Raw genomic sequence first — 108326 nt, 5'->3', positions numbered from 1 at the left:
ATCACTGGCACCACATATGGTCTTGACAGGAGTGACTTCTAAGCATAGAACTAGGAGTTAGTTTTGAGCACTGCCTGGCATGACGAAACATGGGATGGGGGATGGGGTGGAATTTACAGGTTACAAGCAGAAAACCTCAACTATAAGGGGTTTTGTTACAATCATAAAAATTCAGTCTCCAAATTGTCAATTCAGTTAATCAAGTTAAAAACATAAAGTACTACAGGTAAATGTACTAGCATACAGTAAGAAAAAATAACATCAAAACCAAGTACGCAATTGTCATGATAAATCAAACAACAAATAATAATTCAGAGCTCTTTTAAGCAGACGAGACCCGCTCTAAAACACCGAGACCATGCTGGCCTTGAGTCCCCCTACCACTTTTCTTTTACTGTCTTATTTTTAGGATTCTAATACAATATTTTGGAAGACTGATTCCTTGGGTATGTGGCTTAATAGCTGGTGGAGGTACTTGCGTCTGTAACTCAAGCCTTGTAGAATTCCTTGTGTCTCTATCCCTAAACATGGGTAGCCCTGGCCATTACTTTAATACATTGATTTGTCCACTGGGTGGAAATTGAACTCATAATAATATAAGACTGACCGAAAATAAGGTATATTTATATGTACTGTTTCACTAGAACCAAAGATGAATCCTCTAAAATAGAAAGAGACGTAGTATATATGTCTAGGGGGTTATCATCCATTTGGACAAATTTTTATTTTCTCAGTTTCCTTCCTTGCAAAAAAAATGAAAATACACCGAGAACCAATAATTGTCATGGCTGGGAGGAACCTCTAAAGAAAGGTATCCAAGTGACCAAAAGGCTCTAGCCTGATTCTTTTTTAATTTTATTCTTAAATTTTATTTCATCACCATTGTTTGCAAAGCTGTCATTGGTAGTGTTTCGTGCATAAATCATTCCAGCAGCACACTCTTCACCAGGATGTCTGCTCCTCCACCACTGGCCCCCTTGGCCCCCTTCCCCACAACTCACTATCTCCTGCCTAAACCAGTGCTGAGTTTCTGTTTCCTTTGTACATTTGTTATTTTGTTATTCCCCGGCTAAGTTTCTTTATACCCCACATGATAGAGATAATTCTATGTCTGTCCCTCTCCTTCTGACTAACTTTATTCAGCATGCTATGCTCCAGATGCATCTATGATCCAGATCCAGCCATATAGCAATAAATTGCATGATTTTGTCTTTTCTTAAAGCATTCCTAGATTTTTTGTTGTCCATCAGTGCACATTTTCCACCACCAAAGTTCCCACTATCCCTCCCCGTCCAACCCCCATCTGCTTCTGTGGCAAGCACTTTCCCTTTTACTCTCTTTCTCTCCTTTTGGGTGTTATGGTTTGCAACGCAGGTAGCAAGTAGTCAACATGTTCGGTCTATAGTCTACTTTCAGCACACATCAGGGAGGACAGTTTTTAAATTTTCTTACAAGTATAATTTTCTTTTGAGTTGTTAGGGAACAATAGTCTATGGTGTCTTACTCTGTTGTCGTGATGGTGTTTCCTCTTGATCAATATATTATTCACCTCACAATTATTCTTCAAGGGTGCTATATCCAGCTATATTATCATTCTGATTTGAAGGAACAATCAGTTTTATGGACAGGAAACAACTTAGAGAACCCATAGCTTTAAAATCAGTTTTGCAAAGAAACTTTAAAGGAGTTTCTTAAAAAGAAAAGACAAAGTTCTCAGCACTTTGCCACTGATTATTACATTCATTCATGGTGCTATGGTTGCCCTCACGAAGGTTAAAAAGCAGTTTTTTACTAGGTTAAGTGTAGGATAACACTGTTCTGTCCTTCCTGCATAGCCTCGGGTATTTTAGATTTATTGGGTTGCTCCCATCTCAGTGTTCCCATTCCTCTGTGTTTATTTGTAACTTCTTTCTTTGTGCTCTGTTGACTTGTAAATATTGTTTTTTCTCTTCTCTCTAAGTTCTTTCCATAGTTTATTCAGAGCAATGTCCTTTTTGTATGGACACAAGAAGACATGCTTTCGTAATGTGACTCTCAGGGATATTTTCCTCCGGAGCATCTGTTCTCTCACCTAAGCCTCAGCGGCCTTGGACTGGATGGAACCAGGGCAAGTGGTAAGCTATGTACTACCCTGGCATGGAGATGGGCCTGGCCAAAGCACCATAATGCTTTTAACTATAAGTTAATAGCTTGGTCATGGACAAATGCTGTCATGATCCAAAAAGTAATAACTAGATTTGGACCCTGCTAGGGTTAGGAATGATTAATCTGGCCTGAGCACTGTAGTCTGAGTCCTTGGCAAGATGTTCCCAGGAGAGCTGCCCTACAAGCCTCAATAGTATCTCTTACTGTGTCCATACAAAAATAGCTAGTATTTATATGTTGATAGTTATTTTTCTGAGGAGAAGAGGAAAACACTTTAGAAAGTATTTTGCCCTTGGGCGTCAGGAAGGGCTTTGGTGTGCCTTTTAGGTGGTGTTCCTTTTGAATTTGATGGGCTCTCAGGGAAGGCTTTCTTTTTTTTTTTTTTTTTTTTATGTGAATGTAAAATTTTTTTTTCCCTTTATTGTATTTTATTTTTTTTTAAAGTTGTAGATTTACCATTTTTTGTGCTTTTGTGCTTTGGTTTCAATTATACAATGATCAGATACCCATCCCTCCACCAGTGCCCATTTTCCACCACCATGGATAATATCCCTCCCACCCCCATCCCCCCATCCCCCCTGTCTCTGTGGCAGGGCAATCCCCTGTGTTCTCTCTCTCCTTTTGGGTGTTGTGGTCTGCAAAAGAGGCATTGAGTGGCAAACATGTTCAGTCCATAGTCTACTTTCGACATACATCTCCCCTCCTGGGAGGATCCTCCAAACATCCTTTATTTGGTGCTCCCTTCTCTATCTGAATAGCTCTTTCCTCTAGGATACCCGGCTGGCCTCTAAGTTATGGAGTAATCCTCCTGGTGCTGATCTCAGCTATTCTTGGGTATTAATCTCATACTTTGTTACTTTATATCCCCCAGATGAATGCAATCTTTCTATGTCTATCCCTCTCTTTCTGACTCATTTCGCTTAGCATGATACTTTCCATATTGTACCACTTGTATGTAAATTTCATGACTTCATCTTTTCTAAGAGCTACATAGTACTCCATTGTGTAGATGTACCAAAGTTTCTTTAACCAGTCATCTGTTCTTGGGCATTCAGGTTTCTTCCAGTTTCTGGCTATTGTAAAGAGTGCTGCAATGAACAAACAAGTGCAGATGTCACTTCGACTATACATTTTTGCCTCTCTGGGATATATTCCCAGGAGTGGTATTGCTGGGTCAAATGGGAGCTCAATTTCTAATTTTTTGAGAATCGTCCATACTGTTTTCCAGAAGGGCTGAACCAGTGGACATTCCCACCAACAGTGAAGGAGTGTCCCTTTCTCGCCACATCCACGCCAGCATCGGTTGCTTTTGTTCTTTTGAATGTGGGCTAGTCTCTGAGGTGTGAGATGGTATCTCATTGTGGTTTTGATCTGCATCTCCCTGATGATTAATGATGTAGAGCATTTTCTCATGTGCTTTTTTGCCATTCGGATTTCTTCTTTGAGAAAGTTTCTGTTCATTTCATTGCCCCATTTTTGGATGGGGTTGGATGTTTTCTTCTTGTGGAGTTTAACCAGTATTTTGTATATCCTGGATATCAACCCCTTGTCAGATGTGTATTCGGTGAATATCCTTTCCCATTCTGTAGACTGTCTTTGTATTTTGGTCACTGTTTCTTTGGAGGTGCAGCAGGGAAGGCTTTCTTATGTTGATTTGGCTACCTGACTGGCTGGCGGCAGTGTTAGCCTGGAGAAATAGGGGTGTGTGTGTGGGGGGGGTGGGGGAACACATGAATGAAGGAAGAGAGGATTGGAATAAACTGCAACTAAGACCCACTAGCCTGGCTCTCATCTCTTCCTTGGCCAACAGCTGTCCTGTGTCTGCCCTTGGCCAACAGCTGTCCTGATCCAGGCCACACACAGCGGTTCTAGGGCACCGAACGCGGGCGGTGAAATAGAGCCGTCCGGAGAGCCCGCAAACACACAACTTTCCACGTGCATAGTTTTTTACAGTTAAGAAGTTTGTTAAGAGATTTTATAATTTTTTAATAATGAATTAATGTTTCATTTATATTTAATCTCTCCATTGAGGTAATTGTTTACATCTATACAGATTTTTATTACAATTGTGAGGGACAGGTCCCAAATGGACCACCACCAGAATTAATCTAGCTTAGCTTAACAGGAACCCACATTGCAAAATAACTGGTTGTTCTGCCCCTGAGCAAGGAATACAGATACAGGTACTCGAAGGGTGGGGGTCAGACCAGATAACAGGATGTCTCTCATAATGAAAGAATCCATATTAGGGCATCAAATTTTTGTGTACTTCAGCTAACTTGCAACATTGCTTTCTGTAAAACTGCTTGGCTGCTTTGCACCTCGGGGAGAGGGGACTTGGAAAGTGAACAGGGCATAACTTCTTTCTAAACCAAGTGTGACAGGATTCAGGTGTATTTACTGTCCCTGAAATGTATTGTCTCAGTAAAGCACCCTGCAGATTTGGGTAAAGGATAACTCAGGATGCGGGTGGTTGGGGGAAATTGCCCTTTCCTGGAATGTATTGTCTCACTAAAGCACCCTGCAGACTTGGGTAACTCAAAAGGAGGATGGTCAAGGGAGATTACCTAAGGCTTAATGATTCCGGCTATAACCTTGCTTGTGCTGACAATCGATGTAAGTAAATGCTGATCTTTGAATCTATAGGCTAAGGAGTGAGGTACTTTTAAATGGATTGGTTAAGAAAGTATATGTTGTTACAAATCTATTGGCTATGAAATGCGCGGGCTTTGCTGTAACGGCCAGTGAAGGCCTATATAAGATCCCCTTTGAAGAAGTTCGGGGCTCTCAGCCACTTCCCATTTTTGGGGTATGCTGTGGAGCCCCAGCATGCTGGTTTAAATAAACCCCGTTTTTACTCCTGCAGGAATTGTGTCTATCTGGTCTCTCCGCGCCTCCCAGGGCTAGGGAACTCCCGATCCCAACAATAAGACCCATGTTGCAAGACCCAGAACTGCCCTAAAAACCAGGACATTCCTAAGCGCTAACGCAAATGATGATCTTTAAACTATAGGCTAAGAAGTGATGTACCCTAAATTGGATTGGTCAGGAAAGTATGGGTTATTACAAATCTATAAAATGCACGGGTTCTGCTGTAATGGTCGGTGAAGGCCTATGTAAGACCTCCTTTGGAGAAGCTCGGGATCTTTACCCAAACTGCCGGACCTGCAGGTGTCTGTGTAGGCGGTTGGGGTTGGACCCTGGCTAGCTGTTAGGTCCCTAGGGACCCTGAGGGAGATTCCAGAGATAAAATTCTATAAATTAGTAACTCTCCCTTTCCTGCCCCCTACCTAGCAGAGCTTTAGAGTGAAACTCTTCCCTGTTGGAATGTAAATTTGGGAACCATTTGTTGGGTCCTCCTTATCTGTTACCTCCCTTAGAAACTCTTCCCTTATCCACCTCCACCGGAATGCAGGGCTGAGAATCAAAGGAAGCCAGGTGATAACTAAATGTCCCAGTTACCAGATGCCCACTAGCCACAATGCCTATGTACGTAAATGCTGATCTTTGAATCCATAGGCTAAGGAGTGATGTACTTTTAAATGGATTGGTTAAGAAAGTATATGTTGTTACAAATCTATTGGCTATGAAATGCGCGGGCTTTGCTGTAACAGCCAGTGAAGGCCTATATAAGATCCCCTTTGAAGAAGTTCGGGGTCTTGCCTCACCTAACTGACCTGCGTGTCTGTGTAGGCAGCTTGACCCTGGCTAGCCAGTCTTACAATAAACCTTGCTTGCTGTTTGCAGTCTCTGGAGTCTCTTTGTCGTTAAAGGGAGATCACGACCCGCGCCCTAACATAGCCAGTCTTATAATAAACCCTGCTTGCTGTTTGCAGTCTCTGGAGTCTCTTTGTCGTTAGAGAGAGATCTTGATCTGTGCCCTACCATTTGGAGGCCCAGCGTGCCCTAACTATTACTTCAGATACTTAAGTATTATCTACAATATAATATTTTGTAACATAAAGCCAGTATTCTCTTTTTAAGACAAAATACACTTTCATACCTTTATAGGTCTATTAAGATTTCCCCTGAAGATTATATTAATTTTCCTCTACTCACTCTTACTAAATTGTATATTGTAAGAGCAATTGTAAATTATATATTAGTATACCTATTAAAAAAAAGAAGGATATCTCCATAAAAAATAATCAACTTACCATTGATTTGCAATTCTGTGGAATTGGAGGAGTTTAACTTTATTCACCTATATGTGGGTGGGTTTCACCACCTCAACAATTAAAATAAAAATGTCTCATGTTGGGATATAGCAAAATATAGTAAGGGAATAATAAATGGCCAAAGTTATCTGAGTGTAGTACTGGAATGAGTTATGTATGGAAAATGTAACAGACTGTATTGCAAATCCTGGTATTTTGATAAAAATGGAAACATATTTTTAAGAATTCTTATGTTCCAATATTGTGTTTGAGAGATATGCCAGTGAACATTCATTTGTATTGTTGAATTACACAAAATCTAGATATATATGAACAATTTATAAGAATAAATTTCAAAATGCAAAAATAATTTTCTTTATAATGCATTTTTAATAACCATAGAAAAGCAATTACTGACTTTCTTTACACCGTGCAAAGAAGAAATATAGTAAAAATCTTCACCTTTATCATTACCTTCACAATGAATATGACTATCTTCTGTTTTGTATAACCAACAGCATTTGGGTTTTTTAAGTGGCTTCAAGAATTGCTCAGAATTTCAGAAACATTGAGACAGAACTCTCTTAAACTTAAAAATGTATTTTACCAGCAGATGGCATGGCTCTCTCAGTTTTCTCTTTATACACACATAGCTACACAAAGAAGCAAGGCAGAAAAAGGGAATTTCTTTCAGGTAACAGATTTAACTTTGAAGAAAGTAATCAGGAAAAAATGAGCATCCAAAAAATTTAATTGCACTGTAGTTGGTATTGGTGTTGGTCCTGAGGGTAGTATTTAGAATGCAGCAGCATAAGGTGCTCAATAAGGACCTTATCTTGTTCCCGTGGTATAAAGGCTTGACAACTCAAGGACCCTATGAGGATGAAGCTTAGTAGGCTGGACTTCAGGTAGAGAATACATGTTCTGAATCGCTGTAGCTGGTTTGCTGAACACTACAAACTGCCGAGTCAAAGTGGAGCTCAGGATTTAGATTTGCAATCATAATGAAAAGCATGGCATGAAGGCTCAAAGACAAATAGAGGAACTAACTCAGAAGATCACAAAGATATATGCCAGTGAGGAAAGCACATCTCTCCCAAACCAGGAGTTGCTGGAATGAAGCCTTTGATATCATCATTTCCCTCATATAGAAGGATCGATCCATCTTCGGAACTGACTCAGTCATGCAACGTGCTTGGAAGTGACAAATTTTCAAAGGGTCTGGGGGGTACCCTGTGTGATTCCTCTAGCCTCCTTTAAGATTTGAGACTTGAAGTAATCTTTGCTATTGACTAATACATTCTAACACCCTTCCTACCTTGCCTTGGATTCTTCTTCTGAAGATGACCTACAAGAAGAAACAGATTTCCTTAAGTATGCTGAACTCTTGTTTCATGGAACCTCTTGATGGCCTTTGTGCTCACCACAATAACTCCCCCGATAAAAATACTTACTTAAACTGTGTCTGAACTTGCTACTTTGGATGACCTCCAAAGCCAGAGTGGCTTATGCTTTTAATAAAAGGAGAAAGTTGAGTGAGTTTGTGCACATATTTTTAGCAACTAAAATGTTCAATGACATAATCAGTTTTTGAAATTACTAGAACAAAAATAGTGCATTAAAAATTACTAGTTAGATTTAATATTAATTTAAATTCCCTAAGTCCCAGAGTGCAATTTTATTCATAATAATACATTTTTCTTAACTTTAGTTCTTTATGCCTCAGATTTTTTGGGTGACTATAATTTTTGAGATTCAAGATCATCCCTCTGATTATGAGTCTTTTCTGATTTTAAATTTAACTGATGATCTAGCATGCAATTTCCCTTTACAAAGTATGTAGCTTATGTAATCCAAACTTGCCACCCTGAATGATTTTCATCAACATATTACAGGTACATGTTTTCGGTTTCTTTATTTATATAAGCCCCCTATCTCTGATTTTGAGGCCACACCTACCTCTGCTCTGGGCTTTGTCCTGGTTCTGTGACCAGGGATCATTCCTGATAGTGTTTCTGGGGATGGAATCTACAAAGGCCTCATGCAAGGCTAACACCTTACCTGCTGTACTATCTGTACTATCTCTCCAGTCCCTATATAACTGTTTCATACAAGTAAAGGCCCTCCCGTTGATCGTCGATTTGCTCGAGCGGGCCCAGTAACGTCTCCATTGGAGACTTTGTTGTTACTGTGTCTGGCATATCGAATACTCTCGGTAGCTTGCCGGGCTCTCCGAGAGGGGCGGAGGAATCGAACTCGGGTCGGCCATGTTGGCCGCGTGTAAGGCGAACGCCCTACCGCTGTGCTATCGCTCCACAGCTAAATATATACATCATAAACACTGTTATTACAATTAATTATCTCTTAAGGTGAATCTCTCATAGAAAGAAAAAAACATACGATGTAAAAGTAAAGTAAAGTAAAGGCCCTCCCGTTGATCGTCGATTTGCTCGAGCGGGCCCAGTAACGTCTCCATTGGAGACTTTGTTGTTACTGTGTCTGGCATATCGCATACTCTCGGTAGCTTGCTGGGCTCTCCGAGAGGGGCGGAGGAATTGAACTCGGGTCGGCCATGTTGGCCGCTTGTAAGGCGAACGCCCTACCCGCTGTGCTATCGCTCCAGCCCGTTTTCATTTTCTTTTAAAAAATTTTGAAATAAGGGGCCAGAGCGATAGCACAGTAGGTAGGGTGTTTGCCTTGCATGTGGCTGACCCGGGTTCGATCCCCGGCATCCCATATGGTCCCCCAAGCACCGCCAGGAGTAATTCCTGAGTGCAGAGGCAGGAGTGACCACTGAGCATCGCTGGGTGTGACCCAAAAAGTAAAAAAAAAAATCTGAAATAAAAAGATATATAAATAATAGACAAATGTTTGGAAAAATTAGGCACTCAAATATAGCATTAACAGTTGAAGAAATTAACATTTGTTGCTTGACACTACACCTTATAGATAGGACCTAATGATGTCGGTGGGTGACTTATATGAAGTGGGGAGGAGAAAGACGGTCACATTCTCCCCACCCGCCTCTGCCACCTGGGACCCAGGGTTACTGGGTTCTTGTCTCTCCTCACAGAAAGGAATTTCAGGAGTAGACAAGCAGTGAAATAAATAGATTTTATTTGGAGGATTTTTAGGTGCAGGGGGAGGGAAGAGAAAGAGAGAGAGCGAGAGAGAGAGAGAGAGAGAGAGAGAGAGAGAGAGAGAAACGTACTCAAGAGAGAACACAAGCTTCTCCAAGGGTGGAAAGAGAGAGCACCTACACACGTCCTAGCATTAGACACGAAAGCATGAAAGTGATGTCGGTGGACCCCACGGGTGGCTCACACGAATCGGGAGGAGAGAAAGATGATCACTCTCTCTCACTCCGCTTCTGCCACCCAAGAGTCCCTGGGTAGGCTAGGACCGGTAAAGTCTGCAGTGAGCCCCTGCTCGGCACGAGTCTAAGCCCCGCCAGCCCCACAAGGTGGCCGTCAAGCCACACCTGAAGTCTGCTTGGTCTTCTCGGCACGGGAGTTAATCCCCACCACCCGATTGCTCGGGGAGCCACGGACTCAAGTTGGGGCGAGAATTTGCTCTTTGCAGGAAAGGAGAGACCAGTCCCAAGCCTTACCCGGGGTTTCTAGGGTTCTTGTCACGCTCGCAGAAAGGAATTTCAGGAGTAGACAAGCAGTGAAGTAACAGATTTTATTTGGAGGTTTTTGGTGAGAGGAAGAGAGAGAGGAAAGCGAGTAAGTGGGGAAATGAAGAGTAAGAGAGTAACGCGCTCAGAGGGAACGCGGGCTTCTCCAGAAATGGAGAGAGCCTTGAATGGGCTTTTGGGTGGGGTTTTATAGGCTCTTGGGGGTCGTCTTGGTCCGGAAGCTCTGGAATCTTCTCTGGGCAGATCCACCAAAAGTGGATTGAAAGGTGCAGATGTGTCTGGCGGCTCCCCGGTGAGGGATCAAGTTTCTTCAGGATCTGCTGAAGGGCTTGTCAGGTCTTGTTTCCTTCCTAAAATTTTGTTATCTAAATTTCATTACCAAGGGCCCTTCCCTGTCTACCTGCCTACATCAAAAGTACACATCTCAAGAGGGGAGATGCGGGCGACACATGTGCTTGGGCACCACATGTGCTCAGCCACGTGGGCGTAAGCACACATGGGCTCAGGCAGCATATGCGCGCCCTTCCTTTGTTCAAGGTGGCCTTTATAGGGTTTCTCCAAACTGCCCCCACATGGGGCTTCTTCCCAGGTAAAAGTCCGTTGCTAAGGAGGTTACCAGGAAGGATGGGAGTGGTGATGGTCTTCTTTTAGATTCCTTTCCTGGCCTTTTGTTCCTGCAGGAGCTTCTTTGGGTCTGTTGCTGGAGCCAGGTGAGGGTCTTATTAAGCCTTAGTTCCTGTTTTCCTATTTTCTGCAGGGCTGGCTTTTGTCATTGCTTCCAGAAGGGGCCTTCCCTGTCTACCTACCTACATCACTAACATATGGTAGCAAATTTTCAATAGTTCTGTGATTGTTTTACCGTGATTCCATAAAGATGTGAGACACAGACTCCAACTGTAAGGTCTGTGATTTACCAGGAAACTTGTTACTGTGACTTGAAATTCATTTCTCCCTTTACACAAAGATCAGGCTGCCAATGACTCCAGAGCAATGACTGAGTGTGATAGGAAACTAAGACAGATGACTCAGGAATTGGAGGGGTTCCAGCTGACCAGCTCTGCCCAGGGATTTTCACTAGTTCTGTCTGTCCTTAAACATGGAGACAGTTTGTAGCATTTCCAACCTTCTCTTTCTCCTCCTTCTCTTATGGATCTCCCAGCCTTATCTGCTCCCTTCCCATTCTCTTTCACAGTCATTTCCTCCAATAGAAGTCTTTCACACTCGGGGCTGGAGCGATAGCACAGCAGGTAGGATGTTTGCCTTGCATGCAGCTGACCCGGATTCAAGTCCCAGCATCCCTTATGGTCCCCTGAGCACCACCAGGAGTATTTCCAGAGTGCAGAGCCAGGAGTAACCCCTGAACATTGCCGGGCATGACTCAAAAAGGGAAAAAAAAGTTTTCCACGTTTAATTTAATGCCATACCTACAGAATAACAGATACATACAATCATTGAAATAATTTTCATGTTCACATGTCTCTTTGGCTTAAAATTGTACTATGACATATTCTCATTTTCTGATCCTGTCTCTATCTCTGTCTTTGTCTCTGTCTCTGTCTGTCTGTCTCTCTCACACACAACAACACACACAACATATACCACACACAATTTTTAGCATTTTCTAATTATAAAAGTAATGTATGTTCATTCTTTTCATGAAGTACAGATGGAACTTATGCCCCGTGCTATTTTGTGCTCCTTCCTCCACCCCCCAACTCAGTCCTGAAAACTCAGTGCTGGCAGAGAATTGTCACATTTAAAATTTGTCATACATTTTAAAACACATTTAAAATTCTATTCAAGTTATGGGCATGATTAATTCTAGCATACATAGTATGCAGCTGTGAAAAATAACAATGATAATGCATTTCTTTATGTAGAGACTTGTTCATTATAAAATTTGTCAACCCCAAAAAAAGGAAGAATAAAATGACACCAAAAGTATAATTTTGACATTTGAACAATTATGTTGATACTCAGTCCTTTACTCATTTCCATTTTTTAAAAAATCCCTATTGTTTGAATAATAAATGGAAGGATATCTTAGCCATTCTAGAATCGAGCATTTTTGGAGTACTAATGTTTAAGTAGATGCCCTATTCTAGGTAGACTACTGATCTGAAAATTGTTTTGGATATTGTTTACTTATTAGTTGCATCACAAAATTTACAATTAATTGCAAATTCTGTTGGTCATGACCAACTGTTACTGTGATATAATAAATTTCTCAAAACAAAATGTGTTTTAAATTTATTTTTTAATGTCGGTTATTTTTTGGTTCACACCTGCCTGTATTCAGGGCTTATTCCTGACTCTACACTCTGATTACTCTTGAAAGGAGTTGGGGTATTACTTTTGTTGCCAGGATTTGAATCTGGGTCAGCTATGCAGAAGGCAAGCATCTTGCCTTCTAACTATCTCTTTGACTCAATGTAAAATATTTTTAAGTAGGCTTCATTAGAAAATATGGTCAGAATTAGATATATCAGACTATATATAACTAGAAGCAGAGGATTTTACCATATTTACTTTTATAAATGAATGACAAATTAATAATCCTCATTAACATGGTCTTATGTCACTGAAAAACCAGTACACATTTAGTCTGATATGTTGTTAAAATAGAGCAACTGTAGGGATGTGAAGTCTTTCTCTAAATATATGTGAGACATTAGGAAAGTTCTTGTAGTCTTTCTCTAGTCTCTTATACTCTACTAGTCCTCTCTACTCTCAAGTGCTATTCAACTCTTTCACTCTATGATTTCAAATGCAGCATTTTTCCCTTTTCCCCCATTTGAATTGGTAATAACAAGCAGCTTGAGTCTTAACCCCCTTTTAAAATATACAGGCATTGAGCTCATCAATAAGAAATACTCTTGAACTAACCTAGGTAAAGAAGTTTTATTGTAAGCTTACAATAATTAATCATAAAAGCTTCCAAAAGCAGGCAACATATGTGGTCAGATGACACTGATTTCAAACTGGGAAGAAACTAATGTTAGTAAACTGAGTACTCATGTACTTTTAAGAACATACAGGAGAAAATCTGTTGAAGTTTCTGCTACATCCTAATTTTTTGGTTTCTCTGGCTGGTTAATTACATTAAAATCAATTCATTAGGAATAAACATTGAGGTGGTGTCAGAGGCTTTCCTAGAAATCACTGTCACTGTCACTGTCCCTGTCCTCCCATTGTTCATCGATTTGCTGGAGCGGGCCCAGTAACGTCTCCATTGTGACACTTGCTACTGTGTTTGGCATATCAAATACATCATGGGTAGCTTGCCAGGTTTTGCCGTGCAGGTGAGATACTCTCGGTAGCTTGCCGGACTGTCCGAGAGGGGTGGAGGAATCAAACCTGAGTCGACCAGGTCAGCTGCATGCAAGGCAAATGCCTTACCCACTGTGCTATCACTCTAGCCCCACTCGAAGTCAACCTATTTGTCTATTCATCTGTATTCTATGTATGAACCTGTCAACTCTAATTACTATGTCCCTTTTCAGGTGTTCCATCACTTATTGCCCAGATCCCTGGATATTGGAGTGTTGATTTTGTCTATAACAATAGCTTACATATGAAGAAAGAGCTTCACCCAGAGTGACATCTTGCCTCTACCCAAAACTTATAAAAATATATGAGAAGAGAAAAAATATTTAGAGAGGAATTAAAACATTGGCACTTTCATACATTTATGTTCCCTGCATTCTGGAAAATAATTGACAATCTCATTAAGAACTTTGTTTACTGGGCATATACCTTAGCCCAGAAGTGCTATCAAAATACATGTTTTGGAGCACATAAAATATGCCGGAATATTAGCTTCCAAAATGTTTGCTCATCGTTTAAGTATGTTCAGTAGTAAAACAATCTAAATCTCTATTAACAAAAGTCCTGTTGAGTAACATCTAACATGAAATACAGGATGAGGTGTCATCAGCTTTTGACATAAAAACTGATCTCAACAGAGAGCTACATGAAGGCCAGTTATAAAATCATTTGTATACTAGAACCTGCTTATTTTGTTTGTTTGGGGGCCACACCTGGCAATGCTCCTTGCTACTCCTGGTTTTTCACTCAGGAATTACTCCTGGAGATGCTCAGGGGATCATACAGGATGCAGAGGAATGAACCAGGGTCCTGCATGCAAGGCAAGCACCCTACGTTCTCTATTTATTGTTTCAGCCCTGCCATGCTAATTTTTTGCAGCTGAATTCAGTAAAGATGACTTCAGAGAAAAGCAAAGAAGGCAGAGGGGTAGAATTTCAGAGAAAAGCAGAACTATTTCTCCTTTTATATCTTTCAACAGAACGTGGGGGTTAGGTGAGCACTTTCCACTGAGTTTAAAGCATGCAGGGTGGTCAAACAGTTCAGGATATTGACATTATCTTCTAGTAGTGGGTCCATTAGTTACCTGAGTTCTTAGGCACATCCCTGGACCACCTTGTGATCTTCTGTATCAGTAATTCCTCTTTGGGGCATATTCCTTATCTGGCCCTATCTGCTCCCCTTTGTCCCTATCATCCCCCTTTTTCTTTAGCAGGGGCTCCAACTACCACAGAGATTGAAAGGGGTCAGAGACCCTTAGGTTGCTTCCTGCTGTAAGCGGTGGAAAGTTCGGGCTGAAGATGGAGCTTCCTTTCAAAAGAATAAGACTAATGTTTTTAATTTTTTTAAATATATTTATTTATTGAATCACTGTAGGAAGAGTTACAAAGCTTTCATGTTTAAGTCTTGGTCATACAATGATCAAACACCTTTTCCTTCACCAGTACTTATTTTTCGCCACCAAGAACCCCAAAATACCCCCCTACCACCCCTCCCAAATCAGATAATTTCTACTTAACTCTCTATCTACTTTGATTACATTCATCACTTCGACAAAAGATGCACCATTATTATTTAGAGTTTCCACCCAACAATCAGAACTGCTGAAAAGGCATAGTGAAATAATTTGTTTGCTATAGCTAGTTATGAGGACTGTATGATGTTGTGTGGCCACTATCGTGGCCGCGTGATTTTGGATTTCTGATATTTTACTTATTAAGTCTGGAGGGATTTCTGCCAAAAGCCAGATAATTACAAGATTGGTTTCTGTGGCTCTGGAGCCATGGCGGTGCCGGAGAGCCGCTCATGGGAGGCAACTCATGACCTTGGCAGGGCGTGAAGGATGAGCCGGAAACACCCCCCCTTCACATAAGACTGCAGTTGCCCCATCACCGCGGGATCATACCTGGCTTTCCAATAAGCTCTGAGGCGGTGGCCTGTTGCTGCCTGGGGCGGGGGGGGGGGGGGTGGGGGGGAGAGGGAAGGTGGAAGGGAGCGACACCCTTTCCCTCCCGGGGAGGCATGGTACCATGGATTAACGCATGGTCCATTCACTTTTCTGCTGCAAGCTGCCGGGCTCTGCATTAAGTTCTTGTGCCTCTGGAGCCATGGCCATGCTGGAGAGCTGCTGGTGGGGGTCAACTCGTGACCTTGGTAGAGCGTGAAGGACGAATTTTTTAATTCTTGAAGTTAATGAAATTTGTTGACAAATAAAAGAAAAGGTTTTGTTTGTTTGTTCACTTGTTTGTTTTTGGTCTGACAAAAGTGTGTGTGGGAAGTATCTGGCCTGTGGCCCATATAAGGTCAGTGAAATCCGGAGGCCTGGCTCTTGACATGACACACATGCTTCTCTTTAGTGGGCCCAGAGCTAAGGTTTACCTGCACTTCAAGGCCTGAAAATAGTCAAGGTGGTAGAAAAACTTCCCCAAACCTGAATTAAAGTAATCCAATTCTCAAATATTTTCCATTTCAGATAGAAAATTCAGTTTGTTTGTTTTTACTTCTGCTCAGGAAACAGATAAGACAAAGAAATGTTTGACTTTTCAGTGTGAGCTGCTGCTGATTTTTTTTATCTAAAAAAAGGGTTTTTTTCCTTCTAAACACCAGTAGACAACTTCATCTTTCAACAGTTTATTGATATAATAAATGTGCCTAATTAAGTTTGATGTAATATTTAATAGATGGATTCAGTTAAGTATTCAAAGTAAGCAATGTTAAATTTGACAACATTATCACAAAACTCTTATTACAGTCAGTTTTGCACTCAATAAATCTTTTGAATTAAATCTCCATTTCTTTGAAGAGTCCGGTTTGTAACTCTGCTTCTCCCAAAGATTTCCTTCTATGCCTGTCTGTACCTGTTAAAGTGAGGGGTTGGCAAGGCTCTAGGGCAATGCCTGACTTCATTCTGAGGGGACATCTCCACTACCACTGTCTTAAGTACTTTTCCTAGATTTCTTTACTTTGGCTGTCACAGTAAACCTTCATCTGACTTTCCTTAAGGATCCAAGGGCTTTTTGCCTTTATACAGCAGAACCTTGCCCTGTGTGAGAGAATACTTATATTACTTTATTACAATGCTATTGAAGTACGGAGCAGATAAAAAATTAACTTTCTTTCTTAGCTCTCCCTTCTTTCTTTCTTTCTTTCTTTCTTTCTTTATTTCTTTCTTTCTTTATTTGGAAAACATCATGAATTTCCATGTCAAGCTGGCAAAGAGGCATGCTAATCTACTCTGTAACATTCTCATTTTAGTATAAGTGCTGCAGAAGTGAACAACAAAGTTAAAATTCCCGGAGGAAATGAGTGTTCCAGACCATCTTCTCAGTCTCATTTTGTCACTCTTCCTTGGCTTACCCACACACCTCACTTCTGTGTCCCCATAACGCAGCAAAAAACTGACATTTTCAGTTATCTTCTGTAAATGCAACATGCCATCTAGCCTTCTCTGAGAAACAGGAGTTAAATGAAATCTATTAGTTTGTTAGTTTGGGGCACACACTCAGCAATACTCAGTGTTTACTCCTAGATCTGCACTCAGGAATCACTTCTGGAAGTCCTGGGGAACCATAGAGATGCTGGCCGGGGGAGAACAATAATATAGTGGGTAGAGTGTGTACCTTGCATGCAGCTGACATGGGTTCAATCCCTGGCATCCCATGTGGTCCCCCAAGTAGCTCCAGGAGCAACTTCTGAGCACAGAGTCAGAAGTAACCCCTGAGCTTTACTGCGTGTGACCCAAAAAGCAAGAGAGAGAGAGAGAGAGAGAGAGAGATGCTAGGGATTGGACTCAGGTCAGCTATTTGCAAGGCAAGCACCCTACTGTGTCCAGTCCCAAGCTATGTGTCCAGTCCCGAAAAGTGAAATGTAAAAGAGAAAATCAGTCAAGGCTTTTCAGCTGTCCTTTTGCATCCTTGAATCATGGCCGGACAACTGATCACAAGGGTTTTTTCCAGGCACACAGTTGGTATATGACAACGACAGCAGAGACACAGTGGGATGAGAACTGATGCAAGAGTGGTTACGGCTAGTCTCTGTGTTCGTCTGTGTTCCTCAATATTTTGAAGAGTGAAAATATTGAGGCAAGCAGGTACATAGGAACAGGACCCCCATGGCAATGGAATTCCTGAGACATAATAAAACCAACTAGCCTTACGGCTGTCAGGACTTACCTTGCAAACACAGGCACAGAAGAAGGATAAGACTTTTAGTGGTGCCAGCAACCCTCCTTCAAGAGAAGCTCCATGAGGAGCAATGATCAAAGGGATTCAACTCCTCCCAATTCTATCCTCTTGGTAACTCTACCTACAACAGACTCTTACCTAGGTAGAAAGCCCCACATGAGGCTTGGGAGGAACTCTATTAAAACCAACCTGAACAAAGGAAGCGTGTGCAGATGCTGCTCAAGCCTTGCGCTGTTTGTGTCCATATGTTGTGGCCAAGCAGTGCTGCTGAGCACATGTGTTGCCCACCTCTCCCTCCTTTGAGATGTGTATTTTCATGCTTTCATACCTAATGCTGGGGTGTGTGATGGGGCTCTCTCCACCTCCAGAGAGGCTCATGTTCTCTTGAGAACATTAATCTCTCTCTCTTTCTCTCCCCCATTCCTCTTCCTCAAAAACCTCCACATAAAATCATTATTTACTTCACTGCTCATCTACTCCTGATTTTCTTTGCTTTTTTAAAACAGGAACCACTCAGATTTGAAATTCTTTTCTGTGAGAAGACAAGGATCCAAAAACCTAGGTAAGACCTAGGGCTGACTTTCCTCTCCTGCAAAGAGCAATTCCTCGCTCCAGCTGGAGTCCGCAGCTCCCCAAGAAATCTGCTGGTGGCTATAAACTCCCATGCAACAAGTGGATATGGCTGGATGGCCAACTAGTGGGAGCTGGTGGAACTTGAGGTCTGTGCCATGCAGGGACTCATCACAGTTCTCACCTTCCCAGACACTGCGTGGTGGCAGAGGTAGACAGGGTAAAAGAGGCTATCTCTCTCCTCTCCAGTTCACATAAGCCATCCGGGGGGGCAAATGGCATCAATACTGAAACAATAATTATACTAAAATTTAGTGAACTCTAAAATTTTCTGTTCAGAGTTAGTAGGAGAGAAACTCCCAGCAGGGGAGAAACTTAGTGTAGGACTAAGTTAAGTATGGCTCATTGTATGTGTGTGTGTTCGATTTTTTTGTAACTTATCAACAATGAAAGAATTCCTATTTGTTTCCCAGAGATGTCTTGTTGACTCAGGACCCACTCGTGTGAAGACTTACACCCTGTATTTCTTTAGAGCCTTTTCGGACACTTACTTGGCCATCTCTGTGTATCCTGGCCTCCTGTGAGCCGAAGAGCTGAGACAGAATTTATTGTCTTGAAAAAGAGTAAACTCCCCATTCTCAGAGAGTTCAGGAATTGGTAGGGATGTCTAAGTGTAGGTTCAAGTCAGCTGAAATGGAACCACAAGCAACAGTGGGCGAGGGGGAAACTTAGATTTCCTCTTTCAAAATCAGGAGACTCAGGGACCACCAGATCCTCTCCTCAGCTAACTGCATCAGAAAGCAATCTGTAGAGAGACTTTTCTCCAGGCTCATACCAAATGTTCCCTAAGATACCCTGGGAAATGAGATATGTGCATACCTGCAGGTATAAATATTTGGAATTGACTATCTAGTACCTAAATCATAATCACGAAATTTGTTTCTACTACTTCTTATAGGCAGTGACATCCTGGATATAAAATCAGAACATCCTACCAGGCAGGGGAACCAGAAACAAGGACCTTACCGCTGCCGACCTGTCCCTTTTTGATTGACAATTATTTTCATTTTAATTAGTTTTAGAGCATAAAGTTATCTTTGTAAAAAATGTATAACATCCCACCTCCTGTTTTTCCAGAACACTTAGAAATCTCTTTGTAGCAACTTCACCTGCAAATAGTAACATGTTAAACTGTTAAAACATTCATTTCTTTCCCCCACTTTATAAGCACTGTATTTTTGCTCACTTCTGAAAGATCACGAGGATTCTAACAATAGAAGTCTAACTAAAATAAAACAGATCTTAGAAATATTAGGTGTTGTGTTTGTAACAAGGCATTTATTTACAACAAATATCTGTCAAACTGTAAGAACAAAAGGGTCATTTCCCCACATGGAGACCTCAGAGTCCACTCACATGCTTTTCTGAACCATGGTTTTTCCCATGAGTTTTCACATCACCCTCTGTGTTGACGGGCATAAATGCCACTGTGGCTTGTGATGGCTTAAAAAGAAAAACTGAAGTGTATCAATAAGAAAAGTTCTGCAAGACATGCCTATGCAGAGTCTTCAGTTGTTAATGTGAGTGGTTGCACAGGCTCCGGGGTGCCTGGTTTCATCCTGAGGGGAGTCTTCACTGCGGCAAACGTTTCCTTCACACTCTTTTCAGGTTTGTTCCCTTCTGGGCACTCCTCACCTTAATGTTCTTCTTGGGGGTGTCTGGTCTCGGAGCAGATGGCTTTCCCTTTGGTTTAGGGGGATTACTACGACTGGTGCGCCCTGATGTTCGTTTCTTGTCCTGAATTGTCCTTTGCTGTTCCTGAAGCCTCTCCTCCCACTGCTGCAAAGCAATTTGCAAGCAAGTCAAATGTAAGATTTCACCCCTTTATGCTATTAAGTGACTATCAGAATGAATGCAAATTTTTAACTCTAGTGTATTACTCATGACAACAATTATAACAGCTGCCCTGCGTTTTTGGGCAAATCCATGATGATTTAGAAAGTGCTCAAAACTTTATTGAAATTCACGAGTCCTTCAAGCTGAACACCACTGCCATAACCAGTTATTTGTAGGATGCAAACATGCAATCTGTAGACGGTTGCATGTTTTCTGCATGTGATGCACACCTTCTGTATATAAATGTTAAGGTGGAATTCAACTCAACAGACTGATTCCAACACTCAAATCTCCAATACGTGCTAATTTCCCAGAAGTTCTAAAATGCAGTATTTCCACACAAACAAATGCTTTTTAAAAAGTTTTGACATAGCTTAAAGCAGAAATTTTCCAGTATAAATAGTAACAGGGTTCACTTGCTTTCCATTAAAAGAGAGACAGAAAGTCCACCAATATTTTCCAAGCAACTCAAATATTAGCTACCTAGAATTACTGAGAGAGAGGCATTTTATCACACAGTTTAAATAACTGTGTGATCACTGTTGGGGCAGTGGTTACTTGATATAAAATTAATTACTATTTATAAACATAAATAACTACTATTTTGAAAAGAATTGCATGTAAGGAACAAAAGTAAGTCCACTTGAATAGACAATGCATTTTATTATAACACACATGTCCCTACTTTGTTAAGAGTATATTACACTCAGCAGAAATTTTTAGCAAAACCAAAGGCCAAGAAATGATTAATTATAAATAGAAAAAAAATATTGTTCCCACAATCTTAGCACACAATTCTAGTCTGCACTAAGATAATAAACATATATTTTTATCACACTGTGCTCTTTCAAATTATGAAAGTATACCAGAATATTTTCTGAAAACAACTATGCCTCTTGCAGGACTTTTTAATCTCATTGATATTCTTAGTTTCAGATCCTTATAAAGAGTTGCCTTCTATATTGATATTTCTAATCTATTGTAATCTTAAAAATTAGAGCCAAGTCTGCTATAATTTTCTATCTAGTAAGACAAAAATAATACTGAGGGCCATATACTGCACGGTTAAGAAGCTTGGCTTTTATGTGACCAGCCCCAGCTCAATCCCCAACACTGAACATAGTCCACTGGGCCCTTCCAAGAGTCATAACTGAGCAGAGAGGCAGAAGAAAGCCCTGAGCATGATTAGGTGGTGCCCCAAACCACCTCCCAACATCCCCCACCCTCAACCCCCATCAAATAATACATTAAAAATACAGTGTTTTTTTTTAATTTGTTTTGTTTTGTTTTTTGCTTCTTGGGTCACTTGCTCTGCACTCAGGAATTACTCCTGGCAGTACTCAGGGGGCCATATGGGATACTAGGAATCAAACTTGGGTTGGCCTCGTGGGAGGCATGCACCCTACCCACTGTGCTATCGCTCCAGTCCCCAAAATACAGTGTTCTTGAGCAACCCGTGAATGTTTAGCTCAGGTGTAATCATAGTGTTTGGTTCTGTCATTAAAAGGCATTGATTGACGAGAAGCAACTGTGTTCAAACCAACTTCTTCAAGACTTAATAGTGGTACATGCTCTTCACTTGGCCAAGAGTGTTTAAATAACTGTGTGATCACAGGCGGGCATTGAGGGTGGGGGGTGGTGCGAGGTGGTTTGGGGCAACACTCGATCATGCTCAGGGCTTACTGGTAATTATACTTACTATGGATCTTTTACTAAGCTGATCTCTCCATTTTTCAACTAAACAATTTTCAAGCAGCATCATTCTGGAAAAAAATGTATCTTTTATTAAGAAAGTTAAAAATACAAAAAATTGTAAAGAACAAATTCCTCAGTAACATTTAACTCCCAACCCGCATACATATCCACCATTCATATTTTATGGATATTTCTTTTTATTATTCCTTTTACCTATGTACATATTTTAATCACAAGTGTATCTTTTACTATTATATTTACTTTTATTATTAAATTGTATGCATTTTATGACTATCTTAAATAAAATATGACTTTAAAAACTATATATTAAATATATTGGAGAAACTGGCAGGCTACCGAATGTAACCTGCCCACACGGCAGAATCTGGCAAACTCCCCGTGGCATACCAGTATGCCAAATACCAGTAACAATGATGGGTCTCATTCTCCTAACCCTGAAAGAGCCTTGAATACGACACTTTAAAAAAAAAAACTCAGGGCTAGGACGAAGGAGACGTTACTGGGGCCTGCTCGAGGCAATCGACGAACAACAGGATGGTCGTGATCGTGATATTAAATACATGAATATCCAAAATATGTTGAACATTTTCTCTACTTCCCTACCATCCTCTTTATACTTAGCGACTAATACAAATGCTATGTTGCTATATTCTTGGTGCTTTTTATTTTGTTAGAACCACATTTCTGAATGAATTGCTGAGACAAATAGTAGATATTTTTAGAAGATTTTGACATTTTCTTTGTATTTATGTCATATTTTAGTTGCAAAGTATTTTGATATTCAGATAGCACATATATGTTCATTTTATGCCCTTAGGTTTTTAAAAAAACCCTTTAATTCATTTGAAATTATATTGATAAAATTTTAATGAAATATTTTCAGGCTTTTCTAAATAATATATTCATTTCCAATTGATTTGTGGTACGCCACACATAGCTATTTTATGCAATAGTATATGCATAAAGTTTTTTCTATTTTATTTCTCTGTGTGATATAATATTGCAACATAAGGTTTGGTTGGAACCGGACCAGTGTAGCTTTATATCAGTTTTGCATATCTCATAAGGCAAAAGTTCTCATTATCCCTTTATATCCCTCTTCAAATTTCATCTACAATAGCATAATTTTTCTGCTGAGATTTTCATTAAGAGAATCTGTCACTGTCACTGTCCTCCCGTTGTTCATGGATTTGCTCAAGTGGGCCCAGTAACATTGTAAGACTTGTTGTTACTGTGTTTGGCATATTGAATACATTACAGGTAGCTTGCTAGGCTTTGCCCCATGGATGAGATACTCTCAGTAGCTTGCCAGGCTCTCTGAGAGGGGCAGAGGAATCAAACTCAGGTTGACAGGGTTGGCCGTGTGAAAGGCAAACACCCTACCTGCTGTGCTATCGCTCCGGGGTGGAGGGGGGGGGGGGTGGGCTGAAAACCATAAGTTCACTCATTTGTAATCAATTCATCGGTCCAAATAGAATTTAATGAAAAGCAACTCTAGAACTGAATCTAATACTGGCAGCAGAAAAATTCCCATGCCAGAAAGTAGCCTCAAAATCATTCATTCAATAGTCACTCATTTAACGTATTCAACTATTTTAGAGAGATGAGACATTACTAGAACAGCTTGAACACATTTTATAGGGGCAACAGAAGGATGAAGTAAACCTATAATTTTTTCAAGATGCTAAAATTTTTTAGCTCTATAATTTCAGATTTAAGTGAAGTGGTATTTAAAAAATTGCAATTTTTTGGTTTTAGTTCCAAAAATCACTTCGGAGAAATAGTGGTAAACTGAACGAATTTAATGGGACTCCAGCACAGCAAGCACCCTACCTGCTGTATTATTGCTCCAGCCTCAAACTTGCTAGTTTTTCTAACTCAGGTTCCTCCTACACAGACAACCTGGTTTTTGATAGCTGACATCCCATGTGGTCTTACAAGAACCTCTAGAAGTGATCCCTGAGCACAGAGCCAGAAGTAAGTCCTGAGCATCACTGGGTGTGACACACACACACATACACACACACACACACACACACACACACACAAAAGAAATAATCTTTCTGGGGAACATGACTACAGTCAGTTTGGGGGTCTATCCTGGGGCTTGTATAGTGTTTGTTCTTTATTGTCTAAGGAATGTACTAATGTATGTAAAAAGACACCAACAAAAGGCTGGAGAGGCCACAGAATCCCTGCTAAAGATAGGTGATGGGATGTGTGTGTGTGTGTGTGTGTGTGTGTGTGTGTGTGTGTGATAGTGGATAGGTGTAGATTAGGCTTTAATAAATGCTGTAAACAAGTATGGAACTGTGATCTTTAATGATCACCTTTACCTATCTAAGAGCTATTAAAGAGCTTTTATTAACAACTAAAAAAAGTTTTAATAATAAAAGCTTTCAAATGAATAAAAATATTAGTTTGTGCCATACCAAATAAGAAAGCGTTTCCACGTAAAGCAATATAACATGTTTACAAGTTCTTGAAACTCTTTTTTTCCATTTATTTTGGGTTTGGGGCCACACCCAGCAGTGCTCAGGGCTCCCTTCTGGCAGAGCTGGAGGACCACATGTGTTGCTGCGAATGCTCCAGAACAGTCATGTGCAAGGCAAACTCATTACGCCCTGTATAGACTTGAAGTTTTGTGGAGGACATAGCTGGCAGTGCTCAGGGGTCAGTCTTGTTGGGGCTTAGGGAACCGTACACAGCACTGGGCAGCGGTAACGGGCACAGTGAAATACAGACCAAGTGCCCTATCAGTCATACTATCACTCCACTCCCCAAATTCACTTTTAAAGACTCAGTTTAAGAGTCCGGAGAGACCATACAAGGTAAGGTGCTTTACCTGCACACGGCCACCCTGGTTTCATTCCCAGCACCTCAGATAGACCCTTGAACACTGCCAGGGGTGATGATCCCAGAATAAAAATCCAGAAGCACTCCTTGAGCACTGCTAGCGGTGGCTCCAAAACCAAAAATAAACTGAATAAATATTCCATTATGTGTTCATAGTTGTAGATTTTTAAAAGATGTTCTAATGTTTAAGACATATGCCATTTCACTGAGAAATCTAGCAAAACTGCTTTTTACAAAAGCCCTCCTAAGCTGGTGTTCAAGACCACGCCTGTGTGTCCACACGTGGCTGGCAGTTCCTTCTGCACTTGCCTGCATACCTTGAGCGCCACTCATAGCACATGATGAGCACATCCTGATGGGGCAAGATATGGGGACACTGGCAAGAAGAGTTCGTAATGAGCGGGACTTGAGTGCGCGGGATGGGTGACGAGGATTTGAAGATCTCCTTCACGTCTACCACAGTAGTTACTTCGTTACAGCCACTCCGCTGCACTGCTTTAATTTTGGCATGAATGGCTGCAATTGAAACATGGGAAGAAGCATTGCTGAAGCCTCTGGAGAATAATAGGGTTAGAGTATCCTGGCCAGCTGCTGAGAGTCCCTGAAAGAATCATTCCTGTAATTATGGTCATGTCCAAGCTGACCAAATGCAGACAAAAAGACCACACGATCTCATGCTAAATGCTAAAGACCTCCTGTATTGTCAACATGCTTTGAAAAAGTTCTCAATCGTGCTGTGAGTCATGAGAGAAAAATCGAGAAGTAGTCTCCCTCTGGGATCTGTTCGGGTCAGTAACTGCTCCTTATTGCTGGTCAATAGGTTTACAACAGAGAATCCTTTGGATTCTTCCCAGTCCTAAAATCCTCAATGAGTTTTAAGCTTCTGCTCTCCTCAAACCGTATCAGGAAATTTAGTTTCACACATGATTATTAACTGTTTTATCGAACAACGGGGAGCTAGCTCAAGTGGCAGAGCATGTGCACAGATGTTCTGTCCCTCAAGTCTCTTTAGGTACCACATGCGTGTCCCTGATCCCACCAAGTATGGCTGAGAGCAGCCTTGGTGGCTCTTGAGTAAGCACCAGACTCACTGCCTACGCGACCAGGGAGCCACCAGCTGGCATGGATGGTGTCAGGCCCTCCTGCTGCCCTGGAGGTGGCCCCTGTTTTAAAATTATAGAAAAAAACACTGTTTTTGATATTCTGCCTTTTATGTGAGTTAAGTATCATGTATTTTCTGATTCAGGTGCTTTCTTACGGTCTGCATGGGACAATTACCCATCATACCATCATATCATTTCCTCTGTCTGACAGGAATATTCCCTATTCTTAGCCCTCCACTTCACACACTGTCAAAGTGAAATCCCTGGTGAGCAGAGATAGTGACTGTTACAGATAGTGGTTAGTGACACTTGTTTAATAGTTCTTTAAATTCTATTTTGTTTTTTAATTCCCCAGATTCTTGCTGTCTTATGATTGCCACCTCCCTATAAATCATCATCAGTCTACTATGGCTCTATCTTGAATCCCATCTTAAGAAGCTGGTTCTTGGGGCTGGAGAGATGGTACAGCAGGTTACCCAGCAAGTGTTACCCAGGTTCAATCCCCGACATCCCATATGGTCCCCCAAGCACTGCTGGGAGTAATTCCTGAGTGCAGAGCCAGGAGTAACATTATCAGGTGTGACCCAAAAAGCAAAAAATAAAAATAAAAAGGCAGCTGGTTCAGGAAGGAGCCAGAAGACTTCAATAGAAAATGGCTTCATCACCAAAGAAATTATGAAACAGGACTCACTGGAGAATAGCGGGACAGAGGCACTCAAGTAAGAAACTAAAGTTGGGTAGTATCAGATGAGCAAATAAATTGGCCTGATTAAATAACAACTAAGAAAAATATGTTTAAAGCAAGCAATAAAAAGCTACCATAAAATATGGTCTATATTTTTTGCTTGAATCATCCACATTGGTTCTATATGTTTCTCAAAACCAACAACTTTAAAACAAAGTTTGGAGTTTTATTTTCTTTCCAAATTTTATGTTGATATTATTTTCTTGATTTCACACTTGAGATTACAAAATTACAAAATTTTATTACATAAAATTTGAGTTTGAAATAATGAAAACTTAGTTATTTTCAGAAAACTCTTTCAGAAGAAATATTTTAAGAAATAAAATTAACAACCTAATAGATACGTTAAATTTATGTTGATGGTAGTCCAACTAAATTTACTTAAAACTTTGAGAACAAAAAATAAAGCAGGGGTTGGGAGTTAGGGATGTACTCCAGTGATCAAATATTAGTCTTGTATGTGTGAGGTTCTGGATTCAAATAGGGCCCTTGTGAAGGATCTTTGTGCCTCGCTGGGAGTAACACCATTAGCCCAGCACCATGAAAACTTGCGAAATGTCAAAACTGATCTATTCAATGAAGAAAGTGCTAACTGGCTCTTTCAAATAAGAGGAAAGTGGACTTTACACATTATGCTCAGATTTTACTTGTGGCCAGAGTATAATGATTGACACGGTCTCACAATACTTTTAAAACGCCTGTAGCAACTGACCACTGAAAGTAGGTAAAGGGATATACATGATAACCCTTCAGTACCTGTATTGCAAACCATAATGCTCAAAGGGAAAGAGACAGAGACAGAGACAGAGACAGAGAGAAGGAAAGTGCCTGCAATAAAGGCAGACTGGGGGTGAGGATGTGGAAGGAGGGAAATGGGGGACATTGGTGGTGGGAAATGTACTGGGGAAGACTGATGAAGAGATGTGTGTTAGAACACTATATGATGGTAACTCAGTCATGAACAACTTTGTAACTATGTGCCTCATGGTTGTTTAATGTCACGGTCATGGTCCTCCCGTCGTTCATCGATTTTCTCGAGTGGACCCAGTAATGTCTCCATTGTGAGACTTGTTACTGTGTTTGGCATATCAAATACATCATGGGTAGCTTGCCAGGCTTTGCCGTGTGGGCGAGATACTCTCAGTAGCTTGCCGGGCTCTCCGAGAGGGGCGGAGGAATCGAACTAGGGTCGGCCATGTTGGCTGCATGCAAGGCAAACACCCTACCCGCTGTGCTATCGCTCCAGTTTAATGTAATAATAATAATAATAATAATAATAATAATAATATACTTGTAGTTTTTTGTAAATACAAAGAAACTTGGGAATTCCTGGACCTAGGAGCATCACATCTCCAGCCCATGTGTCTCTCTTCCACCCATCCCCAGCAAGTAGCAAAGGAACCTCATGGGAGTCCTAATGGGTGACCCTCACCTGCCATCAGCACTGCTCCCAGTGAGAAGTATTGAACATTGTATCTGATCTAAATTCCTATGTCATCTGGATAACTTACTTTCCCTTTTCTAGATTTAATTCAGAAACCATAAAGCTTTATCGTTGTTAAGGTTCTTGGGAGAATCAAAAAGATCACATAGAAAATTTAGGAGCCTTGCCTTTACTTTGTGACTAGCATGCTTTGCCTTTGTAACAGGTCCTAAGTAGCTACATCAGCTGACTTACCGTAGCTGTAATTTTTGCTCAGATAAGTTGCTAGAGTTGGCTTTACTTTTTTGCACTTGCACCGATCTAAAGAAAGCAAAAGAGAGATTTAAAAATTAGGTATTTAATGTCCCAAAGTAGAGAGAGAGAGTAAGAGGGAAATTGTCTGCTATAGAGGCAAGGGGAAGGGTGGGATGGGGTGGGGAGGTATTGGGGACATTGGTGGTAGAAAATGTGCACTGGTGGAGGGATGGGTGCTCAATCATTGTATGACTGAAAATCCAAAATGAAAGTTTTGTAGCTGTATCTCACGGTAATTCAATAAAAAATAAATAAATAAAATTATGTACTGACAAAAGGCCCAGAAATTGCTCTCTGTGGTGGTGGTGTGTGTGTGAGGGGAAGGGTGGGAGGGGACCATGTTGAGGAAAGAGGAAAAGTAACTCACCTGGGCTTAGACGTTTACAGTCAAGATCAAGAGGCCGTTCCTGTACCATCATGTCAGGCGTGATATCTATCCACTTCACATCTGAAACACGCACGAAACCATGTGGGCGAGCGCAGTGATCCTGTCTGCTCACCCAACTAGAAGAAGGCACTGCCTAGAGACATAACCGTCAGTCTCGCAATTGAACAGTCCCGCACACAGACATGCCTATAAGGGTTGCTATGTCTCTCAGGCAAAGTGGGCACGAGGAGAGAAGACTGGGAGTTATACTGCTTCTCAAACTGATGTCAAAATATGTCCATTCCATTATGCAGCTTCACAGAAAGAGGAAATCATGCAATGTGCTGTCACCTGGTTGGAACTGGAAGATAGCATGTTCAGTGGGGTAAGCCAGAAGAAGGACAAACACAGGATGCTATCACTTATCTGTGGTATGAGAACATGTATTGTAGTAAAAGGCGGGATGCCTAGATCTGTCTCGACCTAGGGAATAGGGAAGAGAAGGACAGAGAAGGAAAGAAAGCAAGGAGAGAAGAAAGAAGATGAGAAAGGAAAATAATGGGGGGGGGGGGGTGAAGGGATCAGAAGCCTCAGTTAGACCAATGATGTAAGAGAGTGGTTTAACTATATATCTAAAGCACAGCAACATTGAAATCATGAGTTACAAACTACAACCGCTGAACCCTGAAGCGTGCCTGTCAAGGTGGCAAGTGGGAGCCTGGGAACACTGGTGGAGGGAAGTTGACACTAGTGGTGATTTTGGTGCTGATATACCGTATGCCTAAAATCCACCTACCAGAAATTTCGTAAATCACAGGCCTGGCCGATCCGAGTTCAATTCCCTCTCGGAGAGCCCAGCAAGCTACCGAGGGTATCTCGCCCGCACAGCAAAGCCTGGCAAGCTACCCGTGACGTATGCGATATGCCAAACACAGTAACAACAAAGTATCACAATGGAGACGTTACTGGGCCCATTGGAGCAAATGGATGAACAATGGGAAGACAGTACTACAGTGCAGTGCTACAGTTCTTTAAATAAAAATTTTAAAATTAAAAAAGAAAATATGTGCACGCTGAAAGGCATATTCCAACCTGGATACATTCTATTTTTCCCGCCTGAGTCCACCTAAAATGTTGATTTCCAATGCAGGTGAGTATTTTACACTAATCATTAGTATACAGCCCTTCCAAATCCCCATGTCATACTTTGCAGAAATAGTTCTCAGCTGCCAATGGCAAATGAGCAGGACCTTCTTTATGTGCTTTAAGCGGTCATATTTTATTTCTTTCTTAAACTGAAGCAGAGGTGAGTTTTGTTTTGTTTTACTTCTCCTTGGTGTCTGGGGCTCTGATCTAATGCTAGAACTCAGAAATCACACAGAAGTCATGCCCTTCTAAAGAGTAGAGATACTGGGATCACTGGTGGTGGAGAACGGGCACTGGTGGAGGTATGGAAAGTTCCATACCTCCACCATGTATGACTAAAACGCAAGCACGAAAGTTTGTAGTTCTGTATGCAACTGTGCCTCATGTACCTCATGGTGATTCACGAATAAAATTTTTTTTAAAGTAAATATAAAGAGCAGAGACAGCCCAGAGACAGAACAGTGAGAGGGTAAGACACTTGCCTTACACACTCCCAGCCGGGTTGGATCCCCACCGCCCTATACGGTTCCCTGAACCTGCCAGGAGTGGCTCCTACATGCAGAGCCTGAAATAAGCCCTGAGTGTGCCCCCTAATCCCAATAGTAGGAGTAAAGAAAAAAAAAGGCTAAAGTGCAGAAACGTTGATCAAGCCAAAAGAACACAAGTTTTACAACATTTCATTGCACTGCAGCCTGCTTTGCTTTCTAGAAAAACAGGTAACATAAACAGACAACACAGCTTTCCAGGGTGACCAGATTTGCAAAGAGAGTCGGCTGGGATGGTGACTCCCGCCTTCTGGGCAAGAACTTTTACGATCTCACAGACGAAAGAACCTGGATGAAGGGCGGGTTTTCAGTGTGAAATGAAACCTGCCTGGTGCTCAATGCTGACTCCAACAGATGGTGCGTCCTCATATAACTACTGCTCTGGTTGCTGCTTCGATTGTTCCTTTACTCCTGGGAATTGGTGTGGCAGGGGGCGGGGAGAGGCTCTCTTCCCGCTGTGCACTCAGGGATCACTTCTAGGGGATGGGGCGGGGGCGGTACTGAGGGACCCTAGTGGTGCTGGGGATCATCCCGGGGTCAGCTGCAAGCAAAGTAATTGCCTCTCCCCTTGTCTCTCAAACCCCGTCAAAGGTAAAGATCCCCAGGTTGCCTTTGCAAGCCATCTCCCCGCCGCACCTCCACTCTTTAAAAAGGGAAACGCTGTGTCTTTCCTGAGCTCCTCAAGTTTCTGGAGGGAACCCAGACTTTGCGCAAGTCACGCCTGCCCCCTGCCCCCTTGCCCGCTGCCGCGGCCGCGACCCCCGAGGGCGCCTCCTCCTCCTCCTTCTCCTCCTCACCCTCCGGCAGCTCGGTGACGATGGCCTCGGGCGAGATGCACACACCGCGGTCATAGACGGGCAGCTCGTCGCAGGCCAGGCTCGGGGGCCAGCTGTGGTTGTAGGCCCGCATGAGCGGCTCGCAGCCGTCGCGCGCGCGCTGGCACACCGACTTGCAGGGCTTGATGGGGTCGTGCAGGAACTCCAGCGCGCAGATGGGCGCGTACATGGCGCAGAGGAAGAAGCGCAGGACGGCGCTGCAGTTGGCGTCCACCAGCTCCTCGTACTGCTCGATGGCCAGCACGGCGTTCTCCTGCGTGCTATGGTGCAGGTGGTTGGGCATCCGCGTGATGTTCCAGGGCATCTGGCGGCACATGGGGATGCGCACGGCCTCGCAGGGCGCCCCGCGCACCCCCAGCGCCAGGCGCAGCCCCGCGCACAGCGCTGCCAGCACCAACGGCACGAGCATGGCAGGGGGAGGCCAGGTCCTGCTGGGCTGCGGGCTCCGCGGCGCGGCCAGCCACGGCCATGCCCAACCCTATTTATCCCGGCCCCGGCGCCCCACCCCGCGCCCAGCGCTGACATCACCCTGGGCCGGCCCGCGGCCCGCCACCCCGGCCCTGGCCCTGCGCTTCCTGCGGGCACGGGAGAGGCGCCCGGCCGCCGCTCCGGTGCCAGACACGGATTCAGTGGAGAGAAGGATGCCGATGCCGGGGACTCCAAGGCCAGCTTTCCTCCTCCTGCCCTCCAGGTGCTCGGGAGAGCGCGGATGCCTGGGGCCGCGGTGGCCGCTGAGTCCCAAGCCTGTTGGTTTGTCCACAAGGGGGCAGAACACGCGCCCAGGACGGAGGCTGGTGTGCCACAGGGGATGAGCAGAAAGGGTGAGGGCTCCACGCTGGGGTGGCATGGCACTTATTATTATTATTATTATTATTATTATTCCGGTTATTGTTGTGGCGAGTAGGTAAAAACTTGGACCCAAAGATTTCTGGAATGGCCTTTGTTCCTTTTCCAGGAGTAGAACTACTGGAAGCTTCTCTAGCCTCGTGTCGGTTAAGGCTTGTATTTCATCCGGCAAACCCGCTCCCCCTCCTTTCCCCTAAGTCTTTATCCCTCTCTCCAACATGAATCAAAGCAACCCAGAAGAAACCAAAACTTTGGACACCACAGTCTGAAAGTTTTGTTCTCGTCGCGCCAAGCTGTTTCCAGCCTCAGCCTGACTTTACTCATATGCTTGGAAATTGTTATTTATGAATAAAAAGGGATAGACTATGAAAAGACGGTATCTGTGTTGTTTTATTGTATCTTATTTTGTAAGAGGTTTGTTTTATTAAAACGAGCTGCTTACTCAGGAAATCACAGAAAACAGAGAATTTATTGTTATAAGCATAAACCAATCTTCAAGCACTATATATTTTTTAAGACATTTGAACACGAGGGGCTGGAGCGATAGCACAGCGGATAGGGCATTTGCCTTGCGCGCAGCCAACATGGCCAACACAGGTTCGATTCCCAGCATCCCATATGGTCCCCTGAGCACCGCCAGGAGCAATTCCTGAGTGCATGAGCCAGGAGTAACCCCTGAGCATCGCTGGGTGTGACCCAATAAGAAAAAAAAAGACATTTGAACACGAAAACGTGTTTTTAGTTGGAAATCTGAACGTAAGGCAGATAAAGTTTGTCTTTCCTGAGTTCAAATCAACAAAGTTTAGTTTTGACCTTGGCCAAGAATGAACATAAAAATAACGTGAGGAACAAAAAGCATAACTGACATTTATCCAGCATTTGCCTTAAGCTAGGCATGGTACTGACGACTTTAAACACTTCATTTAGTTTTTATTCTTTTTAGGGAATGTGAATTAAACATGTTATGGAAAACTGGGCTGGAGCGATAGCACAGAGGTAGGGCATTTGCCTTGCATGCAGCCAGCCCGGCAGAGCGGGGTGCAATTCCTCCGCCCCTCTCTGAGAGCCCAGCAAGCTACCGAGAGTATCTAACCCGCACGGCAAAGCCTGGTAAGCTACCCGTGATGTATTCGATATATCAAGCACAGTAACAACAAGTCTCATGATGAACCTGCTCGAACAAATCAATGAACAACGGGAGGACAGTGACAGTGATGGAAAACTGATAAATAAAACCAACATTTTAGGATTCACTCAAGGAACCCAGTTCTATTTAGGGTAAGCCCAGTGCATCGATATCCAGCAAGGGCCATTTACAGAGGAAGTACAGTCTTTCATAAATCAGGTCTCGAGGAGCTGGAGAGTTAGCACAGCAGGCAAGACCCTGTGTGGTATGGCTCCCAACCAACCAACCAACCAACCAACAAACCAACAACAAAAACCAGATCTCAAGCACCAAAGATGCTGCACCGGGCTAGTGAACAAAGGCCATAGCCAGATGGTGTCTCAAACAGTATACATTCAATGGCGGGGGCTTATTAGCTGTGATTTCTAAGTGGAGCTCCTATGAAGCTCCAAGAGACAGATTTCCTGGCCTTCTCTTGTGTCCTATGAGGAGGGCAGGTGTGACAAGGGCTCACCCTCCGTATCCAGTTAGAACCTGCTGCATTTGTTTAACTAAAGAAGGTAAAAATCACATTAATTTGGATCTTGCTCAATTAACCTATACTTGACACCGATTTGTCCAAAGTTCATGAAACTAAGTCCCCCTGGTCCGTGGTCTCTCTGCTGGCTTCCATTTGGTTTCAAGTGATGGCTGCTTCTCTGTTCATCTTTGACACATCTAGGGTTCCCTCAGACTCTATCACCAACTCCTTCTCTTTCTTTCAACATCTCTCTGGGACTTCATGTCTTCCCTGCTAAGGCACTGGGACATTGGCACAAGGTTCTCTAGCATGGTGGCTTTCTTTCATTAGATGACAGTGTCAACTGACCTTTTTCTACGGTGGATAACATTGGGTTGTCCTTGTTCCTCCTGAAGGGAACTTAGTTTTATTGAGCTACTCCCACAACAGTGTCCCTGAGGCACACCAATTCCATAAAGCACTAATAATTCTATATTGCTTTTCTCTTTCCTTTATGTCACTTGCATGGTTTAGCAATGTCCCTTTTTTGTATAGACATAAGAAGACAGTTCATGTTATGCTTTTATAACATGGAAGTTAATTGACTCCAAATATTTACTCCTGGACATCCATCCATATTTACTTGATTTAGGCCTCAGTTGCCGTTTCCAAAAGCAGGGTCCCAACGAAGGGACTGGATGGACCCAGGGCAAACTGTAAGCTACCCTGGCATCAAAAGGGGACAAGCTAAGCACCAAAAGTATAAGTTCCATGCTTAAAAGCATGGTCATGGACAAATTCTGTCATAACCCAAAAAGCAGTAACTGAATAAGGACCCTGCGGGGCTTAGGAAAGACGAACCTAGCCTAAGGACTGTAATCTGGGAGATATAGCGAGATGTGCCCAGGAAAAGCCAACTTTTAAGCTTAATATATCTCTTACTGTGTTCTTAAATGACTAAAAATATAAGAAGTATGTCACTTGTCACTTGTCATCCCATTCTTCATTGATTTGCATTGATTTGCTCCAGTAACGTCTCTGTTTGTCCCTGTCGCATGATAGTGTTGCCCAATGGCGTATTGGGGGCTCTTTCAGAGTAAGAGGAATAAGACCCATTATTGTTATTGTTTTTTTGGCATATTGAATACATCACAGGTAGCTTGCCAGGCTCTGCTGTATGAGCAGAATACTCTCAGTAGCTTGCCGGGCTCTCCGAGAGGGATGGAGATGAGATTGGCTGTTGATGAGATTACATGGTGTGTGTGTGGGGGAGGAGGAGGTTGGTGGGTCTGACTGCCAAGCTACTGGAAAACTGGGGATCTGGGTGCAGTAGGCTCAGTCCAGATCCCAGCAGGCTTGGAGATCTCAATCATGGGTCCCACAAACCTGGGTTCCTCGGTCAATTGCTTCATGCCTGAGGCTCGTCTGAGTGTGTGGAGAGTGGCCTTGAGCATGGCTGTGGCTGGGTTCTGGAGGTTTTCGGCTGCTGGGGCTCTGTTTGGGACAGGGAAACTCAATCCGCTCCCCTCCGAAGTGCCCTGATGAAGACAGCCTGGCGCAGGGGTAGGGGATTTTGTAATATAATAAGTATATTTACTATAATTGTTTAAATGATTCCTAGCTGAGGAAAGGATAAAGCAATATGCCCTAGATGGAATCCCGCCCTTGAGTGGATCTCCTGGTAATTTAGTAATCTGAAGTGCAGAGCCCTCAGATGAGATTTTGTCTTTGAGTTAATTCCCTAGAACTTTCCCTGAAGGAGTGACTTTACCTCTGTTTGTTGTTATGACAATGTTCAACTCCACCTATGTGTACCTCCACCCTTCATGATTTCTATATAACTATGCTGTAAGGGGTAAGAAAGGTAGAGGACTTTGAGGTCTACAAGGAGACTAGGATGAGGGAACTGTGATAACTGGAACTCTAACCAAACCTACCACTATAATTGTGCTGTAAAGGGAGAGATTGGACTATCTTGGGGAGGAGAGAGAAATATACTGACCTCAGACCAGCCTGGGGCCCAAGCCTATTTCTTCATTCTCCTGGTCCTTCGTCCATTCATCACCATGGGCTGGCCAGAGGAATGATTCTCAGCCACAGAATGCTTCAGTCCCACATGCCCATGCTTTTTCTCTTTGAAATTCACATTCTACCCCATGGTGGCAAACAAAAGTTCCTCTCTATTTTAACAGCTGTGCTCTGGAGTACAAGATCACTATAGGGAGAGAACAGCTGTACTTCTCTGGTTTGAACAGCCATCCAGATGCCACTGGGTTCCAAATCTGATTACAGTCCTGCTAACTCTGGGAATGTGTATCCAGCTTAACCCTGGGGTGTCTCCAGTTCCACATTGCAGTCGTTTCAAATGCAATCAATCATGAACTGAATCAACGTTCCTTCACTTAGAACTGGACTCCCAGGCCCATTCTGTCCCTCTGAAATCCCTTTCTACTAGTTTCCAAGTCTGCTTTTCCCTTCTCATTTCCCACCCTCCATCCCCCATCCAATCAGCATGTCAGCATTTCCTGTCAGAACTAGACCAGCATCCTCCCGTTCCTCTCCTGGCTATTGACTGTCCTCACCGTTCTCCATCAGGACACAGGAGTGAGTGTCCTAAGGTAGAGAGCTGATTATGCTCTGCCCTCATTATAAATCTATCCCTGGCTCCACGAGCCTTCATAAAATCAGAAGTCCCTTAAATGGCTTTCAAGACCCTGAGTGATTTGATACATAATTATGCTAATCCTCATACTCAAACTCCATACAGTAGACACATTTTCTTTTAAAAATGTAAATGTATTTAAAATTAGTTCATTGTTTTTATTGAGGTTTCTATCCTAGTTGTACAATCATATCAAACTCCTTATATTATCGTTGCAGAATACTACACAACAGTTTTGAGTGTATTAGGGGTCACAAGGTATGAAACACCAAAGCATTGGTTAATAAACTACTTTTAAATGTATGTATAGGCTACATACATTTAAAAATGTATGTCTAAACTAGTGGCTGGAGTGATAGCACGGCAGGTAGGGCATTTGCCTTGCACGTGGCTGACCTGGGTTCGATTCCTCCATTCCTCTTGGAGAGTCCAACAAGCTACCAAGAGTATCCCGTCTGCATGGCAGAGCCTGGCAAGATACCCATGGCATATTCAATATGCCAAAAACAGTAACAACAAGTCTCACAATGGAGATGTTACTGGTGCCCGTTCAAACAAATCAATGAACAACAGGAGGACAGTGCTACAGTGCTATGTCTAAACTAAATGATTAGTGCTTGGGAAATGGTATTAAAGTATCATTTAATAGCATATAGTGTTCTGAGGTCATAAAAGTATTATTATTGAATACATACACACACTCGGGTGTGTGTGTGTATACACACATATACATATAATGTTCAACTGTGAAATTTAACTTACAGAAAATGTCACCTAGTTCATAGTTCTACACAGTTTAAAATGTTATTATATGTTGAGGGGTACATAATCAATTTTTCAAAAGTAATAACAAGTCTCACAATGGAGATATTACTGGCGTCCGCTTGAGAAAATCAGTGAACAACGGGAGGACAGTGACAGTGACAGAGTTAAATATGATATATATTTTATATATAACTGTTTTTCATAAAACAAAATTCTGAGTGAATTACCACCTCCTTATTCTGTGATTTTGAATATTTATCTCCTCCTCCTCTTTTTCTTCCTCTTCCTCTCTTTCTCAGAGCCAAAACAGAAATATTTTCACAATATTTTAAAAAAAGTTCCCATTAAAATCCAATTTTTCTGGGTACTGAGCAGTGAATATGGTGCTTCTCTTGCATGTGGCCAATCTATCTTCAATCCTGGGCACCCCCAGGCCCTGCCAGGAGTGATTCCTGAGCACAGACCCAGGAGTAAAAACTGAGCACTACAGGGTGTGCTCTCCGACCCAAACTCAACATTTTCAGTGGTGGAGAGATTGCAGTGTTTAAGGCGCTTGCTTTGCACCCGGTCATACCAGGTCTGATCCTTGGCACTGCACATGAAGATGAGCCCAAGAGGAGTGACTCTTAAGCACAGAGTCAGAGTTATTTCTGAGCACAGTCAGTTGTGAGTCAAAAACCAAACAAACAAAAAGTGAAAAGTTAAACTTTTCTTGTTGGAGAGATAGTACAGCAGATGAGGTGCTTGCCTTGCTCTCAGTCAACCCAGGTTCAATCTCTAGCACCATATCAATCCACTGAGCACCACCAAGTGTGATCCCCAAGTACAGGGCCAAGAGTAGTCACTGACCACACTCAGTATGCCTTCAACACAAAACTATCGCATAGAAAGAAGTAAATATTAGGGCATCATTATTCTAGTAGGGTTACTATGTCTAAAATTTTGTATGTACTCTTCTTAAATATTTTAGCATCATATTTTACAATTTGTTTATATGTATGCATATACCTATCTGTCACATATACATCTATATACCTATTTTGTATATAGGAAATATACTTATTTTAGTTCACATGAGAGAAAAATAGTCATCATGAGCAATAGATTTATTCTACTGGAGAAATGGATTATGTCCTTATTCATTCTCCATCATAAACTGAAGGGTGGCCATCACGTGGGAAAACACTACTGCGTTTTCAAATACAGGGGGAGAAGAGGCTGCAGCCCATGCAACAGAGATCTTGAAGGACAGCGATGTTTTGCTGCTTATGGACCTCTTCCTGTGATGACTTCGGGATACAGTGCTCTGTGTTTTGTCATCATGGTGCTTGAGAGAGTCCACGTAGTATAGGGGATTGAATCCAAGCATCCTGTATATAAAATATATGCATTAGACTTTTGATCTATATCTATAGTTTGGAAGGATAACATTTTTTAAATTTTTTTATTTTATTTATTTTTTTATTAGTGAGACATATGAGGTACAGTTGTAGACTTACAAATTTTTGTGCTTGGGTTTCAATTACACAATGATCAGACGCCCATCCCTCCACCAGTGCCCACTTCCGACCACAACAGATCCCAGCATCCCTCCCACTCCCCATCACCCACATCCCACTCTGCCTCTGTGACAGGGCATTCCCTTTTGTTCTCTCTTATTGGGTGTTGTGCTTTGCAAAAGAGGCAATGGGTGACAATAATATTTGGTCTATAGTCCAATTTCAGCATGCTTCTCCCATCCTGGGAGGATCCTCCCAACACCTTTATTTGGTGTTCCCTTCTCTATCTGAGCTCAGTTTTCCCCTAGCATGTGTGGTTGGCCTCCAAGTCATGCAGTAAAATTCCTGGTACTAATCTCGGCCATTCTTGAGTGTTGGTCTCCTATTTTGTTACTTTATGTTCCGCAGATGAATGCAGTCTTTCTATGTCTATCCCTTTCTTTCTGAGTCATTTCACTTAACATGATACGTTCCATGTAGTACCACTTGTATGTAAATTTTATGATTTCGTCTTTTCTAACAGCTACATAGTACTCCATTGTGTATATGTACCAAAGTTTCTTAACCAGTCATCTGTTCTCGGGCACTCAGGTCTTTTCCAGATTCTGGCTATTGTAAAGAGTGCTGCAATGAATGTCACTTCGACTAACTTTTTTGCCTCTCTGGGATAAATTCCCAGGAGTGGTATTGCTGGGTCAAATGGGAGCTCAATTTCTAATTTTTTTAAAAATTTATTTATTGAATCACTGTGTGAAAGGTTACAAAGCTTTCAGGTTTAGATCTCAGTCATGCAAATATCAAACACATTTCCCTTTACCAATACTTATTTTTTACCATGAAGAACCCCAATTAAGCCCCACCCCCCACCCCTCCCAGTCCCTGTGAGGCAGATGAATTCTAGTTAACACTCTATCTGCTTTGATTAGATTCATTGTTTCAATAAAAGATTCACCACTATTATTTAGAGTTTACTCCCCCCACCAAATCAGACATGCTGAAAAAGCATTGTGAGTGATTTGCTTTCTACAGCTGGGTTCAAGAATTAAATGTTGGTTTTGGATTTCTGCTATTTTACTTATTGACCCTGGAAGTATTTCTACTGAAAGTCAGATAGTTCAGAAATTGGTTTCTGTGCTCTGGAGTCGTGGCTGTGCCAGAGAGCCGCTCGTGGGGGGCAACTGGTGGCCTCGGTAGGGCGTGAAGGGCGGACCGAAACGACCCCCTTCCCATGAGGCTTTTAGTCGCCTCCACACCCCCGGCTCATACCTGCTGTCCACAAGGCTCCCATGCGGCCGCCATCTTTGTTTCCAGAGAGGAGAGGGCGAATGGGGCAACACCCTTTCCCCTCCGGACAGACATGATGGCCTGGATTAACGCATAGTCCGTTCACTTTTCTGCTCCAAGCTGCTGGGTTCTGCATTAAGTCCTTGTGCTTCTGGGGCTGTGGCCGTGCTGGAGAGCTGCTCGTGGGGGGCAACTGGTGACCTTGGTAGGGAGTGAAGGACGGACCGGAACGCCCCCCTTCCCATGAGATTTTAGTTGCCCCCACACGCCCGGTTCATACCTGCTGTCCACAAGGCTCCCATGCAGCCGCCATCCTTCTTTCCAGAGAGGAGATGGCGAATGGGGCAACACCCTTTCCCCTCCGGCAGACTTGATGGCCTGGATTAACGCATAGTCCGTTCACTTTTCTGCTCCAAGCTGCTGAGTTCTGCATTAAGTCCTTGTGCTTCTGGGGCTGTGGCCATGCTGGAGAGCCGCTCGTGGGGGGCAACTGGTGACCTCAGTAGGGTGTGAAGGGCGGACCGGAACGCCCCCCTTCCCATGAGGTTTTAGTCGCCCCCACACCCCCGGCTCATACCTGCTGTCCACAAGGCTCCCATGAGGCCGCCATCCTTCTTTCCAGAGAAGAGAGGGCGAATGGGGCAACACCCTTTCCCCTCCGGGTAGACATGATGGCCTGGATTAACGCATAGTCCGTTCACTTTTCTGCTCCAAGCTGCTGGGTTCTGCATTAAGTCCTTGTGTTTCTGGGGCTGTGGCTGTGCTCCAAACTTAACTCTGATTTTCAGGGAGAAACGTTGAGTGGTTTACTTCCCATTGATCACTTTGTATATAGAGAGATGTCACGCGGCCGCTTATGTGGCCGTGCGGTTTTGAGAAAAAGTCCTAGTTCCCGCATACTCGAGCTGTGCTTGTAGAGGCTTCTGGTCACCGGGGTTCCATCTGGGAGAGGCGGGATGCAGTACCTACCCCATCTGGGACTTCCCGATGATCTCGGCTCTTTTTGGAACCTGTTTTTTTTTTTCCTCCAGGAGCTGTGGATCCCGCGCTCCATGTGGCCCTTCTCTTCAGCTGTATCTCAATTTCTAATTTTTTGAGAATCGTCCATACTGTTTTCCAAAAGGGCTGAACCAGTCGGGATTACCACCAACAGTGAAGGAGGGTCCCTTTCTCGCCACATCTGCGCCAGCACCGGTTGCTTTTGTTCTTGTGGATATGAGCCAGTCTCTGTGGTGTGAAATGATATCTCATTGTGTTTTTGATCTGCATCTCCCTGATGATTAATGATGTGGAGCATTTTCTAATGTGCCTTTTAGCCATTCGGATTTCTTCTTTGTGAAAGTTTCTATTCATTTCATCTCCCCATTTTTTGAAGGGGTTGGATGTTTTCTTTTTGTGGAGTTCAACCAGTACTTGTATATCCTTGATATCAACCCTTTGTCGGATGTGTATTTGGCGAATATCCTTTCCCATTCTGTAGACTGTCTTTGTATTTTGGTCACTGTTTCTTTGGTGGTGCAGAAGCTTCTTAGTTTAAGATAGTCCCATTTGTCTATCTATGTTTTTACTTGCTTGGCCAGTGTCTTGACATCTTTGAAGATACCATTAGCTTCTATGTCATGGAGGGTTTTGCCAACTTTTTCCTCAATATACCTTATGGATTCCGGTCTGATGTTGAGGTCTTTAATCCACTTTGATCTTACTTTTGTACATGGAGTTAGGCAAAGATCTGAGCCCACTTTTTTGCATGTAGCCATCCAGTTTTGCCAGCACAATTTGTTAAAGAAGCTTTCTCTGCTCCACTTCACTTTTCTTGCCCCCTTATAGAAGATTAGATGCTCAAATGCTTGGGAGATGTCTGTATATTCAACCCTGTTCCATTGGTCTACAGCTTTGCCTTTGTTCCAGTACCATGCTGTTTTAATTATTATTGCTTTGTAATAGAGCGTGAAGTTAGGCAGGTTGATTCCTCCCATTTTCTTTTCCCCAAGAATTGCTTTAACTATTCATGGGGGCTTATTGTTTCATATAAATTTCAGGAGGGTTTGCTCCATTTCTTTGAAGAATGTCATGGGTATCCTAATAGAGATCGCATTGAATTTATACAGTGCTTTGAGAAGTATTGCCATTTTGACAATATTAATTCTCCCCATCCATGAACAAGGCATATTTTTCCCATTTCCTCATATTCTCTTTTATTTCCTGAAGTAGTGTTTTGTAGTTTTCTTTGTACAGATCCTTTACTTCCTAAGTTAAGCTGATTCCTAGGTTTTTGATTTTCTGGGGCACAATTGTAAATGGGATTGTTTTCTTCATGTCACTTTCTTCTCTTTCACTATTTGCATATAGGAAAGCCATGGATTTTGGGTATTGATTTTATCACCTGCAACATTACTATACAAGCCTATCGTTTCTAGGAGTTTCTTGGTAGAGGTTTTAGGGTTCTCTAAGTATAGTATCATATCGTCTGCGAATAGTGGGAGCTTGATTTCTTCCTTTCCTACCTGGATGCCCTTAATATCTTTTTCTTGCCTAATTGCTATTGCAAGTACTATAGTACTTCCAGTACTATATTGAACAGCAGTGGAGAGAGTGGACATCCTTGTCTCGTCCCTGATCTTAGGGGGAAGGCTCTCAGTTTTTCTCCATTGAGAATGATGCTTGCTGTAGGCTTGTGGTAGATGGCTTTAACTATATTGAGGAAAGTCCACTCTATTCCCATTTTGGCTAGGGTTTTCATCATGAACGGGTGTTGGATCTTGTCAAATGCTTTCTCTGCATCTATTAATATGATCATATGATTTTTATCTTTTCTTTTGTTGATATGATGGATTATGTTGATTGATTTCCGAGTGTTAAACCAGCCTTGCATCCCTGGGATGAAGCCTACTTGGTCATGGTGTATGATCTTTTTGATAAGTAGTTGAATTCTATATGCTAGTATTTTCTTGAGAATCTTCGCATCCATGTTCATCAGGGATATTCCCCTGTAGTTTTCTTTTCTCCTGGTGTCTTTGTTTCCTTTTGGTATTAGAGAGATATGGGCTTCATAGAAACTGTTTGGGAGAGTTTATGTTTTTTCAATTTCCTGGAAAAGCTTGAGAAGGACTGGCAGTAGTTCCTCTTTAGATGTTTGGAAAAATTCGCTAGTGAATCCATCTGGACCTGGGCTTTTGTTTTTGGGAAGACTTTTGATTACAGTTTCAATTTCGTTGATGTTAATAGGTCTATTCAGAAACTCTTGATCCTCTTGATTCAGCTTTGGGAGATTATAGGAATCCAGGAACTAATCCATTTCTTCTAGGTTCTCTTGTTTCGTGGCATACAGACTTTCAAAGTAGTCTCTGATGATCTTTTGGATTTCCTTGGTTTCTGTTGTGATATCCCCCTTCTCATTTCTGATTCGGTTTATTAGGGCTCTCTCTCTCTGTTTCTTTGTGAGTGTTGCTAGTGGCTTACCTATCTTGTTTATTTTCTCGAAGAACCAGCTCTTGGTTTCATTGATCTTTCAGATTGTTTCTTTGGTTTTCATGTCATTGATTTCTGCTCTAAGTTTTATGATCTCTTTCCTTCTGCCAGATTTAGGCTCTTTCTGTTGATCCTTTTCTAATATCTTGAGCTGTGAGGTCAAGTTGTTTCTGTGCATCATTTCTACAGACCTAAGATATGCTTGAAGAGCTATAAATTTTCCCCTTTATACGGCTTTCGCTGCATCCCATAGGTTCTGATAGCTCGTGTCTTCATTCTCATTTGTTTCCAGGTATTTTTTGATTTTGTTCTTGACTTTGTTCCTGACCCACTCGTTGTTCAGCATTGAGTTGTTTAATTTCCAGGTGTTTGATTTGGTTCTCCGTGTCTGTGTGTGATTCACTTCTATCCTCAGTGAATCATGGTCTGAAAAGATGGTTGATACTCTTTCTATCTTCCTGATTCTGTTAAGGTATGTTTTGTGGCCTAGCACATGGTCTATTTTGGAAAATGTTCCATGCGCACTGGAGAAGAATGTGTATTCTTTCTTTTTGGGGTGTAAAGCCCTGTATAGGTCTATAAGCCCTTTCTATTCTATTTATTCTTTCAAAGCCAATGATTCCTTGTTGGGTTTTGTTCTTGTTGATCTATCCAGAGGTGATAAGGCGATGTTGAAGTCTCCAAGTACTATTGTGTTGCTAGCAATGTCCTCCTTAAAATCTGTTAGCAGTTGTTTTAAATATTTAGCTGTTCCCTCATTAGGTGCATATACATTTAAGAGTGTGATTTCTTCCTGTTGTATGTATCCTTTGATGAAGAGAAAATAGCCTTCACTGTCTTTTCTAATCTTTTTCAAGGTGAAATTAATGTTGTCGGATACTAGTATGGCCACCCCAGCTTTTTTGAGGGAGCTCTTTGCTTGCAGGATTGTTTTCCATCCTTGACTTTGAGTCTGTGTTTGCTCTGACTGTTGAGATGAGTTTCTTGTAGGCAGCGGAATGTTGGGTTCTGTCTCTGTATTCATTTTGCCACTCTGTGTCTTTTAATTGGTGAATTTTGACCATTGACATTGAGAGAGATTATTGTTATGGGGTTTTGTGTCATCTTTCTGTGCGGGTGTGTTGTGGTTGTAGGGTTTGTCTTGTCTTATAGTAGCCCCTTTAGGCCTTGTTTTAGATTTGGTTTTTGAGTCTATAAAGTTCCTGAGCTGCTGTTTATCTAGAAAATAGTGTACCATTCCTTCAATTTTGAATGAGTGTATAGCTGGATAGAGTACTCTTGGTGAAGCACTCATTTTGGTGAGTTTTTTTCACTATATCTTGCCACTTCCTTCGGGCTTGTAGGGTTTTCTCTGATAGGTCTGCTGTGAATCTAAGGGGTGCTCCTTTGTATGTGATTTCCTTCTTTGCCCTTGCTGCTTGCAGTATTGTGTCTCTATCAGCAGCATCAATCATTCTAACTATAATATGTCTTGGACTGTTTTTGTTAGGATCTCTTTTAGCTGGCACCCTTCGGGCTTCTTGAATCTGAACGGCAGCATTGTGGAGCTCTGGGAATTTTTCGGCGATGATTTGTTTAACCATGGTTTTTTCATTGGGATTGTTTCCCTGAGCTTCTGGTAGTCCAATGATTCTAATGTTGTTTCTTTTGGAATCGTCTCCTAGGATTCTGATTCTATATAGAGCTATTTTGAAGTCCTTTGCCACTGTTAGTTGTTGCCTGTTGGCTTGTTGCAGCTGATCTTCTAGCTCACTGATTCTTTCCAAGGATAACATTTATATATATATTTAAATGTAGGCACTATGATTTACAATTGTGTCTTTCACAGACGTTCAGACATACAATGTTCCAAGATAAGTCCCTTCACCAATGTCAATTTCCCTTCACCAATGTCCTCAGGTCCCTTCCCCTTTCCCCAGCTGGCTTCCTTAGCAGGCACATTTTTTAAAAGTTTTGCTAATTGATTGAGGTTCCGGTGATTTAAAACATTGGTAATGATGCTTTCCTGTGTATATAATTCCAGCCCCACATTTTCTCCCCAAGGACCCTATCTCCCCTTCCTTTCAACTGCCCCCATATATACTCTGTTGTGTGGACCAGTTCTTCTGTTGTGTTGCCTGTGGCTCATTGTTGCTCCCTTGTTGTGTAGCTTTAAGTTCCACATGTGAGTGATCATTCTGTATCAGATTCTTCCTACTGACTCACTTCACTCAGCGTGATATTCACTGGTTCCATCCATTTCACAACAAACTGCGTGATTTTATTTTTATAAGAGCTGCATAGTATTCTACTGTGTAGAGTACTATGTATAGAGTATAAACCTCCAAGCATTGGGGGTAGCAACCACACCTAGGTCAGAAAGCACAGTGAACATATGTAAAACCCTTCCTTCTCCGGAAGCTCTTCTCAGACAAATATCTCTTCCTGCTAGGAGATTTGCTAAAGGACGGAATTTCATCTAAGGACATACTTCTCATTTCCGTAGTCCATAAACAATCATCTTAGATTTATTTACTTCTTAATAATCTTTCTAGTATTTTGTATGGACACAGTAAGAGATATATTAAGCTTGTAGGGTGGCTCTCCTGACGACATCTTGCAGATCCCAGACTACAGTGCTTAGGCAGATTAGTCTTTCCTAATCCCTACAGCGTTCTTAGCCAATTACTTCTCTTTGGGTCATTACAAAATTCATCCACAACTGTGCTCTTAACTTACATTATGGTGCTTGGCCTGTCCCGTTTTGATACCAGGGTAGCTCACAGCTTGCACTGGGTTCATCCAATCCCTTTGTTGGGACCCTACTTCTGGGGTGCTAGGAACTAAGGGAAACTAAGTATTAAGTTGAATAAATATGAGAAGATGTCCAGGGGTAAGTATTATTCAGATTTAATTAACTCCCAAGTTACAAAAGCATAGAATTAACTGTCTTCCTGTGTCTATACAAAAAACATTGCTCTAAAGTAAACTCTGCAAAGGATATAAGGGAAGGAGGTAAAGGTAAGGTAAAGACCCTCCCGTTGATCGTCGATTTGCTCGAGCGGGCCCAGTAACGTCTCCATTGGAGACTTTGTTGTTACTGTGTTTGGCATATCGAATACTCTCGGTAGCTTGCCGGGCTCTCCGAGAGGGGCGGAGGAATCGAACTCGGGTCAGCCATGTTGGCCGCTTGTAACGCGAACGCCCTACCGCTGTGCTAGAAAAGCAATATTTTACTTATATGTACAAAATCTAGAGTCCTTAGAAGGATCTGACCCTACAAGTCAGAAGTCTGATTTGGGTATAAGGGTGATTAACCAGCTGGGGAAGCAGAGCACAGAGAAAGGTTAAAAATAAGCACAGAGGAATGGAAGTGCCTCAGGAGCACTGTGATTAGTATAACCCACTAAGCCTAAACACCTTGAGGCAGAAAAGAAAGAACAAACCAATGTTATCCTACATCTGAATGTTGTTTTGGTTTGCTTTTCCCTAATAATGAGTGATGAGCACTTTTTTTCCATGTCTATTGACTGTGTCTTCATTGGAAAAATGTTCATCTTCTCACCACACTTGTGGGTGGGGTCTTTGGATCTTGCTGTTGTTGACTTTTACTTTACATGTCTTGGATATTAGTACTTTATCTGATGTATTGCATGCAAATATTTTCTCCCATTCGGTAGGGTGTTTACTGTGGTTCAAGTTTCTTTCTCTGTGCAGCTTTCTAATTTCATGTTGTCCTCTTGTTTATTTTTGTTTTTCTTGACTTTCCCTTTATGATTTTCTCATCTAAGAAAACTGGGTAGTCAATTTCTTTGAGAAATTTGCCAGTGTTTTTTTACATGCATTTTATGGATTCTGGTCTAATATTGAGGTCTTAAATCCACTTTGAGTTTACTTTGGAGTTTTTTTGGTTTGGGGGCCACACCCTTGGTACTCAAGGCTTACTCCTGCTTCTGTGATCAGGGATCACACCTGGTGATGCTCAGGAGACCATATGGGATGATGAGATGAAACCCAGTAGGCCTCTGCGAGGCAGTGCCCTACCCCCTGTAACTGTTGCTCTTATCCCCTGATGAAAAACTCTTTATTGAGGTTTTGTGATTCTCAGCACCATTAAGTGATGGTTCCATGCACCATAACACATGCATCACCAATGCCCACTTCCCCGTTTTCTAATTTGGAGAAAGCAGGTGACGTTCTTGACCGGGTCCGAGGCAGGTGCAGCAACCTTGCTTTTCAGACCTGTCCTTGACCCGCGGCGCCTAGGAGTTGGCAGGGAGATCCCGGGTCCCTGCGCGTGCCCTTTAAGGCGCGGAGGCCGGAGGGCCCGGTGGCACCTCTGCCACCGCATTTCCTGTCGGCGGCCGAGCGCGGCGGGCGGCACCGGCGAGCTCCCGCGCCCGCCCCGCCGACCGAGGCCGGGTGGCCTGGCCATGGAAGGCCTGCTGCGGACCGGCCTGTGGCTGTGGGTGCTGGCCCTGTGCGGCCCGGCCTGCGCTGCCCCGCGCCCCTGCCAGGCGCCGCAGCAGTGGGAGGGTCGCCGGGTACTGTTCCAGCGCGACAGCGGCCTCCGCAGCCGCGCGCTGCTGTCCTACGACGGGCCGCAGAGACGCGTGCGGGTGCTGGAGGAGAGGAAGGCGCTCATCCCGTGCCGCCGGTGGGTCGGGGTCGGGGTCGGGGTCGGGCGTCTGGGGGTGCTGGAGGAGGGGAAGGCGCTCATCCCATGCCGCCGGTGGGTCGGGGTCCGGGCAGAAGTAGGGGCCAGAGTCTGGGGGGGTCGGGGCCGCGGGAGGAGGGCAAGGCGCTCATCCAGTGCCGCCGGTCGGCCAGGGCCAGGGTCTGGGGGTCGTGGTCTGGGGGCGCGGGAGGAGAGGTAGGCACAGGCTGTTGGGCGTGAGGGGAAACCCCGCCCTGAGGGATGCCCAGCCCTGGTGAGCCGGCGGCCGCGGGTCCCTTGGGACAGACCCGTATCTGGCCGGTCAGCAGGCCTCTGAGTCCGGCTGGGAGGTCTAGGCCGTGTCCTTCAGCCCAAGGTGCCTGTGTCGCTGGGCCTGAGGAGCTGCAAGGCTGGTTTGCTCTTTAAGGGGATAGGACCACACTGGTCAAAACGTGAGGAGTTTGTTAAAAATATAACCTCACCCGCTCAAAAACATCAGACTATGACTTTTTAAAAAAATTTTACCCCCTGATATTTGGGAGTGGGTGGATCCCCCCCCCCGCCCCCCATGGTGCCCCAGGCTTACTCCTGAGTAAGAGTTCAAGAGTCATTCCTGGCCTGGACCTCCTGGTGCCAGGGATGGGGATGGAGCCGGACCCTGCAAGGCACCTGCCATACCCTCTCTGCTGTCTCATGGCCCTAGCCCCTTAAATCTGTACTGTGAGCGGAAAGCATCTGGGCTTTTGGAAAACCAGAGCATGGTCTCCGTGTATTTCTGTTAGCTATGAGTTTTAGTCTTTGGCAGCCGCCGTGCAGTAGTCCAGATGAAGACTGCTTCCTGAACCATTGCTCTTGCACTCACATTCCACCTTTGCCGTGACAGGACACTTCTCCAGGACCACTGTCTGCTTTGAGTCTGACTTCTGTTTAGGGACCCCTTTCCAGATCCTCCTAGTTCTACAGGTGCCTTTCAGGGAATGTAGACAAGCAGCATCTCTGCAGGACCCTGGGAAGGCCCTGGCTCATAACTCCAGCAGGCAATGTAGTCTGGGGTGACCCTGGCTACTATTTCTTCTGAAAGCATTGATTCAGCTATTAGGAATAATGTTGAGGACACTACTGCAGCGACAAAGCCTCTCAAAACGGTGTCTTCAAGAATGCATCGTGACTTGTGATCAGTGGAGCTTGCCAGGTGCTGTGAAGGCCTGGAGCAGTCTGATACCCAGGCAAACTGGAAATATCCAGGAGCCCTTTCAAGAACATGACTTTATTTTGGTTAGTTTTCATGGGACAAATAATGACATTAACCACAAATTATATATGAGCAGTAGTCTCTATCAGACATGGTCCTGAGAATTTACATATGTGGTTTAGTATAGATCTCGCAAAAACTTGGAAAGTGTAGGTGTTATAATCCCTGTTTTGCAGAGAATATGAGGTCTGAGAGATTAAAAAACTTTAAGATGACAAAATGAAGTTTATGGTGTAATACACCATTAATTCATTCATTCATTCATTCAAAAAGCAGTTCTTAGTGCAAAGAAGGTATTTAAAGAAGGTATTTAAGTCCCTGGGATTTCAGGGAGGACATCATTGGAATCACAGTTTCCATGCAGTATAAGGAGAGATGACCTGGGTGAAGAGAGGGCAACCCAGATGTGCTCCTAACCTAGACATCCTCAGGGTGAGGAGCTGAGGGAATTACTTCAGGTCTCAGTATGCATTCTGGATCATGTGGGACTGAATGTGCCGCCCAGTCTGCAGGCTAGTCTCCTTAGGGATGAAACACAGGCCCTGACGGTTAGGTGGGACATCCACTGAAGGATATTTAAAATAAAAATGCAATGACTGAATTACGAAAAGATTACTGACAACGTCACTGAAAATGAAGGAGAACAAGAGTGGAAGGGGAAAAAAAGACTGGACAATTTTTGTAGAGGTTCAGGTGAAAGATTATACGGTGGTTATAAGAAGTAGATGCCTGAGAGATTTATGGAAGAGGTTGATTGGGTCTGGATCATATGTGGGAGGTGCGGAGTCCTATAAGATGTCAAGGAGGCATCCCTGAAAGGGATGTCTAAATTCCCTGAGAGGTACCTCCCTTTCTCATCCAGGTGGGCCTTCTGAACTTCTAAGCATTGATTATTACTCTTCGTTTGCTTTGCTTTGAAGTCTTGAGGTATATATACATGAATGGTTGAATTGAAGCTGGACTGGGCAAGCTTTGAAGCAGCATGCCACAGCCAGTGGACAGAGAGGGTGCCTCTCTCCACAGAGTATCTGCATAGTTGAAGAAATGCATCTCATTAGAAAATGGCAAATATAGCTCTGAATTCAGATTCATAGTGTAGATCTTTAGAGAAATTGCTAGAACTTTCCGAGCCTGTTTCCTCATTAACAGAATATAGAGGATAATTCCAAATTTATTGCATTGTAATGGGGACTAGTCCAGCTCTATATTTCAGCTCAGAATCAACATCCTAGAGAATTTAGGGCCCAGAGACTTTCCCTCTGCCCTGTGGCTCACTCAAGGCCCTTTCCTTTAAAGGGAAACAAGCTTAAGTACTAAACTACATATTTCAGTAAATTCTGTAACTGGTGAGGAGGCCAGAATTCTCCATTATAAAGACTAGGTCTTGGGGAACAGAGTGATAAATAAATAGGGAACTTGCCCTACCTGAAACCAATCCCTGGCATCTGATAAGATTCCCTGAGCATCTTCAGGAGTAATCCCAAAACATAGAGCAGGTGGTAAGCCCTGAGCATTGCTGGCTGTGGCCCAAAACAAACAAACAGAACCAAAAAGAACTTTATCATTCTGTCCTCATAAGAAGGACTGTGTGGGGGAGCCAAAGAATAGTCAAGAACTTGTGATCAAAGAACTGGAGCAAATTTATTGCACCTAGTGCTCACGAGCAGTTTGCTAAGTACTGAGCTTTCTATCGTGAATACGACAGCCCAAAAGGTTATCAGACAAAGATAGAGGGATGCTTTCATCTGTACCATTGGATGACTTCTGGGTACTGGTTCAGTGCTATTCCAGTGATATTATTCCGATAATGTTGATCAGACACCGTTCCCCACAGAGTCTGTATGGACAGTGCTTAGGTCTTTCCCAGCAACTTTATTCTATGACTCTGTGGCTGGTGGAAATAATCTTTAGAAATGGATATATCTTAAATGGGGTCATGGTCAAATCTTGCTAGCCTAGAAACTTTTTGTTTTTCTTGTGATTCTTCATTTCTCTGTCCTGTGATCCCTTGAGTGCTTATTTCAGAGTTAAAATTTTAGGGACAATTTTATTCTCCATCCCAATTTCTTGGCAAAATTCTATGTCAAAATCTCATCTGAGGCCCTATATCAGATGTAGAAAAGACAGCATGGGCAAAATGAATTTTTAAGTGCTTTACATGAGATTTGTGGAATAAATCAGAAACTTTTCCAGATATTAGCAATTTGGCCAAGGAACCAGATGTTATTTGAGGAAAATATGGATGGGTTTTCACTTTATATTTATTAGCAAGTTGAGAAGTAAGTTTTAGAATTGGATCAACTTCTTAAGATTTTTATTTTGCATCCAGATAGTTATGGAAAATCCCACTGATAGTTACTGTGAAATGACTAGGATTTTCCAGACTTTCTTTTCCCTGAAATGATGGAAAACATGAAATAACTTTGCAAGCTTCAGATAAGACACATTTTAGCAGAGAATGGGAATTATTAGTAATTGATCCCATTTTGTTGTCGTGTCCCAGTTGTCTTTCTGACTCCTTGATTAAACTCACAAAATGGTATTTGGAACACTAAGATAAAACAAGATTACTTAAATTTTATGGCAGACGCAATGTCAATATTGAATGAGTTCTGGTAAGCTCTCAGCAGCATACTGCTCATTACTTACAAAAGAGTTACTTGGCATTGAAATTAATGAAATATCGATGTAGCATTAGGAAGAGGCATTAAGAGGACATATCAGTGTGGAGTCAGGAGTATTATCTTAGAAGACTTACATTGTCAATCCTATTAATTTGAGATTATTAAAAATTAACAAATCAAGAGAAAAATTTATCTTTGGTGGAATAGTAAAAGGATAAGTAGTGAGATTTTTATCATTTCAAATTTTTTATCCAGAGCATTGGTTCTTGAAGAAGAAAATATTCTTTCTCTTCTATTTTATGGATAACTGTCTAGTGTAGTTAGGAGAGAGTGAATGTGGACAGCCGTGGATGCCAAACATGCTCTTTAAAGTCTGTCTGCACCACAGTAAGACTTGAGACTTCTCAGAATAAGGGGTTTTTATCTTTTAATTGAACTTTTATGATATATACTATGTTGATTTGAAATAATGCTGAGGCTTTCTTCCTTAAAAGCTAAGTTCAGATCAGATTCAATTAAACTATAAAGCATGAATTTTGCTTTTATTATATTAAACTAATTCTTCTTTGTACCATGGTGCAATGAAATTCATCTCAGTTTGTCTCTTTTTTGTAGCTAAATTCAAAATTCTTCTTCCTTACTTCTCCTTTTCCCCTATGTTCATGGAGAAGTATCTAACCTTAAATACTGTGGTCCCATCTGAAAAAGACTGTCCTCTCTTGGAGGTGCTTGGTTACTCAGGGGCTGCCTAGAAATGCTCGCAGAAGAAGCATCTGCTGTGTAAGATAATTACAAAAGAATGTTATCACACAAGATAACTTCAACGATCCTATGTGTTTGCAGGTCAGGATAAGACCCCCCAAGCCCTAAGCAGGCTGGCGCAGGGCTCCAGGGGTGCTGTGGGGGCGGGTGTGCAGAGCTGTCTCCCTCACCTTCTCCTGGGAATAACTATGGTCTGAAGGTGGGGGAACTATTTCTTGCTGCAGGGGAAAGCGCGCTTTAGCCCACAGGCTGTGAGGAAGCGTGCAGAGCAATCTTGGCCCATGCAGCACATTGGAACTCAGACATTAACCAGCCCTGCCTGCCAAGCACAAATCTCTTGGGATGTGCAGACTCTGGAGGGCAGCAGGTGACCCTCTGGGTGCTGGTTATAGCCCTAGTGGGTGGAAGTGAGCCCCAGGAGGAGGAGGGCTGGGGTGCTTTTGACTTTCCAGGAGCTGTGGGTGCAACAGGCCGGGAGCAGGCTGAGTCACCGCAAAGCATCCAGCCAAGCAAGTGACCCTGGAAATTGGGGGAGGTAGCGGCCGCTGAAGTCCATCACTGGTTTATTTTTCCCACTGCTGACCCCATAGGTTGTCAGTTGTAAGTGAAACTCCTAGAGGAAAAAAAATAGGGGATCCCTGTGCTAGGGACCTCCATAAATATGTACTTTGTATATAGAAAAATTACTGCAAAGTTTAACTTTACTCTTCAGGGGGAAAAAAAAGAGTTCTTATCTTCCCCTTAAGTGCGTAATTTTATTTTATTCCAAAACTATCTCACACTTACATGAAAATTGCATTAACCATTTGAAAGTGCTGGTTATCAGTTTCCAGCCAGATATCACCAACCACCGTCCGGTAGCATTTCACAGATATTTCCTAAAGAAAATGAGAATATTCTCCTGCACAACTGCTGCATAGCCATAAAAATTAGGAAATTAAGATGGGCTCATCTCTACCATATGAAATTCAAAACTCACTTAAGTATTGCCAAATCTTTTTGTGCTAATCATAGAAAGGAACAATTTGTATTCAAGCATTACATTTAGGCATCGTGCATTTTTTTCTATTTATTTTTATTTACTTGTTTATTTATTTGCTTTTTGGGTCACACCCGGCGATGCACAGGGGTTACTTCTGGCTCATGCACTCAGGAATTACTCCTGGCAGTGCTCGGGATGCTGCTGGAAATCGAACCCGGGTGGGCCATGTGCAAGGCAAACGCCCTATCCTCTGTACTGTTGCTCCAGCCCTGGCATTGTGCATTTTTAGTCTTTCTGTGAGAAAAAGTTCCTTAGTTTTTCTTGCACTTGCACTTGATATTTTTGAAGGTTACAGGTCAATTACTTGGTCCAGTTTGTTTACCTGGTATTTTCTCATGATTAGATGTGAGTTATTAACGTAAAGTAGAAATATCACAAAGATGATGCTAATTGTACCTTGGCGTAAACCTCTATAAGTTTATTAACTGATGTTATCTGCAAGATTTCTCCCATATAAATGAATACATCATACAAATGTATTCGTTTACATGAGAGAAATCTAATATTTTATAGGGATATTTAAACTACTTAGTCCATATGTCCTTAAACTTTCCATTTTTTGTTTATATTTACCTGGACTTAATTTTAATTCACTGCATTGTTCTTACTATTTTGGATTCACATTGTCTCATTTTTTTTAGTGGGGACTTCTATGTTCATTTGACTTGTCTCCCTTATTCTTAGAGAGCTTCCTTGCTTTTGTACTCAAGAATGTCTTCTGACATCATCTGTTCTTCTCCTACTAGGGTCTCAAAATATGACATATCTCAAAGTTAGTTACTTTTATTCCTGATATTTTAGAAACTATGCTCTTTGTCTTGGTCTTGGTTGTGTCCTTGACTATTGCATAGTACTATCTTTGTTCAGTTCCTCTAAGTGAACAAAGCTGGGGCATGTAGGTTTGAACGCACACACACATACGTAAATATATACATATAGATATTTATATATATACAAATGTCCACTCATATGTATGTGCCTTCATTTACTCAAATATATATAACCACCTTTACATTGACATTTATTTCTAAATCTCTGATTCTAATCTGCCACTGCATGGCTCATCTTAATTTGCTTTCTTTCTTTTTTGTTGCTTAAATTATTCAGTTGGATGGTAATCAACTGTTCCTCCTGTTGCCTTCTGGTATGAGGATATCCTCGCTTGACTTGAATTCTGCATTCCTACCCCGGCCATGCTGATGCCCCCCTTACTTGGCCCTTCATAGTCGCTCTAGACTAAATTTCTCAGTGTGAGGAAGGGGATGATCATGGTTCTTTAGTTTCTGTTTTGACTTTCACAGGGTTACATATTTTCAGATCCTTAGAATATGTCCAGTTCCAGTGGCGCAATCAGTTAGCGCATGGTACTTATATGGCAGTATGTGCAGAGCAATGCCAAGGTCGTGAGTTCAAGCCACACCTGGAACACGACCTTTTGGGACTGGAGCCATAGCTCAGCAGGTTGGGTGTTTGCCTTGCATGCAGATGAACTGGGTTCAACTCCTCTGTCCCTCTCTGAGAGCCCAGCAAGCTACCAAGAGTATCCCGCCCGTACAGCATAGTCTGGCAAGCACCCCGTGGCATATTCAAGATGCCAAAAACAGTAAGTCTCACAATGGAGACGTTACTGGTGTCTGCTCAAGCAAATCGATCAACAACAGGAGGACATTGCTACAGTGCTAGAATATGTCTGTGTGACTGGAAGAGCTAAGTTAAGTTCCACAAATTTATTTGATGATTAGCCATGCTTTACATGAATTGGGCTATCATTTAAAGAAAGCATGACTTTCAGGATTTCAGGAGAATAACTATTCTGCCTCTATTTCCTCCTTTTACCTTTGATGGCCAGAGTCAGCATTTTTCTTTATTATCTCAGGAACTAAGACATCTGTGGGCTTATTAATCCTCATAAAGAATAAACCATACTGATGTGCAATTCTGAGTTGTTTAAGAAAGATTTTCTTGAAAGCACAGAGTTTGCTTTAAGAGTCTCATCTGGTGGGTTTTTTGACGGAGGATCTCAGAGGGTTGATGTTGGCATGTAGGAAGAAATAGCGAAAAAAATAAAACTCCAAAGGAGATAAGCTCAGGAGAGTAAAAGTAGATATAAGCTACCTTTAGTATAAAGCTAAATATTAATAGGTGGCAGAGGTGGTCATCAAACTATTCCTAAAGCATCTATACTTCTCTTCTGGCATTAACCTTGAGCTTTTCCTTCTGATTCTGACCTCAAAGATGGTGGTCAAGGGCAAAATGCCCAAAGATCTGAAAACATTCCATCAATTAGTGGTTTGTTTTTCCTGGAATATATGTGATAGTCTTATATTTCCCCAATTCCAGTAAAATTCTTCCATTTCCGCCTCTTTATAATTTTTATTTTACCCATCCTTTAAGAAAAAAATTCTCTGCTCCAACCAGCTAGAACACCACTCTCTTCTTTTGTTTCAAGTCAACCTCATACTAACTCATTTTTGCCCTCTGATTCTCTCCTGAACCCTCACCAATCAAACTTTCATAATCAGAACACAGAAACTGTGAGGTCAAGATCAGTAGGCTTCTCATTATTAATCAGTCAATTCTTTATCAGACCCCATTTGGTCATCTCCTCCATGCTGATTTGTTTTCTTCACATGACACCACCTTCACCGGGGTTCCCTCATCCACTTCCTCCTCATTTCCTCTCCTCAGTCTCCATTGGTTTTCCTACTCTTCTCTTGGAACATTAATGCTGGATTTCTCCAGGCTTAAGCTCTCCATCCCTTTGCTTCTCCTCTACACTCCTCTCATGGTGATTTCCTCTAGATCATAAGATGAATTGTCATCTGTCCACAGAGAACTCCTTCGTGCTTCTCTATCTCCAGCTGAGACCATGCCCCTGAACTCTACACTCATATATCCAAGTGCTTGGTGGAATTCTGTGTTTAGGTCTCAAATAGGGATCTCAATCTCAGCACATAGACATCAGTGTATCCTCTGTAAACAAACCTCAAACTAGTTATTCTTTCATATTACTTTCTCGGCTAATAGGAACTTTAGTTTCATAAGACCAACCCTTGCTTGGAGTCTTCTTTTATTCACATATCAGCAAGCAATCCATGAGCAAATACTATTTATTAGATACAAACCCAGATTTTGAGTATAATCTCACTATGTTCCTGGTCCAAACCTTGTCACTCTAGGTTGAATTTTTTGCTGGAGGCTTTGTCCGCTTTCGTCTGTTCTCAACATAGTAGACTCAGTGATTCTGCTAAAAATATGTATCATGTCACTTTTCTGCTCGAAGCTCTCCAATGCCTCTTTCTGCTTCAGAAAAAAAATATCCTAACAAGGGCTGACACTCCACAGCATCTGTACCCAACCCCCTGTACATCTCCCTTTGTTTGTCTTTTGATGCTTTTGTTTGGAGGTGAGGGTAGTGTTCTGTGCTTACTCCTGATGGATCATGGATCAGTGCTTGGGATTGAACCTGGGCTGGTATGTGCCTTATCCACTCTTCTATCTCTTCAGTTCTACGTCTCAACTTTGACCTCCTCATTCTGTCAGTCTATCCATCATCACCTTCTCACCAGATCCAGCCCTCTACCTCTATTTCAGCTTGCTTATCTCACCCATGACCATTGCGTGGCTTTACATTGTTCTCTCTTCTTAGAAAATCATTTCCCTTTAAAGTTGGATGACTCACTCCCAAGTTGGACTGTCCTCTTAACTTTGTCTGATTCCCCACCTTGCTGCCATATGTATATAAGATACTATTGTTTAATAGACTTCATATTTTTAGTCTTTTCCGCATCTACCCTCCCCTCCCCCCTTTACCCAAAAAGGCTCTGTAAGGTCAGAGATTTTTGCCTGGTTGCTGCTGTTTCTCTAGAACCCTAGAATAGGACCTAACTAAAAAATATTTTCTAAAGACATAGTAAAATATGAAGAAATTATAACATGCCCTTTTAGAAAACATCCAAAATGCAGATATACAAATAAAATTAAAGATTATCTGTAACTTTTCAATCAAAAGGACTACTATTTATTATCTTATGAATATCCTAGGAGACTTCTCGATGCACATTATGGAGATTGTAGCACTGTCCTCCCATTGTTCATCGATTTGCTCAAGCAGGTTCAGTAATGTCTCCATTGTGAGACTTGTTGTTACTGTGTTTGGCATATTGAATACGTCACGGGTAGCTTACCAGGCTTTGTGATGCGGGTGAGATACTCTCGGTAGCCTCTCCGAGAGGGGCAGAAGAATCAAACCCAGCTCGGTCAGGCAAGCCTCGCACAAGGCAAATGCCCTACTGCTATGCTATAGCTCCAGACCACACTGTGTGCAATTTGCAATGGATAGAGCATTGGACTATGTAGATTATAGCACAAAATGTCTATGATAGAATTCCCCTGCCTCAACACTATATATATATATATATATATATATATATATTTTTTTTACTGTAAATCAAGGTACTTCATTGAAAATGGAAACAAATTTTCCATCCTAAATTTGGGATATGATGTGTCTACTCCAAATTTTGTTGCATTCGGGTGGTAATAATTGCTATCTGACTTATTCATATTTGGCAATGATTTATGTCAAGAAAAATTCCTGCCAATAGCTAAATAGAAGAGAAATGACAATGTTGAATCAAATAATTGTCATCGCTGCATGATCATTGCACCCTGCTTTTAAGAACACTAGCATAATTTTTGAAAGCAATTTCTCAGATATTGTTTGTTCCCCTTAATCTTTGCAGTCAAATGCAAGATTAAAGATGACATAAATATGCAATGATTTTGCATTAAAGTATGGTATGAGATATGTTATTCACTTATTATAATGAAGTTATTAAATCGTAAAAACACATAACATTAAATGTATATTAGTAACTTTTATTATACACACTATATGAATTTAATTGTCTGACATTCTGGTAGAGGTTAAAACATTAGTGGTTAATGAAAATTGTGCGAAGGTAGTGAGAAAAATAGTAGATAAATGTTGGATAGTACAGCATGCATAAAGTTGTGGAAATAACTTGAATTTTCAATTGTGAATGCATGATCTATGCACATTTTCTCAAAACCCACAAGATAATAAATGAGTCCTTGTATGGAAATATGGGCTTTCATTTCTTTAAAATATATCCATATATAGATATAGTTTTTAAAATATATATATATTAAGATTGACACCTTGATTATTACAACCACGTCAGAGTAATTAATTTTTGTAAATAAGAAAGATTCCAATAGTATGAGGGAAATATGAGTATTTTCTGTATTTTAGAAAACCTAACATTACTTAAAATTTTTATAATGTATATTAATATATAGATAGTATTTAACAGTGGGTAGGGCATTTGCCTAGAACTCTGCAAACCCCGGGTTCGATTCCTCCACCCCTCTCGGAGAGCCCTGCAAGCTACCGAGAGTATCCTGCTCACATGGCAAAGCCTGGCAAGCTACCCGTGACGTATTTGATATGTCAAAAACAGTAACAAGTCTCACAATGGAGACGTTACTGGTGCCCGCTCAAGAAAATCAATGAACAACGGGAGGACAGTGCTATAGTGCAGTTTGTATCATCTATCTTATTTGTAGAAGAATAACTTTCAGCCAAAAATTCTACAGACTCTCCATATTTTGGAAAGTGTTAAGCAGGATAATAGTGGTTCCCCTCTGGAAGGCAGATCAAATATCTGCCAGAAAAATCCCCCAGATTCCTTTTATTTGCAAAACACTTCGTAGTCACTCTTTCATCAAGTGCTGTTCTCAATATGTGTTTTACTCTTCAGTCTCTTTTGGAGAATGTCCCCCAGTATGGGTCAAGTTTACCAGAACCCGGCCATTTCCTTTAGAAGCAGTGCCTCCTGAGTGGAGAGACCCTCTGAGAGGCATTTTACCAGATCCCAGCAGTTTCCTTCAGAGCAGAGACCCTCTGAGTGGGGAGACCTACTGAGAATCAGTCCTCTACCTGGGTGTGTATGGTACACTCAGACTGCCAAAGAAATAGAAAACTCCCAGGACAGGTGGCTTCCAAACAGGAGAAGGCAGCCATCCCTACACAAAACTGTGTGGTAGTGCTTTGGATGACTCCTACCCTTCACGAAAAGCTGATTTTATTGTGTATAAAGTTCAGTTACGGGGCTGGAGCAATAGCACAGCGGGTAGGGTGTTTGCCTTGCATGTGGCCAACCTGGGTTCGATTCCCAGCATCCCATATGGTCCCCTGAACATGGCTAGAGGTAATTCCTGAGTGCAGAGCCAGGAGTAACCCCTCTGCATCACCAGGTGTGACCCAAAAAGCAAAAAACAAAAAAACAAACAAACCAATAAAAGTCCAGTTACTTGGAAAGCTCTAGAATGTGAGCTCTGCTAATGAGTGAGAGCCACCAGCCTACTCTAGAAGAATCACAAGAACTCCCTTAAGCCCTTTCTGCCTCTTAGTCCATTCTGTTATTATAACAAATTCCAAAGTTTGGGTGGCTAATAAACAACAGAAATTTATTTCTCAAGTTCTGGAAACTGGATGTTTGATCTGCTGGTGCCAGCATGCTGGAGTGAGGCCTCTCTTCCAGGATGTAGACTGCAGGTGTACACAGGGCGAAGGAGTCAGCTTGCTTGTTGGAACCACTTCTCTAAGGGCACTCATCCTCTTCATGACTCCACCCTCATGACCTAATTTGCTCCCCAAAGCCTAACTCCCACTACACTAACTTTCCAACCTAGAAAACATCAGAGTATAGAATCAGAGGAATTTGCTGTTCTGGAATATCACACTAGTTGCCAAAGATGCTCATGGATAGGATGATGAGAGACACAGGGTAGAGGGGCACAGGCCTTCCTTAGTCTGATGTAGGATTGTCAGATGCAGGTAAGGAATCATACATCATGAATGCTTGTGACCTGATGGATCCCCTGACTGGTGTGTATTCCAGCAGTGGCTCTGATGAATGCAACATACTCTGAGGTTTCTTGAACATACTTGCAGTGAACTGAGGAGAGCTAGAATATCTGCACTGACACCAACAGTTCTAAAACATTACCACTCTTAACCTTACAGAGACACCTATTTATTTATTTAATTGCATCACCGTGAGATACACAGTTACAAAGCTGTTCATCATGTAGTTTCAGTCATACAATGATCCAACACCTCTCCCTCCACCAGTGTCCATTTCCCATCACCAATGACCCATTTCCCTCCTCCTGCCTGCCTCTATAGCTCTATGGCAGGCACTTTCTCTCTCTCTCTCTCTCTCTCTCTCTCTCTCTCTCTCTCTCTCTCTCTCTCTTTCTTTCTCCCCCTCCCTCCCTCCCTCTCTCTCTAAACACTGTGGTTTGCAACACAGATACTGAGAGTTTATCGTATGTGTTCCTTTACCTACTTTCAGCACACAGTTTCTATCCAGAGTAATCATTTCCAAAAATCTGTCTTAACGGCAGAAACACCTTTTGCATCATCTAGAATGGTTAAGACTTACTGCCACAGTGTCTTACCAGAAAAATGTATGTGTGTGTGTGTGTGTGTGTGTGTGTGTGTCTGTGTCTGTGTCTGTGTGTGCTGTAGAGATAGATAGGTCCTACCTACAACAGATAGGGTGCTTCCTTGCACTTGGCTGACCCAAGTTCAATCCTTGCCATTCCATTTAGTCCTCCAAGCACTGCCAGAAGTGATCCCAGAGCTTAGAGCCAGGATTATCCTCTGAGCATTGCTGGGTGTGGCCCCAAACAAACAAACAAACAAACAAACAGAAAAGCAAAAATAAACTGATCATATGGAACATTCCAGTTGGAAAATCAGTTACTCTCCAGAGCAAGAAACTCCAGCCACTATGGAGTTGTCTGAACTGATTCAAGTCAAGATGGAATAGTAATTGCTCTAAATCTCCAGAAAAACTCTTGGTAGTGTTTTTGGGTAGAAGTGAGAGACAGAGGCAGCAAGTACAGAGAAAGTATGGAAGATCCCAATTTGAAAAAAACAGAATTGACTTGTGGACAACCTGTCCTTGCACGCAAAAGGAAATACTCAGTTCCAAGTTTAATAACCAGATAGAGAAGGGAGCACCAAATAAAGGGTGTTGGGAGGATCCTTCCAGGATGAGAGATGCATGCTGAAAGTAGACTATAGACCGAACATGTTTGCCACTTAATGCCTCTTTTGCAAACCACAGCACCCCAAAGGAGAGAGAAAACAAAATGGAATGCCCTGCCATTGGGGTGGGGTGGGATGGAGGGGATGGGGGTTGGGAGAGATACTGGGAGCACTAGAGGTGGGGAATGGGCACTGGTGGAAGGATGGGTACTCAATCATTGTATAACTGAAACCCACAAGCACAAAAATATAGTAAGTCTACAACTGTACCTCATGGTGTTTCACTAATAAAAATTAAAAAAAAAAGAATTAGAGTATGAAGTTGGGGATGATCCACTCTGATTCAAGAATGGCTTCTTTTGTGAAGGATAAATATGTATTTTGTTACCACTTAAAATATGAAGATGAATTTAGAGTTTTTTGCATGGTTTGTAGTCTTTCCTTCTTTTACTAGTCTGAGTCAAATTTCAGGGAGAAAGATTAGTCTTCATGTGTTAAAATAGAAAGATACTTTCTATGTGTGTTTTGTGTTTTGTGTGTGCGTTTTGTGTACCAACTTGTTAGTACCTTTGTACAAGGTCATCTGTTAAAAATTTTTTTATTTACCTGCATTACTTATTTTGATTCATATTTTAATTTATTCAGCTTGAAAACTTACTCAACTAATTTTTTTTTGGTGGGGATTGACTTTCATTGGGTTCACATGAAAAGTGCTGTTACTGTTTGACAGATTAACTTGGGGGATATATACAATTCATTGAGCATAGTAAATTTTTGCTTAAAAGTTTTTTATGGGGGTCAGAACGATAGTACAGCTGATAGGGCCTTCTATGTGGCCGACCCGGGTTCAATCCCCAGAATCCCATCTAGTCCTCCAAGCACAGCCAGGAGTAATTCCTGAGAGGAGAACCAGGAGTAATCCCTGTGCATCGCTGGGCATGACCCAAAAAGCAAAAAGAAAAAAAGCTTTTTATGGCATTTAAAGCTCTGTAACAGAGGTCTGACTGACATCAAATTAATTTTTACTCTTAATATTTTTTCTGCCTTAATTTCGTACGTTGCTTCTATTGTGCTTAAACTTTATGAATTTCCTTAGATTATGTCTACTTAAGAGAAATTTTATCTTCTAGGAAAATTTTATCTTCTATTTTTGGAAGTTTTGACATCTATTTTCTCTTTGTGTTCCTAGTAGAATCTCTCTTTTGTTATCCATATTGGTCTCTTATGTCTGACTTCCAAATTTCTTATCTTTTAGCATCTTTTATCACTATTTACGATTTTCTTCCAATTTCTGTGAAAATATCTTTTAATTGTTTGCTTTTGCTCTTTATTTATTAGTTGTTTTCCAACCTAATCTGTACTTTCTATTTTTATATTTATGATTTTAATTATAAAACTGTCACTTGAAAGCCATAATAACTCATGGTTATTTTGTTTCTTAAATATAGTCTTATCCAAAATTCAATTTTATATAAAAATATGACTTGTTAAGGGAATAGTTATAGTTATATTTAAGAACTGTGGTGATTGGTATCTTTCTTCTGAACATAAAGTCTATCTTCATGGAACTAATCTTGTGCTTTCGTAAACTCCTTAATACTTCTGATTTTTAGTTCTGCAAGTTATAGTCTATCAGGACAGCATGGGTACCTCAATTCTAATAGACTGCTTCATTCTTTTATTGGTAGTGGAACAAAAGTCAGTTTGAACCTTTGTCTCATAAAATATTTTTATTTTTGTCTACAGATAAAATACTATTTGCCTACATATTTCAGATAGACCACTGGAAAAAATGTTCATCTCTTCAATAGCTTGATCCTTCTTTTCCTCTTTTAAACTAGGATGAAAAAAAGTAGCATCTGTCATCTTACAGCTTCGTAACTTGCAAAATGAATTATACTTTGATTTTATTTAGTTAGATAGTAATTTTCCAGTTATGACATGTGAATGACATGAGCTGCAATAGTGAGTTTATGTCTAACACAACGACTTTGAAATAGTGTTTTGCTTTTATGACTCATAATCACTGCAGGGTGTAACTCAATCTGTCTGTAGCCAGAATGGCAAGTGGCTGTAGTTCAGTTCTTCCTCTTAAGAGTCAGACAGCCAAAACACATTACTAATTTATTATATTGCATATTAAATCAATCAAGATATTGTCCAGTTTCTCCAACAAAAGCCAAAGTATTTTTGTAATCACAAAACAATATTGGTCCACTCCTTTTTCTGTAATTTAATATATCTTAGATGGCCAAGCAGTTCTATGTGGATGGGAAGAATCACTGGTCCCTCTTTGGGAAGGAAGGAAGGAAGGAAGGAAGGAAGGAAGGAAGGAAGGAAGGAAGGAAGGAAGGAGAGAGGGAAGGAAGGAAGGAAGGAAGGAAGGAAGGAAGGAAGGAAGGAAGGAAGGAGAGAGGGAAGGAAGGAAGGGAGGAAGGAAGGAAGGAAGGAAGGAAGGAAGGAAGGAAGGAAGGAGAGAGGGAAGGAAGGAAGGAGAGAGGGAAGGAAGGAAGGAGAGAGGGAAGGAAGGAAGGAAGGAAGGAAGGAAGGAGAGAGGGAAGGAAGGAAGGAGAGAGGGAAGGAAGGAAGGAAGGAAGGAAGGAAGGAAGGAAGGAAGGAAGGAAGGAGAGAGGGAAGGAAAGAAGGAGAGAGGGAAGGAAAGAAGGAGAGAGGGAAGGAAGGAAGGAAGGAAGGAAGGAAGGAAGGAAGGAAGGAAGAAGAGAGGGAAGGAGGGAAGGAGAGAGGGAAGGAAGGAAGAAGGGTAAATAAGAATGAGTTTGATTTAAAATGAGTTTGACTCTCATTCTGACACCATTGCTTACTACAAAGGTACACCGAGCTTCATATTTTCACATTGCTTAAAAGAAAATAAATAAAAGAAAGCTCATAGTATGAGCCAGAATTTGTCAGTCTGTAGCTTTGCCTACATTTTTCTTTTTTCCAGTCTGACAATCCTTATTAAGTGCAGGAAAACAATTGTTTCTTGGTTATAAAAGCTATTGAGATTCTTTATATCAGAACCTGTCAGGCTTTAGTAGTTCAAAATCCAGGATTAGCCAAATCCTTGTGTCTGGCTGCTTCTGGAAGGGAAGTCTCTCACAGTTCCTATAAATAATGATAACATGTATGAATTGGTGGCTTTTGCTTATTTCATTAAAGGTGCTTTATGTAAATGTTTTACTTAATGTTTCAGAACATTGTACTGAGATGAATGTCCACTTTGTAAGAATACATATTATTGCTGGGTCAAATGGGAGCTCAGTTTCTAATTTTTTGACAAGCGTCCATGTTTTCCAAACTGGCTGAACCAGTCGGCATTCCCAACAGCAGTGAAGGAGAGTCCCTTTTTCCCCACATCCATGCCAACACCGGTTGCTTTTGTTCTTTTGGGTGTGGGCCATTCTCTGTGGTGTGAGCCGATATCTCATTGTTGTTTTGATCTGCATCTCCCTGATGATTAGTGATGAAGAGCATTTTTTATGTGCCTTTTAGCCATTCGGGTTTCTTCTTTGAGAAAGTTTCTGTTCATTTCATTACCCCATTTTTTGTTGGAGTTCGATGTTTTCTTCTTATGGAGTTCAACCAATGCCTTGTTCAACCCCTTATCAGATGGGTATTGGGTGAATATCCTTTCCCATTCTGTAGACTGTCTTTATGTTTTGGTCACTGTTTCTTTTGAGGTGCAGAAGCTTCTTAGTTTAAATAGTCCCATTTGTTTATCTCTGTTTTCACTTGCTTGGTCAGTGGCATGTCATCTTTGAAGATACTATTAACATCAATGTCTTGGAGGGTTTTGTCAACCTTGTATTCAATGTATCTTATGGATTCTGGTCTGATGTTGAGGTCTCTAATTCATTTTGATCTGTACATGGTGTTAGGTAGAGATCTGAACCCATTTTTTTACATGTAGCTGTCCAGTTTTCCCAGCACAATTTGTTAAAGAGGTTTTCCTTGCTCCACTTCACATTTGTTGCTCCCTTATCAAAGATTAAATGATATATACTTGGGGGGAGGGGGTCAGCATATTCAACCCTGTTCCATTGGTCTGTGGCTCTGCCTTAGTTCCAGTACCATGCTGTTTTAATTATTACTGCTTTGTAGTAGAGCTTGAGGTTGGGGAGGTTGATTCCTCCCATTAACCTTTTCCCAAGAATTGCTTTAGCTATTCATGGGGTCTTATTGTTCCATATGAATTTCAGGAGTGTTTGCTCCATTTCTTTGAAGAATGTCATGGATATCCTTATAGGGCTCACATTAACTACCTTGGGGTATATTGCCATCTTGACAATGTTAATTCTCCCAATCCTGTTAATTCTCAATGTTAATTCTCCTAATCCCTCCATGAGCAGGGGATATGTTTCTATTTTCTTGTGTCCTCTTTTATTTCCTGAAGTAGTATTTTGTAGTTTTCTTTGTACAAGTCCTTTACCTCCTTAGTTAAGCTGATTTTCCGAGGCGTGATTGTGAACAGGATTGCTTTTTTCATGTCACTTTCTTCTCTATCATTATTTGCGTATAGGAAAGCCATGGGCTTTTGGGTATTGATTTTATAGCCTGCAACTTTACTATACAAGTCTGTTGTTTCTAGGAGTTTCTTGGTAGAGGTTTTAGGGTTCTCTAAGTATAGTATCATATCATCTGCGAATAGTGAGAACATGATTTCTTCCTTTCCTACCAGGGTGCCCTTAATATATTTTTCTTGCCTAACTGCTATTGAAAGTACTTCCAGTACTAAATTGAACAGCAGTGGAGAGAGTGGTCGTCCTTGTCTTGTCCCCGATCTTAGAGGGAAGGCTCTTAATTCTTCCCCATAGAGGATTATGCTTGCCATAGGCTTGTGGTAGATGGCTTTGACTATATTGAGGAAAGTCCTTTCTATACCCATTTTGGCGAGAGTTTTCATCATAAACAGGTGCTGAATCTTGTCAAATGTTTTCTCTGCATCTATTGATATGATCATATGGTTTTATCTTTCCTTTTGTTGATATGATGGATTATGCTGATTGATTTCCAAATGTAAAACCATCCTTGCATCCCCGGGATGAATCCCACTTTATCATGGAGTATGATCTTTTTGATGAGTTGTTGAATTATATTTGCTAGTATTTTGTTGAGAATCTTTGTGTCCATGTTCTTCAGGTATATAGGCCTCTAGTTTTCATTTTTGTGGTGTCTTTGTTTGCTTTTGGTATTAGGGAGATATGAGCCTCATAGAAACTGTTTGGGAGAGTTTCTGTTACTTCAATTTCCTGGAAAAGCTTGAGAAGAACAGGCAATAGGTCCTCTTTAAATGTTTGGAAAAACTCACTAGTGAATCTATCTGGGCCTGGACTTTTGTTTTTGGAAGACTTTTGATTACATGTGGAGGGATGGGTAAAGGATCATTGTATGACTGTAATGCAAACATGAAAGTTCATAAGTTTGTAACTGTACCTCATGGTGATTTACTAATAAACAAATCAAAATGCTTTCAAAGGGGGAAGGAAAGAATACAAATTATTTTCCTCAGAATTCTGGTGATGCATGTTCCAAAGTCTGAGTCGCCACTGGCACCAGGGTCTTTGCATTCTTCTCTAAACACGTGGTTGTTAGAAAGCCAGATCCCCATTGCAAGATGGCACAATGTATTGTTGTCATATGCTTCAAGAAGGCCCTTTTGTGGCATGCATGACATAGCTTCCATGTTGGGAGTCAGGCAAGAGAGGAGGGGTGGGAATGCCTGACAGGTTTTCCAAGAAAGGGATCACTTCACCAAGCAACAATATTCTCTCTGTGTTTTCATCATACCTAGATGTGTTAGTCTTTATTAACTAGGAGATGTCATCTTCTGTGTAAATAAAAGTTATATCAGTGCTTTTCTTGTCTTGTTAACCATGAACTTCTGATAAGTACAACTAACATTACACTGGTGTGCATATCTTATATGTGTGAGGCTCTGTGCTCAATCCCATCATTCTTGACCCTTAGAAAACCCTAGGTATTACCTTAGAATCCCTAAAACATGACCCAGGTGGTCCTGAGGACACCCAACACCAAAGAGCCCTCAATACAACTCTAGACCTGAGCATTGAACCTTTGCTTGGTTGACTGAACATTGCTCAGAGTGAATCCAGGGTCCTTTAAGCATTGCTTGGGAGGTTCTCCTAAGTTTTAAAACTAATAACAAAACTTTCTAAAACTGAGATTATATTAGCTTTGTCAAGTAATCATCGTAATCATTACTGAGCTTCAAAAATAAAGCTTTTTTTTAATACTTTCATGCAAAAAAAATTAAAATTGTGGACACATAGCTCACCAGAAGTAGGTAGAAGAAAATCTTGAGTCCTTGACTTTTAGAATGTAAAAATATTAGTAATATCCTATAAACACTTCTGAGCTCTATCCGTTGATCCCCATATGGTCCTTTGAGGCCCATCCAAGAGTGGATTCCCCCACCAACAAAAAAAATGTAATATCTTTATGAAATTTATGCAACATTGATTAAAATTTCCATAGAGAAAACTGAATCCAACAGCATGTTAACATATAATATATTATGATCAAATAAGGTTTATTCCAAGAATAACAGCACAACGAGAATAAAAACCAGTTGATTCAATTTTGGGGAGTTTATCAGCTTTTACAAAATATATGTGTTCATCTCCTTAGTGTCCAGAAAAGAGTTGATTAATTCAATTAGCATTTCTGATGCAAAACATTCAGTAGGACTTGATGGGTGCTTCTTCAAAGATATAAAACCTATAAATAAATAAATAAAGGCCCTCCCGTTGATCATCGATTTGCTCGAGCGGGCCCAGTAACGTCTCCATTGGAGACTTTGTTGTTACTGTGTCTGGTATATCAAATACTCTTGGTAGCTTGCCAGGCTCTCCGAGAGGGGCAGAGGAATCGAACTCGGGTCGGCCATGTTGGCCGCTTGTAAGGCGAACGCCCTACCCGCTGTGCTATCGCTCCAGCCCATAAAACCTATATAATTATTAAATTGCAATATTGACATTATAGCTTCATTTATCACTAAACTCAGGAAGCAAAAATATTTATTATCTCGTTTTAGTTACAATTGAGTTGGATTTATTGACCAAATTTATCAGAAACGTAAAGCAATTTGAGGCACAGGAATTATAAAAGAAAAACTATCTCTTCCAATGATATTAATGCAACATGGAAAACATGAAAGAAATAAAGAACAAATTAAACCACAAAAAATTCAGGACCATAGTAATAAGATAATTCTGAAAAATTAGTAACTTATTCTTTACCAATAACAGTCCATTAGAAGTTATAGTGGAAGAGAAGTTCTTGTTTTAAAAATAAATGATAATACAAAATAAACTACCTAGGTCTAAAGTTAATGGAAATGTGAAAAAAATTGTGTATGAAAAGTGTCAAAATTTTGCTTTAACAGAATGATTTGAAAGTATGCAATGAAATTTTAGGAGGAATATGAAGATTCAACATCATCATAGATACTGAAAGTCTTCCTATACTAATATGTATAGCTAAGTCAGTCCCTCTCCCACTTGCCTCAGCAGTTGTTGACTTTTTTAGGGGGAGTTAAATGAGTTGATTTTATGTTTTATATAGGAAAATTAGAGATCCCAAATGTTAGAAAAACTCTGGAGAAGAAGGGGGACACAATGGGAAACTAGCAAAATAGCAAACTAGCAAAATAGCAGACTAGCAAAATATTATGATACTGTCAAATTTCTGTAATTAAAATACTGTTACATATACACACAAATCTAGATGACTCAGTGGAATAAAAAAATCCTAAAACAGAGCCTCATATATCCAAAGTTACTATATGATAAATCACTGGGAGGAAGGTAGCCTTTTTAATAAATAGTTTTAGAATTACTATAAAATGATAAAATTACTTCCATGTCTCACACAACACACAATAAGGTCCAAGTGAGTTTTTAAAAATAAAGGAAAAATCTTCCTGGTATTTACTATTCTTGGGTGTAAGTCTCCCATTCTGTTATTTTATATTCCACAAATGAGTGCAATCTTTCTGTCTGTCCCTCTCTTTCTGACTCATTTCACTTAACATGATACTTTCCATGTAGTACCACTTGTATATAAATTTCATGACTTCATCTTTTCTAACAGCTACATAGTACTCCATTGTGTAGATGTACCAAAGTTTCTTTAACCAGTCATCTGTTCTCAGGCACTCGGGTTTTTTTAAGATTCTGGCAATTGTAAACAGTGCTGCAATGTACATACAAGTGCAGATGTCATTTCTACTATACATTTTTGCATCTCTGGGAACATTCTCAGAAGTGGTATTGACTGGGTCAAATGAATGGTACTTGATCATTGTATGACTGAAACATAAACACAAAAGTTTGTAAGCCTGTAATTGTATCCCATGGTGATTCATTAAAAAAATATTTTTTTAAAAAAAGGAAAAATAACAGTGTTTCTTGTGGAACAGGAGAGGGGGTAGGGGGAGTTCTGAGTGTCATATAGTAACCTGCCCGGGACCCTTCGGCTGTTGACCCTGTAAAATTTCTTTAGCGCTCTAGATTTATTCAGTCTGATGCATGCATGTTATACACATACAATAGTTCAAAAGGAAAACCCTAATATCCTTTCTTCCTTATCAAACAGGGTTAAATCCAGGTTTAACAACATGCTTTGTTGGCAAGACTGCCAAGAAAACAAACACTTATTCATACACATAGAGGTGCAAAATTGTATAATTTAATGAAAAGAAATGATAATATTTTTAAAAAGTACTTTTCTGCCTAGTGGTTTTACATCTAGTAGTTTACCCTAAGTTTACTTCTCTGAAATAATAAAAATTATTTCTTGAAACTTTTTGAGCAATAACACAGGAATAGAAAGAACCAGTGATCGCCATTGGGAGACTTACTAAAATTATGATGATCAAACACAATAAATTACTAAACATCCATAAAACAAGAATTAAGACAATATCTTTTAACAGTGGAAATATCAAGGTGTAGAAAATATGTATGAAAGAAAAACAGGCCGGAGCGATAGCACAGTGGGTAGGGCGTTCGCCTTACACGCAGCCAACATGGCCGACCCGAGTTCAATTCCTCCGCCCCTCTCGGAGAGCCTGGCAAGCTACCGAGAGTATTCAATATGCCAGACACAGTAACAACAAAGTCTCCAATGGAGACGTTACTGGGCCCGCTCGAGCAAATCGACGATCAACGGGAGGGCCTTTATTTATTTTATTATTTCCCATGCAGAAGAGAGAGGTTAGTATGCATACATAAATTTACTTATTTTTTGTCAAAAGACATAGGGGACAAAAATTTGAAATGAAGCATATTGAAGTAAATAAACTTTTTAGTGGTATTAGGAAGCATGACTTTTTTATTTTCAGAGAAAAGATATGCATGTATAAAACAAAAACAAGGGGGGAAACCTATAATTTTAAATTTTCATTGGAAATGGCTATAAGAATTCGTGATGTTTTGAAATGTTTCATGTATTGACAGTATGCCTGCCTGGTGCCCTGACACAGCTTTCTGAAGTTGTCTTCTACTAGAACTCAGAATTCCCTATACGCTGAACATGAATCCATTTAGAAAGTCAAAGCCCTGTCTTCAAAAAGAAAAAAAAAATTAATTTTTTAATTTTATAAAGTACTTCACAATATTTGATTACATTTAATATTCAAACACCAATCCCACCACCATTATATCTTCCCACCATCATATTTCTAATGTTTCCATCCCTAACCCAAATCCCTGTCCCACAGCAGAACTGAAATAATATAATTTGTATTGTTTGTAATGAAAAACTTCTGAAAATGCTACAAAAAGATCCTTAGAGGAAAGATTGTGAAGATTGTTGTATTTCTCCCAGGGGTCATTAAGCCCTTTTACAAGGGCTGGAGCTATAGCACAGCAGTAGGACGTTTGCCTTGTGCATGGCCGGCCCAGCAGAGCCGGGTTCGATTCCTCCGCCCCTCTCGGAGAGTCCGGCAAGCTACCAAAGGTATCTCGCCTGCACAGCAAGGCCTGGCAAGCTACCCGTGATGTATTTGATATGCCTAATACAGTAACAAAAAGTCTCATAATGGAGATGTTACTGGGCCCGCTCGAGCAAATCAAGGAGCAACAGGAGGACAGTGCTACAGTGCTACAAGAGATCACTACCATGTTGTTAAAGGTTGAGTCTTGTGTGTTTTTACATATATTCACTGTAGGACTGCTCTCCCGTTATTCATGGATTTGCTCGAGCAGGCACCACTAATGTCTCCATTGTAAGAGTTGTTGTTACTGTTTTTGGCATATAGAGTACTCATGGGTTGCTTGCCAAACTCCGCCGTGCAGGTGGGATACTCTCGGTAGCTTGCCGGGCTCTCCAAGAGGGATGGAGGAATCGAACCCGGGTCAGCCATGTGCACGCCCTACCTGCTGTGCTATATTTCCCTCTAAGATTGGTTGCCTCCTACTTTGAACCCCATCAAATGTGGCGCGATACTCTTGGAGTATGGGTAGGGTGTGTCCTATGAAGTGTTGCAGCTGCGCAGTGCAGGATTAGGTTCACTCATAGGTGAGGCTTGTCCTGAGCGTGTGGAACTAGTGGCCATGAGCATAGCTGTGGTTGAGTTCTGGAGGTTTTGGGCTGCTGGGGCTGGGTCCCTTGGTGTATGGAGGGGCCTCACCCGGCCTCCTCTGGGGCTCCCAGAGTGAAACAGCCTGATGCAGGGTCCGGCGGCATGGTTATGGTGTCATGAAAAAAAAATCTTGCAGTTATTTTCCCTGCTTCAGAACTTAAGTTTTCAGGAAACAACATAAAAAGTTAATTGAGATCTCCCTGCCAGGAACCAGCTCTGCTCTGCTGATTGCACTGGGGCTGCCTCCTCCTGGCACTATGCTTTGCTTGGTGTCTGGCCAGAGACGCCATGGAAATGGCAAGTTGATGCTGACTCCGGGCGGGCCTGCCCCTCTTGTCCTTCATGTTCTTCAGGCCCCTCACTTGCCTATCCATACCCTTAACTGTAGAGTGTGGACTCCTGTCCACACAGCTTCCTTTGATTCAGAGCCAGGCTTTGATCTGACCTGGATCCGTTTTTTGTTGGCTCCATCAATCCTCTCATCTATAGGTTATTACCGACAGAGCATCTCAGGCCAGTGACTCATTTCAACCCTGGCTGATCTCTAGGTTTTGACCTTATTCTCCTGGACTCCAGGCCTCTATCCTATTTACACTGAGAAATGATATCTTTTTCTAATTTTTTGTTTGGTATTAAGGCCACCGGAAGAGCCTGGCAAGCTATCCGCTGTGTATTCGATATGCCAAAACCAGTAACTACAACTGGTCTCATAGCCTTGTTCCTGACGCCCCATTCGCTCTCAATGGAACGACCATCTCCGAATGCAACAGCTATGTGTACCTAGGTCGAGAGGTCAACATGACAAATGACCTGGCACCCGAGCTGCGCAGGAGGAAGAGAGCGGCTTGGAACGCCTTCAAGAACGTCGAAGAAATAGCTAAGAGGACGAAGAACCTCCGGCTCCGGGCACATCTCTTTGATTCCACTGTTCTTCCTGCATTAACATATGCCTCAGAGACCTGGGCCCTATGCAAACAAGATGAGAACGCCATTCAGGTCTCCCAAAGAAGAATAGAAAGAGCTATGCTTGGAATATCACGTTTCACTCAAATGAGAGAACGAATCCGGAGTTCTGACATCCGTCAACGATCAAGGATCAGGGACGCTGTCTCATTTGCCAAGGTGTCGAAAATCAGATGGGCTGGTCACGTAATGAGATTTAAAGACGACCGTTGGACTAGAGCTGTTACTGATTGGATTCCACGGGATGTCAAAAGACCGCGTGGCCGCCCACCTACCAGATGGTCAGACTTCTTTGTCAAGGTCATGAACGATCGGTTTGAGGCCCTCCATGTTCCCGGAGCGAAGAGATGCCATTGGGCAACACTAGCACGCGACAGGGACAAATGGAGACGTTACTGGCGCCCGCTCGAGCAAATCGACGACTAACGGGAAGTTAAGTGATTAAGTGAAGTGATTAAGGCCACACCCATCTGTGCTCAGGCCTTGCTCCTGGCCCTGTGCCCAGGGATCATTCGTGCAGTGCTCAGTGGACTGTGTGTGGTATTGAATTCAATGGCCAATCAGAATTGGCCACATGCAAGGCAAGCACCTAAATCCCTTGACTTTCATTCACCTGGAGAGTTGATAATCTTCTTTCTCCTGATCATACCCAGCTATGCTCAGGCTTATTCCTGGCTCTGAGATCACTTCTAGCAGTGCTCAGGGATGCCAGGAATAGAATCCCTGTGTCAGGCAAGTGCCCTACTTGCTGTACTATTGCTCCAGCCAGAACTGATATCTTAACCATGAACATTTCCATGTATACACACAAGCTACTATGTCACCTGTAAATCTTTTCATAGCTTTATATGGAGAAGTAAGGATACTCATCCAGATAGAATTTTGAGGGAAAAATTATGTGGTAATATATTATTATATTTGATTTTCCCATTTTGTTCAGGTTTTCTGTTTTACTTATGGCATGGTTCACATAACATTTGTATAATATGATGTCCCTTTAAAACAATAGATATTTTGAAAACCCAGAAAAGTACATTTGAAAGAAAACATAATCATGAACTTTACCTGTATTCAGATCACTCAGAATTAACAACTAGTCATCTTTGGAGATAATTGTTTCCAGTCTCTAATTCCTAATTTAAAATAATGTTTTACTTCTATTCTTGGGAAGCCATGACCTTAGGAAACAGTGCTGTTGGCAAGGTTCCTTTCCTTCTGTCACCTTCTCTGACCCAGCAGGGCACTGCAGTGGCCCAGGCTTCTTGCCTTTCCCAGAGCAGCTGTGCTGGCAGCTGTTCTGGGTTCCAGATGAAGTTTCGAAGACCCTGACTGTGTTCACAGTAAATGCCACTTGTGAGTCACACAAGGTTCCAAGCAGACAGGGAAAACTAATTAGAACAAAGGAAGCACCGTGACTTGGAGGGGATGGGAGAAGGGATCTTCCAGGCACGGCTGGGTGTATCCAACCTAGAAACAACTGTTGAAATATTTTCATTTTTGCTCTTCTTCCATTTACATGTCAGAGAGTAGTCTTCAGTGGCTTCTGCGTTTACATAAAATACTTCAGTCGAAGGGGCTGGAGCAATAGTACAGCAGGTAGGGCATTTGCCTTGCACGCATCTGACCTGGGTTCAATCCCCAGCATCCCATATGATCCCCCAAGCACCACCAGATCTAATTCCTGAGTGCAGAGCCAGGAGTAACCCCTGAGCATTGTCGGGCATGACCCCCCCCCCCCCGCAAAAAAAATTAGTTGCAGAAGAGAATGCTAGCAATTACCAAAGTGACACCCTTCTTGGACTTCAGCTGGGTGAACCTGGTGTGGACCAAGTGTCCATCCTCTGAATGGCCAGGTCACACAGAGCCCTGGCTGATAGCTCCCGCTTCTCTGGGTCTGTATATGTAGGAACTGAGGGATGTTCTCCAGAAACAAACACCTCATATGGGAGTATTATGCAGTGAGGACTAGAATGACGGTGAGGTCTGTCTGCCATGAGCACATCAGCAAACGTTGCATGAAAAGGGTCAGGAGCAGGACTTGTAAGTGGACAAAGATCCCCGTGTTTATGATCTGTTTGAGTGCTAATGCTAATGTGACTGAGCTCACATTTTCTTCCACGGGGCCCCTGGTTCTCATGGCTGGGATTTAACTGCGTGGGAGAAAATGGGCACCATCTCACCTCAAACTCCTTCGAAGGATGTAGAGATTGGTCTGCAATCTGCATGTTTGTTAAGCAAGACCAGCTTACCTTTCCAGTACTATCATTGAATGGATGCTGCCTTTCATTCTATATTCTTCCCACTTCAAAAGGTCTGTATTGGAATTTTGCCCTTGCAGGTCATTTTAAATATTTTCCAGAATAGTATATTAGATTGACATATGATTTTTGTGTGTGCTGGTATTGATGGTTCTGTATTAGTTTCCGGAAAACTAAAACACAATGCTAACAGTTGTGCTATTTTCAACCCAGAGTGGTTATTAATGATAGTTCCTCTTAAGAAAGTAAATCTTTAGTTCAAACTTGGATGGAGTTCAGGCTGTGGGAGGTGGGGGTGGCTGGTGAGCCTCTCAGACTAAGGTTTGCATCTTGACTGTCTTCATTGCTGATAAAAGGGACCCTTCTAGGTTCTTCTGTTCTCTGATGTTGCAGATTTTACTTTCTGAGTTAGGGCCTGCACCGTCACTCTGCTGTGTCAGCAGCAGTGACCTGTGTCAGGCTGATGGACAAACACAAGGAAACTCAGCATACTGCCTGAAACCATGCGGCTTTATCAAACACCCAGGGCAGGGTTGCAAACAACCCAACATGCGAAATGCTGGTGGGTTGCTCAGTGACTCCCACACCCAGTCTGAGGGCACCTCCAGCTCATTCCACACATGGGCACAGGCTGAGAGCTTTTGGGAATTCTCAGCTAAAGGAAGCAATTGCTTTGTGTTCTGCTCAAGCCCTGCCATGTGAGGATCTCCCTCCCACAGTGCACTTCTTCCCACTAGAGTCCCTCTGGTGACAATGGATACGGTGGGAGATGATTCCTGTCTCCTTCTCATGGGGGTTCTTAATCTTCTGCCTTTAGTATTCCCCTGCAGTTCCCAGACCTGGTACTATAAGAATGGCAAGCAAACCTGTAGCTAAATGATGGCTCACAAACCAACTGTCAATCAAGGGTCCTGTATTCTTTAGTTCCCTGTCACCAAATCAGAGAATGGCATGCACTAAGAAATCCAGTGAATCTTAACGTTAGGTATCTGAATTCTCTTTTTTTCTCATATAAGTAAACAACTACCTAGTAAACAAAACATTTACCCCCTTCTTTTAAGAGTAATTTATATTCAAGGCATTTGGTCTCTATGCTGATAAAAGAAATGATCACAAAATAATGTCCAGAACTTTTTTTTCTATTTTGATCTTGCAGATTATTCGAATATATTTTGCTCTTTAATGATGGAGTGATGTTTCGGATTGAGCAATCAACTAAGCAGTGCTCCAAGTTCACCCTGACAGAGCCCTGGGACCCACTGGACATTCCCCAGAACTCCACCTTTGAGGACCAGTACTCCATTGGAGGGCCGCAGGAGCAGATCACTGTCCAGGAGTGGTCGGACAGGAAGTCGGCGAGATCATGTAAGGTTTGAAAACACATCCAGGTGTTGCAGCTCAGGAAGCATGAGGGGAAAGGATGTTGAGTCCCTTAAGGAAGGTCGTTGTTAGGGAAATTTCTAAAGTTAATCAAGTTTAGCCCTCTTCAAAGTCCCTGTGGACCCTGTAAATTGGTTAGCACAGAATCTAAGCTCTGAATTAGAAACTCCCAGCTCACAGGGCTCAGATATAGCACAGGGGTTAAGACACTTGCCTTGCATGTGACTGACCCCAGTTAGATTCCCTGGCACCATATGGGGTGTGGTACCAGAAGTGATATATCATACCAGGAGTGATCCGTGAGCAATGAACCGAGAGTAAACCCTGACAGTGCAGAGTGTGGCCCACAAAGCAAAACAAAAACAAACCAAAACCAAAACCAAACAAATAGAAACTATCAGCCTCCTAAGACCACCTGTAAGTTTCTTTCACTTTGCCTTTGAGATTTAATGATTATTTGAGGTCTGTTAGTGGGAGGTCCTTTTTTGAAAGCAATTTTTGTATTGCATGCCTCATCATTTCTGAATGTTGCAATGGCCAAATCTACTGCCATCATTGGGAGTATTTTCTTTTACTGATTATCTTATATCGGTTCTGCTGCCAATTTGTCCACCCCCAGCAAGACTGTTTAAATATAGTTGTTATCTGCTGTGGAAATCCTCCCAAAAATAACAGAAGGGTTGAGGAAGTGACTCAAGTGATAAAACACAGGCGTTGTCTGGTTTCAATACCAAGGGTTCCTTTTAGCTCTGTCTGGAGTGACTCTCCCAACTAACTAAAGTTATCAAATATAGAACTACCATTGTACACAAAAAGTCTAGTATATATATATACTAGAAAGAAATGAAAGCAAGAGTTCAAAGAAATAGTTAGCCATTTGTGTTTACAGAGACATTATAATAGTGAGAAAGTAGAAGCAACCTACCTATAAGCAGATAAATGGATACACTAAACATGTTACACAAATACAGTGAAATTCAAGCATTGAAAGGAACACTAATACTGACACACAGCACACCATGTGTGAATCTTCAAGGAAATATATTAAAGGAAGAAAAACGTCGGGGATTACTGCAGATTTACGTAGAGAATGGAAAGTAGATGGTGGTTTGGGAGGGCTGAGGAGATGGGGAGAAGGAAATGAACTAAATAGTAGGTGGAGTTTCAATTGGGAAGAGTTAAAAAGTTCTGGGGGATGAGAGGGATGCTACAGTGGGTAAGGTGCTTGCTTTGATCACAGCTGACCTGGGAGTGACCTCCAACATCCTATATAGTCCCCTGAGCATTGCCAGGAGTGATTCCTGAGTGCTGAGCCAGAAATAACCCCAGAACATTGCCAGGTGTGGCTCCAAAACTAAAAAAATAAGTTCTGGAAACAGATGGTAGTTATGAGTCCCATTATTTATATGAGACCCTCTGAATGCACCTCCTGCCACTGAACTGTATTGACAATGGTTACAACAGTACATTTATGCATATTTTATATATTACTATGATAAAAATAACATCAGAATTTTACCTATCTTCTAAACTAAAAAGTTACCTTCCCTTCCTCTTATAGATGAAACCTGGATTGGCATTTATACACTCAAGGATTGTTATCCTGTCCAGGAAACCATCACCAAAAATTACAGTGTGATATTCTCCACGCGGTTTTTTGACATAGAGCTGGGCATTAAAGACCCTTCAGTGTTTACACCCCCGAGCACATGCCAGGAAGCCCAACCGGAATGGACAAGTGAGGACTGCCCCTGGTGAGCCCTGAATGCAGAAGCAATTGCCAGGGGCGCCTGGAGCCTGCAGACCCCACTCAAAAGGGACTTAAGTGGGAAGAGAGGCGAACCTCCATTGGAAATAAACCCCATAATTTCACAAACATCATTGTAATTTTTCCTGTATGTATGTGCTGACTGAGAGGCTGTATTTTCAAATGGGTGTAGAATGGAGAGTGTGTGGTGACAGGACTGAAGCCACGGCTCACCCCATGGCTTACGAGTTTCTCAAGCCTGTTGGGGTGTTTCCCTGTACACGGACAGCAGTGGTGGGTTGCCTCATCACAGGACTGTTTCGTTGTTCACATTCCTGAATATATCATTGTGGACACTTGTCACCACAGTCAGGGTGGTTTATAGTCACTGTAGACAGTGGGAGGTTTACTGCCCACACCAAGGTGAAGACTACTCATTCTCTCCCTCTGGCACCCTTTCCCCCAACCTGGCCATTCACTAAGTGATCCGTTCAGGTCGATTCTAGACTTATGAGCCTTATCACATGACTCAATTGGAAGATAGGTAAAAACATGAATGTTTTGGGAGAAAATGGAAAGCTATAATGAAAAGTAACACTTTTTTCCAGAAAGATTTTGTAAACAAGAGTCTGGAAAATTTTTGTGCAGACCTGGGTAAGAATACACCAGATATGTTTCCTTTTTTGATGTAAGAATACTAATCTGTAGTCTGAACCATAACATCCTTATCATTCAATGTAAAGAGGTAGGGAGCAATCAAAAACCAGAACTGGACTTAGAGTGAGGAGACCAGTTGAAATGCAGGACTAGAGTTCCCTTGCACTTGAACTCTTTGAATGGAGTAATGTACTCTGCTTCCCCTCACAGCCTCCTTGCCCCAGCCTTCTGCCCTTCCTTCCTTGCCATCTCCCTCCTGAGCTTTTGGGAGCTGCTCTCAGGCCTGGATTGCATGCAGCCGGAGCATGCTGATCTCTGTATTTGCTAGGCTATGTGCTAAGTTTCACTTATTACACACTCACAAGACTGAGTGAGCTCCTTGAGTACAGGTACCTTCTTCTCTTTCATTTTATATGTCCAGTACCAAGTAAGTGCCTGGCACATGATTTGTATGCCCAGTACCAAGTAGTGCCCTAAACGTTTGCGAATGGAGAATATCAGCCTCTCCTAGCCTTTGTATCTACACCCGTTAAATGGCATTGGGTTTGTTGATCTCTAAGGAGAATTCCAGTAACAAAAATTGATGTTTCTAGATTCTTCAAGTATTGTATTTCCTCTGACTATATCTAACATCTATTACAAGAAAAATGTGTGACACCTGTATTACACTGAAAACCAACTGTATTACCATTTACCTATATTAGTTCAATAAACAGACTTAAGTGCATCATGAGACATTCTTGAAACATTATCTTTATGATAAATATGGATTAACTTGGCTTAAAGAACTTGAAACTGTTGTCTAGTGAATAAATAAAATAATGTTATCAAAGTTGAATTCAGTTTCATCTTTCAAAAGTCACCATCTTAAAGTACACTTACCTGAAACAGATGTCTTAATGATTCATTTTTGTTTTGTTATTGTTTCTGTTTCTTTGGGGCCATATCTGGTGGTGCTAAGGGGTTACTCCTGACTCTGCTCTTAGGGATCACTCCTGAAGGATTTGGGGTACATATGGAATTCTGGAGATCAAACTCTGGTCAGCTGCATGCAAGATAAGCACCCTCCCTGCTGTACTATCACTCCAGCCCCCTCTCAGTCTTTTTTTTAAATTTAATTAATTAACTAATTTTTTTAATAGTGAGACATCATGAGGTACAGTTGCAGACTTACATATTTTTGTGTTTGGGTTTCAATTATACAATGATCAAACACCCATCCCTCCACCAGTGTGCATTTCCCACCACCACGGATCCCAGTATCCCTTCCACCCCCCAGCCCCCATCCCACTCTGCCTCTGTGGCAGGTCATTTCCCTCTCTCTCCTTTTGAGTGCTGTGGTTTGCAAAAGAGGCATTGAGTGGCAATCATATTTGGTCGATAGTCTACTTTCAGCATGCTCTCCCATCGTGGGCGGATCCTCCCAACACCCTTTATTTGGTGTTCCCTTCTTTTTCTGAGCTCCCTTTTCCCCTAACATGTGTGGTTGTCCTCCGGGTCATTGAGTAAAATTCCTGGTACTAATCTCTGCCATTCTTGGGTGTTAGTTTCCTATTTTGTTACTTTATGTTCCCCAGATGAATGCAATCTTTCTATGTCTATCCCTTTCTTTCTGAGTCATTTCACTTAACATGATACTTTCCATGTAGTACCATTTGTATGTGAATTTCATGACTTCATCTTTTCTAACAGCTACATAGTACTCTATTGTGTAAATGTACCAAAGTTTCTTTAACCAGTCATCTGTTCTCGGGTACTCAGGTTTTTTCCAGATTCTGGCTATTGTAAAGAGTGCTGCAATAAACAGACAACTGCAGATGTCACTTTGGCTATACTTTTTTTCCTCTCTGGGATATATTCCCAGGAGTGGTATTGCTGGGTCAAATGGGAGTTCAATTTCTAGTTTTTTGAGACTCATCCATACTGTTTTCCAAAAGGGCTGAACCAGTCAGCATTCTCACCAACAGTGAAGGAGTGTCCCTTTCTCACCACATCCACGCCAGCACCGGTTGCTTTTGTTCTTGTGGATATGGGCCAATCTCTGTGGTGTGAGGTGATATATCATTGTGGTTTTGATCTGCATCTCCCTGATGATTAATGATGTGGAACATTTTCTCATGTGTCTTTTAGCCATTCGGATTTCTTCTTTGTCAAAGTTTCTATTCATTTCATCTCCCCATTTTTTGATGGGGTTGAATGTTTTCTTTTTGTGGAGTTGAACCAGTATTTTGTATATCCTTGAAATTAACCCCTTATCAGATGTGTAGTTGGCGAATATCCTTTCCCATTCTGTAGACTGTCTTTGTATTTTGGTCACTGTTTCTTTGGAGGTGCAGAAGCTTCTTAGTTTAAGATAGTCCCATTTGTCTATCTCTGTTTTCACTTGCTTGGCCAGGGGTGTGACATCTTTGAAGACACTATTAGCTTCTATGTCATGAAGGGTTTTGCCAACATTTTCCTCAATGTATCTTATAGATTCCGGTCTGATGTTGAGGTCTTTAATCCACTTAGATCTTACTTTTGTACATGGAGTTAGGCAGAGATCTGAGCCCATTTTTTTGCATGTAGCCGTCCAGTTTTGCCAGCATAATTTGTTAAAGAGGCTTTCCCTGCTCCACTTCACTTTTCTTACCCCCTTATCAAAGATTAGATGTTCGTATGCTTGGTGGGGAGGAGTAAGAATATTCAACCCTGTTCCATTGGTCTACAGCTCTGCCTTTGTTCCAGTACCATGCTGTTTTAATTATTACTGCCTTATAGTAGAGTTTGAAGTTAGGGAGGTTGATTCCTCCCATTTTCTTTTTCCCAAGAATTGCTTTAGCTATTCGTGGGGGCTTATTGTTCCATATAAATTTCAGGAGTGTTTGCTCCACTTCTTTGAAGAATGTCATGGGTATCCTAATAGGAATTGCGTTGAATTTATACAGTGCTTTGGGAAGTATTGCCATTTTGACAATGTTAATTCTCCCGATCCATGAACAGGGGATATTTTTCCATTTCCTCGTATCCTCTTTTATTTCCTCTCAGTCATTCTTGACCTGATTTTCCCCTCAACCCTCACCGACCATCATCATCCCAAGCTGTATCAGAAGAGTTCTTAAAGATATTTATTGCCTTCAGCCGGGTATCCTAGAGGAAAGGGCTGTTCAGATAGAGAAGGGAGCACCAAATAAAGGATGTTTGGAGGATCCTCCCAGGAGGGGAGATGCATGTCGAAAGTAGACTATGGACTGAACATGTTTGCCACTCAATGCCTCTTTTGCAGACCACAACACCCAAAAGGAGAGAGAGAACACAGGGGATTGCCCTGCCACAGAGACAGGGGGGATGGGGGGATGGGGGTGGGAGGGATATTATCCATGGTGGTGGAAAATGGGCACTGGTGGAGGGATGGGTATCTGATCATTGTATAATTGAAACCAAAGCACAAAAAATTGTAAATCTACAACTTTAAAAAAAATAAAATAAAATAAAGGGGAAAAAAAAGATATTTATTGCCTTTTGTCAAACTCGTTAGTCAATTCCCAGGTACAGGCTTTGAATGTCTCTCTCTCTACAAGATCTTCATACCTCAGTCCTTGCTTTTTCTCCAAAGCTATCCTCTCTTTCACTAAGCACTGTCTAAAGTCTCACCAAACCCTTGATACCTCCAAGGCCCAAGCAGATCCCTGGAGTCACAGAACAAGCAAAGGCCATCCACAGCTAGCATCTGGAATGCACACATGGGGACCCTTTCACAGAAGCCTTCTTGGTGGTCCAAACAAGGATGCCTTTGGGGCAGTGTTTGTTCTACCCTGGCATGGCCCCACACCTCTGGGAGCTGCTCATTTCTCCCATCTACTGAAAACACGTCAAATTAAGGAGCAGTGTCACCCTGTTCAGAAGAGTTAAACTAGAGAGAATGTACCTTCTATTTGATTTGTAAGATTTCAAGATTTTAAGATAAAAAAAACATATCCTTTTACAAAACAGGCTAAATTTTATGTATGAACATTCTATCATCAATGATCTTTTTTTCCTAATTTTATTGAATCACTGTGATATAGTTACAAGCTTTTATGTTTCTGTTACAATCACACAATTCATCAGTGATCTTTAAAGAACTATATTAGGATAACAAAAGTGGAAATAGATTTTTATTTCAAAGCAGAAATAAGATTTATTACTAACTTAGCTGAATAAAAGCATATTGGGCCTACTATTTGTTATATATTTTATTCAGGGACAATAATTGTTTATGATATCCCAAACTTTAACATCATATTGTCTTTAATAGATCAAAATTCAACACATATTCACAATACCTATTTTATATTTAAAGTAAAAAATTTAGCACAGCAATCAATGAGTGAACTATACCGTAAAATTTAGGAATAATTGTGGATACTTTGACATGCACAATTTCTCAGGTAATTTGAGTATATGTGTGTTTGTGCTGTTACAATTGCAGTTGTATCATTTTCAGTGGCCTATCTGTTGACATATATTTATTAAAATTGCATAGTTACATATTACTTTTCCTCATTAGGATACTCTTTGATGACAAAATAGGCACTCTTCTCATAAAATATAACTACTATTATAATTTTTATTTGAGTTAAAGAGTTTACATAAAGAAAATTGCCCAAAGAACCACAAATAATGAAGGGTTATCTTATGAAAATAATTTTTCAAATTCAATGCATTATTTAATAGCCTGGCTTTTCAGTTACTCATTCATTTACTCATCCTGGAGGAAGTTTGGAAAATTTTGGACATCAGTCTGAATCATTAGGAGGTTCCCAGTTAGCTAACTACACTAACCTATTTGATTACTTAATAGTTCGGTTAGACATGCGGGTATGTATATATCATAGAAATTTAGCCCCTTTAACTCTATTCCACTGCCAGGAGCAGAAGTTGTGGCTTCTTTGTGGGGTCATGGTACATCAGTCTTTCAGGTGGAGTAAGTAGCAGTTATTTGAACCAAGACCCCATTAAATCCCACTATAAAACAGAATTTTCTTTAAGGAAAAAGCAAAGATGTAAGAAACAAATTTTAAATGTTTAATGAGGAAATAAACGCTAAACTAAGAGGCAGCTCTGAATTACATTAGTTGGTGGACATGATGACATATGTCCCAATCTAGTAAGTTTAAGGAATGTAGGTGGAAAAGAGAAACATGAAGATCATTTGCTTGTCACCGTAAATTCTCAATCCAAAGGTACTTCTGTGGCGTGATAACTACATAAGAGAGAAGTTGAATGCACCCAGAGAGCATCATCAGTTGAGATATCTGCCCTTTAATTTCTCCTGAAATAGAGCACTTATGAACTGAGTGTTCCTTCTAAAACCACGGAATGCTGGCCCTTCTGCCTGAAATTCAGAACTGCTTCAGTGTATGGAGATCTGGACTCCCCAGGATGGAAACCTCAGTGTGTAAGGAAACCGCAGTGTGTAAGGAAGAAGCCTGAGTGAGAGCTGGTTTGGGAGTACTTTCCCTGGCTGCCCATACATTTCTTCTAAAAACTGAATCACCATGAGATACACAGTTACAAAGTTGTTCATGATTAGGTTTCAGTCATACCCATTCCTTCACCAGTGTACATTTCTCATCACCAATGTCCTCAGTTTCCCTCCCACAACTGTGACCCCCCTGCTCTCTGTCTCTGTCCCTTTCTGTTTCTCTCTCTCTCTCTCTCTCTCTCTCTCTCTCTCTCTCTCTCTCTCTCTCTCTCTCTCTCTCCTTCCCTCACTCCCTTCCCCTTTGGCATTATGGTTTGCAATACAGATACGGACAGGTTATCATGTAAATCCCTTTTCTTCCTTTATGCACTTAATTCTTGTCCAGAGTGATTATTTACAGCTATCATTGTCATAGTGGTCCCTTCTCTGTCCTAACTGCCCTGCCCCCTCCCACTTGTTACAGGCTTCCAAACATGAACTAGTTTCTACTGTCCTTGGGTATTAATCTCATATTATGGTTTTTCTTTATATATATATATATATATATATATATATATATATATATATATCCCACAAACGACCAGCACAATTTTACACTGGCTTTCATTTTGTAACCTCAGGAAAAACTGACAAAAATGTCCTACTTAGAATACTCAGATCCTTGTCCAGCCAGAGCAAAGAGTTGGCTGAGGGCCAGCTCCCCTCGGGCAGCCCCAAGGGGAGACGCAGGAGAGAGCAGAGCAGGGATGGAGAGGAGGAAGGGTGGGCGGTTGCTGGGAGACTGCCCTGCAGGTGCAAGGAAGGACGCCTGTTTGCCTTCCCACGTGATTCCAGTATTCCAGTAGCACAGTCTCTGTTCCTCCTTCCTCTCAGCACTCTGGGCTTCGGGGCGGCTCCTCCCCTGGGCATCTGCACGGCTGGTCACACTCTGGGCTCAGGCCTGTGCCGCAGTGACCGGGCTTGCACTTTCCCGGGCTCGGGGAGCGCCTCTAGTGGCGGCTGTGCAGACTGACGGGTGCAAGCTTGGCAACGTGCTGTGCTGCGTGCGTGGTCTCCAGGCACCATCCTCAGGGCCAGGGCTGCCTGTCTTTGCTCCTGCCTCTCAGAGCCCTCATGCGTTCAAGCTAATGCCAGGGTAACTTCTCTACTCCACTTGCCGCTGGGTAGCGCATACGACCCGTTTCGCTTTACATAATCACGTGTTGACATCTGATTTAGAAACTCAGTGATCTCGCTTATTCTTCCTAAATGCTGTACCCTTCCTGTTTCAGCCCGGAGAATTTTGTATTCCCTGAATCAAAAGCTAGGAGAAGTTGTGGAGAAAATGTTATTCAGAAAATGCATGTTGAGAAACAGGACAGCCAGAAGGGAAAAAAATGAGAATTTCTCCTATGAGTGGAACAATTAAGTCGGCAATGAATTAAGCCCGGAGGCAGACTTTGTTTCCCTGTTCCTTTCCTGTGCTCTGGGGTCTGCCTTGTGGACCGTTTTACTGAACCAGGAATAAAAAGATTTACTTAAGTTAGCATTTATACAAGAATCGACACATGTACTAAATTTGCCTGCTCTCGCCCATGGCCGCTTTGGTCTCTAGTTCATCCACTGGGATTGGCGCTATCCTAATTCACTAGTGTTCACCAAAAGAGGTGTGTGTGTGTGTGTGTGTGTGTGTGTGTGTGTGTGTGTGTGTGTGTGTAGGGGGCGGGAGGGGGCAAATAATAAGGTTGATTCTGTCTTCTGGCTTTTTTATGGATTCTTCACAGGGAAAGGAAAGTCAATTTTTTTTCCTCCTGCGTCTAGACCAAAATAATAACAGTTGACTTTGATTGTTCCTAGTAGTTCCCAAATATCTATTATGGTTATAGAAGATTCTGAGTCCCAGGTTCCATTTAATCCAACTTCTTTCCTCTAAAATAGTTTTTTTCTTCAGACAAAATTATAACATTCCAGTTCTCTTTATTTCTGTTTATTGTGTGTGAGCTCGCACCACAGAGCCTGGCAAGCTACCTGTGGCGTATTCGATATGCCAAAAACAGTAACAATAACCGGTGTCATTGCCATGGCCCTGAAAGAGCTTCCAATATGGTAACGTTGGGAAAGACGAGTAAGGAGATGCTGCTAAAATCTCAGGGTTAGGATGAATGGAGATGTACTGCCGCCCGCTCAAGTAAATTGGTGAACAACAGGATGACAGTGACAACCATAGTGATTATGTGAGCCATTCTCAGTAGAACTCGGGATTCACCAACAGTATTGGAGTGAGGAGGTGATGCTGTGCCAGGAATTGAAACCACAGTCCCACAAATTTATTTCATGAATAAAGTTCACCACTTTTTTCTTTGCACATCCCTCTCATTTTATATTCCTCTTTGCTGCCTTAGGTATTTTGTTTTGTTGTCTATGTCCACTAATGTATTTTTTCAATTTTGCTTCATCTGTTATATCCTTATATTGTACACATAAAACAATCCCATACTTATCCTTTATTTTCTGACTTACTTCATTTCACCTAATTTTCTCAAGGTGCCTCCATTTTTCTGCAAATAACAACATTCATTTCTTTTGGTAATGAATACTTAAAGAATATTCATTGTATAAATATACTCTCATCTTCTTACTCAATCACTTATCAATGGGCACTTCTTATTTTGCTTTTATATTTTTGCTAACAAATATAGCTGCAATAACTTCAAGTCAGATTTATCTCCTGTGTTAATGTGTACATATGAATAAATATCCAGAAGTGAGATTGTTAGATCGGATGGTACTTCTATCTTTAGCTTTTTAAGATAAATAGCATTTCCCAAAATTGTTGCACCAATTTTTATTGCAATTCCCTTGGACAGTGTTTTGTATCTATATCCAAACACAGAGATGATACTTTATAAACTAAAATGCCTTATCAGGAAACTATCTGTAGTAATTTCTTATTTGAATCAGTTTTTTGAAATTTGCTATACATTAATCTAAGTTTTAATTTTACTTAGTATTTTTTATAAACTTAGCAATTGTTTTACCCTGACTGGTTTTTTTTTTATCTTAGATAGATATGCTTTATGACATTTTCTAAAGAGTATTCTACACCTTCCAGCTCTAGCGTACATCAATATCTTCCTTCAAGTTAATTTTGGACAGGTTTATCTTTATCCCCTCTAGAATTCTTTCTTCTCTTGTTTTGTTAAGAGGCTAGTGAATTCTTCGAAAGAGTCTTTGTAGATTTTGATATCATTTTTATATTACCTTAACTTTCTTGAGATAAATATGTACTATGAAATGTTAACATCCCTTGATATTGGATAACATTATTACTAGATCATTGAGTTATTTTGACATAATTAAATTGATAATATAGGTAGAATGATTAGTACCACACTTAGTAGTAGTACCATACATTAATGGTCAATATTTTATAAGGATTATCTTATTATTACTATTATTATTATTATTATAGTTTCGTGGTACCTGGAGTCAGATCCAAGTTACAGATGGTAGTTGAATGTGGAAATAGCAATGTCATCACTTGATCACTTGATCACTTGGCTTCCCATTAATCATCAATTTGCTCAGGCGAGCACCAGTAATGTCTCCATTTGTCCCTGACACGTGCTAGTGTAGCCCAATAGTATCTGTTCGTTCTAGGAACATGAAGAGTTTCAAACCAATCGTTCAGGGTCTTGACTAAGAAGTCTGACCATCTTGTAGGTGAGCAGCCACGCAGTCTTTTGACGTCCAGTGGAATCCAGTCAGTAATGGCTCTAGTCCAGCGGACGTCTCCAAATTTCATTACGTGTCCAGCCCATCTTATTTTCGACTCGTTGGCAAACGAAACAGCATCTCTGATTCTTGACTGTTGACGGAGGTCGGAACTCCGGATTCTCTCTCATTTGAGTGAAACATGATACTCCAAGCATAGCTCTCTCTATTCCTCTTTGGGAGATCCTAATAGCATTTTTTAAATATTAGATTCAATTACACTTTCTCTCTTGAATACAAAATAATTGTATCACTGAAGCTCCTGCCGTATTGCTGCTCTCTGTTCTAGAGAGACATTATCTTCTGTTCTTGGAGAATAATCATTAATGAAGAAAATTAGAATTATTTGTCACTGCAAATATTAGGCTAAACCAGTGAAATTTCACTCAAATTAGCACTTGCTATTTCAAAATCCATCCAAGGTGCACAATGCACTTGCTTCATGAACTATTCTTCAATTTCCTGCTTTTATCCAGTTACTGAGGAAAGGGGGGTACTGAGTTAGAGTTTAAAGAGTGGGCAGGATTTTGTTCACCAGAAAAATGAGAAAGACATTTAAGGCAAATGGCTCCCTTTTAGCAAAGGCACAAAATGTATTTGAGAACTATCAACAGCTGGGAGTGGGAGAGTTGTAGCAGAGCTTGGCTGCAAATGGTATTGCAACTGAGCAGAGGAGCATCCTTGACAGCGAGGGTTTCAAAACTGGTCTTTAGTAGGAAGCTTGCCACTTTGGGGGCGGGTAGAAAGAGGACAAGATGAAGATAAGAACACCACAACAATGGTGGAGAGAAGTGTTCAACTGGGAGGAAGAGAGGGAGCTGAAAGACAGTAAATTTTACTAGAAGCCACAGTGCCAAAAGTTCCTACATGGTCCCCAGAGTTCTGCCAGTTGTAGTCCTGGTGGTGCAGCACCACGTCATCTTCTGGACTCTGAACCATCTGCCCAGCACAGCCAACTGGGTAGCACTAGGAATAGAGCACTACATGAGCTCCCCACCAAGGCAGAAACTATATATATGGATGTATCTTTTTTTAAATGCCTCTTTCACTAGTCATCTGTTCTCATGCACCCAGGTTTTTCCAGATTCTGGCTCATTTGTGGAATATAAAGTAAGTAACATAATAGGAGACTTCCACCTAAAAACAGTATAGATAAGGGCCAGAAGGATCTGTCCATGGCTTGGAGGCATGTCTGACATGCTGGGGGAAAAGGCAGCTGTGATGGAGAAGGGACCACTAAGTAAACGATAGTTGGAGGGCTTGCTCAGGATGGTAGATGTGTGCTGAAAGTAGACTATGAACCAAACATGATAGGCACTTAGTACCTGTATTGCAAACCATGAAACCCAAAAGGAGAGAGAGAAGAGAGAGAGAGAGAGAGAGAGAGAGAGAGAGAGTAAGAAGGAAGGTGCCTGCTACAGAGGCATGGGGTGGGAAGGTGTGGGGGTGGTGGGAGGGATACTGGGAACATTAGTGGTGGAGAATGGTACTGGAGGAGGAACAGGTACTTGAACATTGTATGAATGAAACGTAATCACGAAAGTTTGTAAGTCTGTAACTATATCTCATGGTGATTCATTAAAATAAAATTTCAAAAAATTAAAAAATAATTTTAAAAAGTGCCTCTCATAGAGGCAGGCAGGTAGGTAGACAGTTCAAACAACAGCACCAGTTGTTCTCAGCTATTCTCTTCTGGACGAGTTCAGGGACATCATTCCTGTTTGATACTATCAAGTCTCAATGAGCTTAAGTTGATTTCACATAAGAAAATCACTTTTTCTCCAGGAGAATGTTATTGTTTTCGTTACTGAAACATAGGCTCCATTTTCTGAGGGGTGATGAACTGAAATTTGTCTTCCTTGAATTAAAACACGTGGTTTGTACTTAGCTTGATTGTTGATCAGTGGGTTTTTAAAAAGCCTGTATTAGTGTGCTATGATGACTTTAAGATCTTTCATAGAAATTGGAAGTGACCTGATGCCGAATAATTCTTCTATTTTCCCAGGGAAAGAACTTATGAGCACAGGTATAAATGAATAGTAGCTATTAATATTTACTTCTGAGTTTCATATTTTCTAGCATTTCACCAGAAAACATGTCATTCACAAAATGATATTGATCAAATATATGAATAATATGGTATATAGTATGCCATCCTGAATAAAATGACTGACTTTAATTCTTTTTGGTGAATTTAATTCCCTCGGTGGGTGATACAATGGTTACTCCTGGCTCATGCACTCAGGAATTGCTCCTGGCAGTGCTCGAGGGACCATATGGGATGCTGGGAAGCAAACCCGGGTCGGCCATGTGCAAGGCAAACAGCCTACCTGCTGTGCTGTTGCTCCAACCCCACTGGCTTTAATTATTAATGGATTGATTGTTTCCCTTAAGTAACTAAATTGCATGTTTTCATTGGGTGGTAATGGTTATTTTAGATATTTTAAAGAATAAAAACAATTACTCATCAACTCTCATATGAAGAAAAGTGAATCAGCCACCTGGGTCTCTATTTTGTTCTCATATATTTTCCCTTGTTTTCCTCCTCCTTCCCTCTTTTTCCATTCATTTGTTTGTTCAATGGTTCATTCCTATTAGCCATTCAGTCTTCATTTATTGAACCTTAAAGGAGCTCAGATTATAGAATGGGGGTTGCTTTAGAAATAACCATAATTCAGAGCAATATGCAATAATCTCATTAATCATAAAGGTCAAATTTCTCAAAACACTCAAGGGATAAAGAGTTACAGTTGAGAATCTAAAACACTGAGAGATGTTTGAAGTGACGTATACGTTTATAAAAGCACATTTTTATTACTCACTAAGATCAAAATAAAATATTCACTTCTTTTTCTGCTTTCCTCTTGAATTTTCATGACTCCTCCTGAATTTCCAGAGTGTAAAAGTCACTTGAATGTTGGTATAAAGGATTAAAAATTTGTTATCTTTACTGGTTCACTTGTTTTTGCTAATCAGTCAAAGGTATAATCTACTAACCTACCTGATACTTAGGGCTCAGGATGACAGGAAAGTTTTGGTAGCTGGAACTGGACTGACTGAGTGCAGAAAACATCAGACTTACTTGCACAATCTTGGGTCTGCTAGGTGTGTCCTGGTGTCTGCAAATTTGTACTGTGTACCAAGTAACTTGAGGTTAAGAATGGAGAGGAAGTTAAAGGGCTTGACTCTTCTCACTAAAGATAAAAAGTAAACGTAAAGGCCCTCCCATTGTTCATCGATTTCCTTGAGCGGGCCCAGTAACGTCTCCATTGGAGACTTTGTTGTTACTGTGTTTGGCATATCGAATACGTTGCGGGGAGCTTGCCAGGTATCTCGCCGTGCAGGTGAGATACTCTCAGTAGCTTGCCAGGCTCTCCAAGAGGGGCAGAGGAATCGAACTCGGGTCGGCCATGTTGGCTGTGTGCAAGGCAAACAGCCCTACCGACGTGCTATCGCTCCAGCCCTGCTATTGCTTCTCGGCCTTTTGGCTAAGATCAAGTGTAGTATCTGTTCTTATCAGTTTAAGATCTGATACTCTTCTCACTAAGAACAAGAATATGGGGCGGTGAATCCTGGAAGATAGCAGCTTGCCGGAGATCTCTTTGAACCCCATACCAAGCCAATTCTCGGGGCACCCCAGATGGAGGAGGTGTGCCCTTTCTGTCCTCTGGCCCCAGATGAAACCCATGTGGCCACGAGCTTCCAGAAGAAAAACCCAGGTACAAGGATTCAGGGACTAAGACTCCAGGCCACATGGTGGCAGCGGAGACAGGCTGTTCCTTCCGGTCTCCCCACTTGCTGAGGGTCCTGGCTGTCACGCCTACAATCTGTCTCTCCGGGCCATCTCAGTGCATCAACGGACTTGATCCAGGAACTCCCAATTGAATCTCAAAATGGATTAGTTCCTACAGAGATGTCTCTGGACCCCAACCATTTACAATTTTAGAATTCCAGAAGTGCATAGTCACTTTCGCGCCTGTGTGACCTCTCTGATATTCATAATAAGCAACAGAAAATAAATGATCTAGCATTTGCCCCTGGCAGGCAGGCTTGAATGTGGTGGGAAATTTTGAAAAAATGGTTGTGTGAAGGTGTAATGATGGTGGGATTGGTGTTGAAATATTGAATGTAATCAATTAATGTGATCAACCTTATGAAAATAATTTTTTAAAAAAAGAATATGGGAACCAAGAAAAGATAAAAAGAAGGAAGCGGTAATTGCTGAATGAGGTAGCCAAAAGACATGAACAATTAATTCCTAAGAGATTCCTAAATTCTCAAGCTTAGGATGATTTTCTGTGTCTGTAAATTTAAATTACCTAAAATTTCAGGAAAGACCTCATATAACTTGAGATTTATTGAAATGTTGGGAAAATGTTGGTTCAATGGTTCAATCAATGCCAAGTTATAGATGACAAATACTAACAGCAAATGAGGAAGATAACTTGATTCAGCAGTGTCTGAAAGTTATGGCTGGAACATCAAGTCACAGTGAGAATATAAAGCTTTCCAAAAACTCAAAGCAAATAGGTAATAGAGTCAAAAGTTTGAGCACTGAGAGGAAAACATCCAGAAGCAGAAACACATCTACTGAGAGAACCTAACAAAGACACTGGTGAGGAATGAATACTTTGTGTGTTAGTGGAGGTTTGTAAAAATCCGGAGCCCTCAAAGATAGAAAGGCTCATTGAATTAAACATAAATTAATGCCCATATTCCAGTTTTGGTTAGGTAAGTGCTTGTTCACTAAATTTCATCAATGTTCACTAATTAATAAACTTCCCTTCAAATTTTAAAACATGGCAATCCTGCCAAGAGCATGTATGATCTATGTAAGGAGTTTGCTTTCATTCTTTCCAAAGGTCCTCAGAAGTTTCTCCTCTCTGAGCTCCCCCACTGAGCTCCCTAGAAGGGCTCAGCTTTCTATATATGGAGATTAAGCAGATAAAGGAGTCAGAGAATTTTCTTTGGGGTAAACTCATGAAGCATTCACAAACCAAGATAAAACCTAGTATGACCAAGATTGGCCCAAGAGAAAGTCCTTAACTAACACTGACATAAAACCAGAAACTAAAATAAGATCAAATACCCAAGAATGGGAACTGAGCTAAATTAGTATGAAAAATCTAGACTAGAAGTGGGAATGGGACAGAATTGTCGTACATAAACTTCTAAATCTATGGTTTGCTAATACTTCAGTTATCTGGATTGGATTGCTGACTGATTTAGTTCAATGTAAATATATAGGTCCAGTACAAATTGTATTGAGGAAATTACTAAGAGAACTCAGCAGTAACTGAGTTATGATGGGAGTAACAGAAACTGTATGACTCAAGTTTTGGCCAAGCCATCAAAGCCATGACCCCGGCTTTACAGTACAGGTGAAAATGTATTCCCAATTCATCTGAAAAGCGGCTAGTTTCATTTTATTTCTTTTTCAGAACTCCCTCATGATTCCCAGTCTACTGAGAGAACAAACTGAGATTTAAAAAATCTTCCTATCTTATTTGTAAGGATAAAATATACCCGTGAAAGTAAGTTATATGGAATTCAGTAAATGCAGAATAGAATCTTTCTCTTCTCTAAACTTTCTTCCCTTCTTTCCCTTTGTCTATGCCTTTCTGTGATCACCCATGTGGGGTACATTAGAGGCATCACTTCCTGGACTTCAGACCCAAGAAGAGCTCCTGTGATTTTCAGCACACATATACACTTGCCACAGTGACCTTCAAACGCCTGGCTTCCTCCCACACCATCTCAATAGGGATGTGCTCCATGCCCACATGGACGTAAGCAGAGGGCAATGGTAACCCTGAGTCAGGGTCCCTTAGGAAAGATGAGCAGAAACCTCAGCAAACTCAAAGCATGTGTTTTCTAGAGCAGGAGAGAACACAAGATCTAACTATCTGCCAAGTGTTTCCACTTCTGAGTTGGGAGACTTTGCTAAGAGCACTCAATCATTGTTTGAACCTCCTTATAAGCATCTCCTTTTCCTTTGTTCTGTGGAAAACCATATTAGTAGCTTAAATGATGATAGTTTAAATGAGTGTTGAAAGTAGGTGAAGGGATGAAGAGATATACCTGATAACATTCCATTATCTGTATTGCAAACCATAAGGCCCAAAAGACTTTTTCTTCATGTATTTTACAACTTACATGAAAGATATGGAGACATACAGAAGACAAGACAAAGACCCAGCAATACGCCATCTGAAAGTCATGGACAATCTGAGCACAGCAGAAACTGAGGCAGAAATTTGGAACAGATTCTTTTGCACAGGCCTCAAAGGAACCAATACTGCTGACACCACAATTCTAGATTTCTGGTTTTCCAAACTTCAGGCAATACATTTCTGTTTGTGGCACTTTGTTGAGGTACAGATATTCTGCCTAGAGGTAAAAGTTCATAGGCATGCAATTCTGCATGCAGTCCTGCATGTGGTGTCAGAAGCAGACAGATGCACTGAAGTCAAGGTTGGGCAGGGCTGCATAAATGTTTCAAAACAATGAACAACAAAAAACACTGAGGCAGAGAGAAAAAAACCTGCGTCAAAGACTGTTACAAGTTTGAGCTCTGCTAGCCACAGCACTTTTTAGTCTGTTGAAAAATCTCCTCAAATCTGCTCTATAATATAGGTATTAGCTCCCTGCCCCATCCTATGCCCATCCTCTCTCAGAGAAGGACACCGTACCCTGAGCTATCACAATTCATGTCCAGATCCATGTATCTCAAGAATATGAGATTATGCTGTAATATGGTCTGAGTTTGCTTTACCCTTAAACCAATGCTTTTTTTCCAATTTTACTCTTGACTCTGAGTATGAGTGATATGCAAGACCCAAAGCACATGATTTGTGGTTTCCAGGATTGTGAGGTTATAGAGAAACCAGGGTTATGCTTATGCCAGTGGACTCAGAAGAAATGGGAGAATAGCTTTAGAAATTCAAAGGGGGAGAAATCTAGATTGATTTTGACTGCTTTCTTTTTATTGTTTGGCATTATTGTAACTTTGATTAAGTTAACTATTTGTCACAGAGGATTTTTGCTTTTGCTAGACAATGCATGGAAGCAACAAAGAATCAAGATAAAATTATGATGTAAATTGACAATAAATATTTAAAATTAGGACTTTTAGAAGTGGGTAGTTTGGATAAAATAGTTAGACAAATTCAATTTTTCATTCACCAAAAAATTGTTTTCATGATCCACTTCATGGCAGGTTTAATCTGTGTATGTTCAGCCACATAGAGCGTTGTGTCTGGATAGGGGACATGATAGTTTAGAATACATGGAGCTGCTCTTCTCTCAGATTAGTTACAATAATTCCAGTGAATACCTATAGTCGCAATAATACCCAACCCAATCGATACTATATTTTCCCCCACACTGATTTTACTCTGATAAAGTTTAATTTAGAAATTAACCATACCAAAAGATCAGCAATAGTGGCAAATAAAAATATTTAACAACTGTAACAATACACTTTAATAAAAAATTACGTAAATGTGGTGTACCGTGGGATCCAGTTGGTAATGGCTCTAGTCCACCAGTCATCTCCAAATTTCATTACATGTCCAATCTATCTGATTTTTGATGCCTTTGCAAATGAGACAGCATCCCTGATCTTCGATCCACGATGGAGGTTGGAACTTCGGATTCTTTCTCTCACTTGAGTGAAGCATGATACTCCAAGCTTAGCTCTTCTGATTCCTCTTTGGGAGACCCGAATAGCATTGTCATCCTGTTTTCGTAGGGCCCAGGTCTCTGAGGTGTATGTTAATGCAGGAAGAACAGTGGAATCAAAGAGATGTGCCCGGAGCCAGAGGTTATTCATCCTCTTAGCTATTTCTTTGACACTCTAGAAGGCATTCCAGGCTGCTCTCTTGCTCCTGTGCAACTCAGGTGCCAGGTCATTTGTCATGTTGACTTCTTGACCTAGGTATAACTGTTGCATTCGGAGATGTTCGTTCTGTTGAGAGCTAACGGAGCTTCAGGAATCAGACCATTTCTCATAAACATTGTCTTCATGAGATTCAGCTGTAATCCGACCTTTCCACACTCACGGTCGAAGTCAGCCAGCATTTGTGTCGCTTGGCTAATGTTTGGTGTTATTAGAACAATGTCATCAGTGAAGCAGAGGTGGTGTAGTTGCCGACCATCTATCTTCACTCCCATTCCTTCCCATTCCAGTTGTTGCATGATATTCTCGAGGGTGGCACTGAAGAGTTTCGGTGAAATGGTATCACCCTGCCGAACCTCTCTCTTGACATGGATGATCTGTACTTTAAATACACGTATCTGGCATCAGATGCATCCATTGAGGACCAGATGGTACAAGCACAAAAGATCAAGTACGACATCATTGGTCTGACCGAGATGAGAAGGCATCAGTCACATTATGCCATTTTCGACACTGGAGAAGAACTGTTCCTCAGAACATGAGACAAAAGAGGCATTGGTGGTGTCGGTGTCCTTGTCAACATGAACTTGGCCATCAGCATTGATTTATTCTAATGTCTAACAACCCGAATCAGACAATTACACTTGAATAGATGTGGCTCACTGCCGGCAGGTTCTATCTTCGTTGTCTACACACCAACATCCAATTATGATGAAGGAGAAATTGAGAAGTTCTACATGGTGCTGGAGAAGCTCTATAAAGAAGACCACACCTACAAGATCATTGCCGGTGATTTTAATGCCAAGATAGGACTGAGAAGATCAGTCGAAGAACTCCACATTGGGTCCCATGGCCTAGAATGGAAAGAACAGGGTGACATACTATCTGAGTTCATCATGTCGACCAAGACCATCCATGGTAACTCACAGTTTCAGAAGGCCAAATCTAAACGTTAGACATGGGAGTCTCCTGGTGGACGGTTGCACAATGAAATTGACCACATCATATTCAAACGACGGTTTTGCCTGCTGTTGTCCTAAAATTTCAAATGAGATAAGACCACCATCTCCTTCATGCAAAATTCTACTTCACAGTGGGAGGAGAAAGGGCTGCAAAGTTTAAGAAGAGAACTCCCAGAATGACACCAACTGGGAACTTTTTGGCACTATTGTCACAACATGGAAAGATGCCATCATTGACAATATTGACGAAGAATACTATCGATTCTTCTGGTTCAGCACCTCCATCATTGTGCGAGGAACGCCTAGAGAGAGATAGCCACAAAAAGACACCTGTCTTCAAAATCTCTCAAGCTCATTCACCAACATGGCTTGGCGTAAGCCTCAGACAACTACAAGCGAATGTCCAAGCTCCCAAAGCACTGCAGAGAAATGATAAAGGAAGATTTAGAAGAGAGAAGAGCAGCAGTGCTGGCAGATGCGGCAAAAGCCAGGAAAATCATTCCCAATGCCTGCCTGTCCTTTGTCAACTACAAGACCAAGATGACTGCCCTCCAACATCTGATGGATCTATTACATCTTCCAGAAGTGCAATCGAGAAGATCATCCATGACTTCTACTCAGATCTCTTCAATAGCCATGTCCACCTTCCCACATACCAAATTTTGCAGAATGGATATGTCGTTCCCAATGTTATCCCTTTGAAATCCAACACGCTATTTCATCGGTAATGGACTGAACAGCACCCATCCCAGACAAGATCAGACCCGAACACCTGAAGAACCTGCCATCAGTACTCATCAATACACTGGCTCGGCTCTTCACACACTACCTATCTGATTGCAAGTTTATGTCCCAATGGAAAACCAGCAGGATTGTACTACTGTAGAAGAAGGGAGACATCCACAACATTGGCAACTATCACCTGATTTGCCTGTTGTCTGTTGTTTACAAGCTGTTCATTCGAGTCATCCTGAATAGGATTGGCAGAACACTAGATGTAGGACAACCATGCAAGCAAGCCGGGTTCTGATAAGGATTCAGCACGATCAACCATATCCACACGGTAACTAAGCTCATTGAGGTTTCTTGGGAGTTTAAGATGCCGCTCTGTCTAACGAATAAAGAATTATGTATAATAAAGGATGGCCATGTGTAACTTAACAATGGAATTATGTTCTGAGAAATACATCACTAGGCAATTTTATCATTTGCAGATGTCAAGAAGCAATTACCAAAATCCATATCTTATAGCCAATTACATACCTAGACTATGCTGTATAGTCCACTGGTTTTTAATTGTTTGTCTGCAATCTGGCTCTTTGCCTCATATTTCCTGCTTGTTATCAGTCATTTCTGGTTATCAGTTAATCAGTTATTTCTAGATAATTGACAATGGTTTTCTCTCACTGGTCCACAGACCATTGTTGTCTGAAAAGCTGACAAAGATGTTGAAAATCACCAAATAGGTTTAGCCTATTTGGGTTCACTGCTGGCCAACATCAGCATCATTAGCAACATCTGACTGTAAACTTGATGATAAACAAAGAATTTACTGACAAACAAACACTGCCCTCCCATAGTTCATCGAGTTGCTTGAGTGAGCCCAGTAACGTCTCCATTTTGAGACTTGTTGTTACTGTGTTTGGCATATTGAATATGTAATGGGTAGCTTTCCAGGATTTGCCGTGTGGGTGAAATACTCTTGGTAGCTTGCTGGGCTCTCCGAGAGGGGTGGAGTAATCTAACCCGGCTAGCCAGGCTGGCTGTGTGAAAGGAAAATGCCCTACCACTGTGCTATTGCTATTTACTAGATAGCAATTAATATGAAAACCTATCCACTTCGAGTTGGGGGAAAGCTAGGTCTAAGTTGTCTGAATAAGATTGAAAAGAGAGAGCGATGAGTATAAGAAACATGCAAAGACCTTTAGGCATCAGGGAATATGAAACATTTGAAGATTTAAATATGATTTATCACGGTGTGAGTGAGGAATGGGAAGTACTGAATAAGTGAAACTGGAAAAGTGTGCAAGAGCAGAACATTCGAGCTTGGCTCCCAGCTGTGCGATGGAGGCTGTGGTTACTCCAGAGAACAATAAGATGCCATTAAAGATGGTCAACAGAGAGATGCTGTGGGAGAGAGGCCACTGGCTGTGGGAACAACTCAGTCTAAATCTCAATTGTCTCATATTAAGATACAATAAACTCCACCCCGGCAGTAAAGTGGCCGCACCTCAGAACTTATTGGAAAGACAGGTATGAGTCGCAGTGATGGGGCAACTGCAGTCTCATGGGAAGGGGAGCGGTACTGGCTCGTCCTTCATGCCCTACTGAGGTCACAAATTGCCCCCCACAAGTGGCTCTCCGGCACAGCCATAACAGCAGATGCACAGAAACCAATCTCGTAATTATCTGGCTCTTTGCAGAAATCCAAAATCATTATATAATTCTCATAACCAGCTATAGAAAACAAAGTATTTCACAATGCCTTTTCAGCAATTCTGATTGTTGGGTGGGGAGATTCTAAACAATAATTGTGCATCTTTGGTCAAAATAATGAATGTAATCAATGTAGAAGAGAGTTAAGTAGAAATCATCTGCCGCACAGGCATTGGGAGGAGTGGGAGGGGGTTATATTGGGGTTCTTGGTGGTGAAAACTGAGTACTGGTGAAGGGAAAGGTGTTTGATCATTTTATGACCGAGACTTAAACCTAAAAGCTTTGTAACTTTTCCCACAGTGATTCAATAAATAAATATAAGAAAAAAAAGAAAGAACTGAGGGGTGAAAGTATATAAAGGAACAAGCATGATAACCTCTCAGTATCTGTATTGCAAACCACAATACCCAAAAGGAGAGTGGGGGAGGAGAGAGAGAGAGAGAGAGAGAGAGAAAGAGAGAGAGAGAGAAATGGAGAGAGAGAGAGAAGAAAAGTGGGGGTGGGAGTTGTAGTAGGGAAACTGAGGTCATTGGTGTTGGAAAATGTACACTGGTGGGGGGATGAGTGTTGGAACATTGTATGATTGAAACCCGAGCATGAACGGCTCAATAAAATAAAAAGAAAAAAATCCTTCAAGACCAAAAAAAAGAAGAAGATACAATAAGGACAATTGTAGAAAATCTGTAGGTCTTTGCATGATATACTCTTCATATCATCTTTGCATTATCACAGTAACACAAGCATAACTGAATATGGTCTGCTAAGATTTTGTTGTATTTGTTACATTTCTGTAGATTTTTGTTATGCTTTTCTTTCTTTTTTATTTTTAGTGGTTTTTCTACTTTTGGTACTGTCATTTTCGCTGTCCTCCTATTGTTTATCAATTTGCTCGAGCAGGTCCAGTAACGTCTCCATTGTGACAATTGTTACTGTGTTTTGGCATACCAAATACTTCACAGGTAGCTTGCCAGGCTTTGCTGTGAGGGTGAGATACTATCAGTAGCTTGCCGGGCTCTCCGAGAAAGGCAGAAGAATCGAACTTGCAAGGCAAATGCCCTACCTGCTGTGCTGTTGCTCCATACCCTACTTTTGGTACCAGAATGATATCAGTCTCATAGAAAGTGTTAGGAAAAATTCCTGCTTTTTCGACTTTCTGGAAGAGTATGGGAAAATGGTTCTTTTTGTAGGTTTGAAAGAATTCACTAGTGAATTCATCTGAGATAGGATTTATGTTTATGGGAAGACTTTTTATTGCTGTTCAGTTTCTGTATTAGTAAATTTTCTTCTCTGATATTATGCTTTCTCCTGTTTCAAATGTGGGAGGTTTTAGGATTCCAAAAAGTTATCCATTTCTTCTAAGTTCTACAATTTCATGGCTTTCTTATAGTAATCTCAGGAAATACTTTGAATTTCTGTGGTATCTGCTGTAACTTCTCCCCTTTCATTTTTGATTTATTAGAGTTTTCTCCCTTTCTTCTTTTGTGAGTGTGACTAAGGGTTTTTTTTTTTTTGCCTTACTTATTCTTTCTTCAAAACAGCCCCACAAACAGTTCTTGAGTTGGAGAGATTATGCTTAAAGTAGACAGTTGGGGCCAATCCAGTTTGATCCCTGACACCCCACAGGGTCCAAAACCCACCTGAATCACAGAGCCAGGAGTAATCCCTGAGCACACTTGTGTGGCCCCAAATCTAAAAAACAGTTTTTGGTTTTGTTGATCTTTGTATTTTTTCCCCTATTTTATTACTTTCTACTTCAAGTTTTATTATTTCCTTCCTTCAGCTTGCCTTGTGCTCTTTTTGTTTTCATTTTTTAGTATTTTCTACTATTTAAAAATGTGTAGTTAGGTGACTTATTTGGGTCTTTTCTTGTTTCTTGATGAATGTTTGGAATCCTATGAACATCCCTGTTTTTCCAGAGGTGGGGTCAAGACAGTAAATGGTGATGCTGATGGAGCTATTCCTGTCTTTGTGCGTGGAAATGACCTCTGGCAGGCCTACAGCATGGCCTGTGGTGTGGAAATTTAACCTGGGTTGGCCTTAACATTCCTGAGCATTTTTTGGTGTGGTATCCCAAATAAATAATTATAATAATAATGATAAATAAGAAGAGGAGGAAGGAGTGAGAGGGGTCTACACCAATAAATGGCTGATTCATTAAAATGTAATTGCTCTAAATATATACATTTCAACTGCAAAAACTTAGCTGGAAATATGTTTAACAGTGATGCTAAATTCTCATCTCAATAATTTTCTGGTGTAATCAGGACATGAGATAGTGAAATGAGGACTTTGATTCTCTTTCTTCTTTGGTTTGAAACATCTATTTTTTAAATTATTTTTAATTATTAAAACTTTAAAGAAGAAAGATGGCGGCCGCACGGGAGCCTTGTGGAAAGTAGGTTTGAGCCGGGCTCGGGGGAGCGGCGGGGACCTCATGGGAAGGGGGGCTTTGTGGGCCGTCCCCCACGCCCCACCGAGGTCGCCAGCTGCCCCCCACGAGCGGCTCTCCGGCACGGCCACGGCCCCGGAGGCACAAGGACTTAGCACAGAGAACCAGCCGCTTGGAGCAGAAAAGCAAATGGACTTGTGTTGATCTGCGCCACCAAGCCTGCCCGGAGGGGGAAGGGCGTTGACCAGCCCGCCCGCTCCTCTCCGGAAAGAAAGATGGCGGCCGCATGGGAGCCTTGTGGAAAGCAGGTTTGAGCCGGGCTCGGGGGGGGGAGCGGCGGGGACCTCATGGGAAGGGGGGCTCTGTGGGCCGTCCCCCACGCCCCACCGAGGTCGCCAGCTGCCCCCCACGAGCGGCTCTCCGGCACGGCCACGGCCCCGGAGGCACAAGGACTTAGCAAAGAGAACCAGCCGCTTGGAGCAGAAAAGCAAATGGACTTGTGTTGATCCGCGCCACCAAGCCTGCCCGGAGGGGGAAGGGCGTTGACCAGCCCGCCCGCTCCTCTCTGGAAAGAAAGATGGCGGCCGCATGGGAGCCTTGTGGAAAGCAGGTTTGAGCCGGGCTCGGGGGGGGGGGGGGGAGCGGCGGGGACCTCATGGGAAGGGGGGCTCTGTGGGCCGTCCCCCACGCCCCACCGAGGTCGCCAGCTGCCCCCCACGAGCGGCTCTCCGGCACGGCCACGGCCCCGGAGGCACAAGGACTTAGCACAGAGAACCAGCCGCTTGGAGCAGAAAAGCAAATGGACTTGTGTTGATCTGCGCCACCAAGCCTGCCCGGAGGGGGAAGGGCGTTGACCAGCCCGCCCGCTCCTCTCTGGAAAGAAAGATGGCGGCCGCACGGGAGCCTTGTGGAAAGCAGGTTTGAGCCGGGCTCGGGGGGGGGGGAGCGGCGGGGACCTCATGGGAAGGGGGGCTCTGTGGGCCGTCCCCCACGCCCCACCGAGGTCGCCAGCTGCCCCCCACGAGCGGCTCTCCGGCACGGCCACGACTCCAGGGCACAGAAACCAATCTCTTAACTAGCTAACTTTTAATAGAAATTCTTCCAGGGTCAATAAGTAAAATAGCAGAAATTCAAAACCGCGCGGCCGCTATTGCGGCCGCACAACATCATTTTATTCTTAAACCAAGTTGTAGAAAGCAAATCATTTCACAACGCTGTTTCAGCATGTCTGATTGGGGGAGGGGGGTCGTAAACTCTAAACAATAATTGTGCATCCTCTATCGAAATAATCTATCTAGTCAAAGTAGATAGAGTATTAACTAGAACTCATCTGCCTCACAAGAATTGGGAGGGGTGGGAGGTGGGGGTCTATTGGGGTTCGGGGTTAAAAATGAGTATTGGTAAAGGGAAATGTGTGCGGTATCTACATGACTGAGACCTAAACCCGAAAGCTCTGTAACTTTTCCCACAGTGATTCAATAAATAAATAAATTATTAAAAAAATAAAAAAAAAAGAGAAAAAAAAAAACTTTAAAGAAAAACCTCGTGGTATTATAATTAGAGATTTTAATCCTCAAATTATGTGGAAAAATAATTCCATGAACTGGTAAGTAAAATTAGAAATTAAGAGCATAAATTTATGATATAAACATAAATACTGTTGTGTATTTGCTTCTTAATTTAAATGTATTATCTGCAAGTTTCTTATAAAGGTTATTTCCAGGAGTATTGTTTTCTTTATGATAGGGTAGATATAATTTTTTGCTTTAATTTTATCTGCTTACTTTAGATTTTAGGTCACACTCAGCTATGCTGAGGGTTTACTCTTGGCTCTGTGCTCAGGGATAACTTCTGGTGTGGCCCATGGGATTATATGTGGTCCTGGTGCTCAAACTCAGGTGGTTGACTTGCAAGACCAGTGTCTTCTCTGGTGTGCCATCTCATGGATCAATTTTATTCTTCCTTACATTTGGAATATTTAAAACTATTGATTTGAAAAATACCTTAAAAATGTCTTCTATACAAAATGTATTAAAGACCTCAACATGAGACCAGAGTCCATCAGGTACATTGAAAACATGGTCGGCAAAACCCTCCACAACATTGAGGCTAAAGGTATCTTTAAAGAGGGCACTCCACTGGTCAATCAAGTAGAAACAAAGATAAACAGATGGGACTACCTCAAACTGAGAAACTTCTTTACCTCAAAAGAAACAGTGATCGGAATTCAAAGACAATCAACAGAATGGGAAATGATATTCACCCAATATCCATCTGATAAGGCGTTGATATCAAGGATTTACAAGGCGCTGGTTGAACTTTACAAAAAGAAAACATCGAACCTCATCAGAAAAATGGGATGATGAAATGAACAGAAACTTTCTCAAAGAAGAAATACGAATGGTCAAAAGGCACATAAAAGATGCTCTTCATCACTAATCAACAGGGAGATACAGATCAAAACAATAATGATATGCAACCCTCTTTACAATACCTAGAATCTGGAAAAAACCTGAGTGCCCGAGAACAGATGACTGGTTAAAGAAACTTTGGTACATCTACACAACAGAGTATTATGCAGCTATTAGAAAAGATGAAGTCATGAAATTCATATACAAGTGGTACTACGTGGACAGTATCATGCTAAGCGAAATGAGTCAGAAAGAAAGGGACAGACATAGAAAGATTGCAGTCATCTGAGGAACATAAAGTAACAAAATAGGAGACTAACACCCAAGAATAGCTGAGATAAGTACCAGGAGGATTACTCCATGGCTTAGAGGCCAGCAGGGCATGCTAGGGGAAAAGGCAGCTCATATAGAGAAGGGAGAACCAAATAAAGGGTGTTGGGAGGTTCCTCTCAGGATGGGAAATGCTTGATGAGAATAGACTATAGATCGAACAAGATTGCCACTCAATGTTTCTTTTGCAAACCACAGCACTCAAAAGGAGAGAGATAACAAAAGTGAATTCACTGCCACAGAGGTAGGGTGGGATGGGGGGATGAGGGATGGGAGGGAAACTGGGACTGGTGGTGGTGGAGAATGGGCACTGGTGGAGGGATGGGTATTCGATCATTGTATAACTGAAACCCAAGCACAAAAATTTGTAAGTCTACAACTGTACCTCATAGTGTTTCACTAATAAAAATTTAAGAAAAAAAAAAAGGGAATGCCCTGCCATAGAGGCAAGGTGGGATGTGGGGGATGGGGGATGGGAGGGATATTGGGACCCGTGGTGATGGAAAATGGGCACCGGTAGAGGGATGGGTATTTTATCATTGTATAATTGAAAGCACAAATATTTGTAAGTCTACAACTGTACCTCATGGTGTTTCACTAACAAAAATTTAAAAAAAAACAATAATGAGATATCACCTCACATCACCGAGACTGGCCCACATCCAAAAGAAAAAAAGCAACCGGTGTAGGAGTGGATATGGGGAGAAAGGGACTCTCCTTCACTGCTGGTGGGAATGCCTACTGATTTAGTCATTTTGGAAAACAATATGGATGATTTTCAAAAGATTAGAAATTGAGCACCCATTTGACCCAGCAATACCACTCCTGGGAATATGTCCCAGAGAGGCAAAAAAGTATAGTCGAAGCGACATCTGCAGTTGTCTGTTCATTGCAGCACTGTTTACAATAGCCAGAATCTGAAAAAAATCCTGAGTGCCCAAGAATAGATGACTGGCTAATCTACACAATGCCTGGTATATCTACACAATGGAGTACTATGCAGCTGCTAGAAAAGATGAATCATGAAATTTGCGATCAACATGGAAAGTATCATGTTAAGTGAAATGAGTGAGAAAGAGAGGGACCTAAATAGAAAGATTGCACTCATTTGTGGAATGTAAAGTAACATAATGGGAGACTAACACCCAAGATTATTAAAGATAAGTACTGGGAGGATTACTCCACAGCTTAGAATCTGGACTCACAAACTGGGGGAAAAGGCAGCTCAGTTTGAAAAGGGATCACCAAGTAAATGGTGCTAGGAGGATATGCTCGGGATGGGAGACGCACCCTGAAAGCAGACCATAGACCAAACATTATGCCACTTAATACCTCTATTGCAAACCACAACATCCAAAAGGAGAGAGAGCACAAAAGGGAATGCCCTGCCACAGAGGCAGGGTCGGGGGTGAGAAGACAAAGTGGTGATGGTAGGAGGGATTCTGTCACCATTGGTGAAGGAAAATGGGCACTGGTGGAGGGATGGATACTCGACCATTGTATGACTGAAATGCAAGCATGGAAGTTTATAAGTCTGTAATTGTCTCTCAGGGTGATTCACTAATAAAAAAGTCTTCTATCTCAGCACTTTCAACACACTAGTAAGAAGTCAATTCTTCAAAACATTCAGGTTATAGGCTAGTGGGCAGGAGAAATCTTACCTCCATTTACAAATTGTGTACTCCCTAGAACATTTGTCTCATCTCTATCCTCACCTTAGGTGACAGGAAGGAGTCACAGATAGCACTTAGTGAGAAGGCCATGTCGGTTCATTTTAGCTATCGTAAAAATACCACATACTGGTTGGCTCAGAAATAAGAGGCATTTATTGCTCAATGTTCTGGAGTCCAGGCAGTACAAGATCAAGGCATTGGCAGATTGAGCGCCTGATGCGAGCCAGCCCCCTGCTTCATGGAGAGCTAGCTGTCTCCTCAAATGATGGAAGGGGCAAGGGCGTTTTCTCAAGAGCTTTTATAAGAGCACAAATCCCATTTGTGAGGGCTCTATTCTCATGACCTAATTACCATCCCAAAGCTCCTCCTAATGGTTAGGATTTCAGCATAACCAGTTTTGAGGAAAACTAGTATTCATGCTGTTTTCTCTTACAAATGGAGAGGAAAATAGCTGGGACATAGACAAAAAAATGAGCGCTCTAGTTTGAACATGTTAAGTTGAAGTTTTCTGTATATATTCAATTGGCACTGAGAAAATAGTTGATAATTCTGTTCCAACAGGAGAGAGATTAGGGTCAAATATAAAATGTGTGATATATGTGAACGTCTAAAGCTTATTGTGTTGGATTATATTCCTGTGGAGTGAATGTGAGTAGAACTGAACTACAGGCAGTGTGGCACTCTGAGTATGTAAACAAGGGACCACTCCATGGGCCTGCAGATGCGTAGTCACATAGAAACCTGTGCTTAAAATGGTCTATGTTTGTTTTAATGCTATGCTTTCACTGTCTTGAAACTCTTAATAAATTTTTAACAAGGATTCTGTTTTTCCATTATGTACTTTGCTGTGCATGTTACTTGTTATATAATATAATGTAATGATAAAAAATTGGAGCCAGAACAATAGTTCAGTGGGAATGGGACTTACCTTACATGAAACCAAGCCTGGTTTGATCCCTGACCCTCTATATGGTACTCTGAGCCTGCCAAGTGTCCCTGAGAACAGAACCAAGCTCTGAGCACATCAGTTGTTCCCATATTTCACAAGCCCACACCTCTGACTGAGGCTCAACACCAAAGAAAAAAGTGAAGAACCAATGCAGTAGGCTGAACCTAAGCAAGTAAAAACATTTTTGGTGCATGCAGAGAGTGACCAATTTCTCTCTGATTTAAACACTGATCTTTGGGTGTGATTGTTACCCAGGTTGAACTGGATAGTGGAAAGAAAAGAGAAAAAGGAATAATAAGCACTGAGCTCAACAATTCTTGAAGTATTTTCCTATGACTTGGAAAGGTTACATTGGAAAAAAGGAGAATCAAGATAAGATTGTCCTGAAATAACAGTTCAATGGCATATTTTTCCCTTAGTGAAGATGATTTAAGGAATTGGAAAAATGATGAGTGGAAAAAATTATAAGAATCATGTCTTTCTGCACTCATTTGTGGAGTATAAAACAACATAACATGAGGCTGATACCTAAGGTTAGTAGATACATAGGACAGGAAGATTGTTCCATAGATGAAAGCCTGCCTCATGAGCAAAGGGGAGAAGGCAGCTGGAATAGAGAAGGGATCACTAAGAAAATGATGGCTTGAGGAACCGTTCGGGATGGGAGATGTGTGCAGAAAGTAGATAAAGGACCAAACATGATAATCTCTCAGTGTCTGTATTGCAAACCATAATGTCCAAAAGTAGAGAGAGAGTATGGGAAATATTGTCTGCCATGAGGCAGAGAGAGGGTGCGAAAGGGTGGTATACTGGAGATATTGGTGGTGGGGAATGTGCACTGGTGGAGGGATGGATGTTTGAACATTCTGTGATTGTAACCCAAACATGAAAGCTTGTAACTATCTCACAGTGATTCAATAAAATAAAAAAAGATAAAAAGATGATAA

The 108326-nt window shown here is 41.6% G+C and overlaps 2 protein-coding genes and 1 pseudogene across 2 annotated transcripts; 2 read left to right on the top strand and 1 right to left on the bottom strand.

Moving 5' to 3' along the window:
• Positions 1 to 19426: 19426 nt before the first annotated feature.
• On the bottom strand, positions 19427 to 31424 carry SFRP4 (secreted frizzled related protein 4). The gene is made up of 6 exons (XM_056113513.1): positions 30930 to 31424; positions 28442 to 28522; positions 28015 to 28080; positions 24806 to 25004; positions 21616 to 21679; positions 19427 to 19859 (listed from the first exon to the last, which is right to left on the bottom strand). The coding sequence occupies exons 1-6, from the start codon at positions 31375 to 31377 to the stop codon at positions 19674 to 19676; spliced, it is 1044 nt and encodes a 347-aa protein (XP_055969488.1). The 5' UTR covers positions 31378 to 31424; the 3' UTR covers positions 19427 to 19673.
• Positions 31425 to 47490: 16066 nt separating this feature from the next.
• EPDR1 (ependymin related 1) lies at positions 47491 to 79968 on the top strand. Its single transcript, XM_056113415.1, has 3 exons — positions 47491 to 47753; positions 76503 to 76711; positions 78288 to 79968. The coding sequence occupies exons 1-3, from the start codon at positions 47530 to 47532 to the stop codon at positions 78482 to 78484; spliced, it is 630 nt and encodes a 209-aa protein (XP_055969390.1). The 5' UTR covers positions 47491 to 47529; the 3' UTR covers positions 78485 to 79968.
• Positions 79969 to 91797: 11829 nt separating this feature from the next.
• Positions 91798 to 91904, top strand: LOC130022745 (uncharacterized; annotated as a pseudogene).
• Positions 91905 to 108326: the final 16422 nt, after the last annotated feature.

This window comes from Sorex fumeus, unplaced genomic scaffold (assembly GCF_029834395.1).
Source record: "Sorex fumeus unplaced genomic scaffold, SorFum_2.1 ptg000020l, whole genome shotgun sequence".
Lineage (NCBI taxonomy): Eukaryota > Metazoa > Chordata > Mammalia > Eulipotyphla > Soricidae > Sorex > Sorex fumeus.
Note: the sequence above shows the minus strand (reverse complement) of the source record. Positions and strands in the feature narration are given on the sequence as shown.

Excerpts from the sequence above, each read along its gene's own strand:
- EPDR1 (XM_056113415.1), top strand. The coding sequence starts at position 47,530 with ATGGAAGGCCTGCTGCGGACCGGCCTGTGGCTGTGGGTGCTGGCCCTG. Across the intron at positions 47,754-76,502 it reads GCGCTCATCCCGTGCCGCCG|ATTATTCGAATATATTTTGC; the intron begins GTGGGTCGGGGT and ends TTGATCTTGCAG. Across the intron at positions 76,712-78,287 it reads CAGGAAGTCGGCGAGATCAT|ATGAAACCTGGATTGGCATT; the intron begins GTAAGGTTTGAA and ends TTCCTCTTATAG.
- SFRP4 (XM_056113513.1), bottom strand. The coding sequence starts at position 31,377 with ATGCTCGTGCCGTTGGTGCTGGCAGCGCTGTGCGCGGGGCTGCGCCTG. Across the intron at positions 28,523-30,929 it reads CGTCACCGAGCTGCCGGAGG|ATGTGAAGTGGATAGATATC; the intron begins GTGAGGAGGAGA and ends TGCGTGTTTCAG. Across the intron at positions 21,680-24,805 it reads TGCTATGAGTGGCGCTCAAG|AATGATGCTGCTTGAAAATT; the intron begins GTATGCAGGCAA and ends ATTTTTTTCCAG.